The sequence below is a fragment of the Pleurodeles waltl genome, chromosome 6 (genome assembly GCF_031143425.1).
Source record: "Pleurodeles waltl isolate 20211129_DDA chromosome 6, aPleWal1.hap1.20221129, whole genome shotgun sequence".
NCBI lineage: Eukaryota > Metazoa > Chordata > Amphibia > Caudata > Salamandridae > Pleurodeles > Pleurodeles waltl.
The window spans coordinates 1,325,182,216-1,325,326,394 of NC_090445.1; the positions used below are offsets into that span (position 1 = coordinate 1,325,182,216).

The 144,179-nt window shown below is 43.3% G+C and overlaps 1 protein-coding gene across 1 annotated transcript; it reads left to right on the forward strand.

The window, feature by feature from the left end:
• Nucleotides 1–72,924: 72,924 nt before the first annotated feature.
• FUOM (fucose mutarotase) lies at nt 72,925–113,925 on the forward strand. The gene is made up of 6 exons (XM_069240631.1): nt 72,925–73,093; nt 88,379–88,447; nt 89,258–89,328; nt 104,551–104,649; nt 108,376–108,449; nt 113,508–113,925. Exons 1-6 carry the CDS (start codon nt 73,009–73,011, stop codon nt 113,578–113,580), a joined length of 471 nt encoding a protein of 156 aa, XP_069096732.1. The 5' UTR covers nt 72,925–73,008; the 3' UTR covers nt 113,581–113,925.
• Nucleotides 113,926–144,179: the final 30,254 nt, after the last annotated feature.

Sequence of the window (144,179 nt, forward strand, 5' to 3'; positions counted from 1 at the left end):
ATAGAGCATACCTGACACTTCGGCACTTGCATAGAATATCTCCCTCAAGACCTGACAGCTGTGGCCGTTGTGGGGCACCGTTGGCTTCATTTGATCATATGGCATGGGTTTGTAGCGCTGTCTAAACCTTTTGGCGTCAGGTAGTGGAGGCACTGAGGGAGGTCACGGCTGTGCGAGTGCAGGTAACTATGAAACAGTGTTTGCTGGGCCACCTCCCTGTCCCTAAAAAGGGTCGTAAAATGGCATAAGGATTTGCACAGCTGGGGCTTATCTTGGCAAAGAGAAGTATTGCGATCCGATGGGCTAGCCCGAATCCCCCGCTGCGCGCTGTTTCGCTGGGTGACTTGGCTGAATGGGCCACCGCAGAGGAGTGTTGCCTACGAAAGGTTCGAATGGATGAGCATGCTGACTGCAACTTGGAGCTCTGGTGTGCCATGATTAATGAGTTATCTGGTGTGCGAGAGAGTGAGGGGGAAGACCCCTTAACAGAGGCTTCCACTTGCTGAACTCTGGCTATAGTTAGGCCATTCAAGGAATTAGTCTGGGGGTTATAGATGCATAGCTGTGGGTTCTGGGGTTTTAAGGTGGGTGTGTCTTCAGGGTTGGCTTTTGATATGGGGATCGTCATGAGTGGACCTCCTCCTCATCTTTGTCTCTGACTTGTATTTGAACTGTTATCCAGTTGCCCACCCCCCAGGCATCCCGCCCCCCTTGGTCGCATGTGCGTGATGCCTTTGATGTCATATGGCACTGGTTGCACTATCTTCTGTTCTATCGGTGCTCGCTATACTCGCAGTGTTCTGTTTGTTCGATAGTTAATGTATTGAAATGCACTGCACTGAATTTGTAGTGGTTGGCGCCGCTAATCAATGTACCTACTGAGTATGCAGTGGTTGGTTCGACCTAGTCTAGTACCATATATGTTTTATTTCTCTATGTTTACTAGGTCAGAGCACAATGTGTGGATGCAGGTTTGGGGCTCAAGCTGGTACTGACATTGGCCGGTCGGCTGACTGTAATTTCCCTTAAATGTAATCTGATATAATGTGGTGCATAGTTCTATGCATAAATAAACAATTTGAAAAAGAAATACGGAAAGTTATTGTTAAGCTTCATTAAAGGCCACACCGCGACAGTGACTATTAGGCAATAGCGATGGCCATTATGAAAACATACAGGGATCCTTCTATGTACAGGGACTATTATAGAGTTCAGGCTGGTTATGGAGGACACCGCCCTACTTCCAAGAGGCCCCTGTTATGTACGGGGCCGGATTGGGGGGGCTTGATTCAGAATTTGTTTAGAAGAGCCATGCCATTTTTGAGAAGAGGATACAAAATTGCAAAACCTCACGTTAAAGCGGCTGCTACGAGCATAGCCCATGATGTTGTGGGCTCTGTAACGTCAGCTGTCACCGAGCGCATGAACAAACAGCCCCAGGAAGGAGCTGGGTAGTTGTACAAGGCGCTGTGGGTGTTAAAAGGAAGCAAAGCGCTTTGAGGTGTAGGGGCCCACAATGCCCTATAAAAAATGGAGGACTTCTTCAAAAGGCCCTCACAAAAGAAGAATCGTAAGACGGAGAAGATCTTCCAAGAAGAAGAAGAAGAGATCACGCTCTAGTGCGAATATTTTTTTAATCCGCTATCATGGCCTTCGTGCACTGCACCTCGGGTGAATGCGCCAAATCTGAGCTAGATTTCTTTTCACTTAAAACCCACACAGACCAGCATCGAGAACAGTTTATTTTTTCATGGAAGTATTGCCTCTAGTGGCTCCGACGCCTCTGGTGCCGATAGAGTTTTATGTGTTGGGGTCCACGGATATGTATTTTGATCTTAACAACACTCTGCTACACCTCGTCTGCAAAATAACCAAAGCGAACGGCACCAAAATCGAGGCTGATGCTAAAGTGCCGCCCATCGCCTACCCCATCGCAAACATGTTTAATCAGGTGGACACTAACCTGGGCGATCGACTCGTCATGCAGAGTGGTAACATGTACGCCTACAAAGAGAGTATTCTAAATTACAGTTGTGAAGCCCTGGATCCACAGCTTTCAGCAGGACTCTTCTACAAAGATACTGAAGCCCAATTTGAGGACACGGCATTGAACAGGGGCTACAATGGTTTTAAAAAAAGAGCCAGCTTCGCCGCCGGCAGTAGGCAGTTTGACCTCCTGGGGCACATACATTCAGACCTTTTCTTCCAAGATAAGCTTCTAGTCAATGGTATAGATCTTAAGATCAAACTCAACCGCAACAAGGACACATTCTTTCTCATCAGCGCGAGGCGGAGCAGTATAAACTGGTTATATTGTCCACGAGCCTGTTTATAAAGAGAAAGTGTCACCAAGTGTCAGACTGGCCCACGCTGAAGCTTTACAGCTATCAATCACCAAGTGTGCCATTGAAAGAGTGGCTCTGAAGATATTCAGCATTCCAGCCGGTACTAGATTAATGCAGCAGCAGAATTTATTTCTGGGGCAACTACTGAAACTCATCATCATCAGGTTTGTGGACAATATAGCTTTTAGCGGGCAACTACGCCGCTTTGGTCCATGAGGGAGCTGTTATCCCTGCAAAACCGTTCACTCCAATACTTGGAACATCCAATTGTGTCAGGGAATATCTCGGTCCGGTCTCGATAATGGGGAAACATCTGCGGGACTCAGGAGTCGTTGTTTCAAGAGAGGGGTATGGGGCCGGCTACACGTTGTTCGTTACAACCTGACTCCTGACCTGGAAGATGGTGACCACTACAACTTGATCAAAAATGGAAATCTAAGAGCTGAAATACGCTTTACACAGGAGCTGGCTACCAACGTGAATATGGTTGTATTCTCGGTATTCAACTGCATTATCATGGTCAATCACGCCCAACAGCTTATGTTTGACTATCATTAAAAGATTGTAAAATGGACACTGCGGAGATACGTTACTTCTTAAGCAGGCACAAATACGCTAAGAAATACATTTTAGGTGTATTTCCTAGCTACGGGCTACCTGAAAAGATAGACCCAAAAAGACCCCACACTCTAGTCTTTAGCACTGACCTGCATTACAAGGGCAGCCATGTTTCTGGATGTAGACAAGGTTATAGTGCTTGACAGTTTAGCAGAGTTCCCAGAGCATAACATTTATACAAAACAGATGTTCAAATATGTAAAAAAAGCATCGCCCGCGGTTGAGTATAAAGATGGGCATGCACAGGATTCTCTAGCCATCACATGTGGAGAACATTGTATATATTTCATTAGTAAAATGTCTGAGGGTCTGACATTTAGAAATTTTTAAAATCTGTATTCCGTCGATCTAGTAAGCAACGATGGTATTGTTATGAAATATGTGAATGAAAACACCAGGTACATGTCGAGCATTGTTAAAACAGAATACAGTGTTTGTCAAAAGTATAGGGCCTTGTAAAGCCTCTATTTGTACGGATGGCTGTCCACAATAAAAAACATTTTAAACACAAATTCAGATTATGCATTTTCATTCACCCACCACACATTTTTAAAACCATTTTAAAAAAGATATTTGCCGACTGTTGAAAAATTAAAAGTGTTTATTACAGTTTTCAGCACAAACATGTACACGGGTAAAGAAATAAATGAAGTATAAATCTTTTGAGACGTGAAGCTTTTCAACAAAACTGTACAACGGTCCAAATTTTGTGGTTACATTAGAGCAGTACCCATGTGTTTATTTTGAACAGTATCTTTTTAGGCTCCATATGTAGAGCATCGCTTCTCCTAGACGGTGTTAGCTGAGGAAAGAAAGGCGACGTTGGCACAGTGGGACTCATGGTAAAAACATCAGGGGTCGGATCTTTCAAACTTTCAAGCCTTCGCCGGTGGTTGGCGTTACCAACGATCATGGAGGGGATGTTGAGTTCTGCGGCGGCGCGTAGGAGCTTCTTCCATCCTCTAGTAGCGTTTTGTGTCGATAGGGTTTTACTATACGCGAGACCTATGACCAGATCGTACATGTGTGATCCAGCAACCGGTTGTCCCTTGTAAACAAATTCACCCCAGTCGTTCCAAGAGGTCAGATCTTTAGTCGCAGTCATTTTACCGAGCAGCATCTGCGTCGCCCCTCTATACCTCTGGCTTATATTTCTTGGAAGGTTTTCGACAACAGTGTCCACAGGGACCGGGGGGCCTGGGTCTTGAGGGGCTACGGGGTCTTCTGCTGGCTGTTCGGTGGCGGGAGTATACAGAGTCAATTTGTTCTATTCAGATTCTAATTGTTTGTAATACTGTTAAAAGTTTTGACGGGCCCCTGAGTAAAGCCCGCTTTGTTTTGTGGTTTTAAATTGGTTCGGTTCAAAATGGCTTTGATCTCAGCATCAAGACATTGCATCTCATTTCTGCGTATGTCCCAGATGTCGGCGGTAGAAGGGCCCAACTGTTCCAGCTGGTGGCGAGGCACAAGGTACATTTTTTGAGAGTGCTCCATTATGTCCTCGACAGGAGACCTGTTATTAGGGGTATAGCTATACCCAGCAGCGCCCCTATAAAACCTCCAGATTGTTTGACCAGTGACACCCTTTTATTGCTGAGCTTCTTCATAATGTGGCGCTTCTTCAGCACGCGGAACTGGCTCGTTGATATCGGGACATTACCTTTTAGGGTGTTTAGGACTATTACTGAAATGGCCGCCACTAGATCGTCCAAAGCAGCGCACATGATAGCCTTTCTTTTTAGGGGGCTGGCTGTGACCTTATATTACAAGGTTTAGAGTGTAAATATTATAAAAGTCTTCTTAAGGGGTCTTTTTTATAGGCTTTTGGGACTTTTTTAGGCGTGTAAGCGACTGGGAAGTCAAGGGGGGAAATACTGGAGCATAGTCTGCAATCTTCTAGAGTATTGGGTTTGTAATCTACCAGCAAGTAGCCCTGGGGTTTTGTGGTGGGGTCGTTAAACGCTTCTATGAAAAACTGCGTGTTTGCGGGGTACATCTGTTTAGCTATAATTGACATCCGAAGCTTGTTGCGTGCGTTTTTAAATAAGACCAAATATGAGGCGTTGAGAGTTATAGAACGACTGCTTTTACCCTTGTAAAACAAGTTCTGCACTATGTAACATATGCTCAGATTATATTGATGTGAATATTGTGTAAATGCCCTCTCGATCTTCGGGTGGTCCCTGCCTTTGCGCATGAGATCGTCCACAATGACCATATTTACAAGGTGTTTAGGTAACAAGTCATCGTCATTGAGATTACTATGGATGCCTTCTATAAATCGGATGTGTGGGAACTTTAGGGAAAGTTCCGTGTAAAGATCTTGCCAGCAAGAATAAAGCCATACAATGTTGTTAGGGGTCTGAGATGAAACACCGGGAGTGTCTTCTAACAGTTTCTTTATAAAATAACTTTTTGAGTGACCTGCTAAAACGCAGGAGAATGGGTGTTGCAGCCTGGTGTCCATAGTGGTTAGGGTTCACCACTCTAATGTCTTTTAATAATCGTATGGCAGTGTTTTGTAGTTCTTGGTGAGGACCAGTTTATCAAACACTAGGCGCAGTGTTTTATACAACGGCTGTGTTGTAATTTCCCACATTTTCTTGGACCTGACTAAGCTAGGGTGGTTTACTACTGTTGCTTTGCTATTTTCGTGATCGTTCGATGCGTGGTACTAATGCACCAGACCCTTCAGATTGACAAAATGTATTTTAACCATATTGCTAACGTTTAAAGTGATACCTTTGACTTTCATGCAAAACCTGTTGTTAGAGGTTTTGTAACTATACGTCTTGGGCCCAGAGAAAGTGTATTAGAGTACGTCCTTTTCGAGCTCACTGGTCAAATCCCCTAGATAATCACCCAGCGGAGGATCTTCATCACCCTCTTTACTCACGCGTCGTCTTACAAACAACAATCCTGAAGCTTATCCAACAGCCTGAAAAGCTCTGGAGGAGTGTGAGCTGTTGTAAAGCACGCTATGAAGATGTTCATATTGTTACACGTTGTAGGGTACTCTTTGGCGTATTTCCAGCATAGAAAGGCCATCTCATTGACTCTAAATTCTCAACTGGACGCGTCGTAAGATGGGGCAAATAGATATTTAAAAAGATCGTCTGGATCCGTGACGATGGATGTGTTTGACAAACTGGTACGTTGTGCGAATTTTCCCCACAAGGAATTGAGACAGAGCTTAGCTAACTGACGTCTGGTGGGGTTAACCTTAATGAACTCAGGTCTCAGCGTAATACCCTAGTGAGCTTGGTAATCAGCGATGTACTTTTGCTTTGAGGGCTCATCGACCCACCAGTCTGGATTCCCCGATGCATCTTGTTTGTCTCTGAGAAACAAGTTGATGTACTCAGAAAAGAGTTGCTTTGTGGTGTGTGGAAAGTGCCAAATTCCCTGTATTTTACTGAGCCAGTACCCTTTCTCGTGGGCCGTCTGCACCTCAATGGTACACCGTGTCCCCTCCAGAAGCCTTTGCTCATCAATATATCTACACTCGCTAGTCTGTTTACTTTCAGCGCATGTTCGACATAGGGGGAACATTAGCTTGCCATGTGTTCCCAGAGGGTTCTAAAAACAAAGCCGCTGCTTTCAAAACACTGCGCCTTCCCAGAGTACGACAATGCAGATGTTCTAATGTGGTGCCCTGCCGCCTATTAAACTTGTGGGGTTTGTAACAACACTGACACCCTTGGTAAAAGCAGCCGTTGAACTCAAAGGCAGTTGGTACCTGATTAATTAACGCATACTCGTCTAGGTAGTAGCGGCCCAGGCGGTATTCGCCGCCCTGCAACACGCGTTGAATGAAGATGTTCTCTTTTTCTGAGACATACATGAGCCACTGAATAGACGGGGTGGAGTAACGTTTCTGTTTATCGTTATAGAGGTCAGGTGGTACTAGAGCTATGGCTTCAGGTTTTAAAAACATGTGCTGATAAACAGACATGCACTTTGAAGCCAGAGTAATGTTCTTAAATGGGTCTAGGTATTCCACGATTTCTTTCCTCTTACGGTATTTGTTTTAATAAACCTGACCCGTTTCGTCATCTCCACCACAACGTCTCTGAACAGGTTGCACGCTTTTCGCAAGATCATGACATCCGCCTGAGAGTAAGCTTTCAACTTTGTTTGAAAATGAAATGGTTTTTATCGTACCACTGTAGAAAGCTCTTTTTTTTTCAGACGGCATCATGTACTCAACGCCATAACTGTCGGGTGTAGGCATAAGACCACTGTAATTCTGATTAGCCCATGTGTTAAAAAAGTGAGGGAAATAACCTTTGCATCCTTCAAAACCAAAGGCTTTTGGCAACTTCCTCACCTTCATGGGCAGAAAATTCAAGGTGTCTATGAACCTAATTTCAAAAGGCACAACCTTTAACAGCATCAGTTTCGAACCCTGGGTGATGAGATCCACGGCCAGGTTTTCATGAGTCAGGCCCTGAAGAATAAAGAACGAGTTGTACGCTTTCGAGTTGTGTGCCAGCATTGTATACTCGTGGTATTTCGGTTGCATGAACATGTTTTGGAAATCATTCACGCACGACCGCCCTTGAAACTCTCAGTTTTCATTGGCTGTTAGATGATGGCTTAAATGTAGTTAGGCTGGTGCACACCCGTCTCCTGCGTACACTCTATATCAAATACGATATAGTCTTCTGTTTTTTTCTGGGGGAAGCCTTCGAGCATGTAACACTTGTGTTCTATTCCAGCTCTAAAATACGTTTTACACCTGGGTCATTGCATCAATTTCCAATAGGGACGCACTGTGCAAGGTTGATGTGTATGTTCAAGTAGTCTTGCGACCGACAAAACATATTACACTTCGAGCAGTGCACCTTCTGAGCGTCATCATTGACACACCCGTACCTCTGACACATTTTACAGTGCATTTCACACGGTGTCTGCTTCGATTGTTGTATATGTGGTCGCAATGTTCGCACACGTACTTTGCTCCTAGAAAACCCTTCATGTTCAAGGTACTGTAAAAGTGTTTTTCATGATGTAGCACATACACAGTCTTGTTTTTCACACGCTCATTGGTAGTGAAGTATTTCCAAGAACTGCTGTGGTACAGAACTGTTAACATAACGGCAAAATGGTTCTCAAAAAGGCCCAAGTCCCCAAAACCAACCAGTCTGTCAGGCGGTAGTTGAAGCGCCTCATGGGCTGCCGCCCCCATAGACATAATGACATTGTCTGGGGTAGCTCGGTCCACCAACAACCCAGAGATGCTCACTGCCAAACACATATTGGTAGCTCCGGTGTTAAATTCGAGCAATCATCAATATTTTTTGCCAATGATTTTACTGTGTATGACACTCTTTTAAGGTTCTAGAAGCACCGGCCTCACAACCCCTAACAACGAGAGCTAAGATTCTAAAGGTCCCCTACGCCAGTAATTCAGCCTTGCTCTGTAAAAGCTTAGACAGGTTTTCTAGAAACGTTGCAGCGTCAAACACATCTTGAACCGACCATCTGGTGAATAGAGGACTATTAAGACCCTGCCCCTGAAAACACATCTGAAAGAAATCGTTAGGCCCCACATCGTGTAACAATCGTTCTATGAGCGTTTGCATGGCCTGGTGTATAGCTATAACACCATGATCAGAGGACTTTAGACGGTCTAGTTTAACAAACCTAAAGTCCTCATAGTGCTCTCTAGCGTTAAACCTCTCTACAGTACAACTGTACCTTCTTACACTTTCCAAAAACACCTGTTCTGAATCCTCAGCTTGAGGACCGTCGGAGGTTGGAGGGCTCCCCGGGGGTGACTATGGTTCGTTGTTGGTGTATTTGTATGCCTCATTGTAATGCTTAGTCTGGCTTTCTTTAATTTTCTAATGAAAAGCTTATGGTTTCTAGCGCTACTAGCCCACTTCTGTTTCTTACAAACCCAGCTGGCTTTTGGCAACCCACCACAGCCTATTTGAACAATAGTTGGGGTATTTACAAGAGGTGACCTTGACATTTCACCTAATATGGGCGAGGATCCTTCAGAATGTTTTGGGTTGAGCCTGCTCTGAACTTTACCCCTTGCGGCCCTGTAAATGCCTATATTCTCTCCTAACTTTATATTTTGAGGCCTTATGGGAGTGTTTTAGGTGTTGAGGGTTCTGCTTTTAGGAGTTTTAAACAGTTAGGGGCTGCTCTTGCGGCTTTTGGGTTTTGAGCGCTCCTAAAACACGTAGAGCTTTACTAAGTACATCCTGGGTCTTCTTTTTATATTTAGGTCTAAGGACACCAGTATTAATAAATGTGGCTCTTACATTTCCTAGGTCGGCCTGCATGCATAGTCACATGGCTATATTGCTTATGTCTTCAACTGCTGTATCGCAAGATTGGACCACCTTGTTTCTACACTGTGCCAACCTCCGTATTAAAGCACTCACAGTAGCTCTGGAGGACACAGTATTGCAGCGTTCTTAACCAGTTTTAAAGTCTTTAGGTGTAGTCTGACTTTTAGCTGTCTAACGGATTGGTGTATTTCTTTTACATATGTGTCCAGGACTCTAGTACTGTCCGAAGCGCCATGTTCTGAGTCATTACTTGAGACATTAAATGGATGATTGACATTTCCCTGAGCCGCCCCAGCTACAGATCCCCGGTTAACATTATTATCCCCTTTCTGAATGGATGGACTGGAACGGGTCAAAAAAGCAGGGCTCCAATGTGAACACCCCTGTGTTTGGAAGGCCTGATCATCACTAGATGGTGTTCCAAAACTCTGATTTTGTGAACCGCTACATCCTGTACTACTGGCAGGGTATATTGAGGAGGAGGGTGAAGACCATTGTGTGCAGGCACTTGGTGTCGGGATGGCAGGCTTGTACGCTCCAGGGGGTGTAACCGGTGACATCAGACATGGGGAAGTTAAATGCTGCTCATAATAACTCAAGGCCTCGAATGCATAGGAAGTGTTGTGGATGGGTGATGGTAATCAAGACCCTGTTTATTGCAACCGTGCGGTGAACGAATTAGAAGAGTCACAGGGTGTTGCTTTGGCTTCAGAACTCTCTACCAAACCCACTAGTGCCTTGAGATTTCCTATACACCTGGAATAAGGATCCTCTATGAGGTGATCATTTTCCAATTGTGTGTCCCAAAGAATATGAGGAAAAGTTGTACTGGTTGTTGGTGCTAGGTCCCCAACGGACCCTACTTTATTAGACTCCGCAAGCGTTGAACATTTAGAACGTTGGGGGCTAGGTGGAGCAGTCTGAGCCTTAACAACTTTTTTAAAAGACAGGTCTAAAGGCAAGGCTTGTAGCTCAGGGGTCTGCAGCTTCTTCTTATGGTTCTTTAAGGACAACCAATTTGTTTTAGGATTGTTGCACTGCTTAGGGTCTCCTCCAGAGGTTTTACATGGCACAGGCTGGTGTGTGTCTGAGGTTGTAAGCGTGACGATGTCAGAGTGTCCAAGCCCCTGCACATAGGAAGTTGCTGTAGAAGTGTTCGCGGTACTGGGCATACCCTTTATTACTGTTGATGCGGTGTAGTTAAGAGCAGTATCTGGGCCATGACCTCTGTCTGTAGTGCCAATGCACGGTTGGCACTCCTGCGCAACATAAGCTCTAGGATTCTCTCTACAAGGCATTATATATATAATTCCAAGGGCTCCATAACCTTATTTTACTCATATAACAATGCCACCTATGGACTTTATAACAGCATATAATTACACTAAGTATAAAAATATATAACACAGCACAATTTAAAAACATTACAGTTCATTGAACTTATACATGTACAATGGACTGGAAGCCGGATTCTAGGATCCACGCCTTAGCTCTCCAATGCTCTGAACCATGTGTGGGGGTGGGGCTCAATCTAAATTCCAGCCTCCAGGGTGGAGCAGATAGGCTGAACCAGCTTCCACATCCTAGACACAGTCTTTTTTTAAACATTGCAGGCTGTGTAGCAGCATGTGGGGGCCCTGCGTCTTCTCTGTATCATCCCAGGACAACAGGACCCTTACCTAAGGTGAGTGGCTGGGGGTTTGTGGGACCTGAGCCTGCTGCTCAATGCCCCCAACCACTGATAAGCTGTATGGTTGGAGCAGGGGGTTACAAGACAGGGGACCAAGAGTACACATGGAAACTCACATACACAGTGTGCTCTGTGGTCTCTGCCCTGCAGCCCCCACAGTACTTGTCTGTTTAGTTTTTTTCTTGTGATTAATGTTGTTGTTTTTTATTATTCATTTTTTAATTTAATTTTTTATTTATTTTAATTATTTCACTTTAAAGGAAAATACTATGCCATGTGGCCCCTGGGGGCCCGATGCTCTTGCTCAGGCCTTAAGGGCCCTAACCTTATTTGATACTGTAAGGGTCTGATGGCCCAAGCGCACAAGGCTTGGGCCCTCAGGCCCGCACCTCGAGCCATCCGCGTTTTCTAAGCCACCATATGGTGGCAGGAAGCCTCACACCGCGCTAGACCCACTCTGAGCCCATGGGGGCTGGAGGGGGTCTAAAGCGGTGCAAGACCTCTTGCCACCATATGGCGGCAAGAGGACTTTTCTCAGAAGTCGGAAGGGTTAATAACAGAGAATGCTGAGCTGCAATACGCTTGTCATTCTCTGTTATTCAACCGTCTGATTTGTTCTCAGAAGCCGCGGGGTGCCCCTGATGGCCTCTGAGAGCAGAGACAGTGTTACAGTTGGAGGTCCTGAGAGCTGTGCGGCTCTGGGGACCTCCGTTATCAACAGAATGGATCTGTTCTCAGGGGCCGTGCGGTCTCTGAGAACAGATCTGTTCTGTTGATAACGAACAGCGCTAGGAGACCCTCGTTATTAGCTTAGCATCTGTGCTCTCAGAGACAGCGTGGTCTCTGAGAGCATGGTTGTTACGTTAATAACGGGGGTCCCCGAGCGCTGTGCAGCTCGGACACCATGGTTATTAGCTTAACACCTCTGCTCCCGGTTGGTTTATTTGTAAATAAAAAAGCGATCGTGCCCAAAGCCCTTCTCTTAAACATCTGGCTGCTACAATTAAATGTGCGAACCCTGAATACCGAGGCTGAGTAATCCCAACGCCATCTCGACCTCTTCAATGCACTCAAAGCCGCTCCCAGCCCCTACAGCTCACTCTTGCAGCTTTCTACTTTCTCCCATTGTAACACTTTTTCATTTTTTAATTCCCTCGTCTTTCTTATATGTGTCTTTTGCTTGCACTAAATGTCTAGGGCATTAGAATAAGTGCAGACCCTAAAAAAAAAAAAGTGCAAATGCTTAGCACCAGAACCAGCAAGTAGAAATTAAGCAGGGCCTCCACCCCTCCAAAATAAGTGCAGACCCTCAAAAACACATGCTCAGCACCAGAACCAACAAGTACAAATTAAGCATTTCCCACACCCACCAAAATAAGTGCAAATGCTCAGCACCAGAACCAACAAGTACAAATTAAGCATGGCCTCCACCCTCCAGAATAAGTGCAGACCCTCAAAAATAAGAGGTGCAAATGCTCAGCACCAGAACCAACAAATACAAATTAAGCATTGCCCCCACCCACCAAAATAAGTGCAAATGCTCAGCACAAGGACCAACAAGTGCAAATTAAGCATGGCCTCCACCCTCCAGAATAAGTGAAGGCCCTCACAAATACGTACACATGCTCACCACCAGAACCAACAAGTACAAATTAAGCATTGCCCATACCCATCAAAATAAGTGCAAATGCTCAGCACCAGAACCAACTAGTACAAATTAAGCAATGCCTCCACCCACCAGAATAAGTGCAGACCCTCACAAAATAGGTGTAAATGCTTAGCACCTGAACCAACAAGTACAAATTAAGCAATGCCTCCATCCTCCAAAATAAGTGCAAATGCTCAGCACCAGAACCAGCAAGTACAAATTAAGCATGGCCTCCACCCCTCCAAAATAAGTGCAGACCCTGAAAAGTACGTGCAAATGCTCAGCACTAGAACTGACAAATACAAATTAAGAATTGCCCCCACCCACCAAAATAAGTGCAAATGCTCAGCACCAGAACCAACAAGTACACATTAAGCATGACCATCACCCTCCACAATAAGTGCAGACACTAAAAAATAAGTGGAAATGCTTAGCACCAGAACCAACAAGTACAAATTAAACAATGCCTCCACCGCCAGAATAAGTGCAGACCCTCAAAAAATAGGTGTAAATGCTTAGCACCTGAACCATCAAGCACAAATTAAACATTGTACCCCCACATCTCGCCACAGGCCTCCTCCAACAAACATTAGTATCATTTTAAAAAGTGTTTGTAAAGGTAGGCTTTACCTAGCCGCTTAACTATCCGCATATAGTTCTGTTCTTTGTAGTCTGCATCTTCATCCTCTACGCTACTTTACAAATCATCAACACACCCTCTAAACAAAACTGAGGCTTGAACATTAATTACAGGCTGTATCTTAACATTATAAATGCATCCTAAAGACAATTTATAGTATGTGTTTTTACATTGTTAGCTTCATAAGTTATTGCTAAACACAACGATCCCTGAGACCTCCGCCAACCTGTCCACATCACCATCAACCCTAAAGTAGACACTGCTAATAACTTTTTTTAAACATACAGTGTTTGATAAACCTGTTTTATAAAAAACAACAAAGTAATAAAATTGTGTTGGCCTAAACTACATAGCTAAGGATTTCAATATTAAAAACATTTTAATCATCATGTATATTGTTCTATAAATTTAGACACTTCTATTTTTACCACAACCATTGTTTTTACGCCTTTAAACAGACTGTACGCCTCTACATATTAAACAACTGTTTTCCACACAGTATAAATGTATTCTCAAAATAACCTGTACACAAACATGTGCATTTTACCCTGCTATGTATAGTTAAAAAAGGTTGGGGCTGACATCTATGTTAAACTACAATAGAACATACACAAGCTTCACATAGTTACAGACCTTAAGTAGAAGAGGTTTAGCATCACCAGGCTGTGTTGTGCCCTTCTTATTTTTCTCTCTGAGGTGCTCTGGAAGCCTAAGCTCTCTGTAAACGTCCAGTATGTAGTTCAGAAAAAAAACCTTGTGAATGTTGGGGTGTTTTATATGGCCCACACTGTGCTGATTATGCATAGGTTTTTGTGGGGGGCTGGGCTTAGAAATAGACATCTGTTTTAGGGGGGACATTGCTTGTCTTTTGTCTAGTTCAAAACATTTTTAAATTGCCTGGTCACTTTAGACTCTGCCATCTGCTAAACACCTTTGAACCATGGCCGGGGAACACTTCGGGCTACATCTGCGTTAGATTTGCAGTGTCTGTCTTCTGTCTATTTCAACACTTTAATTGCCTGGTCACTTTAGACTATGCCAGCTGCTAAACAACTTTGAACCATGGCCAGGGAACTCTTGGGGCTACATGTGTTTTAGGCTTCCAAAGCATGTGTTCTGTTAATTTCAAAACTTTTTTAATTGCATGGTCACTTTAGACTCTGACATATGCTAAGCACATTTGAACCATGGCCTGGGAACACTTAGGGCTACATCTATTTTAGGTTTGCAGTGTGTGTCTTCTGTCTATTTCAAAACTCTTTTAATTGCCTGGTCATTTTAGACTATGGCAGCTGCTAAGCACCTTTGAACCATGGCCTGGGAACTCTTGGGGCTACATCTGTTTTAGGCTTGCAATGCATATGTTCTGTTTATTTCAAAACTTTTAATTGCATGGTCACTTTAGACTTTGACATATGCTGAGCACCTTTGAACCATGACCTGGAAACACTTAGGGCTACATCTGTTTTAGGCTTGCATTTCTAAATTGATTGGCTGTCTCTAACACATTCAATATTTGCCCACCCCTCTTTTTGGATTAGCCAGTAGTGAGGAGGTTTGGCCTGCACTCCCAATGCTCCACCCTGTGAGGAGGCCCCCAAGCAGCCACTTGGTCCTGAATGTCTGACATGTCCAGACCTGTCCTTTTAAGCTCTGAAACAGTTTGCACACCACCAAGGCCCTCACGTTACACAGCCCATAGACATAGTCACAAGGGGCCAGGATCCTGGCACATGGCTAACACGTGTAGCCATGATGTCACAAACCATGTGACACACCTACACCTATGTCAGGGCCTATGTCAGCATGGGGCGGGGTCACCCACGTCACTGCCTACGTCACCACAGGGCGTGGTTCTGTCAAAACTTGATGGAAGGTATCCCCTTATATTACTCTTCTCCTTGATTGGCATATTTGATTTACTAGTAAATCCCTAGTTAAGTACACCATGTGTGCCCAGGGCCTGTAAGTCGAAAGCTTCTAGTGGGTCGGCAGCACTGGTTGTGCCACCCATTACCATAGACTTTCAAACATGCCTCAGGCCTGCCATTACAGAGCCTATGTGTGCAATTTAAACTGCCATTTCGAACTGGCAATTGTACCGACTTGCCAGGCCCAAATCTCCTCTTTTATTACATTTAAGACACCCTTAAGGTAGTCCCTGGTTAGCCCCAAGGGCGGGGTACAGAGTATTTAAAAATGTGGACATGTACTTTTAAGCCTAACATCTTGAAAGTGTAATTTCTGATTGGAAAAAGATAGAAAAATTGAGTTTGGTGTCTCTCGACTCACAATTTAAAAATACATCTTGTGGTAAAGTTGGTCCTCAAGTTGCAGGTCTGAAATTGGCACTTTTAGAAAGTTGGTATTTTTTTACTTTAATGATCATGTGCCTTAGCCTGCCGTCAATCCATGTTTGGTCTGCTTAAGGTTAAGTGACAGCTACCTTTGTGCATTCCATCCAGACAGCCATAAATACAGGACACTCAACTGCACATCACGACACCGGCGCATCACTTGAAACCGACGCATCCTGCTGCAGAAACGTTGCTTTTGGTGCTACATGCACCGAAACGCCAGACACCGCTCGCCGACTGCGCGACTCAGCAACTTACAACACAGCCCCAGCTTGGCCAACACAGCACCACTGCATCGGAACCAGTACTTATCGCTTTTGGACCTCGCCGCATCACCGACTTTGCCTGATAAGGAAAAGACGGGTCTTCTGCAAGTGTGACGCATCCCTTCCTCTGGTTCATCGCATTGTCACCAAGCATCAAAGCAACAAAGGTTCTGTCAGAGGGTCTGCATGACTCCTGTACCCGCCCAATGGTCTACTGCGGTCGGACTACACTTTTGGATCCCAGTCCAGCGCGACCAGATAGTTCTGGTTGGAGCTATTGTCTTCTAAACACTGCATTTGATGTAACTTTTGAAAATTCATAACCTGATTAGTGCATGTTGGATTTTTGTTGGTTTGGTCTTGTTTTACTCAGATAAATATTGGCTATTTTTCTAAACTGGAAAGAAGTCCTTTTGTGGTGTCTTCACTGTGTTACTGTGAGTGTGCAGAAATACTTTACACATTGCCTCTTTAGTTTAACCTGACAGTTCTATGCCAAAATAGCTAAGGGTGAGCACAGGAAAAAAAATTGTGTGTATCTTACTTCCCTCACTAGGGTTGTGGTCCCTACTTGGACAGAGTGCAAACCTCTACCATCCTAAAACCAAATTTCAAACACCAAGGATAAATGATTGGTTGATGAAAAGTTGTTTCAGGAGTCAATGAAGGGGAGCTAGTTCCTGGAATTTGTCAGCCACTGATGAATAATTTGGCATATTTTTCTTAATGACACAGTTGATTGATGTACGTACAGATTTGACATTTAAAAGATGAGCAAAGCATAATTTTAACAGTCTAAGATGTAGCAAAACTCTGTTTTCTAAGTGCAAGTGGTATAATGCCTAAAATGCATTTGAAATAAATGCCCTTTTACAGAGCAGGTCATGTTATCTATTTTGAATCATCTGTCTTACAGCTGCTTGAAAAGACACCTCCTGGTAGTGTAAAGTTTGTGAAGCTCACCATATAAGTTATCCTACCTTGGTCTTGTGCGTGCAGTTTTAAGAATAGTAAAACTATAGATGCCATCTTAGTTCCTCTTAGTGGAAAACCACATGAATTCAAATCCCAACTACAATGGTCTCTAGGGCCTGAAGCACTTAGTCAAAATTAAATAAGATACTATCAACTTGATTCACCATATCAGATAGTTACAAATAGTTTTACTGCAAAGAAAGGGTCTAGATTACTAACTGGGACAGATGTCTAGGGATTAATACATTCTTAATAAAATCATATTATCATTAGGCAGATAGGTCAGGAATCTATGGAGACAGAAAGTTGTTGTTATTATGTATATTGTAAGCTTTTATAAACTAGCTTGATAGTGCAGCTGTCACCAGACAATTATGTGAGAATCACTGCTGGAGAGGGGTTTTCCCTGCGCCCACAGGTCGGAGCCTGGAGTACATGTTTTGACTGGGCAGACACTACATTGTATTGCAATTAAATTGTCTTGGATAAAAAGATAATTTATTCTGTTATCCTCTGGTAACAGCACAGTTGGGAGGACAGTTATTAACCTACATGGATTTTTAAGTCTTGCTTGACAGTGCAACTCCCACTTGACTTTTAACCTACACCGAAAATACTTGTAAAGCCACTTGTAATGATTCACTTTACCATACAACATTCTTTAAAGGCCAGACGTATTGGCATTGTCAATGCTTGTTAAATATAGACATATAAAAAGGGTAGACTTTAAGTTATTTTTTTTCAAACAGAAACAACATACAGGTTTCTAGACAGTTTAGATTGAAACTTGTACCAATCTTACTTTGTGAACATCTGTACTAGCACAATATAGCGTTGCTTTGTTTGATAGAGTAAACAGTTGCTTTCTGGATATAAAATTAAAAAGCACTGTTGGCTTTTAAAGAATCAGTAAAATGCTTAATAAGGACAGAAGGTTATCCAAGCACAAATGATTGGCGCTAAGGACATTTCTAACTTCCTCCTCTAAGTGAAAGTGCTCACTTTCTGTAAACAGGCTATTATGTTTTTTTATCTTGTCACATTTGCTATGTATTCAAAAGACATACATCAAATGTCATGCTCTGCCTTCAGAGGGAGTTTGGTATGTACTTTTCTTTCCCAGACTACAAAGTGAAAGGATTTATCTGACAATGTTGGGATGCAAAAAGTAAGTTTTTTTCTAGCACACAATAAAATGTAAATGTCGGAAAATGTACTGTGCAAATATTTCAGAATAAATCTGGATTATGAAAACACAAACTGTGACGCCGCGGACTACCGTGCCGTCCCTTTTGTGGGCCACGGTCAGGCCGGCAGTCCGCATCTTGGGATGCCGGAACCACCGTGGCCTGTCTTTTGTTGTCAGCCTGGCTTTTTATGCCGCGATGTGGCTCAGGAGTCTCGTTTCGAGCTCCAAGTCGCGCAATGGCCCCTGGCAGCCTCCCTGACCTTTCCCCCCCCCCACTTACCTACTTATTTCTTTTTCCTTTTTTCTTTTTTTAATCTTCTTTTTCTTCTTTCTTCTTGGGCCCTCATATTGTCTTCTTCTGTCGTGGTTGTCTTCCCAGCATGCATTGTGTCTTTCTTTTTCTACTTGGATTTTCTCCCCATTCATTTCTATGTAGCCTTTCCCAATCCAAGATAGTGTCGTTCATTTTCCTGTTTTGTCACTTCCTGTTTAATGGTGTATAAGCACTGCAGTTCCTTCTTTCTTTGTGTTGCAAACACTTCCGTCTTGGTGGTGATCCTCGCTCCTCTTTCCAGTCTTCTACTTGCTCCTGCTTTTCCCCTACGGAATTAACTTCTATTTTTTGCCTTTTTCATTGTTTTTTTTTCTCTTTCTTAGGATTTCCTGTGATAGAGGCTTTTTCCCATTCCTTTGGTTTTTCCTCTGGGACTCCTTCTGGAGGGTACTGTCTGCCCTGGCATTTTTTCTAGTCAGCAGCACCATGGCTACTAGAAGGAGTCGCCCTTATCTTGGCCAGTCCAGAACCAGTAAGAAACCGGGCGTCCCTCCTAGCAATGCAGCCTATGGCAGTAAGAGACGTGCAGACCGTGACACAAACTCTACCCCACTCCACTCTATGCCAGTCTACTCTTCGTCACTCTACTATATGCCACTCCATTCAATGCCACTCTACTCTACGATGCTCCAATCTATGCCACTCTAGACCACTCTAATCCATTCTACAACACTCTATTCTATCCCACTCCACTCTAAAACACTCCACTGTAAAACACTCTAAGCCACACAACTCTACACCATTCTATGACACTCCACTCTATGAAACTCTATGCCGCTCTGGGATACTCCACTCTATATCACTCTAAGCCACTCTACGACATTCCATTGTACAACAGTCTATGCCACTCTACTCTTCTACACTCTACATCACTGTACTCTGCTCTACAGCACTCAAGTGTTACTTCACTTTCACTCTACTCTATGCCACTCCACTCTTCTCAACTCCACTCACTCCATGCCACTCCATGGCACTCCACTCTACTCCATTCTACAGTACATTACTCCACTCTATGACACTTTACTCCACTCTACGCCCCTCCACTATGTCATTCCACTCTATGACACCCTACCCCATTTTATGCCACTCCATTCTACGAGACTCTACTCCAATCTATGCCATTCTAAGCCACTCTACTCTACAACACTTTACACCACTCTATGCCACTTAATCTAGGCCACTTTACTCCACTCCCTCTGTGCCACTTCACTGTACACCACCCCACTCTATAACACTCCACTCAATAACAATTAACTCTATGCCACTCCAATCTCAATGCCACTCCATGCCACTCTATGCCACACCACTCTATGCTATGCTACTTTACTCCATTCAGGGCGAGTCTTCCCTACTCTAGGCCACTCTATGATACTCTACACCACTCTACTCTATGCGACTCTACTCCACTCCACTCCATGTCACTCTATTCCACTACACTCTACAACACTTTACTCTACTCTACTCTACATTATGCCACTCATTCTACAATATGCCACTCTACACCACTCCACTCTTCGACATCCCACTCTACAACACTCCATGACACTCCAGTCTATCCCACTCTACTCTACCTCAGTCTAAAACGCTTGATTCTGACGCTCCCCTCTACGACACTCTACTGCACTACAACAGTCTACTCCACTCTTCTCCATTCTACTCAATTGTACCCCACCCTACTTTACTCCACTCTATTCCACGTTATTCCACTCCACTCTACTTCACTGTATGCCATTCTACTACACTGTATGCCACCCTATGCTACTCCACTCTAGGCCACCCCACTCCACTCTATGGAACTCCAATCTATGCCAATTTACTCCACAACACTCTACGACCCTCCACTCTATTACGCTCCACTCCACTCTATGACACGCCACTCTATATCACTCTATGCCACTCCACTCCACGCCACTCTACTCCACTGTACAGTACTCTACTTTACCCTATGCCACTCAACTCCACTCTATGCCAATCCACTCTACGTCCGTTCACTCTATTACAGCCTATGGCACTCCACTCTATGACTGTCTACTTCACTCTACTCCACTCTATGCTACTCTACTCTGCTCTACTCTACTCCACTCCGCTCTGCTCTGTAATTAACTACTCCACTCTTCTTCACTAATCCACTCCACTCTATACCACTTGTTAGAAATGGGGTCTTTGGTTGGCAGTCAGTATGCACTCTGTCCAAGCAGGGACCCTCACTCAAGTCAGGGCAAGGGGATACGCACTTAAGATAACCCCTGCTCACCCCCTTGGTAGCTTGGCATAAGCAGTCAGTCTTGTCTCAAAGGCAAAGTGTAAAGTATTTGTACAATCACACAGAGTAACAGAGTGAAAACACCACAAAAGGTCTCAACAACAGGTTAGCAAAAGGACCAATATTTAGCTGAATAAAACAGGACCAAAACAACAAAAATCCAGCATACACTTGCAAGGTTATGAATTTTTAAAGACTGAACTTCAATATAGTGCTTAGAAACACAAATGCTTCGATTTTGGTGATATTACGGCATCATTACAGAGTCATTCCCAACAATCCAATATTAATGGCGCCGGTCACAGTGTCACATGGACTCCCATGTATAGCACAGTCTGAAAAGGAGGAAACAAGCTGGTGCATGGAGTGGTGGATGGAGACATCACTGGATCCGGTACGGTATCGGTTCCGGTGCTGCAGAGTGAAGGAGTGGAGGCTTCGGTGAGAGGCATTGGGTCCTTGCTGCAGAGCTGTGGAGGTGAGGCATTGTCAGTACAAAGCGTTGAATCCGCGCACTTCCGATAGGGTCGATATCCGACAGTCACAGCATGGTGCAGCGAAGTCGGATGTCACGGACGTCAGTGACATGGCACTTTGGGACTCACGGAGTCGTGGACTTCAGCAGGGCTGTGGGGTCGTTGGACCTGTGGGGTCGTTGCACTCCAGCGTGGACCACGGCTTCAGTTGCAGGCGGTGTCGCAGGATCCGGCAGCAGTGTTGGTCCGGAGTTGTCCGAAGTCGGTGAACCTGGTCCTTCTTGTTCTTTTACCAGCTTCTCCTTTCAAGGGCCCATGGACTGGATTAGGCATCACTTGGCAGGGTGGGAGTCTCAGCAGAGAGTCCAGATGCTGGCAGAGGAAGTCTTTGATGGCCCTGAGACTTCAAAACAGAATAGGGGCCAAGCTCAATCCAAGCCCTAGGAGAAACTTCACAAGCAGGAATATACCACAAAGTCCAGTCTTTGACCTCTTTCAGGCAGAAGCAGCAACTGCAGGCCAACCCAGCAAATCAAAGTCACAGGAAAAGGGGCCAAACTCCTCCTGCAGCTGTTCGGCTCTTCTCTTCGGCGGAGGTTCCTCTTGAGTCCAGAAATAATCTGAAAATCTGGGGTTTTGGGTCCACTACTTATACTCCTTTCTGCCTCCGAAGTAGGCAAACTTCAAAGGAAAGTCGCTGTTCACAAGATCCTGCTTTGCCCAGGCCTGGCCCCAGAAACAAACTAGAGGGTAGGAGACTGCTTTGTGTGAGGGCAGGCACAGCCCATTCAGGTGTAAGTGTCAGCTCCTCCCTTCACTCTAGCCCAGATGACCCATCAGGAAATGCAGGCTATACCACAGCTCCCTTTGTGCCTAGTGGAGATTCAAAAACAGCTCAACTGTTCTTTCTTTTCTAAAAGTTGCATTTTCAAACAGACAATTTAAAAACCAACTTTACCAAAAGATGAATGTTTAATTTGCGAGTTCAGAGACCCCAAGCTCCAAATCTCTATCTGCTCCCAAAGGGAAACTACATTTAAAAATTATTTAAAGGCAGTGCAGTGGCAAGTCTGAGCCATGTTTACAGAGCTACTCATGTAAGTGGCACAATCAGTGCTGCAGGCCCACTAGTAGCATTTGATTTACAGGCCCTGGGCACCTTTAGTGCACTTTACTAGGGGCTTACTGGTAAATTAAATATGCCAATCATGGAAAATCCAATTACACATACAATTTACACATGGAGCACTTGCACTTTAGCACTGTTCAGCAGTGGTAAAGTGCCAAGATTACCAAAACCAGCAAAAAAAAAGTCCAGCACACAGTCAGAAATACAGGAAGCAGAGGCAAAAAGACAGGGGAGATTCCACCAAGGATGCCAGGTCTAACACCACTCAACTCTATACCACTCAATACCATCCCACTCTACGACACTCTATGCTGCTTCACTTTATTAAACTCTACTCCACTCTATTCCCCTCCACATCCCTCCCCTATATCCACCTTCACTCTACTCCAGTCCAGTGTACTCCATTCTACTTCCCCCACTCCAATCTACTCCACTCCACGGCACCTCACTCTGCTCCACGGCACTCCACTTTTCTCCACTCCACTCCACTCCACTCCACTCCACTCTAATCTTTGCCATCCCACTCCTCTCTAATGTATGCCATTCCACTCACTGTACTCCACGATACTCCAGTCTTCTCTACAACACTCCACTCTATGACAATCCATTCTACAACACTTCATGGCACTCCTCTCCTCTCCTCCTCTCCATTTCACCCTACTCCATAACCCTTAACTCCACTCTATCTCACTCCATGACTTGTATGCTACTCCACTCTATGACAATCTACGTAATTCCACACTATCCCACTCTACTCTATGACACTCTACTCCACACCACTCTCCTCTATGCCACTAACCTTTAGCCATGCTGAACAGCAGCCACGCTAGTGCACAACATGGCTTAAACACAGTGGCAAAGCCAATGGCTCTTGCAAAGGCGTAACCTATCAGCTTTGCCAATGCTTGTTTCATATTGCAATAGATACTCCTGGTTATGTTAACTGCAGTATGTGAACATCTGTCACAAAACTGACTTTTCATTGGTGCTGTAGTAGTATAGATGGAGGCTTGAGAACGTAAAGCTCTGTGCCTTGTTGGAATATTTTGATGATATTTGTCCCTTTAGATTAAAGGATAGATTACCAGGTCATTAACAATTGTTATAAATCAGGGTCCTCTATGACAAGGAGAAACAGCGTAAATAAATTTGGTAATCATCGCAGAGACCATCACACAGTTTGCAGACCATTCATTTGGTCTAAATATTTGCAGTCAGGCTAGGCACCTTATACATTGGAAATACCCAAATTGTATTATGTCCTGTACTCCTGCAGATTGCGGATTTAGTTGTGGATTAATATGATTCATGCACTGACAGAGATTTAAAGTGTTTACTCATAAAATGAAAGCAAATGTGAAAGAGCACGATTTTCCTCTCTGTACAACACAATATAATCTTAATTGAAAGAGGGATGGATAGAGACAAAGAAATGCTTATACAGAAAGTTATATTCACAAGTGATTAAATCTACTCTTGTAAATATACTATCACACTTTGTAGTAAATTTGCTACTATTCACTATTCACAATTTAAGGGTGTAATTTTAATATAGAGTGCATACTTACATTTCTCCCCTCCCTGAATTCAGGAGTTGAAGCCTAATTTAGCTAATCACTTTCATATGTAGGTGGAGGTGTCTGGCACCCGGATGAAGATCTCCTTGTAGTAAAGTTTATCAAAACATAAAAATGTTTATTACACTCTAAACAAAATAAAATTAGAGAAAGTTAAATAATTTTCATGATAAATGTTAATGTAAAACAATTGCATGTATTTCATCAAATGTATAACACAAATTAAATGCTGCAGCACTATGAACTTAATTTTGCATTACATATTTAATGAATTTAAATACATGACATTAAATTAACATTATTTTTCTACATTAGTATATTTCTAAGAAGTTAAAAATAGAAACAATTGAAATTAATTTAATTCTTTTTTTTAAAAACATAGGGCCTGATTACAACTTTGGCGGAGCGGGTTAATCGGTCCCAAATGTGACAGATATCCCGCCCACCGTATTAAGAGTCCATTATATCCTATGGAACTCGTAATATGGTGGGCGGGATATCCGTCACATTTGGGACGGATTAACCCCCTCCGCCAGAGTTGTAATCAGGCCCATAGTTAGGTACTTTAAGTTAAAAATAGATTAAAATATTTAAAAATAAAATAATATTTACTATTTGTATATTTTTTAAATTAAGGAATGTATATATATTATTTTAAAATAAAATATTCAGCTGTGAACAAGACTCTTCGGAGTTGAAACGCGTTGGTGTTTGTTATTGTGGATTAAATACTGTTATTCTTTTAGAGAAATGGAATGAAGTTTTTTCTTTTTTTGGACTTATATTTGAGGAGGATTGGTCTGCCTCCTACCCTTAGCACCGGCAGTCTGAGTCCACAGTGCTAGATTTATGACTTTTGTTTAAAAAAATAATATGTATATATGTATTTGTACTTTTCATTTGGTTACAAATATGGCCAAAATATGATTCAAATATTTGTTCAAATGAGAAGATGTCCAAGCTTAAAAGTCTAAAAAGTTAAAAAAGACAGTGTGCCAATGTTAAAATTATGCCAAATTCTAACTAAAACAATTTAAAAAAAGATAAAATGAATTGCAATAATGTATTGAATTTTTTTCAAATAAATTATAGGCCTTTTAAATATATGAATGCTTTCATATATTTATAGGCATAAACTACGTAGTCGTTTGAACATTCTAATGGTTCTTTTGTTTTTAGAAACAGCAGGGACTTTGAGCCCCTTTTTCAATGCACTGTTTGAATTTTATGGCTAGTTAAAAGCTCTGGTTAAAACGCGTCGCCATATTTTTTCTGTTTGCCACCAATTGCACGTTTTGGCTATGCCTTAAATTGGGCCTCACAGAAACTCCCATTAGGCTTCATTTATGCAGTCCTTCATCCATTTCCCTAGCCCCAAGTACTAGAGCTGTGACCTTCAAATAAAATCCCGTAACTATACATCCACCATATTTACTCCTGCTGATGGCATTTAGCAAAAAACAGTTATTTAACACTTAGGCCCTCATCATGACATTGGCAGTAAATCCCGCTTACCACCACTCTGGCGCCTGCCAACATACTGCTGCGGTGGTGGATAACCATTCTGTATATTAGGACACACACACACCAAACCGACAGAATACAGCCACATACACAAATCCCCCAGCCCAAAGGTTAGTGCTAAAGTGGCGGTCCCAACACCCATACCGTTACGCCAACAGAACAACACCCACCACATCATGACCCACGAATCACCATGATTGACATTCAACAGGGGTAAACCATTGGCAGTACACACCTCCGCCCTCAGAATGGACACCCAAAAACGAAACTACACAACATTGGCCAAATCAAACAACACACACCTAACCCCCATACAGACACCACACCCACCCACTCACACCACTATAAAACACACACCCACATTACCCACAACCTTTTACGTATACAAATCCTTGCCACCAGACAGACATCAAGATCACTGCGACAAATACACACCCACACACCCATACATCCCTCACGTACTCCACTACGCACACCCAATCACACCACCTAACACCCACACACTCACACACATCACACAACACCCATGGCCCCACAAAGGCACCCCAGTTTTACAGATGAGGAGTTGAGAGACATGGTGGAGGAAATACTCAGGGTAGAGCCACAGCTGTTTGGAGCACAGGTACAGCAGATATCCATTGCAAGGAAGATGGAGCTATGGCGGAGAATCGTGGACAGGGTGAACACCATGGGACAGCATCCAAGAACAAGGGATGACATCAGGAAGAGGTGGAACGAACTACAGTGGAAGGTACGTTCTGTGGCAGCAAGGCACCAGCTCACCATACAGAGGACTGGCGGGGGACCCCCACCTCTTCCCCCACAGCTCACAGCATGTGAGGAGCAAGTTTTGGGATTACTGCATCCTGAGGGACTCACTGGAGTAGCCGGAGGACTGGACACTGGTAAGTCAACATTTACCACTTATCACCCCCATACCTGCATGCCATCTCACCCCCTCACCCTCACTCCCATCACTCCACTCCATCCCTCACACTGCACCAACACAGATGACTAACCGTAATGCCAAGCCCTCCATGCCATACCAATGCATGGACAGCCCTCCCAGCCCTGCATGGGCACGCACCACCAAAGCATGCACAGTGTAGGGGAACTAACAATCCCACAATACATCAGCATACACAATCAAAGGTGGCAAGGCAAAAGCAACTATAGAGGGGAAGATAGGGATGTACAACATGTCAAAGGCATAAAGCATAATACATCTCTTACATACCCACAGGTGCCCCAGCCAATATCAGTGGAGAGGAGGTGTCACAACTATCCAGTCCCCAAGCAGAAGATGCCTCCAGTGATGACAGTGACCCTAGACTCCAGGATCTGGATCAACAACCTGGCCCATCAGGGACCATTGGACAGTCGGTCACCCCAGCCCACTCACAGTCCACCACAGAGCCTCCCCCATCAGTTACCAACACCACAGCACTCACACAGCATACCCACACCTCTGTCCCCAGGACATATCAATCAGCAGTGTACCCACCTGTACAGGGACCCCAGTCCACACCCCATACCCAAGACAATCAGGGACCTGGGGTCAGTGGCAGTGGGCACACTGTTCAGGGGATGGGGCCCAAGTCAACAGGGACAAAGGGAGGACCGCCGTGTGCCAGGGGGAGGACAGGCCCAGGGAACCGACTCTCCACGAGGCACACACCAATGTCCTGAGTGCCTACCAACAATCCCAGGACATGATGGGCCAGATCCTGAACAACATGCTGGAGAACAAGCGGCTGCAGGTGGAAAACCATCAGTAGATCAGGGAGGACTTGCAGGCATTCAGCACCACCATGATCTCCATAGCAGGGGTGCTGGCAGACACCACACCACCAGGCCCCTACCACTAGCCAGTCTATTGAGCAGCCCTCCACTTCCGATGCAACTAGTGGACATGAGGTCCCAACACAGGACCCACAGGCCCCCAGCACCCCTCCCCCTGCAGAAGGTGAACCACCCTGCAAATGTTCCCTGCAAACCAGACAGAAGCCAGAGATACTTGCCAAGACCATGACCACCACCAGGAAATGAGACTCTCCTGATTGTTCCCCTTGTGACCCATCTTGTCACCTTGTCTATGTTGAACTGCCTTTGCTCCCCTTCCTATGGCCCCTTGCACACTGGACCTGTGCTACAAACAGACTGGAACAATACCCTGGACTTTCCGTTACCATCACCCCATTCCATTGCACTCTACCCTCAATTATATAGCACTACAATAAACACCCTTGAACACAATTTGAGTAACACTGTTTTATGTGTGTTTAATGTGTATTTGTGGGAACAGTCACATCAAGTGCAAACAATCTGAACACTGTGATTGCTAACCGTCTTTACTGATCACATCAGGTCAATGTTGTCATATCACCAACATCTGGAAAATGAGAAGCCATAGGTGATAGTAAGTTGAGATGCAAAGGAAGTGAATGCCATCATGCCACAGGCACACAGATAAATCAATAGTCAGAGTAAGGGTCAGTTCCACTGTCTCACATGTTTGTCATTGGAAGTATTGTTGTATAACTGATGTTCTGTTGTCCTCATCCTCATCCTCTGCCTCCTCATTCTCACTGTCCTCAGGGTCCACTGCTGCCACAGGGTCATCTCCAGTCCCCTCCTCCTGCAGAAAAGGCACATGTCTGAAGGTCAGGTTGTGCAACATACAGCATGCCGCCACTATCTGGTAGACCTTTCCAGGTGAGTAGCACAGGGATCCACCTGTCATAAGGAGACACCTTAACATGGCCTTCAGGAGGCCGAAGGTCCTTTCAATAATTCTCCTGGTTCGCCCATGTGCCTCATTATAATGCTCCTCAGCCTCTGTACTGGCATTCCTCACAGGGGTCAGCAGCCACTATAGGTTTTGGTAGCCAGAGTCCCCTGCAAGTATTGAGGGACAACATTTAGTTGTACACAATCCTATGGAGAGAACACCTGAAGGTATACACTGACATACAGTGGTTGGGAGATCTGGCTCTCCTGTTAGCCACAGCCTATGACTCTGTATTTGGGCCATCCCATTTGGGATGCTGCTATTCCTCAGGATGAAGGCGTCATGCATCGACCCAGCATACTTGTCAGTGATGTGGGAGATGCACTGGTCTGCCAGGCAAACAATTTGTACATTCAGTGAGTGGAAACTGTTCAGATTCCTGAACACCTGTTCATTCTGGCAGGGGGACTAACACAATATGTGTTACGTCAATCGCACCAATTATATTGGGGATATGGCCCATTGCATAGAATACTGCCTTTATAGTGGCCAAACCTTCCACCTGGGGGAAAGCAATGTAGCTGCACATGTGTTTCACCAGGGCAGGCAAGATGCTTGCCAGAACAATAGAAAACATTGGCTATGACATTCCAGTGGCCAAGCACACTGTTACTTGGAAAGAACCAGTTGCCAGGAAATGGAGCACTGATAGCACTTGCGCAAGAGGGGGAATCCCACTGGGATGACGGATAGCTGATATCAGGTCAGGCTCCAAATGGTCACACAGCTCCGTGATTGTGGCCTTGTCCAGTCTATAGGTGAGTATAATGTGCCTGTCCTCCAGTGTAGCCAAGTCCACATGGGGTCTGTACACTGGGGTTCATCTTCTCTTCCCATTCATCTGCAGCGGTAGGTAGCTAAGGGTCACAGGAGTGAGTAGGCTGTCACAATTTGAACAATGGAACCACACTTCAGTGGCTTTATGTGATGGGACAGTGGTAATGACAGGTATGTGCAAATCTAGGCAGTGACGCAGTAAAGGTTAATCTGATGGTTGTCCATCTCCATGACATGGGGTCCGCTTGTCCTGTATGTAGGGACAGGTGGAAGTGAGGTAACTCTGCCGAAGTTAGGCGTCGTGGCGGAAGGCGGTCTTGCACCGCCGTGCAATTCCTCATTGGATAACATGAGGCACTATGAAGTATAGTGGCCAATAGGGATCAGCGCCGGCTGTGATGGTGTATACCGCCGCGGATGTGACTGCCATTTTCTATCTGATTCCTCACTGGTTTCCTGACCTTCAACAGGCAAACACCTACCCTGCGTGTGCTGCTGTGACCTGTGTCTGGAACCTACTGTGGCCCGTGTGACTGGTGAAAGGGCCCCTGCCTTCACTTCGGATTAGTTGGAGCAATTGGTGGATGGGGTCCTACCCCAGTACGGACTGCTGGATGGGCCTTCAGACCAACAGGTGAGTACACCTTGGGCACGATGCATGTGGGATGGATGCAAAGGGGATGTGTGGGCAATCGTTGTGTCATGAGGAGGATGTAATGTGGTGGTGTACATGGTGTGCGCCAGCCGATGTGTATGCCAATGGTGATGGAAACGGGATTGGTGGGCCATATGTGTGACAGGCTGGATTGTATGTGTAACGGTGTCCTCCCATCTGTATCGCCTCTGCAGGTCAGCGCCCATCAGAAGAAGGGAATATGGGGTGCCATCGCCAAGGACATGCGGACCCTCGGGGTCTATGGAAGGAGGAGCACCCACTCTCATAAACAGTGGGAGGACCTGAGATGCTGGCCACGGAAGACAGCAGAGGCCCAGCTGGGGATGGCCTCCCAACGAGAAAGTGGTGCCCGTCGGAACCTGACCCCCCGATGGCCCGCATACTGGTGGTGCCCTACCCAGAGCTGGATGGGTGCTTGAGGGCATCACAGCAGCCACAAGGGGGTGAGTACAGTGGGGTTACTACAATAATTGGTAGGTGGCATGGGATCTGGGTGCTGGGTGTCAGTTAGTGGGTGCCCCTTAATGCCAGGCCATACATTGCAGCGTGATCCAGCTCAAGGGTAATGGTTGAAAGGGAAAATAAGATAAACTAGCTAGGTTACATTCCATGTCAGACAGGGCTTAGTGGGTCCCAGGAGGCGTGCAGTTGGTGGTGTTTGGCCCTCATCTTGCTGTAGCATCTAGCCAAATCAATGGCAGTGTAATGCATAGTGCTCAATCCTGATCCCTGTGTGTGACGGTGCTGTGTATGCCAACAGTGTTGTTGGTGCAGTAATTGACCCTGTGTTCTCTTTCTCTCTCCCTCCCTTTATCTTCTATCATCCTGTCCATGTGTGCATTAGCATCATCTGGTGGAGGAGCAGGGGCACCGGCGACAGAGGGAGCTGCATCCCACAGGACCCAGGAGGTCCACTGACACCGAGGGAACCAGTGGGACGGAGTGTGAGGGGAGCACCACAGAGGAGACAGGAGGTGACAACACAGACTCAGATACCTCCTCCGTTGGAAGCTCCCTGGTGGTGGCAGACACGTATTTGACTACCCCAGCTGCGGGTGCAGCCGCCACCCCGTACCAGCACCACCCTCCCAGTAGTCCCTCACCGAGTTGCCCCTGCCTGCTCAACCAGCAGGGTGGGCATCTCCTTTGCCCCAGGCACCTCAGGCCCTGCCCCAGTGAGCCCTGCTGCCCTTAGTGAGGAAGCTATTGACCTCCTGAGATCCATCTCTGTCGGGCAGTCAACCATTGTGAATGCCATCCAGGGGCTGGTATCCCAGATGCAGCAATGCAATGGATTCCTGGAGGGCATCCACGGTGGATTGGTGGCCCAACACAGATTGATTTAGGCTCTGGCCTCCTCTCTGATGACAGCCATTGTCCCTGTCCCTACCATCCCCTCTCCAACTACCACTTCCCAGTCCCGGTCTCCTCAACCCCAACCCATTCCATGCACACAATACAGCACACAAGGGTAGCATAGTGAAACACAGTCACCACACTTCACTACACAAGCACTCGCACAAACACCAGACATTTGCAGACACAACCACATCAACTGCCTCCCCTGTCTCCCCTCCTCCTCCTCCTCCACCTCCATCACTGTCACGTCCACACTCACACCTGCATGCATTGCTTCAACAGTACCAATAGCATCACCACACCAAGCACCACACACACCTCACTGGCAGACACCTCCACAACATCCATGCACGCGTCCCCTGTGTCCTCTCGAGCCCTATCTGTCCCTCCTCCTGAAGCACACAAATGCAAGCACACAGACACCCAACAGCCATCCACCTCACATCAGCACACTCCCCATGCACCTGCACCCAAGTCCAGCAGACATGCTCCTCAAACAACCACTCCCTCAACCTCCACCCCATCCCTCCTCCCTATCCCCCACCATCCCTAAAAAGCTTTTCCTTGCCCAACTTGACCTCTTCCTTCCCCCGTCCTGCCCGTAAGAGCAGGGTCCCAACGACCCAGCCCAGCAAATCAGCCAAACAGTCCACGCGGACAGTGGAGGTGCCTCCTAGTCGTGGAGGCAAGACATTGATGGTTCCTATTCCACCAGCCAGGAAGGGTAAGGATCCCACAACCACCTCCATGAAGAGGAAAAACCCCTAGACTCCTGTCATGAAGGGGAAGGAGGCTGCACCTCCTGCATGGATGCTAAGGAGGCTGTACCTCCTGCTATGAAGGTGAAGAAGCCCTTGACATCTGCCATGAAGGGGAAGAAGCCCTCAACTCCAGCAGAGGCTGGCAGGGTGACACCACCAACACTAGTGGTCATGGATCCCTCACCTCCAGCTGAGGCAGTGCAGCCCTCACCTCCAGCAGAGGCTGGCAGGATGACACCACCACCAGTGGTCAGGGAGTCCTCACCTCCAGCTGAGGCAGTGCAGCCCACTCCTCCTGCAGAGGCTGCACCTTCATCACCTGAGAAAGTGCAGCCTTCACCTCTAGCAGAGGCTAGGAGGATGACACCACCACCACCAGTGGTCACGGAGCCCTCACCTCCAGATGAGACAGTGCAGTCCTCACCTCCAGCAGAGGCTGCCCAGGAGGTACCTTCACCTGCTGACTCAGTGCAGCCCTCACCCCCAGCAGAGGGCATGTAGGCTACCCTCCTGCAACTTGTGTACAATGAGCCCCCTCCAGAACAAGTGGGTAAGTAACCCACTCCAGAGACTGTGGCCTTGCACTCCTTGGCACAGAGAAATGGGCATGGAGACCTCCCCGAACCAGTGGCAAAGTTACCCACTCCAGAGACTGTGGCCTTGCACTCCCCAGCAAAGAGAAATGGGCATGGAGCTCCACTCCAGAACCAGTGGGCAAGTGCCCCAACTCAGCTGAGGTGCCCCCACCCCTCTTCCCCCTGAGGTGTCCGCCCACTTACAACATGATGCCCCCTCAAGAGTTCTGTGCAGTTAATGTCAGGAGACAAGTTGGGCCTTGGACAGTGCCCTGTGGCTATGTGGGCCCTTTTTACTTTGTACTGGGCATTGGCCTTTGTGGACAATTGTACATATCATGTTCGTGTGGTGGCTTTTCCTTTGCTAATAAATTTTCAGTACTAACAAAATCTGGTCCATGTTTTAATGTGTCGTGTGCGATTGGTTTATGTCTGTAGCTGGTTGTGTGTATGGTGTGTGCTTGGTGTGTGTTGTGCCTGTGTGTGTCACTTTTATTTTCCTCCCTTCCTCCCTTGTGTGCTATGCGGCTGTCCTCACCTTTGTCATTTTCGGCAGCATTGGCGTTCCAGATGGAGCATGGCGTAGAAGAGCACCTGGAAGACTTGCAGTTCCGGTTCCATGGCAGCAGCGGAGTCCTCTGTGTACTTGTTGGTGAGTCTTTCGTTTTCTGTGTTCGGTTTCCACCAGGCTTTTGATGGCGTTGGCACCACCCCAGAAATCGTGGTGGTGTGCTGTGTCATAATATGGTGGGTGGTACTTGATCTTCCGCCTGGCTGTTAATGGTTACCGCCGTGGTCAGTGGTGTTAACACCCTGGCAGATGGGGTGGTACATTGGCTGTATATGGGAGTTCTCACCACCCTGGTCATAATTTGGCAGTAATTACTGCTGGCCTGTTGGTGGTATTTCAGCCACTTTATCACTCACCGCCAATGTCATGATGAGGGCCTTAATCCATTAGTATTGTTTGCATTTTCAGACTTTATATTCCTTGTGTTTGCATTCATTTGCTAAATAAATATTGCAACCTCCATTATCACTCATAATATACATTCAATAAAAACGATCATATTCCAAGGGTTTTGAACAACAGCACAGATCTCAATGGAAAATGACAATTTAAAATGGATGTGTAATAAATCCCAAATAATACAAAACCATAATATCCATCAAAATATTGCAACATATTACAGTACAAGTCAATGATGTTAAGAGTTCAAATTACAGCACCATTGTATCTATGTATATCTGAAGGTACTAATGCAAACATGAAATAAAATGTTAGTGTCAACAGAGCAAACTAAAGTTCTAATGTGCTAATTAATATACAAATATAGATACTACATATAATTCACTGCCAGTGCTATGGGATGTGATGATTAAAAGTGAGAACTCTATACAACAGGTGCATGCATCTCCCATCATTCATGGCACATCTGTCTTAAAACGGTATCTCCATATGTCATAAATAATTCAATGCATCCCAATGCGACTCTATTTCGTGGAATTGTAAATCATTATGTTTGTACCAACAATTAAATGAATATGCACTAAAGTGCTCCGGAAAGTGAAATCAGGCAGTAAAGTGTGGAGGAACGGGTACATCAATACTAGAATAACAAAAATAGTGCAAATCACGCAATAAAGTGTCCAGAATTAAGTGCATCCATGCAAAGGTGATTACAATAGTGCAAATCATGCAATAAAGTGCTCAAAGTCAAGTACCTCAGTACTGAAGTATCTTTAACCATGCAAATCACACAACAAAGTGCAGAGGATCAGATACAGCAATGTCAAAGTAGCCTGGATGGTACAGACTAAGCAAGATAGTGCCAAAAGATGGATACGCCTTAAATGGAGTGGTCTAGGAAATCTTAGTGAAGCAATGCAGTGCCAATAACTAAGAACTTTCACAGTGAGTTGGCCTGTACAGTACAAACAAAGCAAGAAAGTGCAGCAAAGTATGTCATCATAAATGTACATGAAGTTCAGCATCCAATTTTTCCCATTTGGAGTTTCATTTCCTAATAACAGTATTAGCCTGGATTCCTCCCTTTGTAGTGTTTTCTCACTGTCCCCTCCCCTTGGATGTATCCTAATATGTTTTAAACCAAAATATCCAAGGGTATTCAAAGATTGAGCATGGTACTTCTCAAAGTGGACTGCCAGGGGATAACTTCTATCACCATTTACAATTGCTCTCATATGTTGGAAGATCCTGACCTTTAATTTCTTGGTGGTGCTGCCTATATACAATATGTCAAATCCACATTTCAAAGCATAGACCACATAGTCAGTACTGCAAGTGATGGTCCCCCAAATAAGTGTAGATCACCCCTCAAAAGTTTGATAACTTTTACAATCTAAGCCATATTGGCACGTTTTACAAGAATGGCATTTATGAAAACCCAAGGTTCTTTTGCGCAACCAGTTTTCACCCGTCATATTAGTATCCAGGAAGGTAAATGTTAAAATGTTCCCTAACAATTTAGACTTCTTAGAGGTGATCAGTGGCCCTGCTTGTGAAATTGCTCTCAAATACTCATCACTATTCAACATATGCCAATTCCTGTGCAATATTTTTCAACACTGGACTGTGTTAGATCATACTTGAGAAACAATATTTTCAGTTTGCCTCCATGTTCATTTGAGCCTCTCGTGGATATAATAATTGCTTTCTTAATTTTATATCCACTCTTTGTTTGCATCCTTTAGCACACTCGTAGGGTATCCTCGCTTTAAAAATCTATTCATCATGTCCAATGCTTCATTATTGTACTCATCATCAGTGGAGCAGACTCTCTTTGCTCTCAACAATTGACCATATGGAAAATCCACTTAAAGGCGTTTGGATGACCACTGCTGGCATGTAATAGTGCATTAGTGGCTGTTAGTTTCCTGTATATCTTGGTCACCAATTGGTTATTCAGAACCAACATTTCAACATCAAGGAATTCACAACGTGTCCTACTATATGAGCTAGTGAATCGTAAATTAATCTAATTTTGATTCAACTTTTCAATGAAGGAACACAGTTCCACTTTGTCACCCTCCCAGAGAATAAAGAGGTCATCAAGAAAACGTGCCCACATTGCAACATTTTGATTACATTTTAAAGTCTCTTCAGTCCAGGCTATCTCCTTCTACCACCGTCCCATGACCAAGTTCGCATAGGTGGGGGCGAAGGAAGTACCCATATATGTATTTTTACTACAAAATACAGCATGTAAATTGGCTCCTGAGTGAACTGCTAGCTAATGAGGAAAGGGTAATGAGAAAATTATTGGAGTGACTTTAGAAAATATTGGCCAACTACTGCTTTTTGTCCAAGGTGGCTAAAAGTTTTTTACCTGACTAAGAGTTACCGATTTTGGTGTTACTTAGTAAATCAGGCTTGTGCTGAAGATGCTTCCTGGCCTAATCTCTTGAGGTTCTCTCTGGTGCTGTGATAGTTCTAAGGTGCAAAATCCCAGGTGAAATCGCCATGTACCACCTAGGGCCTTATTACATAATTCTCATGGAGCCACTATGCTTTACTTTGCAGATGACACATGCATTTGCTGACAGGTTCTTTAACCATTTCTTAATGATATGGGATGGTTGACAAGGCCCTTTTTGGGAAATGGGCTCCCTGGAATTATACAACCCCTGAAGGAAAATATGCACGCTGTAGTAATTATTTCCCAAAAAAATATACAAGGCTAACTTTGAATGTGAGTCGTTTGGTGGTTTGCACCCAACTTACTGTGGATACTGTGACCCAGATGAGAGTCCACACTTAACTTGAAGACGCTTGGTACACCAGCAGAGAGAGATACTAGACCAGAGGCAGAAAAATTGCCTACTGCATCTAAAGGATTAAGGGGTCAGGGTCGGAATGGTTCATCAGACAATCTGTTAGTGCCTGCGGACTGGTCTCACAGGTCCTTGTGTAGGCCATATTTTTTAACTGTGGGACTGTTTTATGGTCTGGGGGGCTAGTTTTTACTTTTGATTTCCCTGATTTCCCCACTAACACTGTCTGCAGCAAGCATCTATGTATGCACCTATACAGCATGTTTTACAAGTTACAAGTTGCCCAGATGTGTGCCAGTTTACTAGCAATCTGCTTCACTAATTGGATGCCACCTTTATTTTTGTGCTCAGGCCTATTTTCTAGTCCGAATATACTCCATAACTGAGAAAAAAGACTGGCTGCTGTGACATGAAAGGAGAGGAGTTAGACTTCCTAGCATGCTGAAAACCTGCCTATTTCAAGCCAACTGTTTGAAGCCCAGTCAGGTACGCCACATTTTGCCATAATGAATTTGAGTAGCAAAGTGTGTTGAGATCGGAGACCTAATGCAGCTACCCAGACTGGCCTAATTATGTTTATTAGGAAAGCAGAGCTGTGACTGATCTCCCCACTTTCCCATGAGAGCATAGCTGCCAAGGCTTCAGATTGCTTATGTGTGACATTTTCATAATTTCAGTGTAATCATGAGTAACATTTAACAACTATGAGTGACACTTTCTCGTGAGCAAAGTCATGTTATATGACCACAAACATTTACTGGGTATGTGGGAGCCATCTTTACCAGAGAAAGAGTTCAGAGATTCACAGAAGCTGGAAACTGCCATCTGGCTGTCGAGCGGCTGGCTCTACTGTCATGTCACCATGTTCTGTGCTATGTAGCACTACTACGGACTGCCATGTGGTAATACTGGCTTCTCACAGATTTCTGTGACTTAAAAGGTCTGAGAGGAGGGCACCCAGCATGATAACGCCTGCTTCACACTTCACTGATACAGTTACATAATACCCATGCCATACAGCACGGGACAAAACATTTAAAACCTATTGAATAAATTAGCATTAATAAACATTCTAGAGAACATTCACAAGAGACAATTGTGTACCACATGTGTGTAACACTTACAGGTCTCAGTATAAAGACAATGGACCATAAGAGAGGTGGAGAGCAGTTACTGAACACTAATGCCCTTTGAAATGTTCAATACAAATAAACACTGAAGAATGTGCTTTTTTGCTTACACCTCTTGCTAATAAATGGCATCTGACAGACATTGGACATAACTTCACGTCTACTGCCTTTAGAAGCTTCACTCTTGTGGAAAGTAGGCCTTTGGTGCCATAAAAGCCCTTTGTGCAAGTGAACTAATGACTTCCAATGACTTAACTCAAAACTTAACATTTGGCACTGGAGTCTGTGCTTGCTACAGTGCTCTGTGGACAGGGGGACACTTCCCTCCATCTCTCTTAATAGCAGTGCTGGTTTTGCTCTTGTGGTTAGAAGTATTTCCCACTATCGCTGCAGCGTCGGTCATGACTGTTCTCCTTTTCTCATGTGGTCAGCTGTGTGCTTTCAAAGCTGCAAAACAGGTCCATGCAGGACTTGTGAGCTGGTGGCCTGTCTGTGTCACTGTGTGGGCAGCCACGGCTCTGCCCCAGCCCTCCCTGTCCGTCCCCACTTGCTCTCCTCCTCAGAGCAGCAAGTTCCTTCCACAGCTCACCACGGCTGTGTCACCAAGTCACGGCTCGGCCTCAGGGGTGGGTCCCATGCTAGGGCCTCCCCCCCCAGCAGCAGAAGCTGCAAAACTTTTATAGAAATAACACTATTATGGCCGGCCAAACACATATGCGCAGTGTGCGCTATCCAGTCCGGCACTACATTGCCGAGCTGGAGAGAGCAGGCACAGGCTCCTACCAATCCTAACGCTGCTTGGAGCAGCATCAGGATTTGCCGCAGGGCAGGCTGGGAGCCTGTGTCTGCAGCCTGCAACAACATAGCAGAGCAGATGAAGCTGTCTGGCACGGAAGAAAGGTAAGTTTGACTTTTTTGGGGGGTCTCCAACCTCCCACCCACCCCACCTCGTGCAGTGCTGCCCTTCCCCCTTTCCCTCCCATGAGCCCCGACTGCTCTGCCGGGTGCCCCTGCACGCCCCGACATGGGCATCAGCTGCTATAACTGTCAGGACATTTGCTAATCCTGGCAGTCTCTTTGATATTGCTGCTTTTGGGGTCTATCAAGGCAGCTGCGTGGATCAGAAGCTAAACATACCTATAAAAGTCCTGCACTGATCAATCAATAGAAGGGCTGAGAGGCTCAAGGTGGGTCAAATGATCAACCATATATTGTCATTTATGGTGAAAGGTTAAGTAATGTCAGACCCACTTTAGTACTTTAGTTGTTTGAAGTCCTTGATAGCACAGAACCAACACCCACACATGCATCAAATATATGAACATTAGGAGCAGAAGAGTAATGCATAGTAATGATATCTGAAAATAGTAACAGTGCAAGAATAGGAAATTATAGAGGCTTAAATCTGTGGAATTTCTACACAATGTTTTACACATTGTGCTGTGTATATATTTAATTGAAATCCCTTAGTGGGAACAAAAGGATTATGCAATATCACTTCTTGTGGTAATGCTCATTAAAACTGTATTTCTAGAAACAAGAGTAGTTTGGCTTCTTACAGCAGTGATGCAGTTGAATCAGAACTACGAAAATTGTTTTGGAGTAATTTGCACACCCCTCTAGCACACCTAACCTGCTTCGTCCTACCTCATAAACAACTATTAAATACCTGAAATCTCCAAAACGAATGGCCTATGTCCAGGGCCGGACTGGGAACCCAAAGCATCTCTGGCAAGTTTTGTCAGACCAGTCCCGTTTGACCACTACAATAGGGTTTGGGGAGTTTCACCCATCAAAGAAGCTTTAGATAAAAAATGGCAATAACTGTGCATTCTATGGCACATTTTTCATTATATATTGAACTGTATTAGTTTTTAAGGCATAGTAAATGATGACCTTACAGTTCACCAGATTATGGCAATATTTATTGGAGCTCTTCAATGATTCCCACACCATCACTCTTAGTCTCTCCATAGCCCCTCTCTCACATGTATTTCATTTGTTTTAGAGCACCTCTCTTATCAGAGCAGGGTGTTGGAGCATTTTACATCATACACACATACAGAGACAATGAATCATACAACGCTAAATCAGTGTATAGAAAATGTTACAAAAAACAAAGGGGACTACAAGGTGTAAGATTCATATGTCATCTATACTACTAGGCATTTTTAAGAGTGCTTGGTCCGGGAAAGCATAAACTTGTGATTCAGAACTTAACATAGTGGTTAGGATTGACTTTAAATAACGATATATTTCTACCCAAACAAACCCCGTTTAGAAAAATTAGGATAATCAAAAACTGGGCAAGAAACATAACTTTCTACCTTGTACCATGCAGTTTGTATGTAGCTCTTTGATGGCAGTTTATAGCTCAATGTGCTAGAATATGATTGTAACTTATAAAGTACAGAATACCAAAAGGATCTCTGTGACAAAAGCAGTATCCCACTGAGCACTGCACATAAAAATAATGTTCTGTGATCTGACTAGTACATATTCTTTACAGCAGGCATATTAACCCTCTGCACTACTTTAGATGAGTCAAAACTGCCACAACACAAAACTCTGAACTCTCTCCAGCAGGCACATTAAGCAACAGAAATATCTTGGCACTTTTATTGTTGCCTTAAAACCGTTGGGAATACCAGGACCGCCGCAGTGCTTTTAAAACAGCTGCACTGATACAAAACCAGCCTCTCAGAAACAAAACAAGCCCCCACCCTTCCAGCTTCCTGGGGAAAAGCCCTATGCCAGGTACAGCCAGTCCGACTTTGCCTATGTCCTCCAAGGTCAGATCATTCTACAACACTTCTTCAGCAGTGGGTACACAGTGAAATGTTTCTATTAGTAGGAATCTCGTGAGAGGTTGGACTTTAGATATGGGGCAGCTGGGCAATTTCCTGACTCAGTTGAACGCTGTCTGAGCTACCTTTTGTATCTTTTCTAGATTTACAAAACTGTCAGCATCCGATTCTTCTCCTATCACTCATTAGTTCTAGCTTTTTGCACTGTATAGCTGTTAGTCTGATGCTTAAGGCTGGTTACCTAAAAGCCACTGCTGCCTGTCTGGTGAGAGGCCAATATCTTAGAGAATACCCACTTAATAAACAAGGCCCATTCTCTCTGCCTTGTGTTCTTTCTTTACCTCTCTTTGCCCATATTTTCTCTCTCTCTCCCACTTTATTCTTTAAGGCGATTGTATGATGGCTTAAAAAGCTATACAGAAATGCAATATTATAATGAGACAATCAGAGAGAAATAAGCAAAATAACATCAAGGCAACCAGAGATGACAACTAAAGTATATTTGCGCTAACACTCTAAGTTAACTTTTTTTTTTTACTTTAGAAGCACAGTCTCTCTCTCTCCCTCTCTTTCTTACTCTCTCCCTTTTTCAATATATACCTATCCATGGGCCTACTCAGTCAGTGTTTTTCATCCCATCACTATCTACATCCTTACAAACTTCATCACTTTTCCTTCCTTCGCCACAATCCCTTGTGCTCATCTTTCCTTTCACTTTTCTCCACCCCTCTTCTCCACTGCAAAACCATTTTACTCTCTTTATCAAATTCTCCCTCAGACCTCCACCACATTGGCCTTGTGGGCCCGCTACTAAACATCCTGGAAGAAGATCTTTCTCAGATGAGCTGCAAGAGATATTTGCATAGAACAGACGTCCCACAAAGGCATATTTTGGGACAACCCATCTGGAGGCAGTGCATGTTGCCAAGTAGTCACCATGCCTTCTGCTAGCAGTTGGGTCTAAAATCAAAGGTAGTAGTACAGCCACAATATGATGTGGTACATTACGCCACTCCACCTTCAAAACATGACATTTTTCTTCAAAGGCTGTCACAGCAACACACCTTCCAAAACACACACTAAACAGGCACATAAGTACCATTTTTTGAATGTTTTTCTCCCACACAACAGCAATACATGCTTTCCTCACAGACAGAAAAAGTAAAGCATGGTCAGCAGAAAAAGGAGCCTAGGGGTCTTCTGACAGCAACAGTGTATGAAGGCTGGTGCAAGGGACCGGGTTATGCTCTGGGGATCATCCCTGCATTAAAGTCAGAATTTGAAGACAGGGTTAATGCAGAAGTCTTCTTCGAGGTCCCCAGCAATTTGTGCAGAATGGGAGAGTAGGGGCGGAAGCCAGCTAAGACTGTCAGGGGACTCCTGCTGACACCTCTCTCATATCCCAGAACTCCTCTGTCTTCCCTCAGTGCTGACCTGCAAACCACCCACCCCGGTACATTTCTTTATTCAGGCCCTAGGAGACCATTAGCCAGCTGGGAGGTGTGGTGGCAAATCCCAACACATAAAAACAAAGGAAGATTGTCAGATGGTAAAGAGTTACAGTGGTTACAGCAGTCAGGGTGTGAGGGTAACAAGGCTCAGACAAAGCAAGGTAGGAGCTTAGACACCCAGCCCATAGCAGATGGTAAATACGCTACAATCAGCGCACACTTCCCTCTGTGTGTTAGGACCAGAACAGAGGTCGGAAAATGTAAAAGGCTAGGCTGTCATGCTACTCCTACATGCACCAGGAAAGCCAGGGTACAAACTCCTGCATAATCCATGGAACCTTTGTCAGTTAACCAATATATAATGCTGTATTGTTCATCGTGATTTCATTAGCAGATTTTGCAAAAATCGGAAATCTACAGTGTGGAATGTTTGAATAAACCCTTAACAAGTGGTAATTATTCAGGAGAACATTCCAGTGCAGGACTGTTTTACCCACTATATCACCCAAGACAGAAACAAGCAAATCAGCCTTGACCTTTCTACAATAGGAATAGTCTAGCTGAGACTGCCAGGCTAGGGCCCCTCTGAACAACCCTAAACCGGTTTTGGACCATTTCACCTGATCAGTTGAGGGACTGAGTCCTATGATGTAGTGAGCAAAGACACAAGGTCTGGAACACGGTGCTTAAGAATGAAAACAAATGGGTGGAAAGCGTGAATTAATCTCTATCATTGGTACTGCTTCAGGCTGCATTCTAGTCCATCATTATTTTGTCCACCTCTGACAGAAACTAGCCATATGCTACTCATCTGTGATCCTGCTCCAGTTTTTGCATCGCTGTAAATAACTTGTTCTACCCTTAATTCAGTGATATACATTTTATCAGCCTCTGAAAGATTAAAGGTTGCACACCCCTGGTTGAATTGAAACATCTCTTCAGGTTGCACTCAGATGTCTGTAGATGGCACAAAAATGGCATATATATCTACCTACAAACACCCATCTGTATGGACTGAGCAGTAAGTAGGTTTTTTTTATTTGATGTCAAAACGCAATCTTTCTTTTGTGAAGTTTACTATGAAGAGTGCTGCACAATATCACTGGCTTCACAGCACCAAGAAATAAACAAAGCCCTATGAAGATGTATACAATAATTCAATAAGTTGGGCTAATTTTATGGACTTTTTCTTAGGAAGTCGAAATTCTTCTGGCATAGCATTGTATTTTAACACGTATGTGATAGGTATTTATTGTGCATCACATGCTCAAGTGTAAATGTTGTTGGATACCCCTGCTATCTACTTGTTGATGGGTGTGGGGTGTGACAGTAGCATTTTTGACCCCTGATGATTTCCACTTACCTCCATTAAACAGGGTAGGTCATTGCTTTTTGTTATGGCATTGAAACAATCATATTATATAATATGAGATAGGAAAGCAGCAACAATTTTGGAAAGCAATAGAACCACCCAGTGGCTTATCAGGAATACTTTACATGTAGTGGAAGGGCAAGCCAGCAGTTTCAGCCCAGCCAGACGATTCTAGGGAACCTGACGGGGGGCTAAAGCCGCTCAGCCCAATGGTCGTCGTACACCTGCAGTGGAGCTTATAGTAGTGGCCAGAAGACGACACTCTGAAACTTCATCCGGCTCTGGCAGTTGTAATTGCTCACCTGGTGGTCCTCCCACCAGAGGAGTATCAGCTCATATGGGCAATTGGCCCACCCAATTGAAAACGGTCAGTGCTGTGAAGGGAGGTGCACCAGCTTATCTCACAGTGCTAAAGAGGGCTTATGGACCCCCACCAGGTGGTGGAGTCAAAGCCCTCCGTGGCAGACGTCTGCCAGGTTCTAAATGATCTCCTTTGGGGCCACATAGAGTGGTTGGAGGGTACTCAAAATCCTCCAGTTTCTGAAAGAAATTCTAAATACAGAATGTAAACTACCATCAGGATTTCGTCCACAATACTATGCCTATGGTGGAGAAAATGTAGCCTGAGGATTGGATTCTATATATAAAATGTCTTCCAAAAATTGAGGGATTTTCTGTTTCATGCAGACCTTAAAACATGCACATAAGGACTTACTTAGAGTTTGGTTGTTGCGTGATATCCCCAAAAAAGTGTCAGATGTCCTGTCTGCCCTATTTACACTCAGGACATGAGTGACGGGTGCATTCTGATGTATGGATACCCCACTATCTTTTAGTACTGTAACTCAGTTCTCCTTAGTCCAAGGCTGAGAGGTGTCACATTGTGCCCCAGCACTCCAGCTGCTTGCATTTGCAAACAGTGTATGGGTCTAATAACCCGGGTTCAGGATGTTTGTAAACCTCCATCTAAATGGCAGCATCCCTTTATTTGTGAGAATTGCCCAGACTTGGGTTGTGTTTATTTGAGGAGCCGAGAACTTGACACTGTTAACCCTTCCATTGGTGAACGAACTGAGGGCCAGATGTATGAACCATTTTACCTGTCACAAACAGCCCATCAGGCCCTTTGCAACCAGTAAAATGTATTTTGCGATGTACAAACGGCAAAATATGATTCGCTAACTTGTTATTGCGATTCTGTATTAGGAAGGGGCGTGTTTAAGGCGTCCCTTCCTAAAACCGAATTGCACTGGCATGTATGTATGTATGAATGCAGTTGCAAAACATTCAAAGTTACCACCAACTTCAAGTTGGGGGTAACCATTCAAAAGTGGGAAGGGGTCAACTATGGACCCCTTCCCCTTTGTGAATGGGGCCACAAATCTGTTTTCAGAGAAGGCAGTGGTCCATGGACCATTGCCTACTCTGACAAAATGAAAGGAAACCTTTTCATTTTTTTTTGTAATGCACCCCATTTTACTTTAAGGAAAATTGACTTAATTAGGAAAACAAAAACCTGCTTTATTAAAAAAGCAGGCACAGACATGGTGGTCTGCTGTCACCTGCATGAATATTGACGAGGTAGGTCATTTGCAACCCCACTGGGAATCACAAACAGTGTGATTTACACTGTTGCACAATTTGTATTGTGGCTCCCAATTTGTGATTCCCAAAAGGATTGCAAATTGTGAGTCGCAAAACAAAATGTCATACATCTGGCCCTGAAAGCGTGAAGCACTTTTGTGATATAAAGTTGGTTAAAGAATGCTAGCAGGAAACATGTTTTGCTTACTAACTGCAAACAGTCTAAAAGTCTAATGTCTAAGTTAGGCATGTCTTTTTAAAAATATTGTCACTTTCTTTAAATTCTGAGCTTATTTACAAATTGATAGAGTGGAAAAATACACATAATGTAAAAAAACGTACAAACGAAAAATGCTCTCCACATTCCTTTTAATTATGTTAACTTATTGCTTTTTATCAAATAGACCTGTGACCTTTTAAGCATGATTTTTCTAAGGCAAGGCTCTACTTCATGTGATAAGGCTTCTGTTAGGCACATTGTGAATTACATTTAATAATTAGTTTCACCCTCCACTATTTTCCTAAGGCCTTGTGCCCTGTTTACACAGTATATATTTATATCTTCTATTAGATGGAGGGGATATCTGCAAATTTAAATTACATGGTATTTATAGAGCACTTACTACCCCCAAATGAGGCGTTGAAACTTCACCATGGGCCATTGTTTTGTACATAAATTTATGTTGGCATGCAAACTTGTCCTAGATGATTGTACCAAAAACTAGGACCGGGAGCAGTATAGTCCTAATATTGACTTTGGTGCTCCCCAACTGGACCCGTCACTAGTATAATAATGATCAAGTTCAATAATCAATTCTGAAACATTCCCATAAGAATGACCTTCAAAAGTTGTCATTTGAATTTTTATGTAAATAATTATTTGGCAGTATACATAAAATGTGCCATCAGCATGTTTAGCAGCAAGGCACACAGGTCATAAGTCCAAAGAACTTTGTACAGTTCTACATGAAATGTGGCATAGATTTGCCTTCTAAACTTGGGAAGTAGGAGTTCTGGGGTGAAGAAAACTACACGTCCTTTTATAGTGCTTTAGAAAAAGACTTTCATACAATTCTGCACAAGTACATGGTTCTCAGGCTGTGCACCGAAAGGGAACAAGCAAGTAGAATCTTTTTGCTACAGATTCTCTCATGGTAGTATTACATTGGATTTATGTCATTTTCACAGTTTATTCAAGCATGCTAGTTAATACAGTGTATGTCAATAGCCTGAGATAGTTGGAATGTCCTTGGTTATGTACACTCTCTGTGTGGTTGGGTGTTTCATCTTAAGAACTGTCTCTTATGTGTGCTTGAGACAGTTGCCTGACTCCCTTTTCTGTCTGACGTCCCAGGTAAGTGACTTCCTTTTGACAGTTTTGTCATTTCTCCGAAGATACCTTATGCCCTCTCTCAGCCAAATGGTGAAGCAGAGCAATAGTTTCTTGCTTGCAAGCTTCCTTGGTCATCGAGGTGATCAAAAGATCATCAATGTACTATATAAAGGTCAAATTACATGGTAGCTGCAGAGACTCTAGATTATTTTTTAGCATCTGATTGAAATAAAATTAGTTTTCAGAATACCCCTGTGGAGTACTACATCACACAAGGGACTTCTCTTGGAACCGGAACTCAAATAGAAAGTGTCTCTCTAAGGGAACCAAGAAGATAGCCAGCAAAGGTAAATTTCTGTGAACCACTCGACCTCCTGGGGAATTTGGAACAGGATTACAGCAGCTTTGGGTACCACGGGTTAGCTTGGAATGACAATTAGGGTTATCTTTTGGAGGTCTTAAACGACTCTCCACTTTTTGTTTTGCTTTCTGTAAGGCTGTGATTGGGCAGTTATATGGGCTTCAAAATGCCTTGTTCCATCATGCTCTCAGAAACAGGGATGATCCCTGCAATAACTTCTGGAGTCATTTTATCAGGATGGGTCTGCAGAAAAACAGCATTTGGTCAGAGGGAGATTTTTAGGGGTTGGCACCTTTGATCAGTCCAATCTCTCTCCCTGAGAAATCCCAGACATCCTCCCTAACAGTCTCTCTCAGATCAACTGGTAGGTCCTCTTTTGTACTGACCGGGTATAACCACTACAGGATCCGACACCTGTAATTTAAATTCAGAATTGGTTGCTTGAGTTTTTTTAGAGTTTCTGAAAATCTTAGATCAATTCATCTCCATTTGGGCAAACTTTGTCTATAGATGTTTTATTACACTGTCACATTTAGATTTGACTGTGGGCACAAGGACATTTGATTCTTCCCCACATGGGGTCTCTCATGCTGGCCAATCAACTACCCTCTTGCATTCTGCCCACAAGTACTTTGGGACCCTCACCTCAAATAGTACACCCAAATCTTCCCCCAGAACATGGGAGATAGTCACAATCTGTTCCATCTGTGTGTATCACATATCAGGATTTTCTCTGAGTTTAGGAAGGGTGTTTGTAAAATTAAAAAGGTCTGATCATGACCATGGGACATGTACATATCTATTCCTTGTACTTCTTGCAAAGGTTACTCCTTTACCTTCCCGCCTATGACTCCTTCTTCCTTTGAACCCTCTCTCATTTGCTTCACCGTGACCTTCTCCTTCCTGGACCACAACACCCTAAACTTTCTGGTCTCACTCCATTCTCTGATGTTCTCAACCAATTCCTTTACATGTGTCCTCAATCCTCTCAGTTTCAACAGTTTTTGCGCCTTCTTACCCATTCTTATGCTGGGATATGTCAATTCCACATTCCTCTACTACCTTTTCCATCCTTGCATGTGCCTCTTGCTATTCTCGCTGCTTCCTTGCTCATGTAAAGCAATTTGTTCTCACTGTAATGCCCTAAGTATTCCATGTTTACCCTAACAATTTCTTCAAACTCTGTTTTTAGTTGGGCGACATTAAATTGCTGAAAGGTTTCCACTGTGTTTTACAAATTAACTGGTGAAGCTGTACTAGTTGTTTGGTCTCCCATCCTGCTGCTAATAACCACTCTCCTTGCGGGAACCCTAGTGCCATTACTCCAGGCCTCGGTGCAGAGTCATGAAGTATGCTTGGGATAGGTTGACTCGGTAGAGCATTGACAAATGTCTCAACCGGAGAAGGAATTATGGTGCTTGATGAAGGCAGTGTTACAGCGGGGGGTACGGAGACCTGATCATGGCATGTGACAGTGTTTTCTCTATGGCTTGAAGGTGCCTGAGCATTTATTGGGGAGTCTGTAACTGTCCCGGTCTCAGTTTCTGCCAGGACTGTGCAACTCAGTGCAGTGGCTGCTGCATTGTATGGGGGTTGTATTATGGTAAGGAGCTTGTGGATTAAGGCGCCTTCCTCCTCACTCTTTGTTTTTGCCTCTCTCTTTGGTTTCTCCTTCTCTTTGCTCTCTAGGATAGGCACCGAGGGTCTCAATTACTTCCTCCCTACACTTTCTCTGCCTCTCTTCATCCTGCGCACTTCTCTATGCATTTGCCATACTGTGGATTTTTCAGTCTAATTTCTTTCTTTTCACTTGAAATTTGCTCCCAAAAATTTGGGGTGTTTAATTGTTTGGGCCTAGGCTGTGGTTTTAAGTCATACATTCTCCTCATCAAATTCTCTATTCAAGAAACATGGAAGGTCTCACTCAATAGGAATCTCAGTTCCCCATGCTTAGATGTGTATTTGTGGCATTTGCTAAACCACATGCATGTGGGTAACACTTTCTTGGCTGCTATCTCCCTAGCTGGGGTACCTTCACGGGGAAATGTTTCATCCTTATTTACATCTTTTTCATTCTTTGACAAGGGATTTAACCATTCTGACAAGCTCTCAGTCACTCTCTATTCCAATCACTCATGTTCTCCACACTACTGGGTTCACAATCTGTCCTCCAACACTAGTCTGTCTCTGTCAAAGGTCACCCTATCACATCGTCACTGCACCATTCATCGGCCAATCCCTGCATGGCACCTTGATGATGCAACGACCAGTTACTGCCAGACTTCCTCCGAACCACTTTTTGCTAATTTTTCACTGTTTGTCTGCTTGAACTAAACAGAAAATCTTCTACAGCCTTAGGAATGCTACCTACTTTCATTCAACAGTGAGTGCTCGTCCTGCGAAAGTCACTATACTTGATGCATCCACTCCTGTGCACTAACGAATGAGCCACTACTGAGTTCAAATAGTACAATTGTGCAAGAAAAGATTACGTCCCTATCTTAATGTAACTGATAGCGCCTCACAGCGCACCTCACTTTGGCAAACAAGTTCAACATTCTAATTTAGGTACCTCTCTTAACTCTATTCCATGTGTATAACAACTCATACATTTGCCAATTTAAAAAAACAGCAAAGAACATAATCAAGAACAAAATAAATATTGCTCTCACAAATCTGAAAATCAAAGCCTCATAATAAATACTTCCACGGAATTCCGTCACAATGTGCCTACTACAATTTCCAACATGCACGGCTTTGTAGCTGATTTATTTTTCACATGCATGTAATCCCTATTGATGCTTATGTTGTTCTTCTTCGGGCACCTCGTCCTTCCTGAACAAGGATCAGGTTGGGAATGGATCAATTTAAGTCTCATGGGACAGCCATCTGTAAGATTATTCTTGTGAGCATAAGCAGTCCCAAACGTTAATGTAGGTTCAAAGACTACTCTAACTAATACTAGGTCATTATCCTTAGCTACTCTACTCAAATACCTAATAATAGGTACACATGAAAACACAACATAATGGTTAGAATAGAAATAGTGAATGTAATTCTGGTTAGTGAACCTTCTTAGTAACAGACTACAAATTATCCCATATGTTAGTGGAAGACTATGATAAGTGACTACTTCAAATGAGGAAGGAATCTGCGTACACACAAGACAATCCTTTGCATGCATCGTCTCAACATACTCACTCAACAAGCGACACAAAACATTAGAATAAAGTTCTCCTAGCGTTAGTAAAATCATGCAAATGTTTCTCATCTAACTTAAATCTCTCTAAAGCCATTAGTGTAGTAGTCTCAAAAGCAGAAGTATCGTTGGCTCCTTTTGCATCAAGAGCAGAAATACCCACAATCAACACTATAAACAAAATTCCACACATAATTGCCAAACCAATACTCATATATTTACAGCACCTAGCATCCTTGACCTGCATATCTACGTCAGCCATGATCTGTAAAGAATCAGAAAGTAAAAGTAACTTAGAAAACATGCAGCAAAAATCAAAAATAGACAATGCTTTTCAGCAGTTCAGTTTCACTTCCAGGAACCCTTCTTCCTTGTCAAAATCCGTTAGCAGCTTGTCAAATCAGGTTTCAAAAAGTCAAATCAGGTTATCAATGTCTTTTCCAGTTACTTTCAACAGTCTTCTTCTCAAAAATATTTCTCAGATTGTCTCAACAGTTCAGTTCATCAATCTTCTTCAAGTCACTTCAAAATATTGACTCAGAACTTCCCTATCAAAACAAGAAGACATAGGGGGTCATTCTGACTCCCGCCGGCCGCGGTAACCGCAGGGCCGGCGGGAGCCGCCAGAATACCGCTGCGTGGTCAGAAGACCACCGCGGTTATTCTGAGTTTCCCGCTGGGCGGGCGACCGCCAGAAGGCCGCCCGCCCGCCCATCGGGAAACCCCCTTCCACGAGGATGCCGGCTCCGAATGGAGCCGGCGGAGAGGAAAGGGTGCGACGGCAGACACTGAAAGTCTTTGTGGGGCCCTGTTAGGGGGCCCCTGCAGTGCCCATGCCATTGGCATAACCAGGGGCCCCACGACACCCCTTACCGCCATCCTGTTCCTGGCGGCCAAAACCGCCAGGAACAGGATGGCGGTAAGGGGGTCGGAATCCCCATGGCGGCGCAGAAAGCTGCGCCGCCGTGGAGGATTCCCCAGGGTGTACTGCCGGTTTCCCGTTTCTGACCGCGGCTGTACCGCCACGGTCAGAATGCCCAGGGATGCACCGCCAGCCTGTTGGCGGTGCATCCGTGGTCCCCGGCCCTGGCGGATTTTACCGCCAGGGTCGGAATGACCCCCATAAACTCTTGTTGCCGCGTATCTTCGACTTGCTATTCTCTTTCTTTTCAACTTTTGATCACCATTTAACTCTCCTTCACTTAATTCTTCCTTTCTCGTAGTATCTACTTCTTCCTCTATTGTTTGATCGACAATCACCTCTTTCCTTTTCTCCACTTGTGAATTCGGCCACTTATCTCTTTTTCATGAACCTTCTGTCAATATTCTCTTCAAGACTGAGCTTGAATCCTTTTATTTCTCTGTGGTGTTTTCTCTTGACGGACCTGCAACAGGTTCAGGAGGAGTCAGATCACTTGGACTTTCATCCACATTAACTGCTTCCCCTTCTTGGTCTGGCACTTGCTCTCTTTGTCTCTAGGAATCATCTGCTTCTGGGAGAACTCCCTCTGTACTTATTTCTTCTCTGGGTTTAATGTGATAGGTTCTTCAGCACCCGCGTGGAGATTTCCACCTTCATCTCTCACAGGGGAAAGGGGACCATCTTTAATAAGCTCAGGTTCAGCTTCAGCTCCTCCTTGCTACTTTTCCTGTTCCAGTGCTGTAATTTGTCTCACAGTTGTTGGTACTCTCAACAACGCTTCTTCATGATCCAGTGGACATGCCACTTTCTTCGTGTGACTTGCATGAATCCAGTTCGGGATCCCAGCACACTTCACAGCTGTCGTAGTCGTTCCTACGAGGCTCCAAACACGTCTTGCGCACATGTTTTCTGATAACAACCCAGTCACCAACTCTCAGGTTGTGCCCTGAATCGTGGATCGGTAGCACCATGATGGCCTCCACCTGCTGACAGAAAGAGCAGACTACCTCAACCAGACCCTTGCAGTAATCCAACACCATATCATCTGTTATGTTCACAAGTGCATTTACTGGAACTGCTGGCAACGTCATTGCTCTACCCATGAGAGTCTCATGGGGTGACAATCCTGTCTTCCTGTCAGGTGTGTTTCTCATTGACATCAACAGCAAAGGCAATGCATCAGGCCATTTCAGATTCGTAGCTGCACACATTTTTGCAATTCTTGACTTCAAAGTACCATTCATCTGCTCCACTAGTCCTGATGCTTCAGGGCGGTAACTACAATGCAACTTCTGCTCAATGTTCAATTCTGCACACAACAGTTTAATCACTTCATTATTGAAGTGCGTTCCCCTATCTGATTCTAAAAAGATCGGAAATCCGAAATGCGGTATTAGTTCCCTAAGCAACAATGTTGCTGCTGTGAGGCTGTCATTTCTCCGTGTACGGTACGCTTCAATCCAATGACTAAAGATGCACACAATCACCAATACGTATCTCAGACCTCCACGCACGAGCATCCCAATGAAATCCATTTGCATTCTGCTGAATGGACCTCCTGCTCTTCCAGTGTGGCTCAAATTAACCACTGTCCCTTTCCCCTGCATTTAATTGCTGACAAATGGCACAATGATGGCAAACTGCTTCAGCTGCTTGTCTAAATATGGGGTTAAACCAATCAATTTTGAACAAACGAACCATGGCATCCCTCCAAGTGTGAGCCTGACCATGATAGTACCTCGCCATCTGGGACAACAGACTATTTGGCAAAACCATCTGACCCTCCTCAGAAACCCCCAACTCATCCTGTCTTTGAACACATTTCATTTTGCTCCATGACCGTTCCTCTTCTTTGTCAACATTACTCTGCAGAGTTTTTAACTCTTCCAATGTGTTGATCACCTATAATGCAAAACTCGTACATGTAGTGTCTTCTTCGGGTAACAATTCCAACTTGTCCTTCAACGATATACAGTTCAATGCGCAAAACCTTGCGACTTGATCCGCATATCAATTCCCCAGTGACATGTTGTCCTGCGACTTTAGATGTGCAATGCATTTCACCACTCCCATTTCTTCAGGGAGTTGAATTGCATTTAACAACTCCTTTATTCTCTCACCATTACTCACTGGTGATCCAGTAGAGGTCAGAAAACCTATCTACGACCACAATTGACCAAAATCATGAACTATTCCAAATCCTTATTGGCTATCTGTGTAGATAGTGACTCTTAATCGAGCTCTGGTAAGAGCGACCAATTCCGCTACTTGGGCAGAATACACTCCTCGAAGCAAGGAAGCTTCTAAGGTACCTGTAATTGTGCACACTGCATATCCTACTCTCCGTGTCCCTGTGCTGTCTCTCAGACAAGAATCATCAACAAAAGCAATTTGGTCATTTTCTTCCAATCGGGTATCTCTAATGTCAGGTCTCGGTTTTGTGCACAACTCAGTCACTTCTAGACTATCATGTTCAACATCTTCCTCTTTCTCAATTTCAGTAGTATCACTGGGAAGTAAAGTTGCCGGGTTCAGCACTGTACATATTTTCAGTTTCATGTTTGGAGCACCCAAAATTCTCATCTCATACCTACTCAACCGAGCATCAGTCAAGTATTGGGTTGTCGTCCTTGTCAGTAGAATCTCAATCGAGTGAGGGACCATTACAGTCAGTTGATATCCCATCACTACTCCTTCACACTGTGAAAGACTCTGACCAACTGCGGCAACTGCATGCAAACAACCTGGTAAGGCCGCTGCAACTGGTTCCAAATTAGCAGGAAAAATATGCTACTGGGCGAGGAGCACCTCCATGGACCTGCGTCAAGCCAGACAATGAACATGCATCACGCTCATGGCAAAACAATGAGAATGGCTTTGTGTTGTCAGGCATACCCAACGCTGGAGCTCTGCACAAACTCTCTCTCAAATCAGTGAACGCTTTCATCTGATCCTGATCTAGCGCTATGGGATCTGTGACATCTTTATGAATCAGCTTCTGCAATGGTTTTGAAATTTCTGAAAAATTTGGGATCCATTGGTGACAATAGCCCACCATTCCCAGGAACATCCTGATACCTCTCTGTGAAGTCGGGGGGCTTATCCGCAGTATCATTCTAATCCTTTCTCTGTATATTTTCCTCGACCCCTTCTCAATCTGGTGACCCAAATACTTCACTACCTTCAGACAGTACTGCAATTTCAGTGGTGACACTTTAGGACCATTCTTTCCCAAATGATTCAATAGGGCAATCGACTCCTACTTACACTCGTCCCTCGTTTTGGATCCAATCAATAAGTCATCAATGTGCTGCACCACAGTTGATTGAAAAAGGTAATTCTAATGTCTCCAAATTCTTCTTCAAGATCTGGTTGAACAAGGATGGTGACTCTGTGTACCCTTGAGGAAGTCTACACCAGCAGTAGACTTGATCTAAGAATTTGAAACTAAAGAGAAATTGACTATCCTCATGAAGAGGCACAGAAAAGAACCCTTGTGACAAATCAACTACTGTGAACCATTCTTCGTCACATGGAATGTGGAACATTATTACAGCTGGGTTGGGCACTACGGGACAACACTTGACCACTATGTAATTTTTTTTCTCAAATCCTGAACAATTCGGACCTTCCCACATGGCTTCTTCAAACCCATTATAAGTGATTTACATGGGCTGCTCAACACCTCCTTCGAAACTCCCTGCTTCACTAAATCTGCAATTATCTGAGCCACTTTCATCAGGACATCTTGTGTCATATTGTACTGTGGAAGCTGCGGAAACACTGCATTCTGTCAGAGTCACCAGATCCTCGGGGTCTGTGCACGTTCCCAACACGTCCACCACTGAACACCTCAAAGACTCTGATGGATAAATAACAGAGACTGAGAGAGTTCAAGAGGGGAAGAGGGGATTAGGAAGGGAACAGCTGGGAAGGAGACTTGTAGTAAGAAAAAGGTTAGAACACACAATATGAAAATTATATCTCCTGAAATCAATACTAGACTATGATTCTAAGCCTAGTCACTCTGAAAACATGAACAATCTAAGAGTTAAGTTTAAAATGTCTAAGTTTCGAGATGGCCGGATACCTGTAGGGGAATCAAGATGAATTAAACTAAAACTTTCTTATTCAAGTACTTTCCTTTACATGAGAATCAGAAAAAACATTCTGACTAAGTTTTAAACCAGTCATATAAATCCTGTTTTGAGAATGTATACTAGGACCATACAATATTGCATCTAGAAACTCTGGCCTTCTGTGTACTCTTAAAATGTTTCAACACAAATTGTGCATATTGCAGATATATATATATACATATATACATATATAGTAAACACCATAAAAGGATTGTGCACCATGAATAACACAATATGGATTCAGGAAACAAATCACTTAACTTGTCAACTCGAATATTATATAATAAATATCTTAGAATAGTGGCATACAATAAACAACATGAAATAAACTCGAGGAGAGAATTGTGCGTCACGTCAAGGATGATTTTCTCTTTATGTTTCTTTCTTTGATTCTTATCTTCACAAATCATCGATAAGGGGATAGTCTGAAGAGTTACCGGACCTCCAGTCAAGAGTTTTCCATTGACTTCCTGGATGATTTCTGGGGTCTTCTTTTCAATACATGGGATCCCCCATGCACGAACCAATTGGACATCAACAAAGTTCCCAGTAGCACCAGAATCGACTATAGCTTTTTTGAAATAGATCTTTTTCTTGGCCTGAACTCTTATTTCCAGTTTAAGATGTCTAGATTGTGAAGGGTCCACGGTGACACCCAAGAGCAACCCTTCTCTGCATCTTGGGTGTTTTAGTTTTCCAACTCAACTGATGCATTGGCTGCGACCTTCTGAACTGAACCTTGCTTGTTCTTTGGTTTGATTGGACAATCTTTTGCGCATTCCTTTACGTTCTGCTAAACGATGATCAAGTCTCAAGACAAGATTTATTAATTCTTGACAGTCTGTAGGTTGTGGGTCGATTTGCGCTAAGATATCTTTTAGTTCCTCTTTGAGTCCCTTGTAAAACAAGACCGCTTGTTTTTCTTCTGGCCAGGATGTCTCAGAAACCAGGCGGTTAAAGTTGGCTAAATACGATACTAGGTCTTGATTCCCTTGGCGTAAATCTAATAATTCACAATCTGCTGACTGTGTTACAGTTCTACGATCAAAAACTCTCTCAAATTCACGAACAAAATTTCTCCAGTTGTACAACAAGGGACTATGTTTACGCACAAGAGGAATTGCCCAAGTAGCTGCATCCCCAGACAGATATGATAACAAGCAAGCTACTTTGGACTGGGCATAGGAGAAAGTATTTGGTCTGTAGGTGAAGTGTAGTTCCACTTGAACCAGGAAAGATTGCGCTTTCAAAGGGTCACCTGAGAAACATTCTGGGGGCGCTAAAGGAATTGCAGAAGGAACATTTAGGGAAATCGGATTACTTCCAGAAGCCTGAGAAGAAGTACCTGGCAAAGACACACCTGTGGGACTTTATTCCTTCTTCTCTACCTTATCTTGCAACTGGCTGACTCTCTCTGCTAAGCTAGTTGTCAATTCTTTGGATGATACCACCTCTGCTTGGAGCTGGGTGATAGCCTTGACTAACTCGTCTAGCGTGGCCATGCTGAGAACATACACAAGCCAGAAGGATAATAATTTGTGGGCTCACTATTCTGTCAGAGTCACCAGATCCTCGGGGTCTGTGCACATTCCCAACACGTCCACCACTGAACCGCTCCAAGACTCTGATAGATAAATCACAGAGACTGAGAGAGTTCAAGAGGGGAAGAGGGGATTAGGAAGGGAACAGCTGGGAAGGAGACTCGTAGTAAGAAAAAGGTTAGAACACACAATATGAAAATTATATCTCCTGAAATCAATACTAGACTATGATTCTAAGCCTAGTCACTCTGAAAACATGAACAATCTAAGAGTTAAGTTTAAAATGACTAAGTTTCAAGATGGCCGGATACCTGTAGGGGAATCAAGATGAATTAAACTAAAACTTTCTTATTCAAGTACTTTCCTTTACATGAGAATCAGAAAAAACATTCTGACTAAGTTTTAAACCAGTCATATAAATCCTGTTTTGAGAATGTATACTAGGATCATACAATATTGCATCTAGAAACTCTGGCCTTCTGTGTACTCTTAAAATGTTTCAACACAAATTGTGCATATTGCAGATATATATATATATATATATACATAGTAAACACCATAAAAGGATTGTGCACCATGAATAACACAATATGGATTCAGGAAACAAATCACATAACTTGTCAGCTCGAATATTATATAAGAAATATCTTAGAATAGTGGCATACAATAAACAACATGAAATAAACTCGAGGAGAGAATCGTTCGTCTTGCCGATTCGAGTGTCACCATGTAAAATAACAAGAAATGGTAGCACGCAATGAATATCAAAGTCAAATCATCATTAATCGAATTGCGCGTCTTGCCGATTCGTAAAACACAATATAAATGTCAAGAAATAACAGCTCACAATAAATAACAAGATCAAAGTACAATGAAACGAATCGCAGTTCTTTTGCCGATTCTTAAGCCACCATGTAAATGTCAAGAAATGGTAGCGCGCAATGAACGACAAAGTTAAATCCTCATGAAACTAGTTGCGCGTCCTGCCAATTCTTAAAACATCATGTAAATGTCAAGAAATAGTAGCGCGCAATGGACAACAATGTTTAAACACCATAAAACTAATCGCTCGTCTTGCCGATTCTTAAGCCTCCATGCCAATGTCAAGAAATGGTAGCACGCAATGAATAACAAAGTCAAACCTTTATGAAACAAATCGCGCTTCTTGCCTATTTGTAAACTACCATATAAATATCAAGATATGGTAGCGCGCAAATAACCTGTTACACATTTAAGAATTAAACCAAGAATATGAAAATTCTCAATAACGGTGTCGGGACAGTCCAACCACCGTCTTACCGCCTGGAACAATGGTCACCGATGAAGGGGAGAAGACTGGAAGATACAAATAGGCCGCCGGGACCGGAGCTCAGGAAGAAGCTGCTGCTTTGCACCGGGCCCTCTGAATAGTGAGCACTGGGAGTTGGGCTGGCTCTCTTTTATAGAGTCTTGGCCCAGCCCAGAACCACGCCCAGGAATGTTGCAGAGAAAGTCTCTGGAAGGCCCTGGAAAGGGGCCACACCCTAACATACTCTGAAAACCTGCAGCAATACATTCCAAAGGAACAGTTTTTGTAAGCATATTAAAAATAAATTGTCAGGATTGAACTCTGCAATGCAAAAGGTTAAACCACAACATATCAGCACAATGCATAAATTACGTTGTTTTGAGAGTGCTGGGTTTTTTGCATTATTGTCGCCAATAGAGCGCGTACTGCTCTGGTGTTGACAGTACTCCCCTCTCCCAGACGCGCTCTAGGGCCTGGTTTGCTTGGATTAAGATGATGAAAGCGTCTCACAAGTACTGGAGCATGAACATCAGATGCGGAAACCCATGAGTTACTTTCAGGACCATAACCTTTCCATGAGATTAAGTACCATAGATTACGCCCTCTCAGTTTAGAATCCAACACTTTCTTGACTTTGTATTCTTCTTCCCCTTCTACTAGTACAGGAGCTGGATGAGGGTGGACCTTTTGGACTGCCTTTTTCAAGGGGGAAGTGTGGAACACTGGATGAATCCATAAGGATCTGGGCAATTGTAGTTTATAGGTCACAGGATTGATTTGCTGAAGGACAGTATAAGGACTTATGAATTTGGGGTTAAACATGTGCTTCTTCTTGAAGTCTATGGGGGTTATTCCAACTTTGGAGGAGGTGGTAATCCGTCCCAAATGTGACGGATTTACCACCAGCCGTATTACGAGTTCCATAGGATATAATGGACTCGTAATACGGCTGGTGTTATATCCGTCACTTTACCGTCACTTTTGGGACGGATTACCACTTCCTCCAAAGTTGGAATAACCCCATATATGTTTTGTGGAAAGCCACACTTTGTCACCTGGTTGATATTGCGGTCCCTCACAATGTTTCTTGTCATAATGCCTTTTATATTTTTTTTGGGCTTTTTCTAAATGCTGTTGAATCAGTTTCTGGGTTTGATGTAAATGCTGAATGGTTTCTGACACAGCTGGAGTAAGAGAACTTTCTTGAGGAATTGTGATGGGCAAGGTGTCAGGATGATAGCCAAATAAACCAAAAAAGGGTGTAACGCCAATAGAAGTGTGGAATGAGTTATTGTAAGCTAACTCAGCTAACCAGAGCATAGATGTCCAAGAATGAAGTGCCTTTTCAGCGTAGGCACGTAGGTATTGTTTCAAAGTCTGATTTAGTCTCTCCTTTTGACCATCTGTTTGAGGATGGTGACTAGTAGATAGCGTAGATGCCACTTGGAGTGTTTTACACCATGTCTTCCAGAAATTGGAGGAAAATTGTGACCCCCGATCGGAGAGGATAACCTTTGGCAGTCCATGATAACGAACCACTCTGTTCAGTAAAATAGTTGCCAATTCACTAGAAGTGGGCAATTTTTGACAGGCGATGAAATGTCCATATTTCGTGAGACTATCTACTACCACCAGAATTACTGAATGCTGTTGAACCACTGGCAGACCAGTAATAAAGTCTAAAGAAATGTGCTCCCTTGGACGACTTGGGGTTGGAAGTGGATGTAACAACCCTTTTGGTTTTGAATGACTTGTTTTAATGCGAGCACAAACTTCACAGTTGTTTACCATTGCTTTTACATCTTTTGTTAAGGTAGGCCACCAAAAATAGCGTTGGATCAGTTCAAGTGTTTTAGGAGTACCTGGGTGACCTGCCGTAGGTATAACATGCAACCAATGAAACACTATCTTGCGAAGTTTGGTAGTGGGTACGAACAAACGAGCGTCATGAAAGGATAAACCTTGCTTGATTGACCTTTTGGGATCTGCTTGGGCCCGTGTTTGCCATTTTTCAACAGTGAAAGAGTTGCGAATTTCTTCAAAGAAATCTTCAGTTTTTATGATACATAGAACCTTGTCAGGAGCAATGATAGCTCTGGAGGCTTGAAATGCAGGCAACGTGGTAGACTCTTGACGGGACAAGGCGTCAGCCTTGCAATTATCTTTACTAGGCCGGAAGGTTACTACAAAATCAAATTCGGCAAAAAAAAGCATCCAGCGTAATTGCCGAGGGGTCAAAAGTCTGGCGGAACTCATGAATTGAAGATTACGATGATCAGTATATACCGTGGCAGTGTATTTGGCACCCAACAAATGATGTCTCCATTCTTTAAAGGCGTCACAAATCGCCAGAAGCTCTTTTTCAGCAATGACATAGTTCTGTTCGGCTTTGTTCAACTTCGGAGACATATAAGCTACAGGATGAAGTTGACCAGTGTCTTTATTTCGTTGTGATAAGACGGCTCCTATTGCTACATCTGAAGCATCAGCTTCCACTATGAAAGGTTGATTCGCATCAGGATGAGTCAAGACTGGGGCAGTTGAGAAAGCTTCCTTCAAAGTCGAGAAGGCTTGATCAGCTTCTGGGGACCATACAAACTTTTCTTTCTTTCTTAGTAGCTTAGTGATTGGAGCCACTGTCTGGGAGAAATGATTTATGAACCTCTGGTAAAAATTTGCAAACCCCAGGAAACAATGTACATCACGAACAGTCTTTGGGGTGGGCCAATCAGATACGGCTTTTACTTTCTTTTCTGCCATCACCATACCTTGAGGGGTAAGAATAACCCCTAAAAACTCAACTGTGGTAACATGAAAGTCACACTTGGTTAGTTTGCAATATAAATGGTGTTTTCAAAGGGCTGCAAGAATTTTCTTGACATATTGGACATGTTTGTTTTCATTGTCTGAGTAGATCAAAATGTCATCGATGTAGACTATGGCAAATATGTCGAGGTACTCTCTAAGAACGTCATTCAAGAAAAATTGAAATGCTGCTCGAGCATTACACAGACCAAAAGGCATGACGGTGTATTCAAAAAGGCCATATCTTGTCTTGAACGCTGTTTTCTATTCGTCACCCTCTCTCATTCTGACCAAATGATAAGCACCTCGAAGGTCAAGCTTCGTGTAGATTTTTGCTCTCTTTTCTTGTTCCAATAAGTCCGGAATTAGGGGTAAAGGATATTTATTCTTGATGGTGACTTTGTTCAAACCCCTATAGTCGATGCAAGTTCGAAGTTCTCCATTAGCTTTTGGAACAAAAAACAAAGGCGAAGCTGCAGGAGACTTATAGGGGCGAATGAAGCCATTCTCCAAAAATTGATCTAGGTATTTTCGTAAATGTTGATTTTCATGTTCTGACAGGGCATATACATGACAGTTGGGAAGTATCACACCTGGGGCTAGATCAATTTGACAGTCATAAGATCTATGAGGAGGTAGAGTCTCTGCTCCTTTCTCATCAAATACATCTTTGTAAGATGAATACTGTTTGGGCAGCTGAATTTCTTTGTCCGCGGCAGTAGCTATGTAAGAGTTGCAAACTTTTGGTACTTGAATCTTTCGGAGACATTGTTCGTTACATAGCGCAGATGAGAACACGATTTTTCGTTCTGGCCAATTGATCTCCGGATTGTGATAAGTTAACCATGGCAAGCCGAGGATAATCCCATATTGGGGAGCATGGATCACGTCAAGGATGATTTTCTCTTTATGTTTCTTTCTTTGATTCTTATCTTCACAAATCATCGATAAGGGGATAGTCTGAAGAGTTACCGGACCTCCAGTCAAGAGTTTTCCATCGACTTCCTGGATGATTTCTGGGGTCTTCTTTTCAATACATGGGATCCCCCATGCACAAACCAATTGGACATCAACAAAGTTCCCAGTAGCCCCAGAATCGACTATAGCTTTTTTGAAATAGATCTTTTTCTTGGCCTGAACTCTTATTTCCAGTTTAAGATGTCTAGATTGTGAAGGGTCCACGGTGACACCCAAGAGCAACCCTTCTCTGCATCTTGGGTGTTTTAGTTTTCCAACTCAACTGATGCATTGGCTGCGACCTTCTGAACTGAACCTTGCTTGTTCTTTGGTTTGATTGGACAATCTTTTTGCGCATTCCTTTACGTTCTGCTAAACGATGATCAAGTCTCAAGACAAGATTTATTAATTCTTGACAGTCTGTAGGTTGTGGGTCGATTTGCGCTAAGATATCTTTTAGTTCCTCTTTGAGTCCCTTGTAAAACAAGACCGCTTGTTTTTCTTCTGGCCAGGATGTCTCAGAAACCAGCCGGTTAAAGTTGGCTAAATACGATACTAGGTCTTGATTCCCTTGGCGTAAATCTAATAATTCACAATCTGCTGACTGTGTTACAGTTCTACGATCAAAAACTCTCTCAAATTCACGAACAAAATTTCTCCAGTTGTACAACAAGGGACTATGTTTACGCACAAGAGGAATTGCCCAAGTAGCTGCATCCCCAGACAGATATGATAACAAGCAAGCTACTTTGGACTGGGCATAGGAGAAAGTATTTGGTCTGTAGGTGAAGTGTAGTTCCACTTGAACCAGGAAAGATTGCGCTTTCAAAGGGTCACCTGAGAAACGTTCTGGGGGAGCTAAAGGAATTGCAGAAGGAACATTTAGGGAAATCGGATTACTTCCAGAAGCCTGAGAAGAAGTACCTGGCCAAGACACACCTATGGGACTTTGTTCCTTCTTCTCTACCTTATCTTGCAACTGGCTGACTCTCTCTGCTAAGCTAGTTGTCAATTCTTTGGATGATACCACCTCTGCTTGGAGCTGGGTGATAGCCTTGACTAACTCGTCTAGCGTGGCCATGCTGAGAACATACACAAGCCAGAAGGATAATAATTTGTGGGCTCACTATTCTGTCAGAGTCACCAGATCCTCGGGGTCTGTGCACATTCCCAACACGTCCACCACTGAACCGCTCCAAGACTCTGATAGATAAATCACAGAGATTGAGAGAGTTCAAGAGGGGAAGAGGGGATTAGGAAGGGAACAGCTGGGAAGGAGACTCGTAGTAAGAAAAAGGTTAGAACACACAATATGAAAATTATATCTCCTGAAATCAATACTAGACTATGATTCTAAGCCTAGTCACTCTGAAAACATGAACAATCTAAGAGTTAAGTTTAAAATGACTAAGTTTCAAGATGGCCGGATACCTGTAGGGGAATCAAGATGAATTAAACTAAAACGTTCTTATTCAAGTACTTTCCTTTACATGAGAATCAGAAAAAACATTCTGACTAAGTTTTAAACCAGTCATATAAATCCTGTTTTGAGAATGTATACTAGGATCATACAATATTGCATCTAGAAACTCTGGCCTTCTGTGTACTCTTAAAATGTTTCAACACAAATTGTGCATATTGCAGATATATATATATATATATATACATAGTAAACACCATAAAAGGATTGTGCACCATGAATAACACAATATGGATTCAGGAAACAAATCACATAACTTGTCAGCTCGAATATTATATAATAAATATCTTAGAATAGTGGCATACAATAAACAACATGAAATAAACTCGAGGAGAGAATCGCTCGTCTTGCCGATTCGAGTGTCACCATGTAAAATATCAAGAAATGGTAGCACGCAATGAATATCAAAGTCAAATCATCATTAATCGAATTGCGCGTCTTGCCGATTCGTAAAACACAATATAAATGTCAAGAAATAACAGCTCACAATAAATAACAAGATCAAAGTACAATGAAACGAATCGCGCTTCTTTTGCAGATTCTTAAAGCCACCATGTAAATGTCAAGAAATGGTAGCGCGCAATGAACGACAAAGTTAAATCCTCATGAAACTAGTTGCGCGTCCTGCCAATTCTTAAAACATCATGTAAATGTCAAGAAATAGTAGCGCGCAATGGACAACAATGTTTAAACACCATAAAACGAATTGCGCGTCTTGCCGATTCTTAAGCCTCCATGCCAATGTCAAGAAATGGTAGCACGCAATGAATAACAAAGTCAAACCTTTAGGAAACAAATTGCACGTCTTGCCTATTTGTAAACTACCATATAAATGTCAAGAAATGGTAGCGCGCAAGTAATCTGTTACTCATTTAAGAATTAAACCAAGAATATGAAAATTCTCAATAACGGTGTCGGGACAGTCCAACCACCGTCTTACCGCCTGGAACAATGATCACCAATGAAGGATGAAGGGGAGAAGATTGGAAGATCCAAATAGGCTGTCGGGACAGGAGCTCAGGAAGAAGCTGCTGCTCTGCACCAGGACCTCTTAATAGTGAGCACTGGGAGTTGGGCTGGCTCTCTTTTATAGAGTCTTGGCCCAGCCCAGAACCACGCCCAGGCATGTTGCAGAGAAAGTCTCTGGAAGGCCCTGCAAAGGGGCCACACCCTAACACACTCTGAAAACCTGCAGCAATACATTGCAAAGGAACAGTTTTTGTAAGCATATTAAAAATAAGTTTTCAGGATTGAACTCTGCCATGCAAAAGGTTAAACAACAACATATCAGCACAATGCATAAATTACGTTGTTTTGAGAGTGCTGGGTTTTTGCATTTTTGTCGCCAATAGAGCGCGTACTGCTCTGGTGTTGACACATTCGGCTTCAAAGTAACCTTAATCAGCTCCACTCCCTTGATTACATCCACTTCTTTCCCCGTCAAATCCCACACATGTTCTTGTACTGTTCCCTGCGAATCAGAATGAAGCTCTCTCAGTGTGAACATCAGGAAAACTCAATCAAGGGGTACTCTTAATTTGTAGTTTCGCACTCCGTTTCTGGGGCTGGGTCTTCCTCATCAACACTATTTGTCTGGCTCTCAATTCCATCATTTGAACAAGTAATCAGACATTTTGTTTTACACCCATCCCAGTAAGGATACCGGACTCGAATCGCAGACTACGAATGTATGCAGTCCATGGAAATTGCCAATTTCAACCTCTACTGGATCTGTGATTGGATTTGTCAAATATTGATTCACTACCCCCACAACCTGAACTGTCCTTCCTGAAAGTGGCAAATTCTGAACTTCTTGCACTTCTCACAGTAGAGCGTGTAGCTCCTGTGTCTACCAGAAATGAGACTCTGTGACCCATAACTTTGCCCCTCACATAGGGACCCCTCTGATCTACTTCAAAAGAAGTCGCAAGCACACATTGCTCTTCATCGGAACTATCAATCATCCATTCACTGTTAATTTCATTCTCACTGTGTAACGGGAATTGGGGAACAGCATTACTACTTCTGTCTAGTCTCTGACTTGTGACCTGTTGAGAAAGCATCATCTGTTGCTGCTCCATCGAGGTTTGAGGTATCTGCATGTGCTGTCTAGGTACCATGGGAACCTACTGCTGCATTGGCTGCAATTGTGACACCTGTGCATGGGGAATTTGCACCTGCATGGGCTGGAAATTCTGCACTTGATTCACATTATTCAGAAAATGTGGGTTTGGACCTCTCATTCTTGGTCCTCTTGTATTCTGAAATGCATTGATAGCATTACCTTGCTGAACAACACCCTCCTGCACCATCATCGGACACTCCCTCTTCCAGTGTCCCACGGCTCCGCAAATGTGACACGGCAATAGTTTCTTCATTCCCTGCACATCATTCTGAACCACTACAGTATTCAAATCCGGACCACGGTTCATATTGCCTTACCTCTCATCTGAGGCTGAAACATGACATTTCCCTGCTGTTGCGGCATCTGTTGTACAAAAGTCCCTTGCACTCCTGTTTGAGCTGCCTTAATCTGCATCACTGTTGCCTTCTCTTTCAACTTTTTCTGCTTCAACTCAAACCCGTAACTGCAGTGTTTTGCATACTGGAACACCTCATCAATCGGCTTGGCTTGCCAGCGAATCAAATGACTCTTAATCATCTGACCTATCTCAGGTCTCAGTCCTTCCACAAATCTGAACACAAAATGCAGCATGTCTTTCGGTTCAATCGCTTCTTTACCACTGTACTCCTTGACTGCCTTCAACAATCTCTCATAATACGCATGTATCAATTCGTTCACCTCCTGCACTGTCCTGTCAATTCTTTGCCAATCAATGTTTTTGGGCAAAATCCTCGTTTTCCGGAACTCTATCACCTTATAGTAATATTTCATTACTTCGGGGGACGGTACACCTGTACTCTTATCTCTCTATGGTTCACTTGTTGGCCAATCTACAGCTCTCTTGTACTCAACCCACAAATCAGCTGGAACCACTATCTCCAGTAAGGTATTCAAGTCTTCTCATAAACACTTTGCGAGCTTCACAAACCAGTCTGTCTGCTGGTACCATTCTACTGGCTTCTCCCTCAGTTTTGAGTAATCATTTGTAAATGATAAAATATCACTCCTGCTCCAAGGGACATGAACAAAATTTGCCCCTGGAATTTCTCTCATTGGTAAGATCTTTACTAGATCCTTGTCCTGTTGTACAATTCAGGTTACTTCTAAAGACTCTCTTTTCTTTTTGTCTCTTTTCTTTACCCATCTGCCTTCCCACTTTTCTAATGCTCCCCAAACCTAAGCACTCTGAAGTAATTCCCAAAGGTGCGCTTTCATTCCGGCTGTCCTCATGTGTTCAAAATCTTTCGCCTCAAAATCTATTCTGTAAATTCTCTTCAAATGCTTCATTTTCTCTATTTCTATGCCATGCTTGTCTGCCAAATCTGAGAATTTCTGGTGTACCTTGCCCCCCTCTCTTGTGATTCTCTGGCATAAATATCTCAATTCTGCTTCTGTGTAGGACTCTAATCTATTCACCCCCATTGTTTCCTCAACTAATTCACCTGCTTCCATGCTCAATCTGACACAATTGATCTGCTATTTTCCCTTGGAAGTATTCTGTGGGGTATTCAGCTTGTCTAGCCATTCACTCAACTGCTGGGCTGTCAGTCCCTTTAATGAAATGTTATTCGCTTTCACCGGTGGTACCTGTTGTACCACTGCATTTGATGTCTGCTGTGTCAAAACAAACCTAGACCCGCAGGACCCAACAACTACAGACCAATCACAAATGGACCTTTCCTGGGCGAACTGATATAAAGAGCAGCATTTGCACAGACGTCACAATGAATTGAAGACAATTCTATACTTTCCGACTTCCAAACAGGATTCCGCCCACGAAGAGCACTGAATCGGCACTCATAGCAATCTGGGATGATCTTAAAAACAGAGTGGACCGCAATGGAGTTGCTGCACTACTTCTCTTGGACTTCTTGGCTGCCTTTGATACAGTTGACCATGACACCCTAATTCAAAGACTCCACAAAGCCGGCATACAAGGGACTGCTCTTGACTGGATTACATCCTATCTTCAAAAAAGATCTAATATCATCTATTCGCCCCCCTTCTCGTCCAAACCGTACCTCACAAAAGCAGGGGTCCCCCAAGGATCAATCATCTCACCATTGCTTTTCAACATCTACATGATATCATTACCAGAACTGATCAATGATTTTCATCTCACATGCTACAACTATGCAGATGACACACAAATACTACTTAAATTAGAATGCCCCAAAAACATTGAAAACTCAGAAATCTTCAGTTGCCTCAGAGCCGTTGATCAGTGGATGACCTGGAGCCATCTCAGGCTAAATACCTCAAAAACAGAAATACTCACATGTGGTTACTGGAAAAGTTATGACCCACTGTGCGCCTGGCCTGATGATCTCGGACCACCTCCTCAATTATCCAAGGAAGTTAAAAACCTTGGAATTACCCTGGACTCCAAGTTAACTATGAATGCCTAAGTGGACAAATTAGCACAAACAAATTTCATCACCTTGAAGACTCTATGACGCATCTTCCCCCACCTTGGATTTCCACACAAGGTGCAAGCTACTATCTCACTTGTACTATCCAAACTGGATTATGCCAATGGCCTCTACCATGGATCATCTCTATCTAATATGAAAAAACTACAATGTATTCAGAACTCTGCAGCCAGGTTACTATTGCATGTAAAGCCACAAGCCCACATCTCCCCTACCTTGAGAGCACTACACTGGTTACCCGTTGCTAGAAGATGCACTTTCAAGCTGCTTTGTATCACCCACAAAGCTATACATGGAACAGGCCCGCTTTTTATCAGAAACAAAATAACCAAATACATTCAACAAAGAAACCTCCGCTCAAGATTGGCGCCCGCCTTAGAACACCACCATAAAAGAAAAAGACTATAGGTGGTACATCCTTCTCCGTTCAAGCAGCCAAACTATGGAATTCAGTACCCCCATCTATAAGAGCCACAGATAACTTTCTTGTCTTCATAAAACTACTCAAGAGTTGTCTCTCTCCTTCATAACCACCATATTCAAACAACTATGGACTGCATATGCCTATGTTGATAAATATTTTTTCTGACTATGTGTATATTCTAGTTATGTATAGTTCTTTAGAAAATATGTATCGCTACTATGTCTTAACAATAAACTACACACACACTCTTCAAACCTGTTTAACTAAGTATATTTACTCATGGTTTTAAATATGTATATGTATGTACATATATGTGTGCATATGTGTGTGTAGTCATGTGTTTATGTATGTGTGTGTGTGTGTGTGTGTGTATATATATACAGTATATATATATATATATATATATATATATATATATATATATATATATATATGTGTGTATGTTGTTCTGTGCTTGGCATGTTCATGGGTCATTGCATGGCTCCTGGGTGGGTTGTTATACTGGATATCTATGAATCCCTGCTCTCATCTTATATCACACTTATTTACCCATCACCATATGTCATGTCTCCATCAATCTATCCTCCATTCCCACTCTGACCCATCCCAAATCCGTTCTACTATTTTCATCTCCTAAATAACTCGGCCTAAGCTCTTCCCTCCGCTTCCACATCTAACTCACCAAACCTCACTTTACTACCATGACCTCCCAAACAACCCTAGTAAATTCACCCTCATTTATCTCACCCTGCTACTATGATCTCCCTAACCCCATCCACAGACTCTTCCCTCCCCCATCCTCCTTTACTCATCCCAAGCCTAAATCCTATTACCATATACTCCCAATTAACACTTCTGGATTCTTTCCTCCTCCACCCCTACATTACTCCAGTCAATCTAACTAACAAACTCTCATATCCGCGGTTCGAATGAACTCATGATAATACTAAAACTATACTCATATTTCCCTATACTAATCCATCACTAATTCTTGTTGGGTTCCAGAGTAGCGTGCTACTTGCCGAAAAGCGTACGACGCCTCATCAGGGGTAGTAAGCGCTATATAAATACTATTACAATACAATACAATAACTTCAAGCTCTGACCTGCACTAGGTCCATTCATAGCATCTGGAAGAGCAACAAGTAGACTGAGATCTAACAATGATCTCGACCCATCAAAGGTCTGACCCATAGAAGAGACTACCTGAACTTGCTAATTTGGTCCCCTCCTCATTAGACTCTGGGACATCTCTCCTTGTTCACTAACGCTTGGTTTCTTCTGTGCAAATGATGGTACCGCTGGACCAACAGTAATCAGCAACGATATTGCATCTGGGGCTGCTCTGGCATCTGAACATTGTGGGAGAGTAACTCCCATATTCTGATTCATTACCGGAGTCAAGTCTGACTGTGTCCCTGTCGTTGGTGTAAATCTTGGCATCCCCTGCGGCTGTACCTGGGGCAACAAAATCGGAGTCGGCTCAGTCTGAACCAACAGTGGTCTTGGAACCACTTGCTCTGTAGGCACCACTAAATTCGAAGTTGTCTCTAAGACACGCCCGTCAGGATAGATTCTCTGAATGGGTGGCGGATGCATCGGTGCCTGAACTATTGGAGTAGTCAACACATTAGGTCCTTGCACCACACCATGTGTCTGCTAGTATTAACCTGTACCGGACTCACTGTCCCCATTGCCTGTGCCGGGGCTGTTGGATTAGCACTAGTACTTGGACCATCCTCATACACTGCATACAGTGGTGGTCGGTCTCTCAATATTTGTGTAACAAGATCCTCAGCATCTGAGTCCTCCTCTACTATGGAAGACTTTCTTGCTTCCTTACTCTCAGACGAGCCCTTATTAGACCTAGTTGCTTTCTTTCCTTCCATCTCATTTCACTGGGTAATTGCTGGAAACAACTTAACTCCCTGCAGTGTCTCAGCTCTCCACCTTTTCTGCTCCCAGTCCCATTGAGCCTTTGCTAAGGACTTCTCTACTTTTCTTACTCTCCTCTCAAATTTCAATTGCTGTTGCTGTCTAGCTACCAGCTCCCAAACTGCCAATTCCTCAAACTGTGCTGGTCTCGGCAGGGGCTTTGACTCATAAAGCGCCATCTGCAATTGCTCCAAAATTCTCAAATTGAACATCCCATTCTCAGGAAACGCTAAGCTCCCATTTCTCTCTGTCAACTTGCACCACTGTTTTAACCAAAGACGTGGCGCGACATCTCGCTCCTCCATTACAATGTAAGCCGGTGTATTTTCTGGCGGGGTAGCCTCTCCTACGCTTGCTCTAATGTTAGTATCTCCCCTTAGGACACTTTTCAATGCCTTGAAAAACTTCTTCTTTTCTACTTTTGTTTATTCAAATCAATTCAGGAAATGACTTTTACTCCTAAGATTCCTTTCTCCCACGTTCTCAAATAATTGCCTCTCATGGACAGCTGCCAATCCATGCGCGACCCTTCTCACTAACCAACCTATCCCAGCGCTGCTCCAATGATGTCACACTCACACGTACTGCGGCAGACAAAGTTTTGCAGCTCGTCCTCCAAAACTTCAATTCACACAAAACTAATGCAAAATATTGCGAGCACTAATCAAAAAACAAAAACCCCCCAAAAAACCTGCTGGTTTACTACAGGAAAGGTAACACAATTGCTTCAGAAACCTTATGGATTTTCACTGATGGCCCTTTTGCTCATGCAGCCATTCCTCTTTCTTGGTCTCCCAGATTTGCAAGCAAAATTCGACCTGCAAATTTTACTCTAAACTGATCAATAGGTCTGTCCTGGTGCACATAGGACTCGCCAAATCTCATTCGAAATTTTCTCTCACCCACTTTATCTCATACACTGACTTGTTGACCACGCCGGATCAACCTACTAAACCAGACAGATTACAACATGTAACCAAGTGTCTCATACACTTTTCCAATATACTCCGGAGTCTTAGACCACGCAGGGTCTGTACATCAACAACCACGTGGACAATTTTTTAGCTCAAGGTGCCACACACAAGTTCAACGACTTCCCTACTCTCATACTGCGGAGTATGCACACTCCTACTAAAACTTCATCTGGAGTACGCGGACTCCCTAAATCCTTGCATACATCACAATTCATGTGCGATTTGCATAAGCTGTGCAAGCGCAACCTATCTCTCACTCTATCACTAGAATGCCGAGAACATACCCAACACTACTAGCAGGATCCAGGATGTGGGAAAGTCATTCTGGCTTAAGGGAACATAATTTTCTCTACAAATGCCATTTCGAAAGACAAAACTCAAAACTCAAGAATACTGAATTCTCACCTATGGCAAGCTCTCAAAGAGACCAAACCATCAGTCTGTTACCATAACTGTTAGCGCGTCCATCCTTAATAAGTAAACTTACAAGGGGACGCATATAGGCCGATTAACCTTTTGACTCGTTTAAGATGCTCTTACCAATAGCTCCAGAACAGAATCAACAATCATTTCACAATAATCAATGATCATTAGTCAAATCAATAATCAATGGAATCAGTAATTTTCGCACACCATGACGTTTCAGCCATGAATAACCACACCTTTTAGTAAAAGTTTAGTACGTTTATTTCCCTATTATTAACAATGCTAAAGTCATGTAGATTAATCTTCAATTCAAATCAAATGCAATTAATAATAATTGTTGACCAAAAGACGCAAGAAACATGAACCAATCAAAGCTTGAATCACAAGGCATTCCAAAGCAACAGCACAGATCATTAGTAAAACCAATTTTAATAATACTGCAAATTCCTTAGAGTTCAGCAAAATAGATCGTCAACCATTTGTCCCTGCAATTGTCAGTCGTCAAGTGAATAGCCCCAACTAACCCAGATTAGCATTAGCATGTGGGGCTTCATGCAAAACAATTTAGAACATTTGGAAAACATCTACCGAAAGAAAACTAATAAGTCAGCGCAGTTGGTACCTAGAAAGAAAAGGCACAAAAATGTACTTCAGTCACATCGTCATATCTACCTATCCACGGTATGGGTCAACAAGCAGAACCAGTCTTCGTCCTCAGGTCATCAATCAATCAGCAAAAAACATCAGGCTCTCAGTCAGAGAGTATGAGCCCAATGACAGAATCTCGAATCTCTTCTTCTCAATATCGCATCTCATAACGGGGTAAGATCTGCCTAAAATTCTAAATAATTCTCTTCTGTTGCGTTGTTACATCAAAGTCACCCAAACTATCCCCTAATTTCCAATTGGTCAATTAATGATATGTTATACTCTATCCAATAGTTATCTGCACCAAATCTATGAATTCTAATATTTCGCACTTCACACGTCATTGATTGGTCTGCCATACGATGTTCTCATCATCCGGCTAGTCAGGTATTGAATTTGTTGCATCTTCTTCTCCAGTCAGTGTCTTCATTGTTCGTGTCCTGGAAAAGAGCCACTAACACATATTACACACGTATTGATACATTCTAAGAACACTGTCTCGTGTTAGTTGGTTCTCATGGAAAGCTTCTGCTAAGCATTTTAACAAGACAATGAGCATTTCACAGTTAGTTCACTCTGTAAGCATTTTATATCAAACGCTAAGAAATACAGCTTCTGCATGTGGCCTGGCAAAACTAGGCCAAGACACTCGCTAAATTAAGTCCTATAATTAATAAGCAAGAACATAATTCATAACCCTTAATATTATATCTTACTACATTAATCTAATACACTTTCAATATTTTGAAAGTATTAATCATTAATTAGTACATTTCATGAACCCTGGTAGCCATTCTTCAAGGTCACATTTTCAAACGTTCACATTATTTTTTCTCTGCGTTATTCATTTTCTACAGAATTCATTATTCAAAATATGTAAACACTTAATAATTTCTAATTAAGACATCTGCTTCGGCAATAGTTGGTACATTGTACATCAATAGCCTGAGAAAGTTGGGATGTCCTTGGTATGATACATAGTATGAAAGTCTGTGGGAATGCTCTCTGTCTTTTAGGGTTAGCTCGAAAAATTGTATTTAGATCAATAAAAAACAATAACAACGTGATTGTAACTTCAATACAAGGTGGAGGACCGTGTAAACAGTTTAGGTTAATCTAAGCTCAGTTCAGAATGCGTTTAAAGTGAGAAAAGAAAAATAAACTCTCACAGTTATAACACCGATTGGAAAATATATTTATTGCACATCACGCCACTTGCCTAGATGATCTTTAGTCAAATTGGCCCAGGAGAAATGGCCTAAAACTACTTCTAACTAAGTCCGTGTGGGTGGTGTATCCAGACTGTGATTCACAGGGGCAACATGGGTGCACTGTGACCTGCTATCACGTTTTCTGTATGCAGTTGGTACGTGCCGATGTTTTGTGCTTCTTGCGTTAGGTTTTGCTATTCTAGTGTTCTTTACAGATGAATGTGCAACGCCAAGCCTACTCTGCTGGCCGGAAGGACACTCGTGCCTTTTCAGCTCCTCCCTGGGGGTGTGGTATTTCGAAGGGGGCGGGATGGTGTGTGGAACGGGTGGTACCCCGGGAGCTCCGTGTTGAGCGTTGCTGTAGTTCTGGGTTGCTGGTTTGCAGTGCTCTATGGTTGTGCTGAAGGGGATCCCTGCCGTGCTCTCCCCGGAGCTGCTCTTCGCCTTGGCCGGGATGGGGCACGGCGATGAGATCGGTAAGAGACGGTGTACATGTAAATAGAAGTGCTCGTGGCGTGGCTGCTCTCTGGATTCCTATGACCGATTACTTTGTACCGGAAACAGCGATATGTGGCTGGACCCGGACGAGACACACCAGCACACAAATAAATACATTACTACACAGTGAACAGCCTCAAAAGACAAGTTACAACATTTCTGTTTCGCGTTAGTTTATCAAGCATTTAGGTCGCTAACACTTGTGTAGTTGTCGTTTCATTAATGTATTATATATTTTTCATTTATTTTCATGTAGGGAGGCAATCATTTATGAGAACACACAATGCATCCGCTTAATCTAGGGTGAACAGGCGTCCCGGATTTTCCCGGACAGTCCCGTTTTTTTAGAGGAGTGTCCCGACGCTCCTCTTAATTTTAAATAAATGTCCCGGTTTTTGGGACAAAGGTCAGATCAGTAAATGAATGTCCTGGTTTTGGGAACAAAGGTGAGATAATCTAGGGAAGCATGAGTTAAAGGTACTCTCTTCTTTTAACAGACGCCTACAAATGATGAAATAATTAAAGTAATTTATCTGTTACTGTCAGGCTACACAGTCCCCTGTCTGCTCCCAGCAGAGAGACAGAGTGGGGAGCAGAGAGAGGTGGGTGGGGGCGGGTTGGGGGTCCAGGGCGGGAGGTCAAGCCATAGTTTATTTTATACATGTAGTCTTTTAAATGTGTGTGTGTATATATATATGTGTGTGTGTAAATATATATATATATATATATATATATATATATATAAACACACACACACACACATATATATATATATATATACAAACACATATATAGCTACACATTCACAAAGTTATGCAAAAAAACGGGACAGGCCAGATATAAAAGCGAGAGCGAAGTCTTTAAGCCTTCTTCGGGCAGTAGTGTGTCCTGGAGCCAGCTTCTGTGACGCTGCATGAGTCAAGTGTCAGGAGCTTCCCACAGTGTGGCATAGCGTAGGTCAAAAGTCAACACCTGATAAGGACATTGAGTGACTTTTGAATCTCTTGGTTTGGATCCTCCGGTCACCATGAATTAGCAATAAGTGCCATGAAGCACTTTCAGTCTCTTCTGTGAAAGGCTTTGGTTGGGTTCCCGTTTTAGGAAAGGACACAGAGTGGCATAATGTCTGCTGTAGTCTTTCTTTCCAGTGCATGGGACAGACACAGGCCTTTCTAAGTAAGAAAGCAGACTCATACATTGATGTAACAGAACGACCTCTCACCTGTATTACGTATCACTGGCCAGATTACATATCACTGCATTCTGAAAGTTTGGAAATACTTAGTTCCATTTAAGTGTGCCAGTAGGACCAACACATCGGATAGCAAGGATGTGTAAATGCACAGTCCAGGAATGGAAAAAAGATGTGCCTGTAACACGAAGTCATCTGGTCACTATAATCTTACCATCTCATTACCGACCCAGACACCACACTGCAACCTACACAGGCTTGGAACCCCTAGAAAAGCTAGACATGCACAATCTTGACAACTCGCTGCATCTTCTAACCAGCGTAGCACGTGGGTGTCATCCAAACCTAAAAAACAAAATCTTGTTCATTCTGCAAACACCAGACTCGTGTAACAGTTCAGGGAGGGGCTCGTTCGCCTCCATTATAGGCAAGTAGCCAGCAGGTTTGCTGTAATTCCTCCAGTTGGAGGTACTTGGTGAACAGACTGACTTGGGACGCCCCATGGAATCCAGACGTGCTTGAAGTCAACTAAGTAGATTACCTCACAGACCTTTCTAAAGACAGTGTAAGGCCACCTGGTGGCTGAGGACAGACTAAGTGTAAGGCCACCCTGGGCGGCTGCCCTAGGGGTGGTAATAAAACCCTTCAACTAAGACAATTAGAGAGTAGGTGGATTATAAGATTGCGAGCAGTGGAGATGGGTTTAAACTCGGACAAAGACTTACATGTCTTTCTCTAGCACTTTCGGAATCTCCAAATCTGCCCTCACTATTTGCATCACCTTTCCATGTACAGTATTTATGATATTCTGAAATATATGTTAGATGCAAAGACATCGGATTATCTCCTTTATCCCCTTTGATTTCATGATGCAGTGTACATATGTGTTTTTGTCGATTTTCATATTGTTCATTGATCTCTGATGTTTTGCAAATATTTTCTCTCCATGTATTATCCGTGCATATACAGGAATGTTGTTTTGTTTCTCTTTATTTTTCTTTACTTTTCTTCACTATTCTATATCACTGGTCAATTACATTATTTTCTAGCGTCTGTCAATTTCTGCATCATTCTTTCATGCATAGCACCTATGAAAATTTGAATAGACTTGTTACATGCAACAATATGGGATTACCCCTTCCGTCCTTCTCGATTCTATAATTTAGCATGCAATGCTATTTCTTGACCATTTTTATATTTTCACTATTATATTTTTTCAACAAATTTCAGATCCTATACGACATTATACTTCAGAAATAACTCTCCATATTCTTCTTTTTTCTTTTTCTTTTCCACTATTCAGTGGGTGTCTCACATATATTTCCCTTTTCCTCTGTCTTATCACCTTCTTTGACATTTCAATGTGGCGCCCGTTTTCCATCCCTACTTGGCTACAGCCCTAGCTTTACAGTCCCTTTTCCATTTCCACTCCCTATTGGGCTTCAAATAGAGGGAGTCCGCCACCGGCGCGCGATTACTATTTGCAGCGCCGTCCATACCACGCCGAAAGAAACGCTTGGAGACATCTGAGGTATGGACACTTATTAACTGATAGTGCAGTGCGCTAGTCCAGGTCTTGTATGGGGTTTATGTGGATGTTTTACATCACTGGCGATGGCCTTAAGCATTCACTTTCATTAACGATATAGCCCGGAAACTCCATGGGAGTTTCACGGATGCTATACATCGCCTGTTATTTGTCTTAAACATTACATATAATCTACGATACATTAGGTTTTACGCAAACGCCACTCTCTATTTATATATATTCTCACTTCGGCGATCTATACATTCACCATATGGGTTATGATCACCATGTCATTCTTCTCGCAATAACACATTCTAAATAACGACACTCCTACTAGTCCATGCTATTTTTGAATAACCATCATAATAGGGTCAATATATATTTCATGGACCGCCCTTACCAGGTTTCTTTGCCCTCTTTCTCACTATACAGGCTTACCATGGTCCTCTAGCCTCTTCTTACTCGACCTCCTTCTCAAAACATAAGACATCAATTTGTCTCTGGTACTTTGGAATATTGAGCTTTTTATCTGCATCATAGGTATGTTTTTTCGATTATCGGATCAGTTAATCCACCTTTTGTTCATTTTTCTGCACATAATACTAATGTTTCCAATGATGCATGTCTTCCCTTTCGTGGTTCAACATCTAGGACACACTTTTATCTCAACACATGGTTTTCCCTATACTTTATGGCATCACTAGAATACTGTAGGTGTGTGTGCTGTCTTTGTTTCCCTTTTAACTTTACTTGACTGTACTCTTCAAAAACAATAATTCTCATTCCCCAGTTCTGGTTTTTTTCCCTTTGCACTCTATTTGTGATACACCTACTTCAGATCACATTTCTTTTTCTGACACTCTTTTGGTGACTTACATCCTAAATGAATATGGAGAGCAATAACGACATCTCTCTATTCGGGCCACGTTTTTTGGCTAACAATCGGGCTTCCCTACTTTTAATTTAATTCAAATAATTGTTTCCTTCATTGGTCACAAACACTTCTTTTCTCATTTAAATTGTTTTCCAGTAGTTGATACTCTATTTCCTTGTGTATATCCACAGCCTTGATAAAGTCTACCCAGACGAAACACGTGTCGGCTGTTGTCTATTTGGACTGATGTTCATTTGAAAAGGATTTCTGTTGTCATCTCTTGACTCTGGCTCCAAGATGTTACCTTGGGCCACAGATTATTGTTTCATCTAAAGACATCACGAGGAATAAACTGGAACATTATAACCGCTTGGGATGTGCCGTGGTTTTTCTTCTTTGCATCTTCTAACCAGCGTAGCACGTGGGTGTCATCCAAACCTAAAAAACTAAATCTTGTTCATTCTGCAAACACCAGACTCGTGTAACAGTTCAGGGAGGGGCTCGTTCGCCTCCATTATAGGCAAGTAGCCAGCAGGTTTGCTGTAATTCCTCCAGTTGGAGGTACTTGGTGAACAGACTGACTTGGGACGCCCCATGGAATCCAGACGTGCTTGAAGTCAACTAAGTAGATTACCTCACAGACCTTTCTAAAGACAGTGTAAGGCCACCTGGTGGCTGAGGACAGACTAAGTTCAAAATTGGAAACTTCCAACCATTCTTGTAAAAAGCAAAGGTTGCCTTTGGGTTCTTTTATTATTTCATAAGTTCTTAACAATACCTGAAATTGTCTTGTGTATCGATTAGGCCATCTGCCTCCTAGAATGCAGCACACAGTTCAGTATATCATGAGTAGTGTATGTCAAGTTACTGTCTCAATCCTCCTTGACAGTATCAAGACGGTCACAGATAAGGTTACCGTACAGACTTTAAAAAAGGTTAAAAAACACTATCTTCTGTTGCACCTATAAATGAGTGAAGAGCAACCACTGCAGGGGAAATCCCCCTTCCAGTATCAATTTTTTTACAACAGTAGTTCCTGGACTTTTTAGAACCACCACTCTATTTAGAACAACAAACGTACGACCCACCTATCTTTAATGGACATCAGGAGGGATGAGTTTTGAATGTAAGTAAAGCTTTGCATGGTAGCTTGCTGTCATTTATACAGGGCACATGTTCAGTTAAAATAATCGCTAACTTTGCACAAATACACTGTTTTACTGATAAAACTATTTAGCATACATCTCTCAAATAATGTATGGAAATGGGGTTTCTGGTACTATTTGTCATTTGTGCTTCACCTATTAAAGTGGCGTTATAGTTTTAATCCTAATAAAAGCGGATTCCAGCACAGTTCAGTGTTACAAACCAACGTTCTTCGTTTTTGCTTTTCTAAGTGCTGAATGGACACGGTTAATTTACAGGTATTTACGTTATGTATTGCAAAAAACTACATCCTAAAATTGTCACATAATTCACTGTAAAACTTGCTCTCACTTTGCAGTCAGAGAAAGAAAAGTAAATCAAACCCATGTTAAAGTCATGACACCCAGCCTGACATTTGACTCTGTTGTGGAAGCGCTGTAAATGTAACAAGTGAACAAGAATTTAGGGGCATCTTTGTTTATTGCTCAAAGTTTCATAACTCACCAAAAATCGGTCCGCTACTCACAGATTGAGAAAAACTGCTTTGCAATATTTTGTTCCGATGATTAAACAATCATGGTGGTGGGATGAGACTGAGAAATTGTAATTTACCTCATACTACCCGCACAGCTGTCTGGCAGCGTGACTTGAAGATACTTCCCAGCCCAGGGAACCCAAAAGATAATTCCATTGAGAGCTATTCAGAGAAATGGCCCAGTCAAGAACAGAATACACATTTATTTCATAAGTGACTACAAAGGACAATCAATTGACAATAACCGTAACAATCCCCACCATTTGAGAGGAAACTCCAACCTCTGGAAGCGGTATTAGGAGACTTCTTAGCTCTCCTGTGCTCGCCCCACTCAGTTGGAAGGTTGAGTACATCCAGAAAACGTATCTGTATCTATGTCCATGCCCAGCTTATATACCAAGAGATACAACCCTCCCCTTGTTTGCCTCTGCAGCAGTTGTCACTCCCAAACTCCCATTAGTAGACATGTCATAAGCATGAAGCAGCACAAGGTGCAGATCCATGTTACCAATTCCATACAGGTATGGCGTATATGTAATACACAGAGACACGGTGAAAACACAGCTGTCGTCAACCAGCGTACAAAGCCAAATGCAGATCTACTCACAGCCCATATGCAGTGCAGTACAGTGTTTCTGTGGTGACCACAGGACTGACTGCAGTAGTTAACCCGCACGATTCACACCACAGAATCTCTCTGGAATAAACAAATCATGTAAAAACAGCACATAGACACTCCTGGCAGAACAGTGCCATGCTTGCTACTGCACACAGAGGAACTATTTGCAGTAGAGGGTCTAAACACATTACAGCACCAGACCTATGAATGGTGACGTTGAAAGAGCCCTCCTTCCGAACCCAGGCTGCACATAATGCAGATCACAACACCTCACTCATCCTCCCAAGAGGACAGATCCCATCTATGAACTTTCACACAAAATTTCCTGTAGAACTGTTGTACACAAAGCTCGGGCATGAGGCATTACACAGTCTTGCTGAGGCACACGGGGCTCATGTATGGCTCACCACGTATTTCCTGGATGCAGTACATAAAACTCATGCAATATGTCTGCCCGTCGCCTACTTAGTCACCTCCATAAGTATAATCAATGGAAATCTGTATCTCTGGATCATTCAGGTTGATGCGAGCATTATGGAGACTATCATTGTTGAGGCTCTTCTCATATAGGTTAAAAATAAAGAGTTTTCCTACTACACTATGGTGGAAAGGGCTTCTGAAGCAGCAATGGGAAGAGGTGCAGGAACAGAAGCATGTAGAGAAGCTGGGGGTGTATGACTGCAATAGGCAGGTCTCCTCTAGTTGTAAGGGTCAGGGCTGCCAGCGCTGGTTTGAGTAGGGGCCCTGAGGCCTCATTTGACACCATTCATGTGGTAGCAGTTCTCTGGGCCCCTGGTGTTGCAGACCCTGCAGTGGTGATGCATATTATGTCTTCAGTGGGCAAAGCTTGGGGAGTTGCATTGTGAAGAAATCCCATGTCTTCAGGAGTTCTGATTCGGTGTTAGCTGCTGTGGTCATGGAAGGGTCAGGTTTTCCATATTGCGGTGCATGGTTTTCAACTTGCAGAGATGTGCTTGCGGACTGTTGAGTTATAGGAACATGACGCTCTGCATGTGGGCCAGTCAAACACTTGGGCCTGTTTTAGGGTGTTAGAAGGAGAAGCAGAGGTCAATAAAGGAGGAGTGAGGTGGAGAAGTAGGAAAAACTATGAGAAGAGAAGGACCTGCTCCATAATACAGCAGTTGCTTATCAAGCCTGACCCTAAAATGGTTGCCACTACATCTGGGCCAGTGCACGGAAGGCAGTTGTGTGTTAATTGCTCATTCACTACCGGCACTGCCATCAGTTAATTTAGCTCCTAGACAGGTGCATTGTCTGTCCGTGGTGTTCAACCTTTTATTCTGATGCCCCTCCTGCAGTGCTGCGCCAAACGTTACATGGACATTAAGCAGGCGACTGGCATAGGTCATTTCACGGTGGCTCTTTATGTACTCACCTCATCAGCACAACATAAAAAAATATGTTCCTGAATGCCACAGCTAAGCCGAGCTCCTTAGACGATACTCACTCTTTCCAGATGCCTGGGTTTACCTCTCACTGCGTCTGACTCAAAGTGAAGTCTGCGGTGTGGCCTCTTCTAAAATGTGAAATACGTTTCCTAACAGGCTATAGCTGAAGAGTGCTGAACCCGTGTTTTTTATTTGTATTGTTTATTTTGGTGCGTCTAGAAGAGCAACGAGAGCTGTCACTAGTCCAGGAATAAAAACGATTTGATAACTAGCTAGTTGTAAAAGTGCCAGGGAGCTCCGTTTCCCGAACCCAGCGGACCTGAGAGCAACGGTGTTGTCTCGGCACATTGCTCTCCACCCTCCTCGAATTGCTCCGACATCAGCACGTTTTACAAATAACAAATGATGTGGGATTATATCGCAGACCTGTCGGCGGGAAATAGCCCTTTTACACGCACATTCTGAATGAGCCGATGGCAGTTTCTCTCCTCCCGTGACTTCTGATCCTCTGCACTCAGTACGACTGCAAGGGGCAGCTTTTCGAGTGGCGTCTGAGGTAACACGATGCTGTAGAATCCACTGTGGAGATACAGTGTCTATTCATCCTCTTCTGGCCCCGTGGTTTCAGTCAGTGTTGTGCTTCTTTCATTTCGGGCTGTTATGATAGTGCGTCTCCCAGGAGACTTCTTCGAAGGGGTCAGGAAACTTTCCTACAGTTAGTGAGTGATGCCTGAAACCGGTGGCTTCTCCACACCTTCTGTGTCTTCGCTGTGAACAGTGACATCAAATGCCCCTTTGCATTTTTTTCGATGCTGCCTAAAATTTAACTTGGCTCTGAATGTCTTAGCCGCCCTGGTTGAGGAGTGGGCCACAGTGCAGTACAAAACGCATTACGTTTATCACCCAGTGCATAATTTGTAGATAAAAACGTGCCGGTGCTCAAAGCCCTCCTCTTAGACAAGCGGGTGCTGCAATTAAATTTTGCAACACGGAATACCAAGGCGGCGTAATCCTGAAGCCCTCTCGGGCCTCTTCAATCCAGTTAAAGCCACTCCCTGTCACTTCAGCTCACTCTTGCAGCTTTCTGCTTTCTCCTATTGTGACGCCTTTTCGTTTTTCTCTTCCTCCATCTTTCCCATATGTCTCTTTTGCCCGCAGTAAATGCTTGAGGCAGAAAAATAAGCGCCCGCCCTCATAAGTGCCGGTGTTCTGCACCGAAAACAACAGGCACAATTTAAGTACTGTTATGACCACTAGGCAACATGTAGTGAAACACCACAAGAGATAGATGGTAGTCAAGGTGGGCAAAGTACCTTAACCGTCCTTTACCTGATTCAAAGCTTTTGCACTTCCTGGGGTCCCAAACAGCACATAGCACATCTCAGTTTTAGCATTGTCATAGCAGGAGATTGTCATTTGTGTTGCTTGTTGGAACGGTGAGCTCCCTCGACATCTCATGTTCATATGATTCTTTGAGAGGGACCCCGACCTTCTATTTAGCCAAACAGAAGAACACCTTCTGCGTTACATGCCTGGGAATATGACTTGTGAATAAAACAGAAATGTAGCTAAAAATAGAAAATGTTACTTAAATGGGAGTCCAAAACAAAATCACGCTGTAAAAACATTGGAACTCGGTCACCAAAATACATTGACACAACTACAATTACTGCGTTTTTTTACCCACCAGTGAGTACTAACAACAAACATTGTGCCGTTGTACCTATCACTGTTTGCAAGGGAGGGGGCCATCTTTACATTGAAAGAGTTCTTGCAGATGTTGTGGAAAATAGATGGAAAAAATAAGACAAGCAGGGAATCTAAAAAAAGTGAACTATATTTACAAAATCATAGATATTCTTAAAACTATAATTGTGGAACATATCTATGTTTAGAATTGTGAACACATTGAAATACAGCAAGCATTTGGTGCTGCTGCCTGTCCCTAACCTGCTTCTGTGTTCTATGCATTAATTAATTGTGATAAAAACCTTTAGTTGTAGAAAAGCCAGAACGACTGGATTTGTCATTGCTTGTTTTGCCATGTCAGAAGTCAGAGAAGTGCATCTGTGTAATGTTAGGAAATAGCTAAGGTGCTCATATGTTGCTGGGGCACTGGCACCCCATGTTTGAAGTCCAAGTCGCAATTTGAACCAACAACTGTGATCGGAATTTGAGATCAATTAATTAAATTGGTGTACGCCAAATAGACATTAGCTGTCAGATTGTTTGTTTTGTAAAACACCAACGCAGATTACCTATAGCTGTCAGGCAGTCGCCAGCATGCAATTGGGTGACATCTAGTCAGTCCTGGATTCTCATCCAGTATCACAAAAGCCAATTCTTATAGTGTAGAAAGTGGAAATACAAGTCACTGCAAGCTTATTGTTGTGAGCAGGCAAAATATTGCTTGAAAGACACCATCATGACAGTGCTCAGTTAACAGCAAGTAAAATATGATGTCATCCGTTTTCCTTTCATACAGTGCTTAATTTCAGACAGTGGTTTCCGGTGCTCAGCACCGGCTCCCCAAGACTTATGACAGCCAGTCACATGGTGGCACTGTCTGTCTAATGTGATGAACACAACAACAGTTGTTTAATAATTCTATATACATTAAAAACGACTAATACCTGCCACCAAAAGCTATAAAAATAGAGTGGTGGCAAGTATTAGTTATGTTTAATGTGTAAAAAGTCTGAGTTGTCATTAGTAGCGCTGACAGAGGCAAAAGGTGGTGCAAGCTGTAGTGATCTCCTGACAAGGGCCCTGGCAATTATTTCTTTACAAATTAAGTACTGCCTGAACATGACGTACTTTCAGAGTGATGTAGCTCAGTGGTGACATGCTTGAACTTGAGGAAAGTGAACAATGACCGTAGTGTACCATTATCAACTTCTTTCCAACCATCATTTAACAACTTTTTTATCGGGGTGCATTTACTTAACTCCAGTTAAGTTGCAATGATGTAGTTTATGGATTCATTCAGAGTCTTAAAGGAGTCATCCGATGAATGATCTCACAAGACATCTCAAAGCCCCACTTGACATGGGAAAACAGGCAACTCCATAGAGGGGGAGGAGAATACCTTGCATGAGGGAGGGCACCTGCCTCTTACGAACCTACTGCAGTTGTTTCCCTGGCTTCCAAGTAGAGGGGTGAAGATGGATGATCTCCCAATACTCAGTCAACTGAGCCACATCTTAGTCCATTCTGTTTCATTGGAGCACACCCTTTACAAAAATTCCCATTCAAGTCCAGTTAATCATTCAGAAATCTGCAAAGTCATTCTGGGGGTTGAATATTTGTCCGGGAATTTGATTGGTGATTTTTGGATTATGATCATTCCTATGTCTAATTCGTCATTTTGTAGTCTGATTCATTGTTTAGTGTTTTTTGTCAGACAAGGTCTGGTTAGTTGTTCAGCAGTCTACTTTATTATTCGAGGGACTTACTCATTTTAGGGTTTAGGTGGACCTTGAGATTGTTATTGTTTATTCAAATGTCATTGATCATTTGGGAGACTGGTCATTCAAAAGTGAATGGTCACTCAGGAATCTAGTTGATAATTCACATTATACCTGAGACTTCATGGTCAGCTACTTGGTCATTTGGGAGTAAAATTGGCTATCCTGGAGGCGTATTTGTCATTCAGTCAGTTGATTGGTCATCTTGAAGTCTGATGGATAATTTGAAAGTCTGGATGGTTGTTGGAAATGGCCTGTCTGCAAGGTCACCCCTAAACTTTTTGCCTTCCTCCTTCTCTTTTTCTGACTCCATTTTTGCTGGCTTTAGGACTCGGCACACTTTACCACTGCTAATCAGTGCTAAAGTGCATATGCCCTCTCCCTAAAACATGGTAGCATTAACTCATACCCAATTGGCATATTTAATTCACTTGTAAGTCCCTAGTAAAATGCACTACATGTGCTCAGGGCCTGTAAATTACATGCTACTGGTGGGCCTACAGCACTGATTGGGCCACACACACAAGTAGCCCCTTAACCATGTCTCAGGTCTGCTGTTGCAAATCCTGTGTGTGCAGTTTCACTACCACTTCGACTTGGCATTTAAAAGTACTTTCCAAGCCTTAAGCCCCTCTATTTCTACATACTCGTCACCCCTAAAGTAGGCCCTAGGTAACCCATAGGGCAGGGTGCTATGTAGATAAAAGGCAGTTCATGTACATGTGTGTTTTATATGTCCTGGTGGTGGAAAACTCCTAAATTCGTTTTCCACTGCTGTGAGGCCTGCCTCCTTTCATAAGCTAACAATAGGGCTACCCTCATATACTGTTTGAGTGGGAGATTCTGATCAGAAAGGAGTAGACAGGTCATATTTAGTATGGCCCGAATGGTAATTGACTGGTGGGGTTGGATTTTATATTACTATTTTAGAAATGCCAAGTTTAGAAAATGAGCATTTCTCTGCACTTAAAATCCATCTGTGCCTTACAGCCTGTCTCCAATCAACATCAACGTCTGGGCTGGGCTAGTTGACAGCTCCCTTGTATATTTCACCCAGACAACCACAAACGAAGGATGCTCAGTCACACTTACACACATCTACATACTGAATGGGTCTTCCTGGGCTGGAAGGGTGGAGGGGCGTAACACTTACATTTCAAAGGTTAGTGCCCTGCCCTCACACAAAGTTCTGCCACACCCCCTACTGGGACCCTAGCAGACAGACCTGTACTGTGCCTTGTGCACTTCAGAACCACTCTTTGAAGTCTCCCCCACTTCAAAGGCACTTTTGGGTATATAAACTGGGTCCCTGACCCTACCAACTCAGACACTTCCTGGGACAGATACTCTGAACCAGACCCTGCAACCTTCCAAGAGGAGCTGCCTGGCTGCCCAAAGGACTCACCTGGACTGCTTTGCTGTGAAGGACAGCTGCCTTGCTGGCCTCTGGCTCTGCTGAGAAGTGCTCTCCAAAGGCTTGGATTAAGCTTGCCTTCTGTTTCCTGAAGTCTCAGGGCCAAAAAGACTTCTTTTCTTCCAAGGAACTCCTTGTGCAGTGAAAATCGGCGCACAGTCTGCCGGAATTGACGCACAGCCCGCCTAGCGGTGAAAGAATCACAACATTGCCGCTCCAGAACGCCGCAGCCCTGCTCCCCGAGTGGTGATCGACGCAGCGCCAGCGGTGCAACCGGAACTTCGATGCACAGCCCACTAGATAGACGCATAGCCAAGCCGGAACAAAGCAGCCCGACTTCCTGCATGAGGAGTCGACGCAGCACCTTCTGTGCAACAGAAACTCCGCCACATCACCCAATGGATTGATGCAGCCCTTGTGACTTCATCCAGCACACCCAAGATTTCTGTGCGTAGTCCCTGGGTGTCAAAAGACCCCTCATCACAAAGAGGATTCAAGCCTGCATGCCGGAATTTGACGCAAAGTCCTTGCCGCGTGGAAAAGAATCGACGCATTGTCTGTGTGCGCTCGGAAATCCAACGCACATGCTCCGTTTTCCACGCATCTCCTCCTCTGCGGTCTCCATGCATGTAATTTTACCGCATAACAGGTACTGTGTGCACAAAAGAGACATTTATTGCTTTTAAAAGACTTAAGTCTCTTCTTATCATTGGAAAAGTGATATTTCAACTTGTACTTATCAAATCTTGATCGTTTTAACCTTAATTCATTCAGATAAATATCTTATCTTTTTCTAAACCTGTGTGGCATATTTTTGTGGTGTTTTCACTGTGTTATTGCATGGTTTATAGCACAAATACTTTACATATTGCCTTCTAAATTAAGCCTGACTGCTTAGTGCCAAGCTACCAGAGAGTGGGCACAGGATAATTTGGATAGTGTGTGACTTACCCTGACTAGGAGTGTGGTCCCTACTTGGACAAGGGTGTATACCTCTGCCAACTAGAGACCCCATTTCTTACAATGGTCATTTGGCAATCTGATTGGTAATAAGATACCCAGGCTGGATCTGCTTTCAGTTCTTTCACGAGCTTCACAACTGCCTGCTGTTATGTCCTAGAGGTGCCCTATGATTAAGGGTGCAAGCTTTCTTGAAAATATCGATACGCAACAACCTTTTGCAGTCCACCTTCTACACTCTGAAATAAAAAACTAACATTGAATACGTGGTGTGACCCAAAATGATGGGATTCCTGCAAAATGTGTTGAAGGTCTCCTGAGATTCCAGCATCACAATTATATTTAAGTGCTAAGTTTAACTTTGGGCTCTTGAAGGATTAAGGTTTGGCTGCGCTGTCAAGGGCCTTCCAGAGGTGCTGGAAGTGTGGGTGAAGGGAATGCTGCAGCACCCCCAAAATAACCACACTGGAATAGGAACGAGGATTAGGATGACATTATAACTTGTTTCTATCTTGTCACGTTTGCTATACCTTCAAAGAAAGAGATCAAATGTCAGACTGACAAATTGCTGCATATTCCTTAAACACAGATGCTGGTGCTTACTTTTCTTTCTCTTACTGCAAAGTGCCAGGATTTTGTAAAGTGAACTATGTAACAATCTTACTGTTTGAAAGGAAGGTCCGCAGGATGTTGTTTTCTTCTAACACAAAACACAATTTAAATACTTATAAATGAACTGTGGAAATATTTCAAAATAAATAAACAGGGAAGCACAAATTAAGTACCTTTTCCCTTATTCTGAAGTTTGATGGAAACAAAGATTTTAATAGGATTAAAACAAATCTAGACAATTTAGTTGGTGATACACAAATTACAAAATTCACAGAAACCCAATTTCCATACATTATCATTTGTGTGCTATAACTTTGAGTAAAGCTATGTCTGTGCAAGCGTAGTGGTCATTTCAACAGAAAATATGTTGTCTGTAAATGACAGTGTGCTACCATACCGTGCTATAGTAACGTATTTTTGTGACAGTGTTCCCCCAAATGCAACACCAGCTACATATTACACCCTTACCACGCTCCTGCATAATGGGTGTAGCTCATTTGTGACACTTGTTCTTTGTGTGATGTTGGGATTTTGCACAATACGTATGGATTTAGTGATCTAACACTGATGGCAGTACCACCCACTCTGAAAATTGTTCCAGCACCACTGGGCCCTTCGTTAAGTCCTTGATTTAACAGTTTTGTTCTGAATATAGAGGAGGTTCTGCAGCCTTCTGCCTAGGTTCAGCTATACAACTACTACACACACGCACAAGCTAAACTCTTATTGGTGTACTCTGTCACATTCAAGGACAAGTAGGACACCAACTATCAGCTGATGTTACTCCAGATAGCTTGCAACAACTTTCAATCTGGCATTACTTCACTGAGGTAATAGAAGCAACTGATTCTAAATTCAGACTAAAGAAACACAGGCTAGAAATTCAGACTGGCAGACACAGGCCGAAAAAGGAAACTTAGAAAGGTCAGTGTCCTGTCACGATTGTCACTTGGGATAAGTGGAGGCCGAAAGAGTCTTTCCACTCTATTCCCCTCTATTGAAGGACATTTGTGATAAGGAAGATAAAATAAAAAAAGTTGTGAATTAAATTTAGCTATTCCGGTGCCTCATTGTTGAAGAAATAATGAAAATTGCTAAATTTGTTCCTATTAACAGAAAATGACAAGGACTGGGAAAATGCTATAAAAGTGCTGCAATTAACTATTGTCTGTTCAGTAATTTTGTAAGCTGCATTTTATTTGGTTATTGTTATGCCATTAACATACTTTGTACTATATTTTGATGGACCCTTATATCACTACTGATGCCATTTAACCAGGTTCACCCATCTAGGGAGTCTAAAGGATGAATATGTAGCCTCCTCTGGTGGCATAATGATTGCCAGGGGTCTTGGTTATTGTGTGGTTTCATGGTAACAGTGACTAGAGGACAGTTGACTGCAAGTGGTCTCTATCCTGGCTATTCAGATCTGAGGGTGTGGATTGAGTGATGTTTAGTTCTCCCTTTCTGCACAGCTCTTCATTTAATAAAATGGTTTCTGTTTAAGTTCTTGCAGATGCTAATTTTCCAGCTGTCTCTGTCAGTCACTGTGGACCGGTCCTTATCCGAGCTGATGGTATGTTCTGGCGTAAATATATATTTTTTTCTTTGAACAAAAACTATATTATCTCCATCAGAATGCTTTACCAATAACTTATTAATAGACATGGCTGGCAGAAAAACTGAGCACGGTCTCGCAGGACCAATATAATTTTTTATAGTTTTAATTGCACGCTCTGAAGCCTAAAATCTGGCCCACAATTCGGAAGGTCTTCCATATTCTCCTCATGGTAGATGTATTCTTTTCCACAAGGTCATTCGCCTGATTGCTTCTGTTCAGATCCCATGATTGCTCAACACCTATGGAAATACTTACTGTTTTGTATTTTATTTATGTTTCTATATGGCTTAGAGCTTGCCTTTCAACCATTCCTAACTCTGAATACATTGTAAGCTTCATTCAGTAGGGACATCTGCTTCAAAGATGGACTGAGTTTGGTCCTTCACTGTACGGTCTTGGATGGGGCGGGTCCAGTGCCTGGTAGTGAGTGGGGTCGACCAGTCTATGGCAATTTCTTTGGGAAATTATAGCTTGAATAAAACAGGCCTCAGTTTCTTGAAGGTACTTTAGCAACCTGAAGCTGTCAATTTTGGGTCCAGTATCTTCCAAATGACAATACCTTGCACAACTGATTTTCTATATTTAATTTCCCGATTAAGAACGTTCCCCTGGGAAGAACATTTCTCTGTATTTCCAGCATGTCCTTGCTGTGAAAGTAGGTATAGGATACTAAACATTTTTTTTTTTAATTGCCCGGTGACTAAGATACATGTTTTAAGACTGGATAATGTTGCTAAGTATTGTGTGTTTTTTTTGTTTTTGAAGGCTTGGCAATCCCTCAGCTATTGGAAGCCATTTTGAAGCTCCTCCCGCTGGATACCTACGTTAAGAGCCCGGTAAATCTTTGATGCAGGATGTTTATGTGTGCCAGACATGGTTTTTAATGATCCTTGATTTGTGTTCCAGGAACATTGTCCAGTGTAGCCCAGACATGATTTGCACAATTCTCATCCCCTCCCGTCCATGATCCCAGTACTGACCCGCAGCACTCCAGTGCTTGTGAATTTTGAGTTTCAGTTACCCCTGTAATTCCAGCACTAAGCACACCTTTTAAAACTGCCAGTGCACTCATAGCCAGATCTAAACGACCCCCTCTATTGAAGAACTTGGGAGCCACATAGGTTCTTCAAATGCAACTCATCCTAGTCTGCGGCCTCTCAACTACTCAAGCAGTTAGACCCACACCCAGCTCTGACAGCTGTATTAAAACCACACGGAATCGCATCAGTGATAAATACGTAATCATTTATTGTACCTTATGATACGCTGAGGAGAACTCTTATAAATTAGGTTAATTAAGATATAATGAAGAGTATTGTATCTAGGATCAGTAACAAATTGCCTTGTTCCAAATATTTTGGAAACTGACTTGACATACAAATTTGTGGGTCGTGCCTAAAAATTGAAGAAAGTCTGCCTAACTTTTGAATGGTGATTTTATTCAAAAACTACACTGATCAAAACTAAAAAAAAAAAGTAAAACGTAGTTTTGTGTTTAAGTATTTGCATCAAAATGTTTTTGCCAAAAATTAATTTCAGCTATTTTCTTTCAGTAAAACCGCCTAGGTCCACTATATTATCCACGCTGCTTTCCTTCAGACAGTGAACTTACCACATTTTAAGCTGTCATCAGAAATCCACCATAAAGTCAGACCTTAGCAGATTTTAGCTACTCAGAGATGTGTTATATTAATTACTGAACTCCAGGCCAGCTCCTTTGGTAGGCAGTAAGCGGTTTCTATATACAAATGCATTGATTTACCATGTAGAGGTATTCATAACAATGGAAGCTGTTGGGCATTCAATAATGAGTATATTGAATAAATAAATGTGGAAATACCCGAGTTTCAGCTTAATTTTCTGGTAGAACCCAAAATAAATATGCATGAACACATATAAAATTAGCAACAAATAATATCAATAAATGCAGACAGAATTGTCATAAAATAAATACCATAAGTACAGGAGCCCTAAGATAAAGGAGAGAGCAATGCAGAGAGGCGGCCTATCCCGACATCATAGGCAGGGACCATTAGCCAATCGTAGCCGCTGGAGTTCCACAATCGTTGTGTATTGTTGCAAGGAAACAAAGACATTGTTGCAAGGGAAAGGATTCATGTCCCTTAACACAAATGTGTATATGTATGTATTTATATATAGCACAAACTTACCTAGGAAACAGTGGAGCGCTGTAGTTTAGAAAGGGAAATGGGAAAGGATCTACAATATCGTTTTCATGAAGAGGGGTTTATACAAATATAATTAACACACTCATTTTCCACATTTTTAAGTCCAGGAAGATTAAGTCAGTTGCCCCAAATCACAATATTGAGCAAGCACGGAGGTTGGGATTCACACGTGGGACCCTAGGTTACAAAGGGTGTAACTTTAGATTCTAGGTCACATCTCCTCCCTTATGCAAGTATGAAGCAGCTGTATTTCCTGGCAAATCTGTGCATGCGCTGCTGTTAGAACGCAAAAGGATTACATCACACTGACACAGCTTTATTATTTTTATTTGGAGCATCTAGTTGTCCATTAGTATGGATCTCATCATTATTGGTAATGAGTGGATGACTTTCCAAATGATTCCCAGGTTGTTACCACATATGGGAGTCTGATTAGGTTCAGAGAAATAATCTCTTGGAGAGGGTGAAGGAATGTGTCTGTGCTAGTAATTGAGTAATTGTGGGTCTGCAGAGTGAGGACTTAAATGTGAATTTACATATTTTCTTTTTTTGGTACATTTGGCTATTGCCTGGCATGTGTGTCTGTATGTGTTTCTACTAAAGAAACAAAGGCTGTGACGAAATTTCAGGCTAATCCTGTGATACATGGAGTAATAGTGGATGGTGTGGAGCACTTGCAGGCCCTATTCACCAATGACATCCTCAGTTTCATAACAGACCTAAACGGTACAACCTGACACTGCTGGCAGAGCTAGATGCCTTCCTCCAAGTTTCGAGTTTTAAAATCAACTTTTACAAGTTATTGGAGTGCAGAGCTCAAAAAATGTACTCGCCCACTCTCTATGGTGAGTTATATTTGATCAGTTTGAGCTATTTGTAGGACCACCCACCACTTTTGGAGAGTTGACAAAGAACAGGTGTTCTGTTCAGTCAGAAAGTGAAGGAGCAATAAAGACGCATTTCATGCTTGAGCTTATCTTTTCACATTTGCTCTGTGTTCAAAGACAGAGGTCAAAAGTCAGTTTGTCTTCTTACAATTAATTTTGGTCAATTTACTATCTATAAATGACAGTGCGCTACCACATCATGGTTTAGTAATACATTTATTAAAAGCGAGTGTTTAAACATGAACTGAGAAACACTACTGCCCTGATGGCAAGGCAATTAGTAAGCTGCATTACTGCATGGGGATCGCATGTCCCCATCTGTGTGGCTAGATTCTTATTGTACATGGAGCAAATGTTTAGTCTATTTCATCAAACAAAAGAGGTTGTTTAGTACAGCAGAAATGCTGAGCTCGCATATTTGAGGGTGCACTCATATATGAGAATGAAGAATAAGGCGACTCTGTAAATTGAAATATGTGCCTGAGATCGCACAGTTTGAGACCAGTTTACAGGTCAAGTACATTACAGTTAGGTCAAGTAGATCATTCAGGTTACTCGACCTGCAGGTCTAGTAAAAATTTTAGGATTTTTCGAGGCCTGGAATAGCAGACCCCCAAAACGATATGGAGGTGCCCATTACAACTAGCAGCTTTCAATGGGAGACATCGACGTAACCTATTTGGGAATCCACCAGCCCCCTAAAACAAAGTATTTATTTCATGTACAATGTGCCCCCGCTCCCCACTTCCCTCTTCATGGATCTTTATCACTGGGGAAACTTGAGATTTCATGGCTGGGCGGTCTTAGGCCCTCATTACAACCCTGGCAGTCAGTGATAAAGCGGCGGTAATACCGCCAACAGGCCGGCGGTAAGAAAAATTGAATTATGATCATGGCGGAAACCACCTACACATACAGCCACTTTAACACTCTGACCGCCATGGCGGTAGCTACAAACACCACAGCGGTAACTGGCAACAGCCAGCCAGAAGACAATGTACCTCCCACAGTATTACAACAAGCCAATCTGCCAGCTTTTCCAGGGCGGTACCAACGCCATCAAAAGCACGGTGTAAACAGTACACAGAAGGGAAATGACTCACCTCTCGACACTCAAGGAAGAACCACGACGCCATAGAGCCCGAACTGAAGAGCTTCCCCGTGCTGGTATACCTCCTCCTAAACCAGGAACACGAACGCCGGAGAAGACGACCACAGTGAGTACCGCACCTCGCACACAAGGGAGGGGGGGAGAGAGAGTGACACACACACACGCAACACTCCCACCCCCACCCCCAACACCATACACACAAACAGATACAACAACATTACATATACACCCCGTACCCCTTAGGAATAACGCAAGGACAAAAGGAATTGATTAAATTTAGTGTAATATTACAAATTTAGATAAATACATTCCTTAAAGCAATAAACAGTATGTACAATATATACAAATGGAGGGACAGTGCCCACTCCAAAATATCCGTGACCCACAAGGCCATAACACATAGGCCAAGGCAACACTTGACTCCTGCCTCAATACAGAGAGAGCACTGCAGGAGCATCAGGTCGAAAACACACAGACATCTCAGGGGGACAGGGAATGGGGGGGCACCTCAGCCGGAAGATGGCACAATGCCACTGCTCCTGGAGGGGGCTACATGCCCTCTGCGATGTCCTGGGGAGTGCAAGGCCACAGTCCCTCAAGTGGGTGGTTTGCCCACTGCTTGGGCCTGGGGAGTTCAAAGCCACAGTCCCTCAAGTGGGTGGTTTGCCCACTGCTTGGTTCTGGGGAGTGCAGAGCCACAGTCTCTCAAGTGGGTGGTTTGCCCACTGGTTCTGGAGGGGGCCTTGTGCCCAGTGTGCTCCCTCCTGGTAAGGAGGGGGTGAGTGGATGCCTTCTTCCACTAGTTCTGGAGGGGGCATTGTGCCCAGTGTGCTTCATCGTGGCAAGGAGGGGGTGAGTGGATGCCTTCTTCCACTGGTTCTGGAGGGGGCCTTGTGCCCAGTGTGCTTCATCCTGGATGGTGCAAGGTCACATTCTCTCACCTGGGTGTCACACCTACAGGTGTTGCAGGGGCCAGGATGCACTACAGCCCATGTAGTCACAACTACACACTGCTCGCCGGCGGTGACAGCTGCGCAGTGGATGGCAGTTGCGGGGCTGGCTGCGGTGTTGTCAGTGGTGGGGGGAGGCTCCAACCCTTCCCCTGCAGCCTCGGACCGCTGCCCACTGGGGCTGCTGCTGCTGGCAGTGGTGCTGCTGGTGGTGCAGGTGGTGGTGCTGGCGGCGGTGCAGGTGGTGGTGCTGTCAGTGGTGGGGGGGAGGCTCCAGCCCTTCCCCTGCAGCCTTGGACGGCTGAAGTGCCATGGCTGGTGTTGTTTTCCCAGATGCAGCTCCAGGCACCAGATCCATCCTGCCTGCGGCCTCAGTTCCTTTCATATTGGCCTTGGCAGCTGTTGTCTCCTTCCTGCCCTTGGCAGATGGTGGTGCCTCCTTGCTTCTGCCAGCTGGTGTTCCCTTCCTCCCCCTGTTGGCTGATGGTGCCTTCTTGCCCTTGCTGGCTGGTGGTGCCTCCTTCCCCTTGCTGGCTGGTGGTGCCTCCTTCCCCTTGCTGGCTGGTGTCCCCTTCCTGCCCTTGCTAGCTGGCTGCCCCTTCTTGCCCTTGGCAGGTGGTGCAGGCACCCTGGCTGTGCTGACGGGTGCCTCCTTGGAGCCTCTCACACCTGCAGTAGCTGCAAAAACTACAGTGGCCATGGACTGGGTGGCTGAGGTGCTGGGCTGGGCTCTGGCCACCCTAACCCAAAGTGAAGGACAGGGGGAGAGGAGGGGCAGGGAATAGGTCAAGGGTGGCGAGGAAAAGCTTCTTAGGGACACTGGGGTGGGAAGAGGGTGAAGGTTTGGGAGTGGCGGATGAGGGAGTGGTTGTAGGAGGTGTCTGCTGTGTTTGGGTGCAGGTGCATGGACTGGATGCTGTTGTGAGGTGGATGGCTGTTGGGTGTCTAAGTGCTTGCGTTTGTGTACTTTGGGAGGAGGGGGCACAGACACAGTGGGAGAGGACACAGGGGACGTGTGCATGGATGTGGGGGCGGTGACTGCCAGTGAGGGGCATGTTGTGGTAGGTGTGCTGGTGATGGAGGTAGTGGATGAGGATGTAGTGCATGCAGGTGTGAGTGGAGACGCTACTGGGAGGGAGGTGGACGAGGAGGAGTAGGTGGACATAGAGGAGGCAGTGGATGTTGGTGTGTCTGCATCTGGATTTTGCTTATGTGAGTGCCTGTGGGATGAAGTGTGGTGCTTGTGTTTGCCTGAGCCACTTCTGTGTGTTGATTTGGGTGCATGCAGGTCTGAAGGTGTGCTTGCGATAGGCGGTGGTTGAGGGGATTGGGACTGGGTAGAGAAAGTTGGAGGGGGGGGAGGCTGGAGACAGGGACAATGGCTGCCATCAGTGAGTTGGCCAGAGCCTGGAATGATCTCTGTTGGGCCGCCACGCCAGAGTGAATGCCCTCCAGGTATGCATTTGTTTTTTGCAAATGTCCTGCTAGACCCTGGATGGCATTCAGTATGGTTGACTGCCCAATACAGAGGGATCTCAGGAGGTCAATAGCCTCCTCACTGAGGGCAGCAGGGCTGACTGGGGCAGGGCCTGAGGTGCATGGGGTGAAGGAGATACCTACCCTCCTGGGTAAGCGGGCACGGGAAACTCGCTGAGGGGCTGCTGGGAGGGCGGTGCTGGTACGGGGGTGGCAGCTGTACCTGTAGTTGGAGTGGGCACAGAGGTGTCGCTGTCGGTACTGTCCTCTCCTGTCTCTGTCATGGTGTTCCCCTCACCCTCCATCCCACTGGTGCCCTCACCGTCTGTGGATTCACCCTCCAGGCCCATGTGGGATGCAGCTCCCTTCGTCGCCGGTGCCTCTGCTACTCTGCCAGATGATGCTGATGCACACAAGGACAGGGTGACAAAACAAAAAGGGGAGGAAGAAAAAGAGGATACACTTTGCCAATGCCAGCAACAACACTACCGTTGGTGTATACAACTCACAGGGAACAGCACTATGCACTAGGCCATGCACTACCAGTTACAATGCTAGTCATCAGGCCATGGGGTACAATGCCTAACGCCATTAGCTGCACACCTGAAACCCACAGTACCCTGCCCAGTAGTAGCTGCCCACTAACATTGTTGGGGTTGGAGTGCATCTGAGCTTGCCCATCATGGAACCTACCCTGCCATGTTCACCCTGGCCTAGGGGCACCCACAGCCCACATCCCCCACCCAGGTAACACCTTAACGCGTGCAAAGTCATGATTCCGAATCTGTACTCTCCCCCTGGTGGCTGCTGTTATGCCTTCAAGCGCCCGTCTGACTCTGGATAGGCCACCGCCAGGATGCGGAACATCAGGGGGTTCAGGGTACGACGGGCACCCCTTCCTCGTTCAAAGGCCAGCCCCAGCTGGGCCTCCGCCGTCTTCCTTGCCCAGCGGCGCAGGTCCTCCCACCTTTTGCGGCAGTGGGAGCTTCGCCTGTCAAAGACCCATCAAGGTCTGCACCTCCTTGGCGATGGCACGCCAAATACCCTTTTTCAGATGGGCACCGACCTGCAGAAAAAGATACAGCAGAAAAGGTATTATTCATACCGTCCAGACTTTTACACACATGACCCAACATATCCCTCCCATCCCCTTACACACATACATTGACCACCATACATGCAGCACTCTGCCCAGGACCCCTCAGCCCCCCCTACACAAGGCTTACACAGCACTCCATACATTCATGACCCACGCATCGTGCTCACAGTGTACTCACCTGTTGGTCTGGAGGACCATAAAGTAAATGGTACTAGGGTAAGACCCCATCCACCAGTCTTTCCAACTCCTCCAAAGTGAAGGCAGGGGCCCTTTCCCCAGACACTCGAGCCATGGTTGCTTCCAGACACAGGTCACAGCAGCACTTGCAGTGTAGGTCCTTTCCTGTTGAAGGTCAGGTAGCAAGTGAGTGAACAGATAGAAAATGTCGTACTGTCACCGCCGGCGTACATCACCATTGGCTCCTGGAACGAGTAGGCCCCAATGATAGCCAATGCAGTATTGCACGGTGGTCATCGACCGCCTCCCGCAACGGCGCACAACGCCAGAGGAATTGCCTCATTTCCACTTGTCCCTCCTCACAGGACACGCGGCTGCCATTTAAGGGGGGCACAAGCCATGACACCTAACTGCGGGACAGCAGACACAGGCACATCAACGGACCTACATGTTCACATACTGTTTCTGTAAAAAAAAGAAAAGCATATTAATCTGGGTATATGTTTGAATATGACCATCTGCTCACTGTTTTTCACTCTAGAGGTCAACTGCTGAGGATGAATAGGAGATGGAGACATAACCCCGTGTACATACCCCTGGTGGACCTGGCGACAATGGAGGACAGGCACGTTATTTTAATCTACTGACTTGATAGGGTTACAATCCAAGAGCTGTGTGCCCAATTGGAGCCAGACCTGATTTCAGCTATCCGCCACCCCACAGGTATCCCCCCCGCCAGTGCAGGTCCTGTCAGTGCTCCATTTCTTGGCAAGTGGTTCCTTCCAAGCGACAGTGGCCATGGCATCAGGGAGGTCACAGTCTATGTTATCAAACATGCTGACCAGAGTGTTGTCTGCTCTGATGAAACACATGCGCAGCTACATCGTATTCCCCCAGGTGGAGGATTTGGCCACAGTGAAGGCTGACTTCTATGCAATGGGACATATCCCCAGCATCATTGGTGCTATTGATGGTACACATATTGCCTTTGTCCCCTCCGCCCCCGGAGGAATGAACAGGTGTTCAGAAATCGAAAGAGCTTTCACTCTCTGAATGTGCAGATGGTGTGTTTGGCAGGCCAGTATATCTCCCATGTCAATGCAAAGTATCCTGGCTCTGTTCATGATGCCTTAATCTGGAGGAATAGCAGCATCCCATATGTGAAGTCTCAACTCCAGAGGCACAGAGCCCATGGTCCCCACACTGTTGATGTAGGTACATGGGTGTGAGGTTGGCCCTGAGGGGGAGTGTCTGGCTAACAGGTATCCCTCGATATTTGCAGGTGACTCTGGCTACGCCAAACCTTTCATGGCTACTGACCCCAGTGAGGAATGCCAGGACAAGGATCATTGAGCGCACCTTTGGCCTCCTGAAGGCCAGGTTCTGGTGCCTCCATCTGACAGGTGGATCCCTTTACTACTCACCCAAGAAGGTGTGCCAGATCATCGTTGCATGTTGCATGTTGCACAACGTGGCCTTGAGACGCCAGGTGCCTTTTCTGTAGGAGGATGAGGCTGGAGATGGTCATGTGGCAGCGCTGGAGCCTGTGGACAGTGACGAAGAGGAGGCAGAGGAAAAGGATGTGGACAACAGAACTGCTATAATTCAACAGTACTTCCAGTGACACACAGGTAAGACACTGTAATCTCACCTACCATTGCAGTTTTGTGTCGAACATTGTACATGGCAGCCTGATTTTTCCGATTTCGATGGCCACTTACTGTACCCTTTGGCATCTCTATTTTCAGATATCTGTGCCCCACTCTGGCTCCTGGTGTGTTTACTGCTGCCCACTACAGGTCATACCTATGTATATGTAACTGTACATTTGAATTGCAGTGTTTATAGCTTGTTAAACTAATACATATTTCAATCAATTGACAGACTCCATACTTGTATTAGTTCCAAGGGTGTTTATTTCTGTGCTAATACGTGTAGGGGGTATTGCAATGGGCTGGGTTATTGGTGGAGGATTGTCCAGGATAGAGTACAGTCTATGTGTATCACAGGTGCATTGTCCAAGGGGGCATAGGAAGTGGAGCAATGGCAGTTCAAGGTGGACAGGGGGACAGAGTGGGACACAAGGGTGACATTCGGGAGAGTCTTATTTCCTGTCGGGGTCTTAGCAATGTTCTCTGGCTTCTGCCTGGATCGCAGGGACTGTTTGTGTGGTGGTTCTCCTTCTGCAGGGGGTGGGGTGCTGGTGGCCTGTTCCAGTGGCGGGGCCTCCTGTCCACTAGCTTCAGCGGAGGTGGAGGACTGTTCATTGGTGTGGCTAGTGTCAGGGGCTAGTTGGTATGCCACTGCTTCCCTCATGGTGTTGGCCATGTCTGCCAGCACCCCTGCAGTGGTGACCAGGGTGGTGTGGATGTCTCTCAGGTCCTCCCTGATCCCCAGGTACTGTCCCTCCTGCAGCAGCTGGGTCTCCTGCAGCTTGGCAAGTATCTGCCCCATGGTCTCCTGGGAATAGTGGTATGCTCCCAGGAAGTTGGTGAGTGCCTCGTGGAGAGTCGGTTACCTGGGCCTGTCGTCCCCCTGTCGCACAGCAGTCCTCCCCGCTTCCCTGTTGTCCTGTGCCTCTGTCCCCTGAACCGTGTGCCTACTGCCACTGACCCCAGGTCCCTGATCGTCCTGTGTTTGTGGGGTTGCCTGGGGTCCGTTTAGTGGTGGGGACACTGCTGATTGACGTGTCCTGGGGACAGAGGGATGGGCCTGCTGGGTGGGTGCTGTGGTGGTGTTTCCTGAGGGGGAGGCTCTGTGGTGGTTTGAGAATGTGGCTGGGTCACTCACTGTCCCAAGGTCCCTGATGGGCCTGGTTGATCATCCTGATCCAGGTGTGCAGAGCTGCTGTCATCACTATGGGCCTCTTCTGGGGGGGGACTGGATGTTGCTGGCACCTCCTCTCCGGTGATGTTGTGTGCTTGTGCATGGGTATGTTTCCCTCTATGGTTGTTATTACCAATGCAGCTTTGGCTTGTGCGAGTTGTGATTTGGTTGGCTAAGTGATTGTCACTAGTGTACATGCTGTGGTGATGGGTGTCGATGCAGGTCTGTGATGGGGGTCCATGCGTTGATGTTGCATGCAGGGCTTGGTATTGGGATGGATGGGTTGTGATGGTGGGGTATATGTGAGGTGGTGGAGTGATGGGGGTGAGGTGTGGTAGGAGTTTGTGATGGCATGCAGGTGGGGGGGATAAAATAGTAAAGATTTTACTTACCAGAGTCCAGTCCTCCTGCTACTCCTGCCAGATCCTAAGGATGCATGATCACCAAGACTTGCTCCTCCCATGTTGTTAGTTGTGGGGGAGGAGGTGGGGCTCCACCGCCAGTCCTCTGTACAGCTTTCTGGTGTCTTGCTACCACGGAATGCACCTTTCCCCATGGGTCGTTCCACCTCTTCCTGATGTCATCCTTTGTTCTTGGGTGCTGTCCCACGGCGTTGACCCTGTCCACGACTCTCCGCCATAGCTCTATCTTCCTAACAATGGATGTCTGCTGTGAGCAATGAATGTGAGAGGCGATACAACAGTGCACATAAGAGAACCAGGAACCTGATTGAACGCACCTTTGGATTGCTGAAAGCACGGTTCAGATGCCTCCACCGAAGTGGAGGTGCCCTCCAATATACCCCCATAACGGCATTCAAAATAGTCGTCGCATGCGCTATCCTGCACAACATTGCCACCCGACGTGGGCTACCTCTCATCCCTGCAGACCCGGATTCGGAGGATGAAGAGCAAGAACAACCACATCGCCATCATGGGGATAGGAGCATCGCAAATCAAGGCAGACTGAGACGGGAACACATCGCAACACAATACTTTGGAAGGTACGTGCCAACTTCTACCATACTCACCTATTAACCAAACACTCCATTTGTTAAGTGGAACCAAAATAATTATTTAATATGTGCAGAAATTGAACTATTTACAATGAAAAACTGTTCAGGGACTTCAGAAAGCCAACCTGGCATGGGGCACATTGCCATCATGTGCCCCAACATCAGGGACAGTGTTTAGTTTATTGCCTACGGCGGCCTCTGCCAGTCTGGCTAGTCCCAGGTTGCTCAGCAGTGCTCTGCCTCGTACTCCCACTCCGGAGCACCCTGGTGTCACCAGCAGAGACACTGCTCACAGTGGAGCCCTCCTCGCTGTCTTGTGGGGTGTCCCCTGTACCCCTGGACACATGCCGTGCCTCCATGAGGTCGATCACATGGGTGATCCGGCCCAGGCCCCTTGCCACATCACCTGCAAAGTGGCCCATTTCTACCTGGAAGCCTACTGTTCTTCTTGACAGCCCAGTATTGTTCACTGCCAGTCTGCAAATTGAGGAGGCCATCCTGTCCAGCCTTTGGAGCAGCTGGCAATCCCTGCGCCGCGCACCCTCGCTCTGTGTAAGCAGTCCAGCCACCAGATCACACATGGACAGGGCTAGGTCACCAGTGTTGTTGCCTATTACGTCCAGTTGTGCATGGAGCTGCTGCATGCTGTTTTCATTGCTCCTTACAAAGCGGTGCAGGACCCCACTAATCCGCCCTAACATTTGATTTTGCAGGCGCTGACCACGTAGCAGTTGTGCCTCTGTCAGTGTGGTGGACGGACGCCCTGACTCTGCCTGCAGCCCTGCTCTCCTCATCCTGCGTCGCCTGCGCAGCGGTGGATGCCCTGTGAGATGTGCTGTAGCACTCCTGGCTGTTGCTGGTACAGCCTCCGAAACCACTGTTGCAGCGGGTGTTGTCATGGAGGGGATGGTGTTGGTGGTGCAGGTGGGAGTGGTGGATGCTCCTGTAGTTTCCTCATGGGGCTGGCTGACCGTTGGCACCTGGCTGCTGTGGCTGATGGTGGGGTCTTGTGGGAGACCTGTGGGACATGGGGAAAAGACTGTCAGTGTCTACTATCTGTTGCACACTTCCTAATAAAAATTTGCCTATTAACTGCCTACTTGACTACATTGCCCATAATGCATCGTGCTGGTATCTGCTACTCTGAAATGGAGCTATCTTGGTTGTGCATGCCCCTGTGTACATGGTGGGTGGGGGTATGGCATTGATGGGGGTACAGGCATATCACATGGTACTCACTGGTTGATGTTCTGGGCTCAGAGGTGTCCAGATCTCCGAATCCTGTTACAGCCTCCTGCTCCAGGGTCTCCTCCACCCTTTCCTCCAGGGGTGTGGGTGGTGGTATGGAAGATGGTCCCCCTCCTGTGCCTCTCATCTCCCGGAGCCTTTCTGCCACCCTCTCCTTGGTCCGGGAGCGGAGGTCATACCACCTCTTCTTTATCTCATCGACACTCCTGTGGCTGACCCCCAGGGAATTCACCTTTTCCTGTATTTCCTGCCAAATTCTTTTTTGGTAGAGTCTGGCACATTGAGGGCTGCCTTCCCAAATAGCTCATCATGGTGCTGACAGCATTCCTCTGTGAGCACCTCAAGCTCCTTCTCAGCAAATTTCAATTTCCTCTTTCTGGGAGTGTCACCCATGGTTGCTGTTGCTCTGTTAGCTGTGCAGCAGTTAAAAAGGGTGTGGTCCTCCCTCCTCCCAGGTGTATTTGTAAACTTCCTGGCTGTGATGTCATCATCTGCCAGGAAGTGTTCTGGAGTGGTTTCTGGAGTGTTCTGCAGCACCTGCAATCAATTTTCATGAAAATCGCAATTTGCGACACCCACTCGCAAATTGCGAGTCCGTTTTTTGCGCGGTCGCAAAAAGCGACCTCGCAGACAGCGGACTCGCTATATGCGGTGCGACTCCGGGTGCGAGTCGCAATTTGTCCCCGCAAAATTTACCTGCTTTCCTGTTAGCGACACGCAAATTGCGAGTCGCAAATTGTTTTGTACCTACATCTGGCCCTAAGTGTGGCTCAAATGTGGAAATAATTAGTTCCTCCTTCTCTTAACATGTGGCTGGTAAAGATTGGGTCCCTTTATGCTATGGAAAAGTTGATAGTCATCACCTGCAATCGAGTGACCAAATACAAAGCCACATGGCATCCCCTTACTACCCATTCAAGCGTTTGAAGTGTGCAGGAGCGCTCCATATGACAGTGTCAAATACACTACGTGCTCCCAACATACACATCATGTCCTCTTCTGACTTTGAGGAGGGATCTGGTGAAATATGACAGGCATCACAATATATTCCTTACTTACTGTTGCATCCTCAGCATTTCATCTCACCCACCTCTCCCTTGTTGTCCTTACTTTCTTAGATTGCCGGTGATGTTGCAACGAGCTCCTTCCCCTACAATCTCATTTACCCCATCTAAGCGGGGTACTATCTCCTTTGCTCCTCTCTTTGTGATTCAGAATACGTGGAATATGTATCTTATTTCCAGGAGTACTGTATACGGCTTCCAATGGCACTGCATTGTGTGTCTTGTTTATTTGTCCTTTTCTTGAAAATGTAAAATAAAACTGCTAAAAAAAATTATGGCTAATGGGACATTATAATTATATGAAAATAACAGTTAAACAAACAATATTAAATTAGCAAAACCACTGAAATGTACCAGTCATATTTATCTCCAGTGACTATAACTCATGCCCTACGGTACTATAACTCACATCCCGTCCATGCTTAGTTTTGTCATCAGTTATGTTATTTCAGATGTTTGAGTGATGTTATGAATAATGTCATAGAAAATATCTTGAATGTTGTAGTATGTGGTGTAATTAGCAGTGCACGGTGAGGATTTGATTCATAGGTATGAAAAACTGGTGAATTTCAGTGTTTTTGTTTTAGTTTAAACATTATGTTTTATCTGGAATTTTCACTTAACTATGTTCTGGAAGTGGTAGATGTTACAAAGCCATGTGGCCCCAGATCTGAGTTTATATTCCAAGTTAATGGTGGAATCAATGAAAGATATTTTCAAAGAGGTGAAGCACTAATTTTGTGGTTAGTTCAAATAGTCAGTGAGAGAAGTTCGAAATGTGTTGTGTAAACTGATGGTTTCTTTAGTTCAGAGTCAGAGATATTGACAATGATTTTAATAAAAAGTAGTAGGTAGAGTGATGTGCTGCCAGGCAAAGAATATGGGCCATGTGGATTACGTGATGTATTGTTTTTTTAATTGATCGGTGGCGGTGGAGGCTAGAAGATTATTTGGGGTTTTGGAGAATCAGCCTTCAGTGAGAACGAGGAGGCTTGGGCTATGAAGAGTGATAATATCTGATACGTCTGAGCAGTCACTGTGCAAATATGAATGACATTTTAGTGGTGCCTGTTGCTTGGATTGTGTCAGGGGATTTGATGATGCTGTGGAGTAGACTAAGGGGCTGATTATGAGTTTGGCGGTCAGAAAAACCCGACTGCCAAACTCCCAAAACAGGAGACCCCCACAGTGCTGGCAGGCTTTCCACTGGCCCCATTACAAGTTTTCCACTGGGCTTATGGGTGGAAACCAAGGTTTCTGCAGGTCAGCACAGTGGAAAATGTGCGACAGTATTGGAATCAGCTGTACAGGAAGCAGAGTCCAATACTGTCGCACAGGGGGCCCCCCCAGCACCCCTGGTATTCCGACGGTGCTGCAAAAGGGGGGCCTGCACTTGTTCTCTGCCAGCCTTTCCGTGGTGGTTCAACCGCCATGAAAAGGCTGGCTGGGAACATGGTTGTAATCAGCATGGGGGCACGGACTTCAGCGCTGCCGTGGCTGATTACAACCAAGACAGCCGTCATCCCTTGGGATCAAAGATCCTGGTGGAGATGGAGATCTTTTGACGATCTGACCGCCAGGGTTGTAATGTGGCAGTCAGACTGCCACAGCCGTGGCAGTCTGACCTCCATCGTGAGTCTGGCGGTTTTTGGCGGTCTTCGCACCATGAGACTCTTAATAGGGTCCTTAGTGTTTTGAAGAGGGTTCCTCTGATTGTGACAACAACAGAGAGGAAGTGCTAATCAGGCATTGCTGGAGCAATGTTGGAAACTTATAGCGCAAATTTGACCTTGTATTTCCTTATCAGGTCATGGCTGAAGAATGCTAGTTAGAATAAGGCTATTACCTGTAATGACGTGGGAGTACTTAGCCTTGACAGAAGAGCTCTGAGTAATGTTAATGACTCCTTTTCTAGGTGTTCTCTCATTATAGAAGCCAGTTTATTATATAATAAGTATTATTATTATCTCCCGGGTAGGCGGTACTCACTTACCACCTTTCTCTTTCACATTCCAGGCTGCAGTGATGGAGCTGGTTGAAGATGATAAGATACGAGGCCTCAAAACTCCAGTGTGGGATGAGTATAAGCGCCTGCTCTCCAAGGCTGGGTCAGAGGTCAGTCATACGAGTGGACTTTGAGAAGTGCAATTGTTAAGCAGAAGTGAGGGATGCACATTTTGTGGTGAAAAAAAACTCTGTCGAAAAGGATAAACTGGGCACTCTAGAGATGGCTAATTTGAAGGGACAGACAGATAGCCACTGTGGAAAAGGTCGAGGTGTCCATGTGGAAAGACAGGTGTTATTTTTTGGGGGAAGGTGAGCGTCTCATAGTGGTTTCAAGAGGCGTGAGGTAGATTTAAGACTAGCAGCCTTCTGCTTCTGGGGCTGACATGGTGGGATTTTAATTAAGATTATAGGTTGTCTCTGTGATGAAAAGCAGAATTAGGCATTGAGAGAAGGCCAGGGATTGCTGTTGGTAGAAAGGGAGAGGTGGGCTTTGTTGAGCTAGAAATGGTGATCACTGATAGTAGAGTGGAGCTGTCTACTCTTGCAAGTTGTTAGACTTGCGTTGTAACTCACTGTTACAAAAAGTACAATCTGTTGATGACGCCTGCTTAGGTTTTAAGGCATATTGTTGCATCATTCAACGGATGGCTCCGTTAATCAGGCCTGCATTGCAACTTGAAAGGAAAAGTTTCAAAGTCGTCCCCAGGATCGCAATGGAATCCATTTTCTGCCGGTGCTAGTTGGATATTAAAAGCTGTGACGTAATGACGTAATGCAAGAAACAAATTAAAAAACGCTTGTGAAGGTACAGTAAATACTTAAAAAAGAGGGATAAGGAGAAAATGACAAAGTGAGAGCACTAGCCAGCCCAGATATTAACATGGAGTGAGCGGCTGCTTAATGAAGCAGAGTTGTTTTCCAAAATACTTTTTGCTGCCGGTTAAATACACTAATAAATAATAAAGGTGACACTCGGGGCCTGCCACCTTGAAGCGGTTACCTTTAGTCTGAGAACTGCCTCAACACGGATGAGACAAAGCACATACGTCTTTACAGAAAAGAGTCTAAATAAATGAGGAAACACAGTTAGTCCATTTGAAAAACATATAGGCCCTTTATGTGTATTTTATTTATTTTACATTATTAATCAGATTTTTGCTCTGATATGAAGCCAGTCGATGTTCATTAAGCTGAGGTTGCCATGTTGTCTTTCTTTGGGCATGAGATGCGTCGACCAGCTGGGCTTTGGATGGTTTGAAGGTGATTGCACTGGTACTCATGAATGCCTTGATCAGATTGTTGGCATTGTAAAACGTTTTCTGCAAAAATAGTCAATTGTTGGGTTGGGCTATATATGAGTCTTTAAGGACGATAGCTCTAGCATTTCAAGTAAACCCAGAGAATTCAATTGAGAAAGTCCCTGCTGGAAACCCGACTCAAGACAAGATTCAAGGTACAAACGATAATTTTTTTTTCAAAATTACAACTCAATACAGAAGGTAAGAGGCAATGCTTAGTCAATTCATAAGACTCATATATGCAAATAAGTGTAAAACGACATTTGCAGTAGAAGCTGAGCCCTAGTCTGGTCAATAATAGTCAGAGAGCATTTGTCCTAAGGGCAACTCAGTTTAACACAAGAGAAGGAACATGAAAAATAGTCACATTTTAGATCAAAGAAAATCTAGATTTGAGTCTGCCTCTAAGAGGTACTGGGAAGGAACCTGGATCATTTCCTAAATTGTGAGTTTTTATACCTTTTTAGGCAGAGTAACTCAGTGCTTGATTTGTGATAGCAAGTGTGCCGGTGCCTGCAGCTCTGCCCAGAAGTGTGGCTTGTGCAATTAAATGTCGGCGCACCGAATACCAAGGCTGCTAGTCTTAAATACACCTCACACCTCTTGTATCTACTACAAGACTCTCTCTGCAACTTTATCTCCCTTGTGCAGGTTCCAGCTTTCTCCCTTTGTGACTGGTTTTCCTTCGTCTTCTTTTCTCCATCTTTCTGTTCTGTGCCCCCCCCCCCCCATTCTCTCACGAAAGGTCTGATGTGGGAAAATAGTGTTGGTTCCCCCCAAAAAGTGCTGGTGGCCCCCACACTGGCAACTACTGGCTCAAATTAAGCACAGAAGAAACCATACAGTCACTGTAGTTCGACATAAAAGTTACATATTATTAACCAATAGTACAACTGAAAACGCATCACATGCTAATAGGACTTTTAGTCTAAATCTGTTGCAGAATCCATCATTATGCCAAAGGAAATCGGCATCATTTGTATACTGTTGAAAATCCGTCCTCTCCAGGAATAAAATGAACAGAAAATAATATATTTTAAAATGTTTTTTTCTTTTCTTTTTTTGTTATAAAAACAGCTTTATTGGTTTTATTGAAAAATATAAAACCCAACAGGTCACAATTGCGCTGCACGGACTGAGCACTACACAGGTATAAATCATGTAACAGAATCATATAGTCTAAAACCACCATGGTGTTCTAGGCGTGCACCTGACTTCTCACGCCGAAGACTCACACGTGACTCCAGCCCCCCAGGACCGCATCCATTTCACCCACACTCTTCCATGTTTGGCGGGGCAGCCCCTTGCTTCATAGACACGTTTTTCCTGGTGGGAGCACCAGTCAACCCCTCGGTGCCACTTCGCCAGCGCTGGAGCTGATATTTTAAAATGTTACAGTGCAAGTAAGACAATAGAGCAAACTGAATTTCTTACAATTAGTATAACATTGAAGGTCACATTTGGGGCTTCTTGGTGCACAGGCTGAGAAAAAAGAAACAAGACCGTACCAGGCTGTACCCCCTACACATTTTAAAGTGCTTTCGAAAACATTACTAGGTCCTCTAATGACAAGTATACAGCTTTGTTTATTGAACACAGTAACAACACTGCATAGGGGGCCCTTTAGTATTAGTTAGAAGTATAGAATAATCTATTGTGGAATTTGCTTCCACAGCATATTCTAGTTTTACATTTATGAGTATACCAACCACCAGAGGAACTATGGAATGTTCATTCTGTGCTGTTCTGTCTGTATGAAGGTTCCTCCAGTGCTCATGTCCACCTTGAGAATATCTACTGTGCACAAACACTTCTAGATCTTTCTTCGACTTGCAATATCTCAGGGGGTGGTAACAGTGGTGATGAAAGACGACTGAGTCTTCTTACCATTTCATGCCATTTCCATGAGCCGTCTGTCAATTTTCTGTGTCAACTCCTAAACCAAAGCAGCCCTGGAGGTGACCCGCTCTATATCCTTTACCATTGCCATACAAAATGGAATACAAATTAATACTTTTGAACCATAATTACCTATACTTTTTTAGGGTTGAGCGCGCAAACACTGTGGCCTGTTTTTATGCGTCTGTGGGCTTTTAACCACGCCCACTCCTGCTATTCATTCTTTGTTGTGCTTGTCATAAATGCTTCATTTTTATTGGTGCATTTTCTGAAATGTCCCTCCTTTTGTGTGCTGAGTTAACTCCCAGGTGGTTTCACTAAGTGAATATTTTTGTTGGCCATCACACTACTTTACGCTTCCTCCTGTTACAGCATGTGATGGCCCCTCCTCCGGTTTGGGTTTGCCTTTCATCCCAGCTGCAATCCTTTCTAGACATTCACGCAAGGAGCCAATAACTCTTGTGCTCACATCGGCTGTGGCACTTTGAATTACTTGCTTCTGTCAACTGTTTTACTTTTCATTTTCAATTTATGTGGAAAGAAAAGTCCAGTTAGGAATTTCCAACGCTAATAGCTCTAACACGACCAAACGTGAGACCCATCACATTGCAAATGCCTGTTTTATTTATTTTCCCAGGGTGATCTGGAACAAGTAGAAAGGTTTGCCTTTTACGAACGTGCTAAGAAGGCCTTTGCCGTGGTAGCCACAGGGTAAGTATTGCAGTTGTGGATGCTGTGTATTCACACTCAAATGTTCAAGACTATTTGAAAAGATGGAATCCTCTTCCAGCACCCAGTAAGCCAAAGCCATGTACAGGAGTATAGTCAGGGCCATTTGAATTATCTTCCATAGCCTGACACATTTAATGGCTTTATTTGAGTGCTGTTTTGTCATTTTATCAAACATTAATACTATCTGGGAAAAGGTTGCCCCTTATTAGTAGCTTCTTAAAACCCGAATACAGCACTCAGTCACTAAAACATGGCTAGTTAACTTTTGCAAGAATCATCGAGGTCAATGGATCTTTGGACCTTGCATAGGATGATGTGGTAGAACCATTAACATAATTTGAATACAAAATCAATTAAGTCAGCAGTATGACCAATGTGGCCATAGAAGGAAAGCTCCAGTCAGAAATGAGGTTAAGGGAGTTATTACAAACTTAAACTCAGCTGTATGTGGGTAGCTTTTTGCAGTCTTACTCTCAACTGTCAATCTCAGAAATCATTGTATACAGTATACCACAGATTCAACCCGTGCTCATAATCAGATGCCAGTTTTTTCAACCTAAGTTCCATGCTCTTTATTGGTGTCTTTCCTCTGTATTATGTGTTTGTCCCTCCCTTTGAGCGTATGTCTTTTACTTTTGCTTTTGATTGGCTCTGGTGTATTTAATTGATACGGTGTAGCCTTCCACTGCTAAAATCATGGGTCAACATGTTATGTTTTTTTTTAAATAATGTAATTTCTTATTTAGCATCCCATGGGAGTGCACGTCTTGATTTTCAGTGTGTTAATGCTCATTACTTTCATCCCCCTAGCTCCCCACATTCCTGCCCTCCAAACCTTTCACACCCATTGTTCCTAGCACTAGACTCACCCGATTTTTGCCCCCCCACTGCCTAATCAATGGTCTCTGCTCTTCACTGATGCTAGATGCCCTTCTACCTCCTCTAGTGAGCGCCTATCAGCTAGAACTAAGAGCCAAGCTTTCCTGCCCTTCTGGTCTGGTTTCACAATATGCACTGCCTACTATGACAACATCCTCTAAGTGCAGCCCAAGCTTCTTGCTAGTAGATTAAATATTAAAATACACTTTAAATGTATTAGTTTTATTTTTAATGTTTCATATATACAAAGTGCTTGTATTTGCATCCTCAGAGAGTAAGAGTGAGTTTTCAAAGTACTTTGGATAGGCAGACATCATGCTGACAGGTATTGCATGCTATGTGTATACCTACACTGCTTCACAAACTCACCCATTCTTTTTTCAGTAATACATAAAAGCAACTACACTGTGAACCGACAGCTAAATTAAGCACATTGCTATTGAAAGTGGGTTTGTAAAAGCATGTGCTGGGGCATTTCATCTTTCATAGGAATTAATGATCATCAAGGTCAACAAATCTTTGGACCCTGCATAGGATGTGGTAGAACCATTAACACAATTTGAATACAAAACCAATTAAGTCAGCAGTATGACCCATGTGGCCATACAAGAAAAACTCCAGTCAGAAATGAGGTTAAGGGTTTTATTACAAACTTATACTCAGTCAAGTAAACAACTCTCAAGATGAAATTATAAAGGTACAGGATCACCAGAAGAATTTAGAAAAAGGTAATCTCGGGCAGCAAACTACTAACTAAGGTGGGCAAAAGAGAGGTGAAAAGGGAAAGCATCAGAATGTCAGAAGCTCTATCAAGAGTCTTCTGCTGGGGTTAGGAAGACATAATTCTAAGTCTCAATAAGGCATCTCAAGGGGCAAAGCAGAGAGGAAGATACCTCTCTAAAGGGCACAGAATTCAGGAATACTGGAAAAAGGGGCTCAGCTTCTCATCTTCAGTAGGGTGGTCATCAATCTGACCAAGCAAATCTGACCAAAGTCCAACTGGTCAGCGACATATTAAAGTTCATCCGGCAATTTGATTTCCTCCGAGAGACAGTCCACATTACGTTGAAGGGGTATCATCCAATAAAAATCGATCACACAACTCCAAGTTGATACATCAACACATTCCCAGGTCTTTCATAGGAACATCATCCATCTATGTAGTTTTACATGAATTTGAAACAATAGTATATAATGTCAGTCAACAGTTCAGGATGTTCTTCATTCAAGAACATTTTTAACTCTCTGTGTGTTTAAAACAATAGGAGTCTATTACCAAAGCTAGTATTCTCATGGGAATGAAGTCTTAAAGAAAGTTCAGTTATGAAAATGAACCGGCATTCTCTGCATATTCACAAAATACAGTCTTAGCAGACCTCAATTAGTCTAATACAAGTGAGTTACAGCAATACATTAGATTAATACTTTCTAATAAACACATAAAGAAGCAAACTTTTACATTCAACATTAATAATTCTTAATTAATCATGTTACAGTTACATTAAACGGAAAGACTGTTAATTAATTTCAGTCAGTATAACGCAGAACTGCATTTCCCTGTTTTTGCAGGCATACTTAAACTTAAATCATTTATCATAAGGAATTCAATATTGTTTCAATACAGTCTATTAGTCTAGAATCTAAATTGCATCATAATATCAGTTTAATCCTTCAAACATTTAGTTTAATGCAAATACCACCTCTGACATGAGGGACAGCACTAAAATCCTGATTGTGTCCCAGTGAGGTTCACCAGCCCACAAGTGGCTGGGCTATTCCAAAGGACTGGAGTTAGTGGACAGCAAGGGAGTATTTTTTTTTGGGCATTGTTGGTCATCTTTCCTGCAGCATATCATTTTTTCCAACCAATCATGGCGAGGTTTCTGGGAGGCAAGCAAAGCATATCTGAGGCCACCTGTTAGAGCTCATGGATTTAGACTTCCAAAACACAGTTGCTTATAAACAGTTAGGCACACCAAAAACACAAGGTACCTATAATCAAGTTTAAAAGCAGCACATTGTTTAATATGTGGTGTGAAATCCTGTGGAAAGTTTCTATTTATGTAAGTTTACTTCCTAAATAAGCAACTGATTAAGAAAGCTCTGCATGCGCTTTGAAACGTGTCATATCAGCAATGCATTATACTTGTTTGTTCCATTGTTTGTGAAATTTGCTAGTCACTGTTTAATATGAGTATCAAGAGTAATCTTAGTATCATTGCCTCTCTCGCACATCCTCTCTCTCTCACAGCCCCTCCTTGTTGCTCCTCCACTCTTGAAAACAACACACCCAGATCTGATAGCTGACTGTCACGAATGCTCTTTTGATTCTCTCTTTGCCAGCAAAATCATACTCACTCAAAACCTGCTCCCATGTGCTCTAAAAGGTGATCTCTTGTTCTTTGCGTCATGAGCTACCACTAAATGCTTTGTTTTCTTCAGCTATGCTTGGTGTGCCATTCCAACCCATTTCACAAACTTGCTTTTTTGCCTTCCTTTTAGTGACTATCAGTCGCTGCTTGTAATAAGAACATAAAACTGCATTGCTCACATTATACTGTCAGTAACATACAGCATGAACTTCACCCCCTAACCTGACCAACATAGCAGCATCATCCAAGCTGCGTCCGTGGAGGAAAGAGATCAGCTTAGGATAAAGTTAATACCTTCCACCTCACACCCAAATAAAGACCCATTGGTCAGATGTACCAAGGATTTTGTGTTTACAGAGGGTCCAGTTCACAAAATCAGACCATTTGAGATCGCAAAAAGGTCTTTTAGCAAGCACAAATTGTGATTTGGTAACATGTTACTGAATCGCAATTGTGGTTTGCAACTATATACTGAATGGTATTTGTAAGGGGTTTGTTTAGGGCTTCCCTTCTTAATATCTCAATGGAAAGTATCAATGTTTTGTAACTGAAATCTGATCACAAAACATAATATACTCCAGACTACACAAAGGTAGTGGTAACCCATTCACAAATGTTAAGGTGTTCTTAAGGGATACCTTCCCCCTTTTTAATGTTGACAAAAGCATATTTTAAGAGAAGGTAGAGACCCCGAGGACCACTTCCTATACTTTAAAAAAAAAGTTAAATTTTTCATTTTTCTTTTTCAAACGCATCCCATTTTCTGTTATGTAATACAGTCTCCATTAAAAAATAAATTAATAAATCTTAATTTAAAAGCACTCACAAACATGGTGGTGTGTTGACCCCAGCAGGCCTCCATCCAAGTGTGGACTGTGAATCGTAGTGGACCCTCATTAATAATTATAAGTTAGTTTGAATTGTGACCCACTACTATTTGGTATTTTGCAAACCAACCTATTGGTGTTGCATCCCACAGGTGATATAGATACTTTGGTTGAGAAACCTCCACTGATATATGAGCAAACCCACGGGGTAGGGGAATTTTCACCACCAGTGTGGTAGATCTCCTAGATCCACCACACTGTTGGATTGACATTTCACAAGCAACACTTTAAAATAGTTATGTTAGTGTTCATTCAGCAGCACGGGAACAGACCCAGTCTGCCTCAGAAGGGACACCTTGTCACAGTGGGAAAAGAACATATGGGTCGATTATGACTTCGGTGGATGGAAAAGCCTATCCGCCGAAGTTCTGACGGGCAGGTTGCTGCCATTGCAGCTGCCTCCCCGCAGGCCCCATTACGAGTTTTCCGCTGGCCCAGCAGGAACGGCCTGCAGCATTGTCGCCGGCTCATATTAGAGCCGGCGCAATGCTGTAGTGCATAGGGTGTACCAGCACCCGTTGCAGTGTTCACTGTCTGCAGAGCAGACAGTGAACATCACGACAGGGCTGGCCAGCTAGGCCCCTGCACTGCCCATGCCAGGTGCATGGGCAGTGCAGGGGCACCCTGCGCATCATCTCTGCCAGCTGTTTCATGGCAGTGCTACTGCCATGAAACCGCTGGTGGAGAGGGGAGTTGTAATCCAGCGCTGCCCTGGCGGATTAGGACCGCCAGCACCGCCAGTCTGTCTTGTGGCGGAAGAGTGGTGGTCCTGGCGGTCTGACTGCGGCACTACCGCTGCGGTCGTAATGTGGCTCTTAAGACCGCCAGGGTCATAATGAGGGCCATACTTTAGGAAAATATCCCCCCTAAAATACTGCACTTCCTTTGTGTCTTTCCAGAGAAACTGCGCTTTATGGGAACCTCATCCTTAAGAAAGGTGTCCTACCCCCAGAGGAGCAGATGTTATGTTGAGAGACTTCACTTCTGAGCACAAACGTCTACTATCGCTTTCCCGTGGCATACCTGGAGATTTTCACTTGGCTTTAAGTTCCAAACAAGGTGGTCGGCGGACAGCTGTTTAGTCTATTTTAGCACTTTGGTACTGGAGGTGTGGAGGAGGCTGGTAAAAGGTAAAAAAAAAATGTAGAAGGTTCTGCCAGAATAGGCTTATTTTCACAGGTTTTCCAAAGCATACCTGAACAGGCTGCGGATGTGAACGAAGGCTTCAAAATGAGCAGCTGTTATGTTTTTGTCCATTCTTAAATTTGATCAAAATGTTTTCAAAATGTGAAATAAAAATCCACATTAAATAAGGTGTACATATTTGAAATAACTGCATCAAATGTTGTCACTGAATAATATGTTTGAAAGGTAACTAAGGGATTACAACTGATGCAGACATAATTGTGAAATCCGGAGATTATCATTTCAGATCCCAGCTTGGCAGATTCCTATTAGGATCCTTTGGTCTTATCAGAATATGTGTTATTTGGTATTAACATTATGATAATAACACTATTGTTTATCAATAGACCGTACACTTTGTGGTGTTCTATATACAAGTTTCACTTTATTAAACAATGATTAGGGAGAATGGCATCGTGCTTTTTTATCATTGAATTGTGCTTAACCCAGAGGAACTATACTGAGAACCAGTGTGGTAATGTCAACACCGCACAAGCTACCTTTCTGAATCGAGATGGGAGAATGATGCACTGCTGATTTTGAAGCTGCAAATCTATTTTCCAAGGTAAATTACTGTTTCCTTTTTAACTCATTTCATAAATGACGACCTTTCAGATACGTTATATGATATATTATGATACATGAACATAACTTGTTAAATGGTTTTAGCTTCTGATCTTAGTGAGTACTTTAAATCGGTGACAACCTTGCCTTGATTATATATGCTATTCATTTATTTTATCATTAGTTATATTTATATACCCAAAATATTCCAGATCTGTTTTCACTAGGTTAGGAAACAGTTTTTAGTTGAGTAGTGTTCGGGTCTGGTAGTTTGGTATGCTCTCCTATGGGTTAACCTTTTTGTTTGCACTGACTTTGAAAGGTAGAACAGGCGTGGATGCAAACACCAGAAACACACTGAAGGCCAGTTTGCTTTTCCTGCCTCTATTTTTACTGACTGAAATATCAAATGTGGTCTCATTCTTTGCTCGCCTCTATACTTTTTTTTTTTTTTTTTTTTAATCTAAAGCCTAATTGATAACATTGATGAATTATGTTGCTCATACAGACTGAATTTTGTGTGCAATTCATTATTTTTGTGAGAAGACAGCCAGCCATGAGTCGTAACAGAAGCAGAAACAAAAGGCTGTCAAGAGTTCCAGTCTTTATGTATACCCTGTGTTCATGCCGTCATTCAGGGATAACGCCACGTACTAAAATTAGAATGGATGTTCTTAGAGGAAATCTAAATTTATTTATTTTTAGCACTGCGCACAGCAAGACATCTCGGGCATAGTGTCCCCACAATAAAAGAACTAATGTCTTCAAACGCTGGATACCGCAAAGATTGTCTGATTTTTCATTAAAAAAGAAAAAAGATGTCCTAATGTTTAAATGTGTGTTCATATACAGTTGTGGATTGGTTACACTGAAGCAATCAGGTACATTTTGCACAATTGTTGGCTTTGCAGAACTTTAAATACATATGTTGGGTTGCACAGAACATAATGCAGTGTTGTAAATACTAAACAGGTGTGGATTAACCCCTTAGCTGCTGGGCCTTTTCCCCCCCAGTGCTGAGCCCTTTTTTGGCTATTTGGGGTAGTTCGCGCTTAGGGCTTCATAACTTTTTGTCCACATAAGCTAACCACGCCAAATTTGCGTCCTTTTTTTCCAACATCCTAGGGAATCTAATGGTACCCAGAGTTTGTGGTTTACCCTGGAGGAGACCAAGAAAATAGCCAAAATACAGTGAAAATTTAGTTTTTTCCAAAAAAATGGGAAAAAAGGGCCGCCGAAGAAGGCTTCTGGTTTTTTCCCTGAAAATGCCATCAACAAAGGGTTTCTGGTGCTGAAATCACTATCTTCCCACCTTTCAGGAACGGGCAGACTTGAATCAGAAAACCACATTTTCCAACACAAATTTGGCATTTTACTGGGACATACCCCATTTTTACTATTTTTGGTGCTTTCAACCTCCTTCCAGTTAGTGACAGGAATGGGTGTGAAACCAATGCTGGATCCCGGAAAGCTAAACATTTCTGAAAACTAGACAAAATTCTGAATTCAGCAAGGGGTCATTTGTGTAGATCCTACAAGGTTTTCCTACAGAAAATAACAGCTGAAATAAAAAAATATTGAAATTGAGCTGAAAACAACAGCCATTTTTCTTTATGTTTTACTCTGTAACTTTTTCCTGCGATGTCAGATTTCTGAAAGCAATATACGTTTTGTCTGCTGGACTCTTCTGGTTGCGGGGATATAAAGGGCTTATAGGTTCATCAAGAACCCTAGGTACCCAGAGCCAATAAATGAGGTGCACCCTGCAGTTGGTTTTCATTCTATACTGGGTATACAGCAATTCATTTGCTGAAATATGAGGAGTGAAAAAGAGGTATCAAGAAAACCTTTGCATTTCCAAAATGGGAGCAAGATAAGGTTTTGAGGAGCAGTGGTTATTTGCACATCTTTGAATTCCGAGGTGCCCATACTAGCATGTGAATTGCAGGGCATTTCTCAAATAGACGTCTTTTTTACACACTCTCTTATATTTGGAAGGAAAAAATGTAGAGAAAGATAAGGGGCAATAACACTTGTTTTGCTATTCTATGTTCCCCAAGTCTCCCGATAAAAATGATACCTCACTTGTGTGGGTAGGCCTAGCGCCCGCGACAGGAATTGCCCCAAAACACAACGTGGACACATCCCATTTTTTCACAAAATACAGAGCTGTTTTTTTGCAAAGTGCCTACCTGTAGATTATGGCCTCTAGCTCAGCCGGCACATAGGGAAACCTACCAAACCTGTACATTTTTGAAAACTAGAGACCTAGGGGAATCCAAGATGGGGTGACTCGCGGGGCTCTGACCAGGTTCTGTTACCCAGAATCCTTTGCAAACCTCAAAAAGTGGTTAAAAAAACAAGTTTTCCTCACATTTCGGTGACAGAAAGTTCTGGAATCTGAGAGGAGCCTCAAATTTCCTTCCACCCAGCGTCTCCCCAAGTCTCCCGATAAAAATGATACCTCACTTGTGTGGGTAGGCCTAGCGCCCGCGACAGGAAATGCCCCAAAACACAACGTGGACACATCACAGAAAACAGAGCTGTTTTTTGCAAAGTGCCTACCTGTAGATTTTGGCCTCTAGCTCAGCCGGCACCTAGGGAAACCTACCAAACCTGTACATTTTTGAAAACTAGAGACCTAGGGGAATCCAAGATGGGGTGACTCGCGGGGCTCTGACCAGGTTCTGTTACCCAGAATCCTTTGCAAACCTCAAAAAGTGGTTAAAAAAACAAGTTTTCCTCACATTTCGGTGACAGAAAGTTCTGGAATCGGAGAGGAGCCTCAAATTTCCTTCCACCCAGCGTCCCCCCAAGTCTCCCGATAAAAATGATACCTCACTTGTGTGGGTAGGCCTAGCGCCCGCGACAGGAAATGCCCCAAAACACAACGTGGACACATCACAGAAAACAGAGCTGTTTTTTGCAAAGTGCCTACCTGTAGATTTTGGCCTCTAGCTCAGCCGGCACCTAGGGAAACCTACCAAACCTGTACATTTTTGAAAACTAGAGACCTAGGGGAATCCAAGATGGGGTGACTCGCGGGGCTCTGACCAGGTTCTGTTACCCAGAATCCTTTGCAAACCTCAAAAAGTGGCTAAAAAAACAAGTTTTCCTCACATTTCGGTGACAAAGTTCTGGAATCTGAGAGGAGCCTCAAATTTCCTTCCACCCAGCGTCCCCCCAAGTCTCCCGATAAAAATGATACCTCACTTGTGTGGGTAGGCCTAGCGCCCGCGACAGGAAATGCCCCAAAACACAACGTGGACACATCACAGAAAACAGAGCTGTTTTTTGCAAAGTGCCTACCTGTAGATTTTGGCCTCTAGCTCAGCCGGCACCTAGGGAAACCTACCAAACCTGTGCATTTCTGAAAACTAGAGACCTAGGGGAATCCAAGGAGGGGTGACTTGCGGGGCTCGGACCAGGTTCTGTTACCCAGAATCCTTTGCAAACCTCAAAAAGTGGCTAAAAAAACAAGTTTTCCTCACATTTCGGTGACAGAAAGTTCTGGAATCTGAGAGGAGCCACAAATTTCCTTCCACCCAGCGTTCCCCCAAGCCTCCCGATAAAAATGATACCTCACTTGTGTGGTTAGGCCTGGTGCCTGCGACAGGAATAGATCACACAACGGTCAATGTTGGTCCTTACGTGAGGCAGCTGTTGACCCTGGGGTGATCCATTCCTGACACAGACACTAGGTGTAGGCACTCAAGTGGGGTAGTGTTTTTATCAGGACAGGTGAGGAGTCACTGGGTGGTAGGAATATTGTGGATCCCAGCATATTCCTGTAGTTTGTGTGACAGAAATGTGAGAAAAATTGAGTTTTTTTTCAACATTTCAGCTTTGCAGGGTATTCTGGGTAAGAAAACTTTGGGGAAGCCACACAAGTCACACCTCTGTGGACTCCCCCGAATGTCTAGTTTCCAGAAATGTTTGGGTTTAGTGTGTTTCTCTATATGGCCGCCGAATCCAGGACCAAAAACACAGGTGCCTGCCTTACAAAACCAGTTTGTTTTGCCATGGATAATTTTGATGTCTCCACAATATGATTTGGGTGGTGGAATTTGGGGCTGAACTAAATTGGGGAGCTCCCAAGAGAGCACTCTCTCTCTGCTTGCCGCCGCATTCACCTGCTTTCTGGGTTGGCCTAACCCACTATTACCCAGTTGCACAAACAGCTTGCGAAGGGACAGCAGGACTGTCCTCATCACCTCCCTCATAATGTACTGGAAGAGGAGTTATCGAATGGGACTCCTCTGACTGAAAAATCACTCCCAGAGTCTGCGCCATTGTCCTACCCCTCAGATGCTGTCTCAGTATCTGATGTCTCAGTCTCTGATCCTATGTCAGAGCGGTCCTCTATAACCCGAGTGTAGGCAGCAGTCATCCATCAAGATGCCATCTCTGCTATTGGCTAAACTGTTGCTCTAAAACACTAGCCTACGTAGACAGTCACAAAATCGATGGTGTGTGAGATACGTGCAACAGTAGAGGCCACCTTACCTGCGCTTCTTCCCTCAATCAGCACGTACTTTCAAGACACTCAAAAAACACCTTGTCACATACCATTCGTCACAGTCTTTAGCACCTCCTGCGCCCAGTCCAACAATCATTATTGGTGCTCCCACTCCCTCCTCCTCGGATTCCCTCATTACCACCCAGCAAAAGTGCCCTTCATCTCTCCATAGACTTTGCTAATGTACTCAGCTATTTACATAAAATACAGATTTGCTCTTTGCAGTAGGCATATAAACCTTCTGCGCTTCTTTATGGCACTAAAACTGCCACTAGACAAGTCGGACCCTTTCCCCCCCAGGGAAACCACACACATATTGACAAAAGTGATATATATATGACAGCCAATCACCTGAAACTCAAATCAAGCAAAACCGAAATAATCCTCTTTGGCCCACACAATAACACCTGGGACCCCTCATGGTGGCCCACCACGCTAGGCCCTGCACCCACCCCCGCCAACCACGCACGCAACCTCAGCATCATCCTAGACTCCTCCCTCTCGATGACCCAACAAATCAACGCTCTCACCTCCTCATGCTTCAACACACTCCGTATACTGAAAAACATTCAAATGGATCCCCACAGAGACCAGAAAAACTGTCACTCACGCACACATCAGCAGCAGGCTTGATTACGGAAACGCCCTCTACGCCGGCACCACTCTAAAACTCAAGCGCAAACTACACGCATCTAGAACTCAGCAGCACGACTCATCCTCGACCTCCGCCGACACGAACACATCTCTCCACACCTCAAATCCCTCCACTGGCTCCCCATTGACAAAAGGATCACCTTCAAGATCCTCATCCTCGCACACAAATCACTCCACAACACAGGCCCTGCCTACCTCAACGAGAGTCACCTTCCACACCCCCACACGAAACGTCCGCTCAGCTGACCTCTCTCTCGCCTCTGTCCCCCGCATCAAACACACCACCACCGGGGGCAGATCCTTCTCCTACCTTGCACCCAAAACCTGGAACGCCCTCACAACCCACCTTCGCAAGACCCAAAACCTACTTCTTTTCAGGAAGGGCCTCAAAACCTGGCTTTTCGAACAGTGAACCTCCCAGCCCCTTTCCCTCCCCCCGCCCCCCCCCCCAAGCGCCTTGAGACCCTCACAGGTGAGTAGCACACTTTATAAATCTCTTTGGTATATATAGATCTACCTCTATATATATATATATATATATATATATCTATGTACATAGATATATCTATAGATATATACATGTACATAGATATATCTATCTACATAGATATATAAATATAGATCTATATATAGATCTATTTTTTTTAGTTGTTGTATGGTTTCCTTGGGGGCCTACAACATCTAAAAAAAAAATTGCCCCCACAGGGGATATCCCTGCCCACGGGCGACCCCCTGTCATTTTTTTTTTTTTTATTATTATTTTTTTTTTTTAAAAACAATCCCCTGGGGGGGGGCGAGATCGCGCCCCCCCCCCCCCCCCCCCCCCCCCAGGGGGCACCTACCTTTTTTTTTTTCCGCCCCCCCAAAGTGAAATCCCTGGCGTCTAGTGGTGTTTCCTGGCCCCCGATCGCAGCTGTGCTGCGATCGGGGGCCAGGAAACACTTTGAGAAGGCCTCGTAAGAAAGGGGAGAGTCTCCCCTTTCTTACGAGGCCTTTTCAAAGTGTTTCCTGGCCCCCCGATCGCAGCTGTGCTGCGATCGGGGGGCCAGGAAACCTGAAAGTGTTTCCTGGCCCCCGATCGCAGCACAGCTGCGACCGGGGGGCCAGGAAACACTTTCAGGAAGGCCTCGTAAGAAAGGGGAGACACTCCCCTTTCTTACGAGGCCTTCCCGAACGTGAGAAAGGCCGTTTTCCCCATCAAAGCAGGAAGCGGCCGCAAGGCTGCTTCCTGCTTTATGGGGAAAACACCTTTGCAACGTCAGCGCGCCACGAGGCGCGCTGACGTCACAAAGGGGCGGGTGGGGTGGCGGGGGGAGACACGGAAGCTTCCGTGTCTCCGGGGGGGGGGTTTAAAAAAAAAAAAAATCCTCGGGTGCGACGCACCCGAGGATTTATTGATACCCTTCCTGGTGTCGGCCACTGGTCGTGACCCGCACCAGGGAGGGTGTGTGGGCGTCGGCCAGTGGCCGACGCCCGCACCTAAGCGGTTAAGTTAAATAAAATAAATACGTTGCTTTCTTTTCTTTCATTTTATGTGCTACCTCCGTTCCAATGTAATAAGTGTTTTCACAAGCAGTAAGAACCTCTATTGCCACACGATGATTGAGGTACAACATTGTAATTATTTTTTGAATGATTGGCTATTTGGGGCTCAGAATTCCAGTATCCCTAGACAAGCGTACAGAACAAAAGGTAGCACAACTGTTTGACATTTCAACCTTGTAGGAGTGCAATAAATCCTCACATTCACTCCCATCAGTGCCTTTGTTAACCCTGGGCTCAGGTCAAGAGTGACCCCGCTGGAATTGTTGTCTACAGTCCATAGCTGTCCTGTTGACTTGCGTGAGAGTTCTGCCATTAAAGTAATGAAAGCCGCATATAGTACTAGGATCCTTTAGATAATTAGGAGGCATAGCAGTCTTTTGTCATGAACAATCCTGAAGTGTTGTTTAGGGGCTGGTATCGTATTATGCTTTACAGCTCCCTACCTGATTAACTGCTTGCGATGGTGGGTCTAGAATGTCTGTAGTACTCCTTAACCACTGAGTGCAGCTTTTCCACATGCTCACCTTCACAGGTGCTTGTGAAGATGAGGATGTGGAAAAGCTGCAATCAGTGGTTAAGGAGTACTACAGACATTCTAGATCCACCACCGCAAGCAGTTATTACCCGTGTGTCTTCCATGCTAATTGTTTTATGTGGCATTCAGGTTTACCAGACTATCATTGGCTTCCAAACCGCCTGAAGCTGTGTGGTGATGCACACCACAGACAACCCATAAGTCTGGTGTACTGCTTAACCCAAGCAGCCTGCAGTTGCTAAGAAACTAGAACAGTAGCAATCTAAATATTCATAAGATTGGCCTAAAGAAGCATATGTGATTAGAAGAAATACAATGTTACATATGAGTGAGTAGTGGGAGAAGCTGCACTGAGCACCATTGGAGTTCAGGCCGCCAAACTGTGGATCGACCACTTGTCTTGCAGTTTACTTTAGTTAGACTTCTGAGTAGCTTGTGTAGGAGCATCAGCAAGCACAAATGAAAGTGGGGCATCCAGGACTGATATTGTCATGAAGATGTTTGGGCATGAGAGGTGTGTCACTGATGGAACTGCAGAACAGCTGCAAACCCAATGAAGGCTAGGATGAACTTGTTGTTTCTATTATTGGTAATGCACACTTGAGACATGGCCCTTCTCACCTACGCTCTGACAGAGGGAAGTAGTAAGATCAGAGACTTAGATATGAAGATTGCATGCCAACAACACAAAAACAAGGAAGGAAGTTGGAGGAGTAAGGGTGGAACTGCCAGGTTTGCATGCCAGAGGAATAAAAATGACAGGGTTTCTTTTTCGTGTCCTCGGGCAGGGACGAAGGATATTTTGGGAGCATGGTGAAATGAATCAATGAGATCATAGCCACTCTGGAAAGAAAGGCAGGAAAAGAGATCTGTTGGAACCACTGCCAATGTGAATGAGAATGCTAGTTCAAATGGGACTCTGGAGTTAGAAAGAGGGGAGGGGTGAGAGAAGAGGACAGTAGCTGTATAGCATTGCCTAGACAGTGATTTGTTCCTGTGCTTATGCCACTGGATGGTGGAGGAAGTCAGACTGAAGATAGGTATCAACCAAGCCAAATCCTTGCCTGATGCTCTTTGTGTACCCAGGCCCACTTCTCCGCAATGGCGGAGGAACGTCACACTCCTGGCTAAGAGCCAGGAGATGAAAAATAAAACAATAGCTTACTATCATTTTATTTTTCATATGCTGGCTCAGCCAGCATTACAGGGACGGGCGGGCTGGGCCACAGGAGTGGGGAGAGGGGAGGGAGAGTAGAAGAAAGTGCACCTAAGTGTGCATGTGTGTTTGGCTGGCCTTTTCAGGCCGGCCAAACACACTTGCGCACTTAGGTTTCTCCAGCCTAGCTGAGTTGAACAGCCAGGCTGGAGAAACTGCACAGACTCCAGGGCAGTGTCTAAGCCGCTTAGACCAATCCTGATGCTACTCTCATGCTTGGTTTAGCATGAGAGCAGCACCAGTATTGATGGGGAGCCTGTGCTGCTGTCCCTGTGAATGCTGGGACACCAGAAGAGGAGCAAGGGGGCAGGAGGTGGCAGCGGGAATGATGTGTGGTTTTTTTTAATTTTTTTTTTTTTTTACTTGTTTTACTTGTTTCCCCGATCCCCTCCCTTGACATTTGCAGTGTACCATAACTGCTTTAACACCAAATACTTGCAGTTGGAAATTCTATTGTTCTTCATTATCTGTTAGATTACAGCTGTGCTCTACATTGTGACATATGTAACATAGAATTGGCATTTAGGCACAAGTTTCAATTGTGCCCTGTATAAAATAACGTTGTTTTACCTGCATTCAGATGATGCAAGCTGTAGCCTTGCTGTGAGTGACCTTGAAAATAATTTCATAACCGCAAGAATAGTTCACAATTTATAGTGCTACCTGGGGTCTTTCTCAGGCATATCCTGTGAGTGGCCCCTTGTTCTAGAGAGTTTAAATGATGTGTCAGTGAATGAAACTTCTTTCCTCTGAGCACGTCAGGTTGAGCTGTGGACCCTGAGGTAATTAGTACCCACGTGAACTATCAGAATTCCATACTTTGGCGGAATTGAGATAATTGAGTATTCCTGATGCAGAAGACAGCATTCAGCTAGGGCAGAGAGAAGGTGCGGAGTGATTGAACTATGTGGTCAGGCGGTAGACAAAAGCCAAAGTAAGTGTATGTCCTGTCAGTGAGCGGATATTGAAGTTGCTAAACAGTGGTCTTCAAACCTTTTAATACCATACCCTCCGCCCCCATGTGAAACAATTTAATTGGGCCCCTAGGATTTATTTTCAGTATTCTGTAAGATTGAGACCTCTAAACATATTTAACAATTCAAACATTGAACTACTGTTCAGCTATACCTTTTAAATGTGCAATGAAATACATGATTGCTAACATGCTATTGGCAGACTGGTCTCCCAGAAGTGTAAAAGTATCCACAGTGTGATCCTTTATCAAAAATGGAGGGAAGGAACTTTGACAGTTATCTGGAGCCCTCCAACACCTACCCCGAGCCAGAACATCAGTGACAAAGTAACTTACCGATGGCCCATTGCAGAGTTGCTTACTGTCATTGTTTTTTCTTCACTGAAAACACAGCACTGTTTTCAGCATGATGCTAATCTTGCCCAGATCCTGGCACACCCAACCCCTGAGATCAAGGGGGCTCATTGTTGAGTTTGAAGACTCCTTTACTATAGTGTTTAAAGAAACTTAGTTCCCTACAGGTAGGTATATAATTGTTATCCTAATGTAGTCACATCACTTGTAAAGTGAGAGAGTGCACCATGAATTGAGTGTTATTAAACAGTGAGACAAGTATAATATAGTACCACAATACTGTATTCTAAGACTGAGGACCATTATCCTAAATCAAATGATGCGAGACAATGATTCGGGCCCAATGGTAGATCTTTTTTGGCCTTCAGACACTTGGAAGTGACCTATGAGTGTGCACTGAAAAGAAAACAGACGGGTCTCTTGGATCCACTTGTGGGATATTGGTCCTGTCCAGTATGGAGACTCTACAGACCTAGCAGAGACCCTTCCAGGTCTATTTTAGGTGAGGCCCCATGCTCCGACAGAAGGCAAGGAACATGGCTATGTTATAGCTACAAATCTGTACAATAGGCATGTGTAGCAAATAACATAATTGTAGTATGCACGTAGATTAATAATAAAAACTAGAATGCAAAGAAAACACCTAAAATCTTATGAAAGCAGCGTGTTATTTTCTACTTATATGAAAATATATCCTACCCAAAATACCCTGTTCTCTGTTGCCTTTTGATGCACCTTTATCCATTGTTCTACATCTAATGGCTTTTAGTAGACTTTGGAGGATGGTACTCCTTTTGTCAGTTTTGGCAGACAACAGTAGCTCCACTAACCTGATGGACTACTGCCCTCACAATTTAGAGATGACAACTGGCCAGGAGTCACATTTGTACGTTGAAAGGAACCGGAGTGCTTCCATTCAAGGTACAAAAATTTGATGGATGGCCTCCAAAGTTTTTGACAGCCGTCCATCAAACTGCAAAAAACAAAAATGTGTGTTTAAAAAAAAAAAAAAAAAGATTTCTGAAGTGGGAGGTATAGTGCTGATAGCGTGCCTGGTCCTTAGTAAGTAAACTTACAAGGGGACGTGTATGGGTCGATTAACTTTTTGATTCGCATGGAGTATCCTAGCCAGGCTAATGGCTGGTACACTAATGATTAATACACAACTTAGTAAACATTAGTCATCATCAGCAATGCATCAAGAACATAACACCCCATGACCCTCCAGTCATGAATAACCACTACTTATTATACGTTTTAGTAATTGTATTCCCTATTGGCTACAATACTAAGTCATGAAAAATAGTTTAAACTTTATTCGAGTTAACAAATCCATATTAATTCATTAAAAGGCGCCAAAAACATAACCTAATCACAACTTGCATCAGAGTACATTCTAAAGCAGTAGCATAAGTCAACAATCAAATCAGGAATGAATAAGTCAACATAAGTAGCAAAGTTCAGCAAATCAGTTCATCAATCATTTGTCTTTGTATTTTGTAAATGTCATAAGGTAGGAACCTCACCTAACCCAGATTAGCATCAGCATGTGAGACTTCATGCGAAAACAGTTTAGAACATGAATTTTTAAAGACATCTAGCTAAGAGAAAACTATTAGAAAGCGCAGTAGGTACCTAGAAAGAAAAGGTACAAACGTTAATTCAGTCACATTGTCATATCTACCTATCCTTGGTATGGATCAGCAACAAAGTCAGTCTTCTTCCTCAGGTCATCAATCTTCAACATCACATCAGCTCTCCCCATAGAGTATGAGCCCATTGACAGAATCTTGTCTCTTCTCCCTCAATATCGCACCAATTTCAGAATAAGGTCTGACATCTATCCCCTCTGTCACGTTGCTATATCAAAGTCACCCAGACTATCCCCCAAATCCTAATTGGTCAATTAATCACCAGTTATGACTCTCTCCAATTGTAATTTTTATTCCAAATCAATGAATTTTAATATTGTACAGTTCTCATGTAGGTGATTGGTTCACTTTGCTATGTCCTCATCATCCAGCTCATCAAGTATCGAAAATGTTGCATCTTCTTCTCCAGTCAGGTCTCTATTGTTCGAGTCCTTGGAAAGTACACTCAGGCCGCTTTACACACTATTAGCTACATTCTAGTTCCATCGTCTCCTGTCCGTCGGTTCATGCAAAGGTTTCAGCTAAGCAAATTTTATTAAACAGTAAGCAGTTCACAGTTAGTTTGATTTGTCAGCATCTTTTCATTGAACGTTAATATTCAGCTTTAGCCGAGGCCTGGCAAAACTAGGCCACGACTTTGGCTAAGTTAAGCTCTGCAATATAACGGAAAACATAGGTTATATCTCTCAATATGACATATTATTATGTTATTTTAATACATTTTCAATGTTTCACATATGTTAGTTGTTCTTTTAATATAAATCATGAATCTTGGCGACTTCTCTCCAAGGTCACAATTTCAAACGTGCACATTATTTTTCTATGTTAGTCATTTACTACATTTTTTCATTATTCAAAATACATAAACATTCATTAATAATTTCTAACTAAGACATTTGCGTTAACAGTGCCATTCCTCCGACTGCCCCCACTCTGTTGGATTGTCTGAGGAATCTTGCAGTTGAAAGCTTACAGGCTGCTCATCTCTAAGTCAGGATGGGATAGAACCTTTCATTGTGGTGTCCTTGATGCCCATCACTGTAGAAATGTTGTTTGTCCTCATCCATCGTTGCTGATATTGGGCCTCTGAAGCAGATCTGGCTCATATCTGCCCTCCACACTGGCAGTCATTGCAACTTCTTCTTGAAGAACGGTGCATGTTTCTACAGGTTTGCCTTTGTCAGGGATGGTTGAAGCAGGACCGTATTTCACAAGCCTTACTAAGTTGGTGATGTTGCACCGGCATGCGGAGAACAGATATGGACTCCGCAGATAATTTGTTTAAACAGTGTCTGATCTTTTGCCACCAAGCCTTTCTTCCTGCGCATTGTCCGCTAGAATAATGATCACATCTAGGGTGAACATTTGCTTCAAAAGGTTAAATAGAAATAGTTTTCTGCAGTTGGATGTAATTGTATCTGTGGTGGGAGCAAGCGGGACCTGATACTTAATTAGTTTCAGAACATAAAGTGGATATGCCAAAGGTGTGCATATTATGGAATCTGTTATCAACAGCAGTGTGAAGGTGGATTGTTACCTGCCCAAAATGGAAGCTTGTAAGTGTTCGCTGTCGCTATGGTGCTTCTACGCTCTGATAAGTATAACTGGGCTAGAGAAACTCAGGACAGTAGACTCATATTCCTAAGGTAATATGGCTGGTAAGGTGCAAAAAGAGAGGAGATCCAAGGCACCACATAAAGCAGTGTCCCGGACTCATGAAGTGTCACTCTTGACATCCATAGCATCTGCTATTTTGAGCTGCAACCCTGTTCATAGAACTGCAAACCTGCAGATTGAGGTGTTGCTGAACAGCACCCATGTCCAGTCTACAGCACCCCCTGCATAATTTGGAGCACACCAGGCATTTTAGAACCTGTAACATTATCAAGTAGCCTTGGCATATTGAGCAACATTTTAGCATGCTTAGCAACTTCAGGTGTTGTTGCAGTTTGCAGAACACCGAGCCTTTTGTGTTATTTATATTTAAAAATTGTACATAGTATGTTGAAGATCCCTTTGGTTCTCCTTGCTATACCACCACCACTAATAATTACTTAGTGCAGTCGTCATGTTGTGCAGTGATAGTTGGTTTAAATACGAACTCATAATCATCACATCATCTTTCAGATTTGTTCTTTATGTCTGTACTTCTGTTGTTCTCAAGTGTAGGCTTTTTGATTGAGCATCTAATGAATGAAAACGATTCTCACTTATTTTGTTACAGCATTGCGATGAAAATGCGAATATAAAGGGCATCGATTTACTCATAGTCCCCAAGAGTGTTTTTTTTATTTTATTTGGTTTAAGCAGAACAGCTTATGTGGCCGTTTTTCTCTTGATAATGGATCCTTTGCTTGATACTTGAAACTTTTGTGGTATATATCTAGAGCAAAGCATCTACACTGCACTCGTCCCCTGCCCCTCTCTCCAGAGACATTCACGGTTATTCTGCTTTAGAATATTTCTGTGATTTACGTTTTAACACTTCGCCTGAAAATAGAATTTTCTGTTAAATATTAATTCAATATTATTTCACAAACTTAAGTGTACATTACATTTCGCTGCTATATGCTCACTTCAGTAATCAATCTTTCAAGTCTTTTTGTCAAACTAGTTTTCAGTTCCATGTTTTACAATATCGTTTCATTTTTAAATACCTCTGGCCAGGTGGAGCTTTTATTTCGCCTCCTTGTTAAAGTTATGAGCAACTCGTAACATAATTTGGTTTTAATAACCTACTGTTCAGTAGTTACTTACTTTTATCCTTTAAGGTTTTTTTGGGCCTCATACAGTTTCCACGTGCACCTTGCCCTTTAATAAGTAGGGCCCACCATAGGACATTTTAAATGAGAATCCCAATGCGCAAAGGGTCCTTCAGCCATTTCAGAACTATAATGGGTAGTGCTAATCACAAGGCCGTTGGCCAATGGCATCTAGCTCGTTGGCCGATGGCATCTAGCCTCTCTGCATTTGAATTCTAGAACTATGGTTCTTCCCTAGACAAACTGTTTGATTCCAACAAAAATGTAAGTCCGATTGCATGCACCCAGTTATTAGTGAGCATGGGGGAGGCAGCTTGGACAATTTTGCAAATCAATTGCCATGCCAGCAAAACAAGGACAAATAGTAAATATTTGTCATCTATTGATAATAATTTGCTGAAAGTACAATAAAAACAATTACAAGGTTTACTACTATTTTATGTACAAGGATCCTAGAGATAAATGTACAAACATTCTGCCAAGCCTACACTAGACTGCTTACAGACGTAGGAAGATCTTGGAAGGGCATACTTGACAAGTATTTTATTTGTTCTGGTGCCAAGAACAGTACATGGAGCATTAAGAAATTATTTTTTGAGTGGTGTTGACAGGGCGAATTTTGTTGTAGCATGTTTTTGGACACCTGCATGTTATCTTGCAACGCCATTCCTTACATGCATCTCATCACACTTCCTCTTCTGGAAACATGTAGTCTTCTAGGATTCTTCAAAGTGTAATATATTGTGTATCCACTACCTTTTTCAGGGGCAGAGCCCTCTCAGTCAACATGAGTTTTTATGTTTGTGAAAGATTGTGGCCATGAAGAAATCTTTACATACTTTAACCTAGCAGAGGAAGATCTCTTCCAAGACAGGGCCATGCTTATTGCCATTAAGCCCCACTCCCTTATATCGGTACCAGGGCACGCAGGGTGAGTTAGTCCTTTAAATAATACAGGTTTCAAGGAGACTTAGATAGCAGTTCATATATTTCATAACATAGAATCCTCAATATCCTTCTGTTATCAGACCAAATGTTAGGTGCCAGTCACAGGATCTTCAAACTAATCATTTTGAAGTGCATTGGTAAAGATAACTTGTGCATAAATCCTTACTTTCAAAACTGATGTAATACTGCCTGCTAGAGCAAAACTCCTCCTTAACCCATCCGGAGTTCTTATCAACATATCGATGATCAGTCCACAGACATAGTTGTAAGTCTAGCAGGGTCATCCATTCCCTCTTTGTAACCCATCTCAATATGGCTAAGGGAATGTTCACCTGTAGCAGCCCATGCAAAACCATTTTACATTTCTTGAATCTTTACTATCTTTTAAGCAAACCAAAGAGGAATAGAGTAAAACAAAAATTATGTATTTAAGGAACATTAGTAATTTCAATAGGTTAATAGCCTCAATCATTAAGAAAGACAGTGGATCCATTTTTTTAATCAATTCCTTTCCTCTTTTTTTGTAATTAGTATACGTAAGTGTCTCATCTCCTGACAGCTCTTGTAGTTTATATCCTCAGTTCCATATGTACAGTATTGCTTCAATGTGTTTACAGCACTTCCAGAGACTAATTGGATGTCCTTTATTTTCTCAATAACAGAGGTACAGGGATTGTTTGATCTGAGTCAGATATAAGTAGATGGGTATGATCTGCATCAGATGTATATAAATGATCTGCATATAAGGCAACTTTATTGCCATATGCATCACAGGAAACTGGAACAACCTTACTGTCCTGTCTGACATGTTGCACTAGGGGTACTAGAGCTCCTATCTTACCCTTCCAACCCAATCACATTCCAAGACTCAGAGGTCGCAAGGGCTGGTTAGGTTTAGTACCCAGTACACCCCTTTATTATCTAACAAGGAAACCCCTACATCCGAGGGCATAGCTAAAATTATTAAACATTTGTATCTTTTTTGTGAGCCAGAGGAATGACAGGACTTCAACAACCACAGTCACTGATGTTAAGAGGCCAACCCTCCTGCAGGCATTACTGTGCTAAAAAAACATTGCTCCCCCATCGCATGGGACATTTATATGCTGGTGTGGACCAGAGAAAGGGCCAGGACATTGAATCACACTGTGTCGATGTTTTATTTCAGCCAAAAAGGGTCGATCCACAGGATTAGTCGGAGGCAAAGTGTATTCACAAATGTGCCATAAATAATATATCAAAGGCTCTCGCTTGGTCTGTTTATCATTAGATTTATCCCATAAGTATAATTTAAATTAGAGCAGTAACGTAGCCAGCAAAACTAGAACAGAATAGAAAATTAATTGTATGCTCACGGCAGCCAGTGCACAGCCAGACTGAAATGACATAATCAAGTAACCGGGTCATTTGGAATAAGTAACAAAATGCTCTGCAAGAGGAAAAACAGCATGTACTCAAAGAGAGCCCGTAAATTGTTCCCATGTTGCGCAAGCCTTACAATAACTTAAATAAGTCAACAGTGCACCTGTGCCAGGTAGATGAAAGTGAGTATGAAAACTCCAGGCACCAGAGCAATAATAAAGCAAATGTGCAAAATATAATAAAATGCACCAAAATGAAGTGCCCTAGCAAAAAGTGCTCTGATTTAAAAGGGTGCAGAGCAATACAGCCGAGAAAGCTTCATTTAGACGGTTTTAAATAATAGACGTTAGAGAAAAAAATTATGCTATCTTTAAAATGCATGTCGTTCTGCCAGCAACAGACTTAGGAATAGAGATGTTACTCCAAAATAAAAAAATAACTGTCTTGCTATCCATCCATACACTTTATTGCTAAAATACGAATTCACTATAATAATAACCTTTTCAACACACGTAAAACAACGACTTTAAAAAACATTGCAGAAATGCATGTTTTTGCACACCATTCTTTCTGCAGGTATCATGCTGGAGTAAGCTTCACATAATAGAACAATTAAAACATTTACTAGTGCCAAAATATGCTGCAGTTTCAGCCTTGAAAAGGTACATGTAGGTAGTTAAGGAAATGATACACGCCAACCGCCACCAACAGATAGAAACTAGCGCACACTATGTTACTCTTCTATACTGAGAGAAACTCATGCATATTTGTTTGTCTAGCACATTTTAAAGGCCTACTGTTATCAGCTGCAAAATGATGGCAAGTATGTTTTTCATTTGTTAATTAGTTTTCTTAGGGGTTTCCTTCCAGCAACTATAGTCTCCATTATTAGGAGGGCCTACCCACTAAAGCTGTGTCTCAATTTCTTATGGGATGTTTGTATCCTTTTTGGGTGCTGGAGGAAGGGTCAGGATTTTGAATCACTTTGGGGTTCTTCTGCAACCATGGTCCTCGATGCCAGTTTGCCTGTCTGTGGCCCTTCAGACACCATAGGAGGCTGCTAGGTTCTGCCTCTTTATCATTTTGCAGTTCTGGTTTGGGTTTCCCTAGGATCTGTGTCTAAATGGTTGAAACTATTTTGAGAAAGAAAACCTTGGAAAGAAGCATCATTCCATTTGAACAATTGAGAGCTTTATGCAGTGGGGCCTTGAACAAATGAGATTGCCTAAACTGTGTCCTGCTTTAACATGGTTCAAGAGGCTTGTTGGTTGGTAGGAACTGTTGAATCTTACAGAGTGTAATAACCATGCTGTCCTACCTGGTGGTTCCACTGAATAGAGGTGAACGAATCGGTAAACGGCCGAAATTGTGGTCCTGTAATGTTTTCACAACACATATGCTCTAGAATTAGGGCTTTAAAAGCCCAACTATGTAACAAATTGAAGGATTGTTGACACACTGAAACTGTTTCAGAGGCCCATGTGTGGAAATTAAAACATTTATTCCTACATTGAATGACCTACGCTGTACAGGTCATTACTCAAGTACCAGGACCAGCCTGCTCAAACTGTGGTTAACTATATTCCAACTTATCAAACTCTGCGGAAATCAATCTTGTTTACTTTCACCCACCTATTACTATGCATTTATGCAGTATGGTCCCTGGGCAATATGCAGTTATGGACCTAAATATAGCTTATTTATCCAGGGCTGGCACTGATGGTGCTACTCAAGATTCCACTATGATGCATGGATCTAAATAGGTCAGTTGTGATGTTTTGCAGATATCCTATCAGGCAACCTCTTTTGTCATGGTACCGTTGGACATTCCTATTTTAAACAATCACAAATGAGAATTGTCTTCAGTTGACATTACAGAAAGGATCCATTGGCTCCATGCCAATATGGGAGGGCCAACATTTGTATTTGAAGACATCATCATTGTGAGGCATGTTGGTTGGGTGTCCATTGCCTCAAAATGGTCCCTGGGGATTGTGTGGTAGTTGGTAATCAGTTATAGAAAGCTAAGCAAGTTAAAGGAATTATTTAACCATATGAAATTTGGCAGTAATTCTCATTCCTCCATCAAAGCCGTTCCCTTAGGCTGTTTTAACAAGTCCCTCTGGCCATTTACGATTTCAACTGAAGTGATCATGCAGTATTATATTGTAGAACTGTAACTGCCAGTAATTTCAGAGTTCTTCTTGAATCTTTAGAATGACTCACACTCCACAAACAACTTGTGAATATGCAACAATCAGTAAGGCTATTAGTCACTTATTTAAGGTTGATGCATCTTTTTTTCCAAATGCACCATCATCTGTGGTACTAAACCTGCAGACGTTAGCCTTACTTTATGGAATACAGTGGGTATTCAGTCTGAGTTTCATAATAATGAATAGGTTATCTCTCTTCATCAATTTAATGTCGTATTACTTCAGAAAACCTGGGCATCACCTACCTCCTATTTAGATAGATATGTTTTGAATGCAGTTCTGGTCTTCAGTTTGTTTCCGGTCGAGCTACGGGTGTGAGCAGTTACTTACTTATTTAATCTGTCCTGACCCTGTTAATTGTGAAATTATTAATATCAAGGAATTCTCAACATCTAGGGACTCAAAATAAGATTTGGGAGAGTGGTGTCTTTATTTTAATTCGTTTTGTAATTACACCTATATCCTTTCTATACTGCAGACCTCCAAAGGTTAATGAATACCCTGGATTCTGGAATTCTGCTGGGTGTGATCCACTGGGGAGATATGGGATGTGTCCTCCAATTATTCTAGCAGGTGATTTCAACATTAAACTAGGTGTATTATTTAAAAGGCTTGCAGGCAAATGATCTCTATAAACCAAATGTTAGTTCAGCATTTGTCACAAGTGCAGGTAGTACTTTGTGGACCTTTATTTGATGGTGTTTTTGATTACAATGTGAGGCCAAGTGCTCTTAGTGTGCCTAACCCTATTAAATGTCTTTTCTAAATTGTGCTTTGTGATAAATCAGTTCCTGTAACCATTTCACACAAACAAATTTTGGTAATAGGTAAGGAGATAACCCATTAAGATGGGAACATAGTGATCCCATTTATTTGTTGCAGCAGGATTTCTTTTCATGTTCACTGGCTCGCCTCCAACCACCCCGACATCTTGACCACTTATAGGTCAATTACAGGGGGTATTTCTACCATTCTTAATGTGCCACAGTGGGTTCACACTAGTAATAAATATGAGAAATGTTTTGACAGATCATGTAGTGTGACAATGGTATATTGCTTTCAGCATTCAAATAGTCCTCTTTGGATTTAAGTTAGCACCTTCAAAGCTGCCTGCACAAAAGTTATTTGGGAATGCAAGTACTTGAGTAGAAATCAAGATTGAGAAGATGTAATCGTAGCATGCATCTCCAAGTATATGGCTGCTGTAGAGTTTGTAAGGTGGCAAATTGTTTTTTCTTATGGTTGTACTAAATTCAGTCCACTTTAGATTCCCATATCCCAGCTGAATCCTGGGTGAAGCATTTTTCTAATCTTTATGGTTGACAAATTGAAAATTATATCAGCCAGTCCTTCCTCTGACACCAATTTACACTTCAATCTTCTCGAGATAATTGTTACAGTCAAGAACAGTCTCAAATGTAAAGCTCCAGGTCTGAATGGGATGCCCATGATCTATTTAAATATATAATTGATATGTGGGCTCACACCATCCCTAATGTTCTAAATATTGCATGCTTCATGGTCGAATTCAATAATTAATCCAGTATTTATAAGAACCATTAAAGAAAGGACCCTGTATATTATTGTTTCATTTCCCTGATTGATTCTATAATTAAAGTGGATGGTAGAATCTTGTGAGTGTGTCCAGCCTTCTATTTCTTTTGATAATTTATTAATAATGTGACACGTGTAGGGTAACCAGCAATTACTCTTAGAGGACAACATGAATCTTTGGTCTCAGGAGTGAGATACCATCCTAACAGTCAACGTCAATAAGATCAAATCAATAAACATCACTTTCAATATTGGAGTCAGTAATTTATACGCACCATGACCTATGTGGCCATGAATCACCACACCAGTTTAATAAAGTTCAAACTTTTATTGCCCTTTAGATTAACAATGCTAAGATCACGTAAATCAAATGCAGGAACAAAAGATAAAAGTACAGAAACAATACGGGCTGACCAAATCTACGAAAGAATCTTAACCTAGACAGAATATTTATCATTAAACATTCTAGAACCACCATGCAGAATAACAACAATAATAGATGAATGATGGAAACAGAATACGTTTAGTTATTGCAGATGAACTTGTTTACAATCAATTTATATGAAACAGTCGAATTTAGATTGTGGCTTCCTTAACTATTACTCTAATTCAATAAGCATGTTTGGGCTTCATGTAAAAAGAAAAGAAGACAAAAATGAATTTGGAAAACATCTGACTAAGGCGCTAACCAAAAATAGCGGTTGGGTTTTCTATTGCGAGAAAATATAAAAATCTGCAAGAAAGACAAATGCACATTTGGTTATATTTCTCCTAAATGGGTCAGCAAGCAGTGACATCATCAGTGGAGCATCTTCTGGTCTTCTGTATTGGACAGTGGCATAATAGGGAACCGTTCAGTAAAGTTGGGCCTTAATGCATCTGAACAGTCAATGACAGAAAGCTAAAGACACAGCACCTCATTATACTAGCAAAGTAAAAGAATAACAGAACTTACATTCCCTCAGTTCTTCTATTTGAAATCCCTCCATTGGTCGGTCTGTGGGGTGGTTTAGGTAAGAGCCAATTATAATTATTCCACGTTTCAGATGTACCTTTTCTTCATTTTCTGCATTCACAATTGGCCCATCTTCTTTCACTGCAGTCACCAGTTTCTGCACTAGAATACAATTGTTGCAGGTTATACATGAACACTGAAGACTTTTGTTCTTGGGTACACATTATCTCATCCCAGGAAGACCTCCAAATGTTACAACATAAGATTATAACTTTTCCACAGTGAGCAAGTCACACAAGATGCTCAGAGAAATATCAATTTGCAGCATTAACACTTTTAAAACATTGCCTCTGGAAAATTACTAAAAAGTGAGGCCTTTTTAAAACTAAAGCTAAAACATGGAAAATAAAAAAAATCATATTTTTAAACTATTAATCCTTTTAGTACATTTTAATATTCATCTTTCAGTACATTTAATTATGAATAAACAAAATACATTTTTATTAGAAAGTTATTTTATTATTATATCGAACCACATTGTGGCTGACACCAGGGCGATCATATTTTTCAAAACACATGTTTTCAGTTTAACTTTTTAATGCATGTTCTTTCATTATGTTCTAATGACCCAATTTTTATTAATACTGTTTGCACTCCAACAATGCCTCCTCTGCCGACTATGTGTCGTCACAAAACATACTTATTAATACCTGTGAGTCAGTTAAAAAAATCTATTGTTTCTCAGTTGTCTCCAGTTTTCATTTTTTCTCAAATCATGAAAGTGTCTTTTTATCAGTATGTATAGCTTGCAAAATCTGATTATACAGATGACCCATACAACCACAATTGATAATGGTTTCAATATTTTTCCCACAACACCCTGACCAACATTACTCAGCCAATTTGTCACTTTAGTAACACCTTTGCCACTATTTTCCCATACCCCATACACTTTCAGATCTTTTAAGTCTGATTTGAATCTGTCAGGTTACTAATAACAGTTCTAATTCCTTTACTATTGTCAGGTATGTATGTTGAACAATGTATTGCTTTCAGCATCCAGCAGACTCTGCCTTCCTTTGCTAAAAGAATATCTAACACAAGTCTGTTCTGGAGAACCATAGAACGGACCACAGCCATTTCAGTATCCATTAAGATTAAAGCTCCAGAAAAATCAGTTAGCATGTTATCCACAATAGTGGACAACTTTATACATTTCAAAACATTCAGAACAACTCCTACAGATGGAATCATTGCTCCAAATATATCCCCAATTATTTAAGAGTAAGTTGCTCTGATTGATCTTGGTCTTTGCAATTCATTTGAGTTATGTGTGTCATCTATATTGTCAATTTGGTAAATCTGCTGGAATACAACTCCAAAATAATGTGTCCCATAATATCCCCTTGGGAGACGATAATAAGCATTCTTTTCACAGATGTAATATACCCCAGGAATCGCAGGATCTTGTCCATTTATCATAAAATCCCATGTATTCTTAAAAAGAAATACATATCTGCATTCACTCTTCCCCACAAACTTAGTGTCAGTTCTGGATTGAAGTCTACATATGTAAAGCTTTCCTACATGTTGAAAATCTGAAGCAAGCTTCCCTTGTGTTTTAGTCTCATTAAATGCATACTCATTTCTAAATGTTCTCTTCACTAACCCTTTCTCTGTTTTTCTCCTTCAATGCTTTTCTCCTGTCATCAGTTTGATCTAGAAAAGATCTATCTACTGGTGAAAGCAAGCATGTGAAGTTATTCCTATCAGCGTAAGCAGTAACGCATGTTAATGTAGACTCAAAGAAACTTCCCACAATATCAATATTTCATTTTCTAGCTATGTTACACAATGGTGATTAATCAGAACAAAAGAAAACACTAGGTCAAAATTGGAGTAAAAATACTGTATGGCTTCTTAGTTAGAGCATTGTTATTAAAAGACTGCAACTAATCCCATATGTTAAAGGCAAGTTATTGTATATAATTCCTTCCTGCACTGATGAAGGAATCTGCGTGTAAACATAACATTCTCTTACATTCATCGTCTCAACATATTCATACAGCAACCAATAGAAAAGATTAGAAGAAAGATCTCACTGTGAGTTGTCTAAGTGGATATATTTTTCATGCCTGTTAAACTTTTCTAATTTTGAAAGTGTAGTAGTCTCTGAAGAAGGTGTATAATTAGTTTCAGCTTTGCAAGAAATACTCATACTCACAATCAATAACAAACTTACTAGCACACACATAGGGCCTCCGCCGCCCGCCAAAGTACCGCCGTCAGAATTCCGCTGCGCGGTCAAAAGACCGCCGCGGTAATTCTGAGTTTCCCGCTGGGCTGGCGGGCGACCGCCAGAAGGCCGCCCGCCAGCCCTGCGGGAAACCCCCTTCCATGAGGATGAATGGAGCCGGCGGAGTGGAAGGGGTGCGCACGATTTTTCAGTGTCTGCTTGGCAGACACTGAAAATCTTGGTGGGGCCCTGTTAGGGGGCCCCTGCAGTGCCCATTCCAGTGGCATGGGCACTGCAGGGGCCCCCAGGGGCCCCGCGACACCCGTTACCGCCAGCCAGGTTCTGGCGGTCAAAACCGCCAGTCTGGCGGTAAGGGGGTCGGTAAGGGTGTCCCGCCGGTTTCCCGCTGCCCTGGGGAATCCTCCATGGCAGGCAGCGCCGCCATGGAGGATTCCCCAGGGCAGCGGGACACCGACGGTTTTCCGTTTCTGACCGCGGCGGTACCGCCGCGGTCAGAATGCCCATGGATGCACCGCCAGCCTGTTGGCGGTGCATCCGCGGTCGTTGGCCTGGCGGTAGTCTACCGCCAGGGTCAGAATGACCCCCATAATCCCAAACCAATACACATTGGTGTTGCAACACCTATTGTTTTTCACGCGCTTTTGATTGTTATCCACGGCCTGTAAAGAATTAGAAAGTAGAAGAAAAAATATATATTTACTTATGCAGCAAAAATTAAAAACTAAAATATTCTTCAGTTTTTGTTGCAATTAGTTACAGCAGGTTTCAGACTTTTCTCCAGAACGTTGATAAAAATCGGTTTAGCAGCTTGTCAAAACTCAGTTTCGGAAGTCTCTTCAGTTGATCATATTCTATTCAGTGATTATCACTTGTAACGTGTAATGTCTTTCTTGTTCAGTAGACAATGTAGTTTCAAATTTCAATTCAAAAGTAACTTCAAGTTCCAAAATATTGAGCTGGAAATTCACGATAAAAACAAAAGGACAAAAATTCACATTGCCATTTCTCTGTTGTAAAATAAGCCATTCGGTGACCTAAGTATCTTCAACTTGCAACTCTTTTTCATTTTTGACCTCCGATTTGCGGTTACTTCTCCTTTACTCAGATCTTCATCTCTATCTGTTCTTGCTGTTGTCTCTGGTTCTTCATTTATCGTTGACAGTACATCTGAAACCCTGTCACTTGTTTGCAATTTGGGCCATTTGTCTTCTTTCACAGCTTTCTTTGACAGTATTGTTTGCAAAACTGGACATTCAACTCTTTGTGGTTCGGCAGGATTTTGAGTTTGACTTGATGTACCTACAACATAACTAATTCAGGAGGAGTCAAATCTGCATAACTTTGATACAACTTAACCCCACAATTTGTTTCAACTGATCTTTCCAATCGTCTACTTCTGGGAGAGTCCTCCTCTGACTTGACTCTCCTGTTATGTTTGCTGATGCTTGAACAACTTCAGAAACCTCTATTTCATCTCTTAGAGGTGTACCTGGATCTTCACTAGTTTGCACTGTCTCTGTTTCTGTCTCTACAATCTCTCTTCTTGCTCCTTGAGACTATATAGTAGTTGTTGATGCTCTCAACAACTCTTCTTCATCTTCCAGAGACTAGGGCACTTTTCGAGTGTGGCTAGCATGAATCCAGTTCGGGACCCTAGCACACTTCACAACAGTCGTCGTAACAAGTACAACCTGGTCCTGCCCCTTCCACCTAAGTTCCAGACAGGATTTTCTCCTGTGCTTCTTCACGACCGCACAGTCACCAACTCACAGAATGTGACACTGGTCTTGGGATGGCGGCATAGCTGTAGTTTCCAGCTGGTGAGAGAAAGAGCGAACCACATCAGCCAGACTCTTGCAGTAATCCAGCACCATATTATCGGTTATCTTAACAAGAGCATTTGCAGCAACAGCTGGCAATCTCATTGTTCTACTCATGAGGATTTCATGGGTAGAAAGTCCAGTCTTTCTCTCAGGTGTGTTTCTCATGCTCTTTGGAACCAAAGGCAACACATCTGGCCACTTCAGATTTGTAGATGCACACATTTTTGCAAGTCGTGCCTTCAGAGTATAATTCATTTGCTCAACTAATCCAGAAGCTTCAGGGCAATAGCTACAGTGCAACGTCTGCTCAATGTTTGAGGCTGAACATAGTAATTTTATTACCTCGTTATTGAAGTGACTTCCTTCGTTTGATCCTAAAGCGGACGGAAAACGGAAACGAGGAATTATCTCCCTAAGTAAAAACTTTGCTACTGTGAGACTATCATTTCTTCGTGTGGGGTAAGCTTCAATCCAGTGACTAAAAATACAATCACCAACACGTATCTCAAACCACCACACACAGACATCTCAAGAAAATCCATTTGCATTATGTTGAATCGACCTCCTGCTCTTCCAATGTGACTCAAATTGACATTGGTTCTTTTCCCCACGTTCATTATGTAATGCATCTGTAACAAAGTGCTTCAGCAACCTGTCTAATCTTTGCATTGAACCGGAATTGCTTAAATGTGTGAATCATCACATCTCTGCTAATGCGGGCTTTACCATGATAGTATCTTGTAATTTGTGTCAGTAAGCGGTTTGGCAAAACTACCTGCCCTTCATTTGTAACCCAGATTTCATCAGCATCTCTTTCAATGCATTTTCATTTTATCCAACCTTTCTTTTCATCTTCAGAAACATTTTATTGCAAACTTTTGTTCTCCTCCCATGTACCAATTACTGTTAATGTGTAATTTGGGTTTACTTCATCATTGTTTAGTCCTTTCCATTCTTCATTAAAAGAGATGCTGTTCAACGCACAAAACCTTTTGACTTGATCTGCACAAGCATTTCCCATTGAAACAAAATCATTTGATTTTGGAGTGCACTGCATTTAACCACAGCAATCCTTTCAGGTAATTTTAGGGATTTTAACAAATCAAGAATTCTATCACCATTTCTAATTGGTGAATCAGAAGAGGTCAAGAAACCTCTTTGTGACCATAATTGCCCAAAGTCATGCACTACACCAAATCCATATTGACTATCTATGAAATTTGTAACTTTAAGCTGTGCAGAAAGATAGCATGCTCTAGTAAGAGCCACCAATTCAGTCACTTGTGCAGAAAATACTCTTTGAAGCCATGAAGCTTCGAGTATGCCAGAAATTGTGCACAGCATATCCAGATTTCAAAGTTCCCACATTACCTCTTAAACAGGAACCATCGACAACAAAAAGTTGTTCATTTTCCTCTAGCAGGTTATCCTGAATATCAGGTCTGGCTTTCGTGCACAATTCAGTAACCTCCAGACAGTCATGTTCAACTTCTTTCAGTTTTTCAATTTCAACATTTTCTACTGGGAGCAAGGTTACTGGTTTAAGCACTGTACACCTCTTCAGAGTAACATTTGGAGAGCCTAAAATCAAAATCTCAAACCGAGGAAGGAGTGCCTTTGTCAAGTTTTGGGTCTTAGTTTGGGTAAGCAAAACCATTACAGAATGCGGGACAAGGACAGTTAAAGAATGTCCCATCGCAATACTCTCACACTGAGTGAGGCTCAATCCAGCCGTAGCCACTGTCCACAAACAACCAGTAAAAGCTGCTGCGACCGGGTCCAAAATAGCAGTAAAATGTCCCACAGGTGGACTTACACAACCATGTACCTGTACAAGAACTGAAAGGGCACAAAAATCACGTTCATGCCAAACAACATAAACGGATTTGTGTAGTCAGGCATTCCCAAAGCTGGTGCTCTGCATAAACTTTCTCAACTCAGTAAAAGCTTTCATACAAGCTTCATCAAAAGACACAGGGTCATTTATATGTTTGTCACTCAGGCTCTGCAATGGCTTTGAAATAACAGAAACATTGGGATTCCATTAGCTCACCATTCCCAAAAACATCCTGACATATCTTTGTGTAACTGGAGGATTTGTTTGCAAAATAACTGTAACTCTTTCTGGAAACTTTCCTTGCGCCCTTTTCTGTTTGGTGTCCCAAATATTTCACTTCTTTCTGGCAGTACTGTAATTTCGCTAGGGACAGTTTATGTTCTTGCGCTCTTTTCTATTTGGTGTCCCAAATATTTCACTTCTTTCTGGCAGTACTGTAATTTCGCTAGGGACAGTTTATGTCCATTCTCATCCAAATGATTCAGTCAGGCAATAGTATCTATCCTGCAATCTCCATTTGTCTTTGAAGCAACCAAAAGATCATGATTGTACTGAACTAATGCTGATTGGAAAGGCATTTCCAATGATCCCAAATTCATTTTCAATACCTGATTGAATCTGGAAAGAGACTCTGGAAAGTCATGTAGGATCCTACGCCAATAATATACAGAATTGTAGAATTTAAAACATAAAAGAAACTAATTATCCTCATGAAGAGGCACTGAGAAAAATGCTTGTGATCAGTCCTCCACATTGAACCATTCTTCATCACATGGGATCCGAAGCAAATTCACTTCTAGATTTAGTACCACTGGACAACTTTTTACCACTATATCATTAATTGTCCTCAAATCTTGAACAATTCTACATTTCCCATTTGGTTTTCACAAACACATAATAGGAGAATTACATAGGCTGCTCAGCAATTCTTTCAGAACTCCCTGCTTCACAAAATCTGCAATTACAGGAGTAACTCCCTCAATTACATCTGGTGCCATATGATATTGAGGAGTTTGCAGAAAAACTGCATTAGGCTTGACTGTGACTTTAACTGGTTCAACTCCCCTGATCACTCCAATGTCCTTCCTAGAAAAATCCCAAACTCTTAAGGTAACTGCAACCTGTAGGTCAGTTGGCAGATCCTGTACTGTAAATGCAGGATATAAACTAATGAGTGGAAATTCTTCATTAACTGAATCACATTCAATTGGCATAGATGAATCATCATCATTATCACTATTGAACATTTTGTTTTGCACAACAGATCTACAAATTTGTGCAAACCTTTGAAATTGCCAATTTTAACAGGAACTGGCTTAGTAATCAGGGTTGTTAGGTTAGGATTTGCAACTCCTACAATTTGCACTTTTTTCTGAGAAAGTGGCACGTTAGGAACTTCTACAGTTCTTACTGTAGAGCGTGTAGCTCATGTATCAAATAGGAATGAAACCTGATGACCCATTACTTTTCGATTTACATAAGGACGTTTTTGATCCACTTCTAATGAAGCTGCTAATATACATTCTTCTTTATCTGAACTCTCATTCATCACTTCATCATTAGATTCGTCCTCACTTTGAAGTGTGAATTGTTGTACTGTCTAATCACTTAGATTTAACTTTTGACCCGTGTACAGCTGAGGAAGCATCATCTGCTGCTGTGCCATTGGAGTTTGAGGTATCTGCATGTGTTGCTTTGGTATCATTTGCATTTGGGGCTGCAGTTGCTGTGACTGTGACATCTGAAAATGTATCACCTGTATCTGTTGCATTTGCTAAGAAATCTGCATCTGATTATTTTTATTCTGAACATTTAAATTAGAACCCCTTATTCTCGGTCCTCTCAAATTCGGAAAAAGATTGTTTTCATTCACCTGCCTAACAACACCTTCCTATACCATCATTGGACACTCCCGTTTCCAATGCCTGAGGCCCCCGCATGCGTGACAAGGTAACATCCTTTTTTTCATTGTCTGCATATAACCTGGATTAGCAATAGGATTCATATCGACGCCACGGTTTCCATTCCCATTTCCACCATGACCTCTACCTCTTGCCTGCCCCTGATTTTGAAACACTTGCATGTTTTCCTGTTGTGGAACAATTTTTCTGCATTCCTGATTGTGCAACTTTAATCTGCATCACCATTGCCTTTTCCTTCAATTTCTTCTGCTTCATTTCAATCCTGCCACTACAGTATTTAGCAAACTGTAATATTTCAACAACCGGTTTTGATTGCCAGCAAAGTCAAATGACTCAAGTATCTGGTTAATTTCAGGTCTCAAACCTTCAACAAATCTGAACACAACATGAATCAAGTCTTTGGGCTCTTTTGTTTCTGTACACTGTAATGTTAAAATGCTTGTATCAACCTTTCATAGTCTGCATGTATTGACTCTTTTGCTTCCTGAGCTGTCCTATCGATTCACTGCCAATCAATACTTTTAGGAGAAATTCTCCTGTTCAAAAATGGAATCATTTTGTCATAGTATTTCATTACATCAGGAGATGGTGCACCTGTAACTGGAAGTCATGGAGCTCTCTTGTTGGCCAGTCAACACTCCTTTTGCATTTCACCCACAAATCAGCTGGAACAACTATTTCTAACAGGGTATTCAAATCCTCCCACAGGCATTATACCAGCTTTACAAATCTATTCGG

Excerpts from the sequence above, each read along its gene's own strand:
- FUOM (XM_069240631.1), top strand. The coding sequence starts at position 73,009 with ATGGTTGTGCTGAAGGGGATCCCTGCCGTGCTCTCCCCGGAGCTGCTC. Across the intron at positions 73,094-88,378 it reads GGGGCACGGCGATGAGATCG|TTCTTGCAGATGCTAATTTT; the intron begins GTAAGAGACGGT and ends TTTCTGTTTAAG. Across the intron at positions 104,650-108,375 it reads TCTCCAAGGCTGGGTCAGAG|GGTGATCTGGAACAAGTAGA; the intron begins GTCAGTCATACG and ends TTATTTTCCCAG.